At 37.5% G+C, this 111,780-nt stretch overlaps 4 protein-coding genes and 1 long non-coding RNA gene across 9 annotated transcripts; 2 read left to right on the forward strand and 3 right to left on the reverse strand.

Annotated features, from left to right (window-relative positions):
• Window positions 1-327: 327 nt before the first annotated feature.
• On the reverse strand, window positions 328-33,637 carry ubap2l (ubiquitin associated protein 2 like). Of its 2 annotated transcripts, XM_023345445.1 has the most exons (29): window positions 33,519-33,637; window positions 28,744-28,881; window positions 27,944-28,021; window positions 26,231-26,341; window positions 24,047-24,221; window positions 22,759-22,860; window positions 22,610-22,655; window positions 19,821-19,927; window positions 19,698-19,739; window positions 19,567-19,619; window positions 18,682-18,767; window positions 18,295-18,475; window positions 17,013-17,211; window positions 16,566-16,906; window positions 15,487-15,659; window positions 15,000-15,120; window positions 14,558-14,597; window positions 13,951-14,122; window positions 13,804-13,870; window positions 13,257-13,584; window positions 12,431-12,519; window positions 12,288-12,341; window positions 12,087-12,168; window positions 9,238-9,455; window positions 7,421-7,526; window positions 6,145-6,270; window positions 3,283-3,350; window positions 3,002-3,196; window positions 328-1,723 (listed from the first exon to the last, which is right to left on the reverse strand). In XM_023345445.1, the coding sequence occupies exons 2-29, from the start codon at window positions 28,837-28,839 to the stop codon at window positions 1,628-1,630; spliced, it is 3,552 nt and encodes a 1,183-aa protein (XP_023201213.1). In that variant the 5' UTR covers window positions 28,840-28,881; window positions 33,519-33,637; the 3' UTR covers window positions 328-1,627. The 2 variants fall into 2 exon arrangements, with proteins under 2 accessions (XP_023201213.1, XP_023201214.1); XM_023345446.1 differs by lacking the exon at window positions 6,145-6,270 and having other exon boundaries at window positions 33,519-33,635.
• Window positions 9,484-10,703, forward strand: LOC111610653. The gene is made up of 2 exons (XR_002753748.1): window positions 9,484-9,881; window positions 10,569-10,703. It is a non-coding gene; the product is annotated as an uncharacterized LOC111610653 (long non-coding RNA).
• On the forward strand, window positions 32,091-38,610 carry c13h1orf43 (chromosome 13 C1orf43 homolog). 2 transcript variants are annotated; one of them, XM_014474354.2, is made up of 7 exons: window positions 32,091-32,999; window positions 35,086-35,187; window positions 35,260-35,368; window positions 35,458-35,511; window positions 36,972-37,138; window positions 37,223-37,281; window positions 38,039-38,610. In XM_014474354.2, exons 1-7 carry the CDS (start codon window positions 32,919-32,921, stop codon window positions 38,244-38,246), a joined length of 780 nt encoding a protein of 259 aa, XP_014329840.2. In that variant the 5' UTR covers window positions 32,091-32,918; the 3' UTR covers window positions 38,247-38,610. The 2 variants fall into 2 exon arrangements, with proteins under 2 accessions (XP_014329840.2, XP_023201218.1); XM_023345450.1 differs by lacking the exon at window positions 32,091-32,999 and adding an exon at window positions 34,662-34,996.
• An 89-nt stretch (window positions 38,611-38,699) lies between these two features.
• LOC102221801 (tuftelin-like) lies at window positions 38,700-70,870 on the reverse strand. Of its 2 annotated transcripts, none has more exons than XM_023345448.1 (12): window positions 70,683-70,870; window positions 50,029-50,106; window positions 49,818-49,916; window positions 49,662-49,736; window positions 49,474-49,539; window positions 46,858-46,944; window positions 44,789-44,899; window positions 41,940-42,163; window positions 41,709-41,814; window positions 40,876-40,959; window positions 39,685-39,776; window positions 38,700-39,598 (listed from the first exon to the last, which is right to left on the reverse strand). In XM_023345448.1, the coding sequence occupies exons 1-12, from the start codon at window positions 70,740-70,742 to the stop codon at window positions 39,526-39,528; spliced, it is 1,155 nt and encodes a 384-aa protein (XP_023201216.1). In that variant the 5' UTR covers window positions 70,743-70,870; the 3' UTR covers window positions 38,700-39,525. The 2 variants fall into 2 exon arrangements, with proteins under 2 accessions (XP_023201216.1, XP_023201217.1); XM_023345449.1 differs by having other exon boundaries at window positions 49,833-49,916; window positions 70,683-70,869.
• A 5,770-nt stretch (window positions 70,871-76,640) lies between these two features.
• LOC102221542 (cingulin-like) lies at window positions 76,641-108,989 on the reverse strand. Of its 2 annotated transcripts, none has more exons than XM_023345043.1 (20): window positions 108,848-108,989; window positions 100,009-101,118; window positions 99,400-99,494; window positions 99,248-99,317; window positions 93,670-93,767; window positions 92,206-92,338; window positions 91,910-92,122; window positions 89,662-89,810; window positions 87,023-87,122; window positions 86,602-86,814; window positions 86,324-86,422; window positions 85,303-85,563; window positions 84,427-84,597; window positions 83,963-84,124; window positions 82,966-83,055; window positions 82,782-82,865; window positions 82,588-82,706; window positions 79,753-79,861; window positions 78,630-78,793; window positions 76,641-78,548 (listed from the first exon to the last, which is right to left on the reverse strand). In XM_023345043.1, exons 2-20 carry the CDS (start codon window positions 101,101-101,103, stop codon window positions 78,467-78,469), a joined length of 3,507 nt encoding a protein of 1,168 aa, XP_023200811.1. In that variant the 5' UTR covers window positions 101,104-101,118; window positions 108,848-108,989; the 3' UTR covers window positions 76,641-78,466. The 2 variants fall into 2 exon arrangements, with proteins under 2 accessions (XP_023200811.1, XP_005796576.1); XM_005796519.3 differs by having other exon boundaries at window positions 99,248-99,320.
• Window positions 108,990-111,780: the final 2,791 nt, after the last annotated feature.

Here is a 111,780-nt window from a genome sequence, read left to right on the forward strand (position 1 = left end):
ATGTATTCTTTCAAAGGTGAAAAACGTAAACGGACAAAGTAAATGAACAGATTAATTATTTTCTAAAGACTAATTGAATGTTTCCAGTCCTTTTAGGTAGGCATAGAGGAAACAGATTGATCAGTTTTGGTCAATTAGACCAATCAATAAAGTCTGAAAATACAGATATTCGACCATTTTAGCTAGATTTGAAAAGTACTTAAATTTTGTACTTCTCCAGAGTGAGAAAGATCCGTGACTTTCTAAATTCATTGACACCGACTTGGATCAAAGCTTTAAAAGTTTCAGCTGCTAGAAGAAAAGTTAACATTCACACACCACAAAAAATCTGTTTATTAAAAGACATTAACATCCAAAATGATGAAAATGTCTTTGTTTATTTACTTAATATTTATATATTTTTACAAAATAAAAAAATGGAACAAAAGAAGCTAACAAGTCCGCGAGAATTTGAGAAAAACAAAAAAGAAAGCCATCGACAAACAAGGACTACAGTACTTGTGTTTTTTCTTTATATATGTACAAGACAATTTTATCCATTTAAATCTTTTGTTTTAAAACGCACAGTACAAAAAGAAGAAGAAAAAAAAATAAACCACTGACAAAAAGAAAAGCCATAGCACAACTCTGTCCATCAGTACTCAATGGTGCAGGTTTCCTTAACAACGTCAGGAGGGGGCAGGTGGTGAAGCGGAGAGGAGGCTGTGGAGGGCGGGGGCCTCGGGAAAACTAAATAAAACACTTAAAAAAACAAAAACAAAGCGGCTCTGGTGCGATTCTTGGGAAAAATCCTTAAACATTTTTCAAAAGAAGAGGGACCTCAGGCAGCGTCGTTCTAAACTCATGGGAACGGTAACTGTACAAGCGTCGGATAATGAAAAACTCCTGTGCTAGGCGAAAAAACGAAGCACAGTACACAAACGCAGCCCCGCCCCCCCGTGTGTACAAACATGCACGCAGTCACATGACAAACACACCTTCCTCACAGTCCAAGCCAGTGAGCTCACTTATATGTCTTTATATATAATAATATATCTATATTTGGTAAAAAATAAACTTCACAACTCTACCAATTAAGAGAATTGTTTCTTCAAACTTAAAAAGAAAAAAGGAGGAAAAAACAAAAACATTCAACAGCAATTTTTTTTTACATTTTTTTTTTTTTAGATATTTTGTGTTGGAAGATTAAAATAGGAGGTGAGTTGAGGGTGAGAAATAGAAAACCAGCCTGCCTCCCCCTCCCAACCGCCTTCAGATTTTACTTCGTTCAGCTAAGAAAAAAGGTGGGGAAAAAAAAGTTAAATACAGGAAAAGTTCATTCTTTTAGAAAACAGTTCTATGTTACATGTAAGTTAAAGAAAAAGGGGTGGAGAGCAGAAAGGGGGGAGGGGGTTATCATGATACAAATTCCCAACACTCAACGTTTCACCTAATTTTTATAACCATTTCAGCTCCAACTTTTAGGCCCCTCCTGGCACAGCGCCTCCTCTGGCTGCAGTCGGGACTGCAGGGAGCGGCTGGGCCAAGAGACGGGAGGGAAACCTCTGCAGGAGGAAGAGGGAGCTTCACATGTGGACACGGTTTCGCATGAGTGATGAGCCGGAGGAGGAGGTCCCGTCGGCAGATGTTAGTTCCCACCCCAGTTGTAGCTGTTGTACACCGACTTGTTTATCTGAGATTTCTGCTGAATGGAGGCGTTCTGGCTGCGCTGTCCGGTGCCGCTCTGCCAAGAGAAAACTGATCGTCAACAGGGTTCAGATAGGCAACAAGGATTCAAATGGTTCTCATTTTATTGGGATTTTGTAACTGATGCACTGTTGCCAGATTGGGCTGCTTTTGAACACGTTTAGTTGAAAAACCAGAACAGCTTTAGTGCGTTTTTAGAAAGAGGAAAATCTTTGAAAAGAGTTTTATTTGTATTTCAATTAAATGCAGTGTTATTGCACTTATCTTTTTAGTTAATTTATTTCAAAATCTCTAGAATCTGTCGAATGATCAGTCATTGGATAAGTGTCACGACACAGTAGTATATTGTAAAACAGAAATCCCAGGGAAAAAACTCAAGTCTGTTTGTGTTCAAATAGTCAAGTCCCAATGGGTTCTGGTTCTGGTTGTCAGAATACAATAAACAACAACCAAAAATGTTGTCTGAATACAGTGGAGGACATATGGGACACAAAATATTTTTATTTTTTTTCATTAGAGGTTGAGATTTCAGCTGGATTTTTGGAGTTTTACGCTGGAATCAGTCAAACCTGGCAACCCTTTAAGGGATACAGCGTCTTAATGCTTTTTCCACAGTAAAATTCAAGCACTTTCAAGGGAAGTTTTCAAACTTTTCCAGCACCAAACTTTGGAGTTAAAAACAATACAACTGAACTAAAGAAGTGATATAATTTATTACCATGATTAGTGTATTTTACATTCTACAGCAGGGGGAAGTTGAACTAAAATATGACAAAATTTTGTGTTTTGAAAAGTCTGTTATAGACACCTGACTGGTCTGAGAAAGGTACAAAAAAATCTCACATTTTCTTGCTAAGTTTTCTGCAACTTAACAAATAATTTTGGTGATTCTAACTGACCCAAAAACAAGAAAAGTTTGGTCTGATTTAACTTCAGATATTGAGGAAAAAATGTGTTTGTGCCTTTTCATTAGCTGATTCAATTAAAAACAAGGCTTTAAAAAATTTAGGCTTTTAATCAAATGTTAGATTGCACTTTATTCAAACTGTGCAGCTTGAATATCCAGCATTTTCCAAACCTTTAAAACACCAAAATGAAAAGTAAGAATTTCAAGCCCCAGTATGAACTCTAAGCGTTTTCCAAATTGTTTTGAACTACAGTATTAGAGTATAAATCCGAATGGACACAAAACAGTAAAAATATGGCCTAATAGTGCATCTTTTAAACCGTGTATGTAAACATCTGATTTTGGTTGTATTTTTTCTGCCTGGTCATCTTTAACGCTGCTGTGTCCTTGAATATGTTGAGTGTCTACCTGGCCGTCTTGCTGCAGGTGGTGGTGCAGAATCTGAGAGTGGGGCTGTTGGTGCGGGGTCAGGATGTGCATGTAGGGCGCTGGAGCGTAGCCAGCGGCCGCCGGGGGGTTGATGGGCCCGCCGGTCCCCAGCGCCGAGGGGAGGCTGAAAGAAGCTGCTGGCGTCCCGGCGTGGAAACCCTGCTTCTCAAACGACTGCGGGAAGAAACCAAAAATCAGGAAAAAATAATATTAGGCATTGCTGCTCGACTGCAAAGATATTGGTCATAACCTGCAGCTACCTGTGTCTTCGTGTAAACAGATCCCGAAATATCCGGCACTCCTGTGTTGCTTGATGTCACAGAAACTCCTGCAGAAAAAAAAAAAGAGAGACATTACAAACTTTATCCAGAACTGAGTGAGATCGTCTCCCATCAAAATAAACAATATGGTCCTTTACACATTTCAACAACAAGAAGGCAGTGACGGGGAATTACAAAAAAATCATCTTAAGTGGTGACAAATCCTCAGCATCTACATCTATGTTCTTGTTCATAGATGATTTCAGCAGATTTGCCTTTTCTGAGAGACAAAATAAGGAGGAACAGAAGTAAAGACATTAAGTTATAGTGAATAATCCCGTTATGTTTTTGCAGCCATGTTTGGTCCAACTACATATTAAAAAAACGCTCACATCAACACTAAATGGGGTCAAAAAAAAAAAAAACACGAAAAGGAGTGAACCATCTTCAGGCCAGGAGCTCATTGACGTTAAAACATTTCTGCCTTCATTTCCACATGTTAGATAAAGAATTTATGAAAAAACCCAACTTAGTTGTTCCTGTGAATGCAACCTCTGGAGATCAATAAGTGTCTAAAAACGGCAACTAAAGGCTTTAATTTTATTTGAAAATTCCAGTTCAAGACAAAAAAAACCACATTTTTGGTGAAAAAGGGATAGTTGTTATTTTATTTATTGTGTAAGGCTTAGTTATCAGAGAGTAGTTATCAGCAGTCACCATCTTACCTGCAGTAGATTTGAAAAGCACTCAGTTTACATGATTATGAAGAAGCTTTCGTCCAGTAGGAAAGACATTATTAGAGAATATGAAAATTTTGAAAATGATACATATTGTACATTTTTGGTAGTAAAGCAAAAAATACTTTAAAATCAGCTTTAAAGAAACTTACTTCTGCATAGGCTGGTCCAATTAGCAATAAATTGTATGATAATATAGAATTAAAGGGCTATTTTGTTGACAGATGTCAAATAATCCATTTTATTTAAGGTTTTGGTTGTGTGTGTTTTTTATTTCCACATTATTTATTGTTCAGTGGTCGTTTTATTTTTATATTTTCCAGTTCCAGTGTCAAATGTTGGTTGCAAAATTAAAGTTTATTAGTTTTTGACAAAAAGAACTTGAATTATTAAGCCATTATCAATATACCACTTAAAAATGATTTCAAAACAATATTAACATTTATCAAAATCATTTCTGGGACAGTTTACCATCTAGCAAAGTTTGGCTTTAATGTAATTTTGCATGACAATTGTTGAGAGTTTTAAAATGCAACGATTGCACATTTACAAAAATCCAGTGACTTTTTAGTAATAAAAAAACTTGCAGGTCTCAGTGCTCAAATAAAATTTTTGTTTGCGTGGTTGTTCATATTACTGATTAATTGCGACTGGAGTCAGATTTCTGTGTGAGCAGTTTACAGAAGAATGTTTACGTCAGTCGATTACAAAAGTTGCAACACATTGAGCCGTTTATGGATTGATTTTAAAGTTTATTCAGCAACTGGAGCCGACAGCATCGACATAAGATCATAACAAGGAGGAGGAGAATTGACTTTTGTGGAGCATTGACTGAAACGTCAGTAGGGAAACCTGCTTAGATGTGAAGTCAAAGAGAAGCGGTGGGATTGTGATGAGCTTCAATGACAAAGACTTCTTTAAAAAAAGTACATAATTATAATTTTCAGCCATTGTTTACATCCAGATTCACTGCGTCTGGATTTTACTGGTGCAGAATTATGCTGCATGTCTCAGCATAATGACTTAAATGTTGGGTCAAATGCAAATTGACCGTTCCGACTGCAGATGCTTTCAAAACAATCGGATGTGTATCCAAATAAGAACCGTATGTAAAGTTGGCACAGATCAGAATTGGGCGACATTTTCCTGTTGATTCACTGATCCTGACTAAACAGAACACAGATGTTTGAGTAAAGTTTTTTATTGTTGTTGCCGGTAATAGAATAAATTTAGAAACCAACAACATAGAAAACATTTGACCCACAAAGTTAAAAAACTGTACACATTTCTTTAAGGGCAAATGTTTGAGCCTGTTTTCTACAATTTATCAACATTATTTTAGCATTTTTTTAAGTTGGAAAAAAAAAACAAAAAAAACTACTTTCAACTTTGCCTGCAGTGGAAAACGTTTGGACACAACTGGATTAGACTGTAATAATAAAGGCAAACAACGAGTCGTAGCAGTTCAAGTTCAGTTCGATCACACCAGGCTTTCTGCATGCACAGTAGATGTTCAGAAAAAAAACAATAGCAATGAGAAAAACCTCCTTAAAACGCTGCGATTGGTCAAAATGGCTACAAAGACGAAACATTCTCACATCCATCAGACTCGGCCCAACAAATCCAAGAACCAGCGAGTTTTAAATCCAACCAGCAGGAGCCCAAGAGCTCGGACATAAAGTCACTCTTCACCATTGACAGGAACAGGAAGCATCGAGTTGTTCTGATGCCCTTTGAGCAGCGATGATGAGGATGAAGAGCAAGCGAAACGGCAAACAGGACGGCAACAAGCAGAGAAACTCATAATCAGCTGGGATTGTTTCAGCTTGTCATATTTTAACTTCCTACGATGGGGCTGATGATGAGTTTCCCTGTGCAGAATTCAGGAAACGGGGGAAAAAAAAGAAGGTAAAATAAGCTGGTAAAAGAGGCACAACTGAGGGCAAATGTGGTGTGATGTTTGTCCGACGGGCAAAGCTCTCCAGCAATGAGGCAAAAAATGAACAAGAGCGAAAGAAAACAGACGAGGGGAGAGAGGGATGGCTGGTGACACGAGGAGGAAGGCTGAAGGAACAATTTTTGTTTTGTTGTTCTTTGCTTTAATTCGGCGTATGGCGTCACTCACCGACTCCAGGCCCGGTGACAGAGCTGGCTGGCTTGTTTTGTGCAGAAGCGGCAGCGGCCACGACAGTGCCGTATCCGCCCTTACAGAAATCCCCACTCCCTGAAGCCTGGCCCACATCCTCATAGCCTGCAACAGTCAGACACACAGCCGCAGCCCACAGCGTTAGACACACCAGGCAGGGGGACGGGGCGGACCTGCTTCACACAGCATTTGCAAATAATTTCCTGGTCTGGAATCGTAACTAGATGACAGGCTTCGCCAAAACGTTGTAATGTAGACGGTGCTCTAAAGAGTCTGGAGACCAACTCCAAAAACAAAGCTTTACCAAGTATTTTTACTTTAGTTTCTTAAAAACAAGCTCCCATATTGTGCTGAAAAGTTTCTTAGAAGTTAATTTTGACTTATTTCAAGTGTACTAAGATATTTGCACTAAAAACTAGACAAAAATACTTGGTAAGATTTTGTGTTTTTGCACCGGAGAGCCTGTCTAAACGGTCCAAATCAATGTCAACATCATTTGCAAATACTGTTTGACTCAAGTCTTGGGGAAGGAGGTGAGGGAAGTGAGGGGCAGGCAGGGTGTGTGTGGGAAGGGGGTTGAGAGTGAGTTTGAGTGGGGTGATGGCAGAAAGCAGCAGATGGTCCAGCTTAGAACGAATGGGTGATGTGCATGTTGTGGATGCAGAGTGTGGAAGAAGATAAAACTACAAAAACACGTCAGTGCTGGGGAGGAGAATGGATACAAATGTGTAACATAAACTTCTGAAAACCACGAGGAAAACAAACGGGAGAGAAACAAAAGGGCTAAAAAGGAAATATGGAAAAAAAATGGTAGTTTCAATCGTAATTGTGTGCAAGAGATGTGATCAATGGCAAAGCCCGAAGAAAGACTTCATAAAATGAGCAGAGCAAGCCACGGAAACAGCAGGAAACCAATAACCTAACCCCTCTATCTGCTGCTGGTGCATTCACTTCCACTTCCAACGTGGTGGAAATTAGACCTTCATATCATAACAAAAGTTTAAATCCTCAAGCAAACATGAGTGGCTCAATTTTTTAAAAAAACTTTAAAAAAAAGAAAAGAACGTCTCCAGCAACGACGACCGTCTTCACAAACATGGAGAAATAAAACTTCTGCACACACACAGAATGTTCACACTTGCAGATGCAGCCGAGTTCGGATGAAATGTGGATCCCACACCAACGGGGAAAACGATAAAAATCAATGAGCGGACTGTGAGAACCGTCGTGGAGGTTTACAGAGCGGGATCCTCACCAGTGCTGTATCCATGGGAACTGTAGCCACTCGCTTGCTGGAAGGGCGTGGCAGAAGCATTAACGCCAACATTCACACCGTGTTGCTTCGAAGAGGTAGGAGCCACCTGAGCAAAAACCGAAGCAAGTTAGGATGAAATATATAAAATAACCCGACAGAGCTGGGATTTTAGTCTTCATTTAGACTAAATATCAAGAAATTATTTGGATAAATATGAAAACTTTTCATGTTTGCAAGAACCATTTTGCTCTTAGTCCAGCTAAATAAAACTTTAGGACTGCAAATATCACATAATCTTCAGAAATTTTTTTTTTTTAATGCAAATCTACTATAGGTAGATTTTCTCATGCTTAAAGAACAATTATTTTATTTTTAGAATTGCAACTGGATGAATACAATTTCGTCTATGTTAACATTTCTGGAAAATGTTATAAAAAAATTAAAAAAATCGCTTAAAGTTTATGTATTTGTACCAAATGTCTGTATGCCGTGAACACTTGAAATCAAAGTCAAAATCCTTGTTTGGAAACGGAGTTTTAGCTCATACAGCTAATTCTGAAAAAAGCTAAGATTTTTCAACCTAATGACAAAAAAAAAAATACTGCAATTATTTCATCAAACAAATCTGAAAAATTGCTCAACCTGCATGTCATCATGTCTTTATTTAAATACATAACATTAGACCCTTATTACTTTTTGCCAAAGTGAATGTAAACGCACATCATAACCGGATTAATTAATTTTGTGCCCATATACAAACAATACCGTCGGATTATTTAATCCAACTACTGTACATTTCAATCCAATCAAGGAATTTTGCATGTTTTAACATAGCCAGTCAGAAAAAAGCAATAACATCAAAAACCTAAAAACGCAGGATTGCAATTTGTAAATGCACACAGGTACACAGATCTTCACTTCTGGAAACATGATCTGTGAACCGCTGTAAGAAACACTTGTAAGTCTGGGAACAAAATCCCAAATATCAAGAATGGGGGTGGCAGCATCATGCTGCAGGAGGAACTGGTGCTCTTCATAAAAAAGAAGTTATCACGAGGAAAGAGAACATCAAGTAGGAATATTGAAGCAAACTGTAGCTGCGTTTCAATTACAAATGTGAGCAAAACTTTATCAATATTCCGCTAACATAAAAAAAAAAGCATAATTTTGCATTAAAAAGTAAGAAATGCCGTTTGAAACAAAACAAAACAAAAACCACACATGAATAAGTTTTGTTTACACGACAAAAAACATGATCTTCCTACCACTTCCTGTCGTCTTTGTCATTTTCGCCAGTAGCAACATTCGGTTGTTGAATTTATGACTAGTGTGATGCAAAAAAAGTGTTTCCATTGCAATTTTGTGAAATACGCTAATTTCAATACAGCCCCAAAAAATAAAATAAAATAAAATATCACACATGCGCAAAAACTAGTTTTTTTCTAAATTTCTGCGTTAACATTAAATGAGTTTAATTTCTTAATTCCAATTTGCACAATTTAATGGCCAATGGAAACGTAGCTAATGGCTCCAAGCTTACAGCCAAAGTGGTTACGAAGCGGCTTAAGGACAACAAAGTCAAAGTTTTGCAGAATTTGAAAAGGCTTACAACATTTTCTAATTACAAAGAACCAAAATATCTTGTTTTATCCAGAAGTTTCTCTTTCAGCCTTATTCTAAAAGATCAAAAACGGTCATATTTGGACTTTCTCCTGCATCACATCCTCAGCTGTCCTCGTTATGAATGTCTGTCAGTTTCTCATTTCTGCGATCTGATAGGCCGGCCAGCAGCCCTGTGATGATGTGAAGTTTCTCACCGGAAACATAGCAGGTCCGTATTGGAAGGTGTTGGGCAGGCCCGGCATGCCAGTGTAATACGGGAGGCTTGTGTAGCTGTAGCCAGGCGGCAGCGCCGGGTTGAGGAAGGGCTGCTGCGTGGTGTGGTGCGTCTGGGTCTGATTCTGTTGCGTCTGAGCTAATGTGGTGGCCGGAGCCGGGGACGATGCATCACCTCGACCGAACTTCGACAAGTCGCCTAAAAACAGGACAAGGAAAAAAAAAAATGAGCGCTGTGGAAAACAATCAATATCCAGGATTAGATAAAGATGGGGAAAAAAAGCTCCTTCTGCAAATTATTATCCCAAAAATAAAACTGAAAAAACATTACAGATGTTCAAACTGTTTATCATTAATCATGATGAATTTCTTATAATTCGAATTTGTCATGACAATGTAACCTGCACAAAATAAGGAACCCGTATTTTATTTTGGCGGGTCAATCTGACAGCACCCTTTAAGTTACGGGTCACAGGTGACTCGGATCTCAATCGCTGTTGCTGCTGTCCCTGTGGCCAGCTGCTCGTCTCGGCGTCTTCTAAACTTATAGAAGAATACGGCTGGATCGAGGCTTACAAAAAGGACCGAAGGATTAAATTGGGTGTTTCCTGTCGACCGCTCGACGGTGAGTCGTTTAATTTACGTACTTTGTTTTCTTTGGAAATAGAAATGCGGTGGCGACACGCCCACTTAATCTGTGCATTAATGACTGAAAAGTTTATTTATTGATTTAAAAGGTCATTTTCTTTTTGTTAATTTTGTGGCCGAATAGATTATATATTGTTAAAATATTAAATAGGCCTTTTGATTTTTGTAGATTTGTCCTTTTAGGACAGTTTTAGTTATTTTTTTGATTGATTTTTGCTAACGGCCTATAGAACTCTGGGCTTGGTCATTTGTTTTTATTGGGGAGTTGCGCAACGGGGAAAAAAAAAGGAAAAAAAAACAATTGTTTATTGAAACGATATGGAAGTCAATTAAGTTTAATTGACTGCGTCAATTAAACTTAGATATAATGTGAAAGTGCACTTTAATTTGATCTGTACCGGTAACTTTAATTTGATTTGTACCTTTTACCGGTAACTTTAATAAGGTCTATACCCTTGATTTGAATCTGAATGTAACTTTGAATTTGATCGCGATCTTTAATTGGAAATTCATTTGAAAAAAATCATGAGAAAACACTTTATGGAATATAGTTATTTGTTTATTTTTTTGTAATTGTTGAATGTTTTTTTATTTTGGATAACAGTTTAACAATGTTTAAACATGACAGCTAATTTGTTTTATTTTTATTCATGACCTTGTTTAGGTCAGGTTTTTTCCCACCCCCGGTGTCACGTCAGGATGGCGAGCTACCGGATCACCGCAGCTTCGCGGTAGGATTTAAATGAACCAAGCTATTTTTTTCATTCTGGACCTATTTGCTCTGGATCTTGGAAAAAAAGAAAACAATCAGATATTGATTGATGGACTATTGATCACCTTGGATTCATGAATGGACCAAAATAGAAACTCTTGGGTGACATCAGGGTTTATTGTTTTGTTGCTGAGTGCTTGTTGTTTTTTTTTTTCTCTTCCTTTGTTGTGTTTTTGGTTATATTATAGAAAATCACTGTTATTATAAATATTATTATTATTGCATATCTCCATATATATATGAAAGAAAAAAAACAAGTTGAATACAATAACTTAAACATACTTTTGTCTAATGGTATTTTATTCACACCCACGGGCTCCATAGCCGAATCTAGTTGAGCGCCATTTGTTATATTTGGCCGTAGTCAGGCGCCTAGCCTTAAGTAGCGTTACAACAACAATAATTCAAAGTTAATGATGTTTAAAACCGTCAGGATTTTTATTTTTTACTATTTTCTCCACTGTTTGTTCAATGAAAGAATAAATAAATGTCAAAATATGATTAAAACTAGTTACTATGTGCAGCTTAATAATATAAATCACACTTCTCTATGCGACTTGGGTCTTAAAGAAGCATCTTACAAACAAAAATGCTTCAAGAGCAGTATTTGTGTTTCTGGGGATATAATTGCTGCCATACAGAAGCAGCCATAAAGTTGCCTTAAAAATAAGTGATAAACGTTTTTTATCGTCACCTTTGTCATTATCACAATATTACAACAAAATATAGTGATCAAATTTCAAGTAAATATCACCTACCCCCAGTTCAGACTCATTTCTCAGGCACAGCAGAGTAAACCAGGAACTTAATTTGTCTGAAGATAAAAACATCTCCACCAGCTCAGTTTCTTTTTTTAAAAACTATTCTTAATGTGAAGAATGTGATGGTTTTATTAATGGCTACAAAATAAAAGTACTTGTGCAACAGTCAAACACAGTTTGGAGGCAGATTATATGAATTGAAGTGCAAAAAAATAAAAAAAAAGGAACATGATGAGAATAAAATGTTGGTTTAGCATTAGAATATCAGAAGCTAGAAGTGGAGCCTCCTGCACAATGAACAAGAGGTTTCTGAAGGGCAAATCAACAAAACATTTGTGTTTTCCAGCAGCCGTTGTACATTGAGGTAAAACCGGCTGAGTAAACGTTCTGGAGTTCTGCTGGGGTTGCTAGGCAACAGCAGGGTGCCCGTTGATCCCGATTTAATCTGGAGGTTTTTGATACAGCTCATTTTCCAGACACCAAAAAACATTATCTTATTGCCAAAAAATGGCTGGATAAATTTTTTTTAGCACATGGGTGGGTTTTTTTCTTCTTAGAAACAATATAAACCCAAATAAAGTACAAAAACATGCAAAAATGTGAATTTTGCATCATAACTTCTCGACTCGGTTCTTCAAAGTGGACTCACCAGAGTACGGGTTGCTTGTCAGACTACCCTCTCTTCCTGTCAGCGCCGTTGTTGGAGTGGCAAATGGAATGCTATAATAATCCTAGAAAAAAAAAAGAAAAAGAAATGTTAACAACCCAAAAGATAAGCCATCAGTATGGCAGTGTGTGGGTTTGAGTTGATTTTTCAGCAGTTAAGTGCTGCTCTGGAAAGGAAACTCACCAATGGTATTCTTGTTTGCAGCATTTGTAGGTCATCGTAGCCATACACCTGAGGCTGAGATGAAGTGGGAAAATGTCAGAAAACCGTTGCAGGAATGTGAAGAGCAAACACAAAAGTTCAGATAAAATTATTTTGAGGCTTACAGGGTAGGCATGCAGTAGTCCTGGAGCCATAATGTATGGGTTGGGCAGTAGAGGGGGCACACCAGGTGGCAGGTTTGGAGGTGCTTTCCCTGTGTGCACAAACAATTTAAATAAGGAAGTAAATAAAACTGAACTAACACCGTTATTAAAAAGAAAAACAATTTCCTGATTGCCTCAAAGTTTACACTGTATGGCTGCAACTAATGATCACATTAGTAAATCTTTTTTTTTTTTAAATGGTACATTTTGCATATTTTTCATGTAAACATTTAAGATTTTTCACACATTAGAAATTCATTAAAAAAATGCAAATATACCATCTAATTCCTTTTTTAAAATGACAAAACATTTAACTGCCTAAAATTGGAGTAGTATTAGTATTCTTTTACTGAAAATGGCTGCAAACAGATGCAAAATTATACAGCTACACATCTCTGAAAAGCAGAAGTGGGGCCTCATGCACAACCAACAAAAAACAGCAAGTGGTTTCTGAATGGTAAGTCAACAACAAAACACTATTTTCCAGCAGCCATTGTGCAGCGCATGCAATGTAAAACCAGCTGACTAAATGTGCTGGAGCTCCGCTTTTGGTTGCTACGTAACGGCGCAGTGACTTATCAGCAGGTTTTTGAAACAGCTAATTTTCCATACACTAAAAAAATCTGATCTTATCGGGTATTATCTTTTGTATTTACCACTTGGGTTGTTTTTAGAAGCGGTCAAAACCCAAATGGACATAGAAAAACGTGCAAAATGTGAATTTTGCATAATCAGTTGAAAGAGTTGGATGATAAATACAGTGTGTATTTCTGACTTGCTGCCCAACCTGAGGAAGCTGCAGAGCTGCGTGTGGAAGAAGTGGCAGAAGAGGGAACGGTCGAGGATGTCGTAGAGACTATGATGGAGGCGGGGGCCACCGTCTGTGCACCCATGGAGGCAGCGTTGACGCCCATGGCCAGACTGCTGACAGGACCTTGGCCCGAGGGAGTCGAGACGGTGGCAGGGCCCAACGAGGAGCCCTGAGGGGCTCCTAGCGACACCTGCACTGCAGCCATGGAAGAGGAGGAGGGGAGGACCGATGAAGACGGCACAGCTGAGACAGAGGAGGAGAAGGACGAGTGCAGGCTCAAGTCGCCGTCTACGTTGGGGTGCTGCTGAGACAGAAGGAGGATGTACTTAAGACTGATGGGATTATATATCCATTAGCGCAAATCTGCATCTAGTCCATCCATCTGCAGCCACAGGAAGCACTGAAAAAGCTGTTAGCAACTTTGAACTACAGCACAAAATGGAGCAAGAAATGCAAATCGACATTGATTTTCCTGCTCTTACTGCAGGAAAATCAAGCCGAGTCGAGCGTTTAAAGAGCTCACCAGTAAGCTTGAGTTTGACGTTCGGACTGAAGACGGAGCCAGACTGTTCTGTTGCAATGGATGAGAGCTGTGAAAATAAAACCGGCTGGTTCAGACAATCCGTCAGCTCTCACAACGGCCTGGATGCACATTTTAACTTCAGCTCACTTGTTGTGCTGAGGAGGGGGAATGGAGCTTGGTGGGAGTTCTTCGTTATGCCCGAGAGCGCCGAGGTTTGACTGATTGGCGGGGCCGGAGCCGCTGTCTGCCAGAGCGGCCATGCTGGAGACGGATGAAGGCGTGACTGAATCAGAACCCGGCTTTACTGATACCGCAGAGCCTGGAGTAGGACAGAAATGAAACGATTTGCTGTAAGATGGTCACACTGCGAAGATAATTTCACTTCATCGGGGTTTCATCTTATAACCATGAAGTGATTCTAAAAACTAACTTAATATACGACTTATTTAGAATCTAAGAAAAATATAACTTTCCACTAATGTGTTTTTTTCTCTGACCTATGTGAACTGAGTTAACTACTGAAATTCCTGATTTGAAGCCAAACCTAAACATATTTAATGTGATTGAAAAAAAACAACAAACTAAACAAATGAACATATTCGACTTGATTTCCCTAAAGAACGTATAATAAGCTTATAAAAGTAAATTGAATAAGCAACTAATCAACAAATGTACATATTTAAGACGTAGAATAGAAACCAATCAGAAATCCTACTGTTACTGTTCAGAATAAGACAGAAAAACAGACACTTACCTTCAACAGACTGACTAGTTTGTATTGAACTGAAGCCATTCTGAAATAATAAAAATTATGAAAATGAGAATTGGTTTGATCAGAAAATATGCATTAATAAAATTTGAAAAGATATTCTAATCTAAAATGTTACGTTTTAATGAGCTGCAAGTAGAAAATCATCATAATTAACTGAGATGTTTGAAAATATCAGTCTGTGCAGGTAATCTAAGCTTCACTAACTGAATTTATTTAACAAAATAAGCATATTTTTTATACAATATTCTAATCTTATCAACACTAAAAATGAAAATGTAAGCGTTTTTACAAAACAGTACTAATTTAAAATAAAAGTTGCACACAATCAATAGAAATAAAAATAAGTAAAATGAGAACGAAATCAAACTGGATAAAATATTGAAAATTTAAGGTAACAATTAAGAGGCAGCTGCAGCAGCTTTACCTTGGGCTGCAAGTCCTTTTGAGGAGAGGATGAGACCGAGGGGGGATAGCGGCGCGTTTGAGGCGCTCTCTGATCGTACATTTCCATCTGACCGGAGTTCGACAGAGCGGGAGTTGATTCGCTGCAAATCAGAATGAAATTATCCACAAATAAAAAAAATCAAAAAAAATCACAATATTACTTTTTTTGGTTTGATGTTGATTAGATCAATTAAAATTGGACTAGAGCATTTGCAGAAAAAATAAACATATGTTTGGTGATGCCTTAATAGAAGTTCAATAGAAAGACTCAATAAAAATAAGATTTTTTCCAACTCAGTCCTAAAAAACACATTTTAAGACATTTTTATTCCTATGTTGTGCACACAAGACGGCATCAGATACCACAAATATAAAAAGCAGAACTTAAGATTTTTTTCCCAGCATCAACCTGTCGATGTGTTGAGACAGGAAACCTTTTCCAGCATTGGGCTTCAGAGGTTACCGACCTGCTGGGACTCGTGTAGAGGCTGTTCTGAACTTGGCTGCCTGGCGTCGTGGTGGCAGGGGTGGACTCGTACTCTTGTAAAACTGGTTCTGATCCAAACTGCAGCGCTCCGAATTGAAGATTGAGGCCTGAAATGTCTGTGGAGCCGGGCATTTCAACAGCCATTGCTGGAATCTAAGAGAGAGCAGAGGAAGAGGAACATCAGGGAGGAACTGGAATAAAACAAGCTTAATGATGCTCAACTTGACACTTAAAAGTGAGAAGAAAACAAAAATTGGTATGATGCAATTGTTGCATCAAACCAATGCCATGTGTGAAACTCACCATATCTTTTTATATGGCCCTTTAAGTTCTGGACTAAACACTAAATGTGCTTAAATATTATTTTATCAATCATTTTAATGCAGTTTTTCTAAATTATCTCAATCAGTCCCTCCAGTTTCTTTCAAATTATCATGGAAATTAATGCAAAAATCAACAAATCCCCACACTTTTTTGTATCAATACATAATTGGGAGTTTATTGCGGATTTTTCTCAAAAATTAAAAAAAAACTTTCTTACTGTACTAAACAGCTACCTCAGCTTTAATTGATATCAGATTATAGGTCATGATCTATACAGCGAGACATAAAAAGTTGCCTTTATCGTCATAAATAAGCGTAAATATTGCAAATATTTCCAAATTAGTACCACAAACACTTTTACTTTAATTGCAATAAACAATCAAAACAATTGTGAAATCCCAGAAAGACTGAGATGATGTTAAATATTGTTAAATTTTAAGAATTCATTCATATTTTAAACAGTCTGTGAAGGGGTTTTTATCAATTTATTCTGGCACAATCGGCCCTTTAAGAGCATTCATGATCTAGATTTAATTGAACTGCCAGGAAAAATACGATTTTTACACAGTAAAATTCAAGAGCTTCAAATATTTTCAAGGTAAATTTCCAAACTTTTCCAGCACCACACTTTTGAGATAAAAACAACACAAATGAACAAAAAAAAAGTTTGAATTTACTACTATAGGACTTCATTTATTAGTGTTGGCATTTAAATAATAATAAAATATATATTACCTTTGTGGAAATAGAAGTTCTCTTCTTCTGCTGTTTGAGTTTGTGTTGATGTAAAGGCAGTGGACTGGAGCCCTGGGCATCTGAAGAACTCTGGGAGACCTGCTGACCCAGAGAGGGGACGGCGGCCATTTTGGGAAGAGAGGACGCAGGTGGCGGCACCGCATGCGATGAAGATGTGGTTCGTTGAGGTAAGGAGGAAGAGGAGGAGACAGAGGAAGGAGGAGGCAGCCCTTTGTCCTGCAGGAAAACATCCAACATGGACGAGGTTGAAGTGGCAGTTTGGTAGGGCTGCCGCTTCGTAAAGGGTGAGTGGATCCCAGATTCTGACTGAGTTTTCATCTCTGCACAACAGCGAGGGTGAAAAATTAAAAAGTTAAAATCAGAAAATACCTTAAATGTGAACTTTTAAAAAAATTAAGCAACAGTAAAGTTTAGCTTAATTCTCACCATATTGCCCCAGAGTGGAGGCATTGTTGTCCCAGGATGGAGGTGCCGTGTTGGGAGGTCCAGCCTGGGAATGCTGTGCTGCCAGCTGGGCCAGCGCCTGGGCGGTCTTGTACTGCTCCAGGAACTGGGAACCAGTAGTTCCTGTGCTGCCTCCTTTGGGGTCTCCCACCTCCCCAAATCCCTTACTCAGCATGCTGGTCTGCAGTGCATAAAGGTAATTAAATCAAGCTGTTACATTACTGTTAATATGTTACACCTAGTGATGCAACGACACAGCATAGACCAGGGGAGTCCAAAGTGTGGCCCGGGGGCCATTTGTGGCCCTTGATATGATTTTGAACGGTCCCCCAACCACAAGTCAAGAATTGTGAAAATTTGGCCGACCATTTCGAAAACAACTGATGACATCAGGAAAAATTGTTTTCCTGTTAATAAGTTAACAGCCTGAAGCCTTTTTTATGTTTTAGATCTTTAAGGATTTACAGTTTTTATAAAACTTTTTGCAACAAACTCATTTTTTGTTTAATGAATGTTGTGGCGCCTGGGTAGTTTAAATTTGCCAGTTTTGGTCCCGGGGACAAAAAGGTTGGACTCCACTGATTTAGACACAATGCAAGCATCCTTGTTGTTTTTGTATGTGGCAAGGAAATAATTAAGATATAAACATTAACCAGCAGTCTAATGCTGCATCATTCACACGAGCCCTGCTTAGTCCTCTTCTTTAATCAAACTCAGATGTGGACCAAAGAAAAGCTTTTTATTCATTTGTTAAAAAAAAGAAACTTTGGTCTGCCTAAGAACCAAGTTTCAAATTATTTTGTGGTTTAAGTGCATTTGTGGATGCACCGGAGACTGATCCAAATGCAGGCCGTGAATTATAATGCAGGGCATTCTGGGTGAAAACAATCAAATGAATGTGCCATTCTAACGTTAGCAGGAGAAAAATCTTGTGGTCTTTTTCTAAAGACAAAAGAGAAATCCTACAACTGCTAAAATCTCACACCACTCCATTTTTGTTTACATTTTCTGTCTTAGAAAGTTGCAATCAAGTCTTCAGACTTGATTGTGTCGTTTCCATCAGTGATTTTTCCAGTTAGTTTCTATGGTTTGACAGCGTAGTGTGAAAGCGAGCCACACATGCTGAAAATTTAATAAATATTGTAATTTTGTTCTCCAATCAAGCCGAGACTACCGGACTATCAGGTGTGAAAACAGCCTGAGACAGCGGGGGTCCTACGGTCGTCTAATGTTGATCACTGCAGGGTTTTCATCAGCGCCTCACCATGCTGTGCTGGGAGTACGGGGCGCTGGAGGATGTCTGGGAAAGTGGCCCCCCTTGCTTGGAGTTGCTAAAAACCAGAGACTGGGGCAGAGAGGAGGGCTGGGCGGCCTGCATGGGGGTGTTTTCTGTCTCTGAGGATGAAGATGGGGGAGTCTTCCCCAGCAGCACCGCAAGGTCAATCCTGCAGCAGGTGAAAAACACGTTTAAAACTTGAATGTTGATATTCGTCAGGTTTACGTTATGCAGAGAACCTCTCACTTAAAGAGCGGAATGATGGGTTAATGTGTTAGTTGATGCAGAAAATAAAGGATAAAACTACTATTTACACATCTGAAAAAATTTAAAATAAAATGTAATCATCCAAAATCAACTAAAATAAAACCCAACCTCTGTCCTTTGGTGATTGTGACATTCTCTTGAGGCGCAGGAACCAATGCAACGTTGGAAGCTGTAAAAATCTTGGTCTCTGACAGCTGAGGAAGAGAAGAGGAGGAGGATTGGACAGTTTGCATTTGGAAGTAAACAAAAAAATTAAATTTTTTCAGATCCAACTTTCCAGAGTTATCAGGGGGATAGTGCTCATTTTGAAATAAATAAAATGTGAAGTCTAAAAAAACTGAAACTGGAAGGAAGAAGAGAGGAAAAAAGGGGAAGGTTAGGCAAAAGTACAAGATAAGAAATAAGGACAAGGATGGAAAAGACAAGAAAAAAAAAAGGATGCAAGGAGCAAAGACAGAAAGGAAGAGACAAAGAAAGAACCACAAGGAGAGAAGGACAAGGAAAAGAATGAAGGGATGATGAAGCAAAAGACAGAAGGAAAGAAAAAAAAGAAATTTGGAAGAATAAAAAGAGAAGGGCAACAAAGGTGAAAGGAGGGACAAAAACAGAGGTAGGATATAAAGGTAAGGCAGAAAAAAGCATCAAAAGGCGAGGAGGAAAAGAAGAGTACAGGGAAGACAGAAAGCACTACAGGGAGAAAGGCCTTAAAAAGAGAAAAAAGAACATGAAGAAGAACAAAAGAAAGGAAAGGAAAGGATAATACATTTTTAGAGTGGGAATCAACTCTAGAAAACATTTTCACACACTCTTTTTTTTCTAGAACCTGACAACACTGAAATTAACTTTTCCTGATTGTATAGAAACCATCAGTGGATCTCAATATTTTCCACGCCCTTGTTAAAATATCAGGTTTTCATGAGGTTCAAACTATAAAACCAAGGCATTTCTTTGTAAAACTGTAAAATGTGAACAGCTATGTCCTGAAACACTCACATCCTCATTCCAGTCCTCGGTTCCCCATTCCTCTGTGGCAGGTCTCCATGGAGCTGTCAGCCAAAGACAATTTAACCAGTGCCTCTAAAACAATAAAAGTACATTTAAAACAAGAGAACAGACGGCCTTACCAGGTGCAGATTCAAACTTAGGTGGGTAATTTGTTCCCTCTCCTGCAGAATATTCAAAGATTAAAAAAAAAGTCAAAAAGAGAATATTTTTCATTTGTAGCCTTTCTTACTGAATGTACTTACTTGCTCCCTCCTCTAACTCCACGCTTCCTGTGTTGTTCCAGGTACTGCCTCCTCCATAGTTTTCCTCTGTCTGGGCTGGCTCAGCATAGTCTGCAGGGTTGAAAGTTCTGGGAAATGCGGAGAAAAGTTGAGAACCGAGAACATGTGCAGACAAAAAACTGCAGAGGCTGCACAAAAAGGAAACAGCTCGGTCTTCAAAGGTGACCTATGCTTCTTTGAACAGGATAGGATAGGTCTATGGACGATACAAAACATGTCCTTCTCAGTTTTTTTATTTGCACAAAATCCATTCTTAGAAAACGAGATTTTAGTCTTGTCAGTTCTACCTATTTTTAACTCCTTTCAGAATGAGATATTTTAGGGACTCCTGTCACTTTAAATCCAGATAATCTGCTTATAATTCAACGTTTACACTCGCACGTGAAAATGGCTGCAAACAGATGCGCAATTATATAATTGTTCATCTTTGAAAAGCATTAATAGAACCTCCTGCACAACCAACAAGAATGCAGCAAATGGTTTCTGAAAGGAAATCAACAGCAAAACACTAGACTTTTCCAGCAGCCATTGAACAGCGAATGCAGCGGTAAAACCAGCTGACCAAACGCACTGGAGTTCCACTGAGGTTGCTAGGTAACAGTAGGAACTCTGCTGGGGTTGCTAAGTAACAGGCAGAACCTCGCTGGGGTTGCTAGGTGACGGGCAGTGCCTGTTAACTAGTAGCGTTACATTTGGAAGGTTTTTGAAACGGCCCACTTTCCAGATAACAAAAAATAACTTATTGCTAAAACACATCTGTGTGGTTCTTTTCAGCACTTGGGTTGTTTTTAGAAGCAGTAGAAACTCAAATGTAAGTAAAAAAACATACAAGATTTGAATTTTGCACAACAGGTCACCTTTACAGCTCATTAAAATAATATCAATTTGTGATTTTACACCTAGGTAAAATTACAGACACAATGAAGTTGAAGCAGGAAATCAGACTTTTTTTCTGACTGTGCATAAATAAAAAGTCAGAAGTAAATATCAAAAACATCAGCTATGTTGTGTTCTCGTAGCTTCTACTGATTGATGCAAGTCTTATTTATGCAAAGTGAGAAAAATCCCACCATGGGCAAACTGGAGTTATGACCAACAGCAACAAGTCAAACCAGTCAAAACACTTTCATTATCTGCATAAGATCCTTCCAAACAAAGACACAGTCTCGTCTTAAGGAAACAAACCCACGGTCGAACTTCAAGTGTTTTCTACATAAAGAAACAGAGAAAATAATTTCTGATTCTGGCATTCAGGTTTCTCTTATTAAACAGGACAGCAGTTAAGGATGTCATATTTCTTTTCCACTGGAGATCAGATTATTTTTTATCATGATGCGTTTAAAGCTACTGGGGAACAGATGCAGTCATCCAAAGCAACTGAAAGTTAAACTAAATACAGAAGCACAGTGGAGGTTTGGTGATGAACCAGCTGTACAGCTTTTACTTCAGTCACTAGAGCAGGGTAGCGCCCAAAAGTTTTGAAACCAAGATCTACTTTTTCTCTCAGCCTCACCTCATGACACAAAGACATAAAAATTGTACTCAACTAAACCCACACTGATTATGTGTTGAAATGAGACTTTCAGCTGCTTCCATTCACTGCTATGTTTTACAAAAACACTGCTCAACTCATTAACACAAGTATTCCGACATGGTTGTTGCACTGATGCAATCCGCAGCTGATCAGATATCAGATTATCTACCTGAATGTAGCCAGAATTTAAGTATTTTTCAATTACGTCGTTTGCCACAATTAAGTAAATGAAGAAGACTTAAAATTTCCCAGTAGGGTGCCAGTTTGTTAGGTATCCAAGCCTCTCTCTGACAACATTTCTCCTTGATTTTATGAACTGGCGTAAAAACATTTGCTTTGTGAAATTACTACTTTACTATTTGGTACCAGATGTATTTTTTCCCACATTTTATGGAGTTTAATTTTGCTATCATGAGTTACAAGCCCAAATACAAATGGAAAACTTATAAAAATTATGATTTATATACACTCATACTGAATACAAAAGTGAAATATGCCTAAAACTGTTGAGCATTTTCCAAATGTCTTGGAATACAGACTCCGAAGATCTAGTGAAACATTATGTAATTGTTTGTTGTACCACTTAAACCTCTTACAGCAAATCCCTAAATTACTGAAAAGCTTTCGGTTACGTTATTCTGGTTTCTCTCTGGCAGCACACCGTACATGAACATACACTCGTTGTAATGCTACCCAGGCTTTCATGTCCTAATTCAATGCTTGGTTTCAGTGAGAGAGAAAATTTGATTTAGGCTTCTGAGGAGGAAACCGCACAGCTCCTGACCTCAATCACGAAAGCCACAGTCTAGATTTGAGGCAGACTCTGAAAGGATTTACAACATAAGATCTGTAAGTGTGTAAAAAAAAAAAAAAAGAAGAAACATTGCCATCCACTTTATTCATACCTGTTTAATCCAAATTCAGTGCAACATTACCCATTAGGAATCCCATCACAAATACTTTTGTCAATCCTGTGACACAGATCAGCCAGTTGCTGAAACTAAAACGCTAACATGCCGATAAATGCAGATTTTTTTTCTGAATGAGATTTTTAGACGCTACGCTCTCCGTAGAAATGCTCATCCCACGCTGCTCTCTCTCATTGGATAAAGTTTTTCCCCCACCTTCCGATTAAGGCCCAACAATAGACTGGGGTCATGCTTTCTGGTGACTATGGCAACAGGTAAAAGTGAAACAAAAGGCAGTTGTCCCTTACCCCATGGCTTGTGCCGAAAATCTGCCTCCTCTCCGTCCGGATACCGCTGGAGAAAACAAAACAAGTGCATATTCAACTTTTGTTATTAGAAAGAAAAGCATCAGAGGCATCATTTGAACAAAAATTACTTTTTCTAGAAAATTGCTTACCAACAGTTGCCCTTCCTCTGCCCCTGCCTCTTCTGCCTCGCTCTGCTCCTCGTCCAGCCACTCCAGCTTTGCCTCCATCCAAGCCATTCTCCTGGCCACGGACTGCAATTATGCAGAGAAAGGCCGGTATTGGATTACAACACCGCAGTGCACACATTCCCCAGGAAAGGTAACTTCAAAATGAGTCACATATTACTGGGAAGCTAGCAGAAAGAGGAGATTTTATGATTTATAGAAATCAGAAAATTAAATCAAAATGAAAAACAAGTTTGTAGTTCAGGGATTATGCGTCGATTTCGCCAACTTTAGTCTCTCATATAATATCAGGAACATCCAAACAAGAGGGGCAAATATTTAACTACACACCTTACGGATTTAAAGACTAAAAAAGATGGAAATATGAATAAAAGATTGGACAGAAACGTGTCAGATGGTCAATAGAAAGCTCAGAGGGAAATATTTTTGCTTCTAACAACTACTGGAAGGAAAAACTCATTTATATCTTTATTTTTAATGTTAACACAAATTGAACAGAGCCTTGCAAAAGCACTCAATAGACCTTGAACTTTTAGCAAGTTTTGTCTCAAAGCTACAAATCTTTGTATTATTGGGACCTTGTGAGGTAGACCAACACAAAGCAAAATGTGGGGGGGAAAATGATGCAAGGTTTCCAAAATGTTGCCATTTTCGCCAGCTGATTTCACCATGTTGAAGCAGGTTTGCAGTTGTGTCATACACATATACACCACACAGGTGGGCTATTTACCAATTAGTGAACAATTAGGTGAACCATGATTTTATTTTGGTGTGTCAGAGAAAATGGGTCTCAATAAAAACGTGTGCCATGGCTTAACATTTTTACTTGCAATAAATTTTTTAAACCCATATATTCTCCTTCTTCATGTCATCAAAATGTGGAAATGTTCAGTGTGACTGTCTGCTACCTGCCCTAACCTTCATGTTTGATTGTATGTACTTGTATGGTTAAAAACGAATAAAAATAAAATCTAAAATAAAATGTGAAAATGTTAAGTAAAGTAAGAATATTTTTACAAGGAACTACAACTTTGATAATTCCTTGTGCATGAACTTTCAGCTGGAATTATTTAATACCTGGTTTCACAAATTTAAGAATCTAAAGGTGTTCAGTTTATGTTTAGATTTGGGAAAATCATAAATGCATAAAAAACAGTTTATTATAACTATCACAAAGCAAACCAGAAGCATGTGAATAAAATGTGATTAAACATAAAGAGGAGAGGTTTAAATTTGCAAAGTATAAACATACACTCTCTTCCTCTGCTCAATCCGCGGCCTTTCCGTGGAGCGCCACCTCGACGACGTGCAGCATCTTTCTCTCCACCTTTCTCTCTGTTCTCTTTTCCTTCCTCACCGGCTTCCGGCTGGCTGATTTCCTTCTGCCCAGACACTCCTTTCTTCTTCCCTACCATTTCCCAGGAGTCCTGGAGAAATGAAAACAGGGTTAAAATGTTTCTCCTTCCAGCCATTGTTGGGGGTCGTGAAGTCATCTGTGGTTTATCTGTGCTTGGCATTTACTGCAGGACAACTGGTCGGATGGTCACACAGCTGGTGGATAAACGTTGATTTTAGTAGAAGAATAAATCTAAATGAAAGATGCAGGGCTGAATAACACTTCTGTTTCTGTTGCCAATGGCAGATCTTCAATTATGTGGGCCAACACTGGCTGCAGATCCTTTCACTTAAGCAAGAAGAAATTGCTCCTTAATGACTCTGCAATTAAACTGAGATTATTCTGATGCATTTCCACTACTTTACGGTTTCAGTTTCTGTTAATATTCAGCTACAAATGTCTGTGCAGTTATTTGGGATCATCTTTATATCGCATTTCAAGCCCAATTTCAACGTTTTGAGATTCCAGAGCGCTTACGCTTTCAAAAACAGAAATAAAAAACTGGAAAAATTGATGAATGGAAAATGGAAAAGCTGGAAAAGGGATAAAATAATGGAAAAGGATGAATAGATGGATATTAATCGACAGACTGAAAGAAACAAGCACAGATGAAAAAAATGGACAGACAGAAATATCAAACCAAATAAGATGGATAGCAGGCAAACAGATGGACAGCAAGATGGAAAAATTGACAAAAACTGATGAAAAAGTGAGTGGGTGGATGGATACAATTGCTAGAACAAGAGTGGCCAAGACCAGAACTCAAGAGCTATGACATTTTTTTCTAAAGTTTGTAATTTTCTTAGCAGACAAAACATTTTTTTAGAAACTGGTTCTAGATGTTCTTGCAAATTTGTGAAATATGTTTAGAACTGTAGAATGAAACTCTAATCTGACTGACGACACCAATCGCGTCATAGGTGACAAAAACAATGGTTGATTTCATGTAAATGTTCTGCAAAAACTTCTACAAAATGTGGAGTCTTTATGTGCATATCCCATACGTCATGTTATGGGCCCTTCAGGCCTTCACCTACAGGCCTGAAGGAGTGAAAACATCATTTTTGGTTGTTCTTTTTGTCTCTATGTGGATGAAAACATTTCTGGAAACAGTCTTATTTGGACGCAGGTGATACAGACGATCCCTTTTAGGAAACAACTTTCCATTTTGGACTAATCCAGTCGAAACTGCATGAAGCAGCAGATATTCAGCTGTGCAGAAACCTGTTAGCAATGATTTAAGTGTTTTGGAGATCAGATGCAGGACAATAGCTCTCGAGTGAATTGGACTTGGCCACCCATTTTTTAGATAACTGGAAAGGAATTAAGTCAAAGGCTGAAACAATCAGATTAATTTTGATGAATCGATTATTGAAATAATCGTTAACTGGACTATAAAAGCCAATTGCGGGGAAAAAAAACTACACAGAGCAGTAATTGAGTCAAAACTGTACAAAATATATACATTTTGCATATAAGGGAAATAAAAACTAAATATATTCTACCCCAAAAATTCACTAAAGGAATGCTGTTATTGCATTTTAGGCAATTATATATTTAAGGGGGTTTATATGCATTTTTTAATATTATTTCTAATACTCTATAAAAAGGCTAATGTGGTTAAATGAAAAACTTTTATCCGATTGATGGTCTGAATAATCGATTGTTAGTTTCTGCCCTAGTGGAAGTACAATTATTTCACGCAATTTTCTTTTTCAGATCTTATCTGGAAAACATTTACTGTCTATTAACTCTGGCATTCAGCTCTTTATTATACCAAATTATACCAAAAGATATGAAAACTTTAAAAAAAAAAAATCAACAACAAACTAGAAAGAGAAAAAAAATGTCTTTAGATAACTTTTCTATGCATCCTTTTCTATCGACAATTCTTCATAAAAAGTGGAATATCGCCCTAACAAATGCCAAGCTGCGCTGCAAAAGAGAAATGATAAGTAAATTTTCCCCACCAAGTGCGATTTAAGCCTGGGTGGCACTGATTTCTCCAGAGGCTGCGTCTTAAACAGAGAGAGTACTCACAGTGTCCGGGCTGCCCTCCAGCAACACGTTAATAGCTCTGTTGACGTCCCCGTTGCTGTCGTGCAGCGCGATCATGGATTCATCCTGGTCCTTGCCTGTGATGTCAACCAGCTGAGAGAGAAGCGGTGCAACAATGAGAACAGAGATGAACCCAAACCTAGATTTATGTGGTTCTTGTTATGATTATGCCAAAAAAAATGTAGGTACTTGTACAAGTACAGCAATGAAAGTTTAACAGAGAATATGCTACTGCTGATTTAAAGTTGAATATCAGGTGTTGGTGAGGATATCTCCTCTCACGAAGATCCATTTGTAGCTCCATTAATAGATACCATCAGGCGAAATAGCTCCAGGCAATGTTAACTTTTCCTAAAAACAGTGTGATGCAGCCAGTCTAAAATCTATATTTAATAAAGTCAACTGCACAGTTAGGATTTGTTCTTGAGGTTTCTGTTTTGGAGCAAAACTGCTCTGGCAGCTTCTCCATGTGGAATGCATAAAATGCTGAGAAAAGACACGTGACCAAAAGAAATAAAAGCCGCACACAGCTGCTGCTGCCTGCAGCCCCAACAGTAAATATGGATTTATAGTCAGCAGTGCAGCTCAGATAAATAATATGGTTTAAAATCACCTTTATAAAAAAATGGTCAAATTAAGATATGAAATTTTCAAGAAAAGCAAAAATAGCATAAAGTGCCTCCTCACACTGTGATCCTCTAAAAAGGAAAACATTTTTTGGGAACTGAGCTGTATTTTTACTTTCCATAGAACCAATTTCTAGAAGCTGCCTTATGGTGCGTTCACACCAAACGGGTCAGGCGCGTCTGATTTAGACTCAAAGTCTATGTGGAAGCGCATAAAGGGAGCTTCAAGGGCACGTCAGGGACACGTCATGGGCTGCGTTATTTGAAAACTTTTGGGCCTTTCGCTGGAGTTGAAAAATCTGATCTTTCACCACTCTACACAACGTGTCAACCAACACATGATGCATTTTCCGACAGGACTTCAGAAAAAAAACCCCCAAAAACTGGAAGATTGTTGCTGTTTGCTTTTGTCCTATAATCTGCGACTGATCAAGTTATGACTGCAGAGACAGGAATAGAAAGGACCTTGCTTGGAAAACAATCAGCGAGGAAGTTGGAATGTCGAGTAAGTTATAACTTTTACTATTTGAAAATATTTCCCTGCACTTGAGCTATCCAAATGCATCCAGCAAAAACGTTATTTAACGTTTATTTAAATAAGCGTTAAATAAACGTATTTATTTAGACGAAATATGCAGGAGATGGTGGAAAGGTTTGCGGGACACATGTCATGTCTTGACGCATTAGACGCTAGTCTAGAGCAACATGTTAAGCGTCTGACCTCAAAGCGCACACGAGTCAAACTTGACGCATCAGGTGCTTCTTTTGAATCGCGAAACGAAAATTGATTTGGTGGAAGAAAAAAAATACTTCTGACCTTTAAAAAAATTTCAGACCTCTTTTTTAAATGATTCTAACAATGATACTAATAGACTAAAGTTTTGGATTTTGTAAAATGGGAAAGGGAAAAAATAAATGCTTATATTGCTACTAGGAACAACAAAGTAAAAACAGAGCAGATCACTGGATTGTCAACACTTAACGTATCAATAAGACGAAAACTGCAAATATAGTGCAAGTCAATAAAACAAGGCAGAAAAAAAACAATGCAACTATTAAAAGGGATTACCTGTTTAACCTTCTCCTCAAAGTCTGCGTCGTTGTGGTCTGAAATCATCTGCGCGAGTCGGATCTGCTCTGCGGTGGCCTGTAATAAAAAACAAAGAAAGGTGTCCACCATTTGCATCCAACCGGCATAGGAGATTTGCATTCTCGTTGAAACAGAACGTAATTTATATACAATTGCTTATAAAGCCTCCAGGTACAAATACAAACAGATGAAGCTAAAAGTTACTTAAATTTTGTTGTAATCTGCTGCAGTTTGTCTTTAACGGCCAAACAAAAGAAACTAACAGGAAAAATCTATTTTAACCTCATCAAGTTAAAAACTGGAAAGTTCTCAAAAAGTACTGTCTCTTATTTAGCTAATTAGTATCACAGCTTGCATATGTTCCTTTCACATAATCATCAATAAGTTAATTTTAAATGCAGAGAATAATCTCAGCACTTAGACCTCTGAGAAGATATTCACCTAAATAACAAAATTCACGAGAAAAACTCTCAGATTTTCTAATTATGTCCCTGAGAACACCATAAAACGTAAGGTAAAACTCCTTAGTAGATTTTAATTGACTTTTATCCTTCCACTCAACTTTCAAATAAAAGTTTATTGATTTGTTGAAACGAATAAAACGCAGTGATTATCTTTGCATATTGGTAACTAGTTCTACCTCCAACTTAACGTTTTGTTTTCAATAATCAGGTTTAACTCATCAAGCAGATTCTTTTAACAAAGCTTGATATCTAAATAATCCCAGTCCAATAGTTTGTCGGTGTGTGTATAAACTCTGCAGGTCTCTGAATGCGTACCTGAGGCCTCTGCTTGTGCTGTGTCTGGCTCTGTGTTTGGCCCTGTGTCGGCTCCCAGCTGCCCCGGGCTCGGTTCCCGCCCATGGACGTCATCATTTACAGTATATACAAATAACAGTATTTACAAAAGAATAACACCTGAGGAGATAAGGAAAGGAAAAGGGTGTTACAGAACTTTACAAAGCTTATATGTACACACAAGAAGTGCTTCCTCCACTGGTGTCATCATTTAGAGTTGGGAAGCAAAGCAGTGATTCAGCGACGTTCCAGTAAACGTCTTTAAATTAAGAGTATTTTTGTTTCCTTTAAGCAGGAAAATAAATAAACCTTAACCTTGTCAGTGAGTTGACCTGAACGAGAAGTTGCACTAGTTGCTACTAGTTGCAGCGCCACACTGAGCCTTCTACATATAAACGTTCAGATCTGCAACCTTCTGTAATCAAAAATAAACCATACAAAACATTTGTCTTTTCTTTCTTACACTGACTACAATCACTGTGAACTACCATCATTGTTTTATTAATGGTTTCATGTGCTGGGACTGGAAACCAAAGTCTTACGACGTAAATGAAAAATTTGCCTTTTTGCTCAGATGCACTTATCAGATTTTTTGTGGTCAATACATATTTAAAACCGTTTGAGGTCTGAGTTGCTTGTTCAGATTTTGAATGACTCAGACCCCTTTTCAAAGGACTACAACACATGAAAGAAAATGTGCTTACATTTTTTTTTGTAGATAGAGATTGTAGTTTAGACTCAAACAGAAAAAGAAGAATATCTATTTTAAGCATCCACCATGTACAGTACAGACCAAAAGTTTGGACACACCTTTTAATTCAATGAGTTTCCTTTATTTTCATGACTATTGACATTGTAGATTCACACTGAAGGCATCAAAACTATGAATAACACATGTGGAAATATGCACTAAACAAAAAAATGTAAAACAACTGAAAATACCCCTTATATTCTAGTTTCTTCAAAGTAGCAACCTTTTGCTGTGATTACTGCTTTGCACACACTCTGCATTTTCTTGATGAGCTTCAAGAGGTCGTCACCTGAAATGGTTTTAACTTCATAGGTCAACCTGCCCTGTCAGGTTAATAAGTGGGATTTCTTGCCTTATAAATAGTCATGAAAATAAAGAAAACCCATTGAATTAGAAGGTGTGTCCAAACTTCTGGTCTGTACTGTATATTCAAGTTTTTATTCAACTCAAACAGAGCAACAAAGTAGAAGCTGCTAGATATGCATTTGTAGACTGTAGTGGGATATCTGAATTTTTAATTTATTGAGCAGAAACATAAATAAGAGTATTTTCAGTATCTGATCTACCAACCACAGATCAGATGTGAAATTAGCCAATTCTAGTCACTGATTCATTATATTCACTTTTTCATGTAATCCTTACAAGTATTTCAAAGATCTATGCAGGCGTATGTCAGCTTTTGAATTTTGCTGGGTGATAAATTGTCCCAGAAATTATAGCGATAAACAATAATATCATTTTGAGGCCATTGTTAATAGAATTAAAACATGTCATAATAATGCCAGTACACACTCTGAAAGATAAGTAAACACTGGAACTTAAAGACGTTTAAATGTCCAAAAAACAAACCAAAAACAAATTAAATGGATTATGAAGTCTCTCTAAACAAAATATATTAAACACTAGACATTTTAAAGCAGGGATAAATTTAAAAGTGCTTTATGTGCCAAAATATAAAGCAGCACTGGAAAAACATCAGACTAAATTTATTAAAATAATGAAGTCACTTTTTCTTGATTCAGAGGTCAAATCACAAAGCAATATTGTTTAGAAATCGAGGTTCTTGTCGTCCTCCAGGAACACTGCGCTGCTCGTTTTACGTTTCTTCCTGAACACACCTGATTCAGGTGACGGCACTTCAACAAAAGCTTGTTAATCAGCCATCAATTGAATAAATTTTGCTGAAGCGGAGACAGATCTGAAGCACAACATGCAGGGTAACGTGCTTTGAGGATGGGGGGGGAAGACATGCGGCAAATGTCGTCGGGTCCGGGAGTCGAACCCGCGACGGCCGCGTCGAGGACTCAAGGCCTCCAAATACGGGTCGCGCTAACCACTACGCCACCACGGCACGCCCATCACGCCCATCACTGCATTTTTTTTGTTGCTTTTCTGTGTTAAATAAAATCATTTAGCTCTTCTTGGATCCATGTCGTAATTGGGCAACTTTTTATTACTCACACAAATATCTTTCCTCATCAAGAACTTCTCAGAAGAGGAGCGCAGTGAAGAAAACTGTAAAAAGAAATCCTGGTGGCTTCATATAACATGATCAGTTTAACTAACTTTGAAACTTTGATCTGGGAATGACATCATGTCAAGTTTAAAATCCTTTTAATTTTCTAATTTAAATACTTAGTGTCCAGACCAACCAGCAAATTTCAACTTCTGAGTGAAAGTTGAACATTTAAGTCAGTTATCTCCTTCAACCATGCTACATTGCAATGTTTTATTTTCTCTTTATTTTTATGACAAAGTTATAAAGTCCTGATATATTACTGTTGTAAAAGGTTTGTCAATATGGCAATACTAGAAAAAACTTGCTGGAATATTTACCCTGGAGAGACTTTTGTGTAAAAACACTTGGAAATTTAAGAAATTCAATTACTGTGACATTTAAAATCAACATCATCATACTGGGTGACTAAGCCCATGGTAGTCAGAGATATTTGAAAAATGCCAAATATTGGCACAAGTTGTTGGTCAATAAGTATATTGCCTGACCTTTAAAATAATTAAAGGTAAAAATAAATTTTTTAAAAGCCTGATAAGTCCATGTCTAGAACATATAGAAAAAAAAGTTTGATATTTTTGCTGCTTTTCAGACAAACTCATGCTAATAGAAGAATATGCAACAATTTTCTTTTTCTCTTTGTTGAGAATAATAACAAAATAAAGTCTAATAATTATTAAAGATTTCAAGCAAACCATAAATGTGCATTGGCCCAGAAAAACCTGTGCATCTCCAATAATAACTTAATCTAATGTGTTCTTTCAAAGGGTCAGGGTTAAGCTTCAACACCCAGTGGGGAGTCTGCAGGATCACTGACTGGGAGAATTGGGAAAAAGCCAACAAATAAAGGCACTGTTTCCAAATCTGGCTCTGAAAAATCTTGAGAAAAATATCAACCTCGATTTGGTTTTTGGAGGACAATAAGATCCATCAAACAGGATTGAGATGTTAGCTTTATACTAGAGGAATGATTGAAACATGACAATATTTCTCGTTGAGGTGACTGGTATCTCATTAGCACCTGCTAGTTGCAGTCATCGTGGCAGAGCTGCAATAGAAGATGCTCCAAATACTCTTAAGTCTGTTGTTTGGCAGTATTTTGGGAGTTTCCAGTAGAAAAGATAAATGGCAGAGTAACAAGAAACGAGCAATTGAGTTGTTCAGTTGCTGGAGGAGACAAAGAGTTGCTGGACGTCACAATCACAGCAAACAAGCTACCAATAGCAACTGGGAAAAGTACTGCAGAACATGCACAGTTTAAGCACTAACCTAAAGCCTAAAGAGATTAAATGAAATCAGAAAAAGACGTCGTTTGTTGAGTTTGTGGCAAAAATCAATGAAGAGGCAGAACAAAGGCCTTTTTGCAGCATAAATTTGATCTTTGAAGTTTCTCTTAAAGTAATATTAAAATCTGATCCCGTCTCGTTCTCGTGAACTCAATGTCGTGTCTCGTCTTGAGGGTTTTATGTGTCGTTTCAATCCTCTCCCAGGTTTTGCTTATAAGCATCCAGGGAGGGGAAGCAATCCCAAGAGCAATATGATCTTTTAAGAGTCCTTTGAATATAGATCTAGGCTTAATTAGTCATGCAGCAAAAGAAAAAAAAATGATGCAAACACCAACTAAAACACAGCCAAGCAAATATTCGTCATAAGGAAATGGTTATCCAAGCTATGTTAGGTTAGGTGACTACTTAATCTTGTTCAGGTTACGTAAAAGCCGTGTTTTGACAAGCCCATAATAGCAAACCACTAGCCAGGGCCCGTCGCATATACAATTATATGTCACTTCGATAAGCCAGCCACATGGTCAACTAGTTAGCCCAGCAGCTAATCGTTGTAAGAAAACATCTAGCTGAAGTCTCGGTGGGCTTCCGCTTCTCACGGCTTCACCTCATGGCGACAACAAGGCTAAGTTTACCAGCTAACGAGCTAACACAGCTTCAAAAAGCTACCAGGAGAAAGCAGCATTACCGGGTATGGCTTTACTTCACTGCATAGCCAACAGGTTAATTAGCTCACCACCTGTTTTAACGAGCAGCGAAGCTTTCACAGTTGAAGAAAGAAACAAACAAAAAAAAAACGCCCTGTTGCTATAAGAGTATTGCTAATAACTTGAAGCTATGCTAAGTAACGTCGTTCGTTTCGGCTAACTGTAACTTTAGCTAGGTTAGCAGTTTGTGCACTACAACGTTTACAACCAGTGTCCCTCCGGTGTATCCTCAAACCCGGACTGTCTACTAGGAAAACACCGGGGCTGAAGGCAGGCCTGCAGGCCGCTGAGATGGAAATAAATAACAGGCGATACTGACCAGAAACCGGGCTCAATATATTACACACAGCTACAGCCGACAAGATGTCTCGCTGTCGAACTACTGTTCGGATTCAGGGCTGTGTGTAATTCTTGAACTTTAGTAGAACAAATTAAAGGATATATATATATACAAAAACCCGAGCCAACAAGCCCACAGACAATAAACGAGAGGGTGAATTTACCTGTTTCTTTTCCACTCTGACACTACGGAGAACTGCGTCACGTGGTTTTTCACAGAGCCGCTTCGAGGAAACAGGCGCCACACCACGTGATCACTTTCGGATATGTTTAGTTAAATATCATCAACCGATTTGTGACACGCTGAAGATGTTGATGCACAACACAGGAGGCGACAGGGTGGAAGAAGCAAACTGCAGCTGGTATGTGTCCTCCTCACTGAGGAAATCAAAAACAATTCCCAGATTACTGCTCCACAGATGAAAAACAATTAAAGAAACAATTAAAAAAGAAACTAACTCATCTTTTTGGAGAATACTTATGTCTCATTGTTATTATGTATTGGTAAAGTATGCAGTATATGTTTAAAAATGGAGGACTTATTAGATAGATACAAACTGTATTTCAAACTCAAGGTCCAAGTTAAACAAAAGCAACAAAATAACAACCAAACAGATGCACAAATCTACAATCAGTTATTATAATAGCTATTATTGACAAAATGAAAGTTGCCCCAAATAATAACAGGGTACATCTAATCTGGAAAAGTACAACGGTCAGGAATTTTAAGCATTGCCAGGTGTGAATAAGTAGGAGAAAAGGAAAATCCTGCAATGTGGGGTTCCCAATATGCCTAACATATTTGTACATTTATAATTTAAATATTTTTATTTCCAAACTTGTTATTGTCAAGGTGTTGTATCAATTCATCCTTCAATGTTTTTATAATAATAATAATTATTAGCCTTGGCATTATTATGTAACAGTTTACATGATACAGCAGTTGCAGTGTTACCGTTGTCAATTATTACATATATAATACCACCACTATTATTATTATTATTCCTAATAATAATAATGACAACTCAATATGCATTTTAAAAAATGCTTTAAGTGTATGCTAAAGTAAAATTTGATTACTATAATGTCTCTATTGTTTTTTGAGAAACCTTTGAAGGTCTACATGGAAGATTGTCAAATAAATAGATAATAATACCAGAGGTTTTGGAAAAATCTGAAAGTCTGATGTGAAGAAGTTATTTGAACTTTGTCCAAAGCTTTGTACTCAGAGATGAATCAAATAGTTTCCTTGATGTTTTATTTGTGTGCTGCCTTATTTCACCTCCACCCCTCACCAGGAGGGGGCAGCACTGCACCATCCTGTGTTGCGCACTAGTTGTCATCCTGTCAGTTCAAAGCCAGCTCAAGGTAAAACTGGTACTGGAGGTAAACAATATAAAAAGGGGCGATTATGTTATTGCGGTGTAATAATTTTTTTTATAGAAGAATTATTCAAGTACAGACATGTAATAAAGCGGTTTATACTGCGTTGGTCGGCTTAGGCTTTTTATTGAACGTACCTTTAGCTACCGAGCTAATGTAGCCGCAATCGTTGAATTTATTGAAGTTTACAGACATAATGGCAGATTCGTCGCCTCTGTCCGGGGTCAATGTTGTTTTGGTCATGGCTTATGGCAGCTTGGTGAGTCGCTTACCGTATCTAGGAAACATTATAATAAACGGTTGTGTAATATTGTTCAACTTTAAAGCTTTGTCTGGCTTTGTGCGCAGGTGTTCGTGCTGCTGTTTATTTTCGTGAAAAGGCAAATCATGCGGTTTGCGATGAGATCCCGCCGTGGACCGCACGCACCTATTGGCCACAATGCACCGAAGGTAGCTGTACTTTTCTCACCTTTAGGATCCGGTACCTCTGACTTTATCACTTACACACGAATCTATTGACAGGGTTTGAGGGAAAACATCGACTCCAAGCTTTCTAAGGTCCAGGAGATCTGCTTCGAACCTCGGCTCCTATCAGAGGGGGATGACCGACTCAGGAGGGGATCGCAGATGAGTCAGTCATATTTTTTTTGCTTCCTTTATCACTCTGCAAAATTGTTATTTTCCAGTTTTAATGTAACAAACCCACTCTCTCCCTCCAAGGTTGCTACAACTATATGTACCGAATGAAAGCCCTAGATGCTATTCGCGACTCAGGTGAGTTTTAACATTTAGTTTCTGCTGGTGGTTAAGATTAAAGGAATATTATCATCATTCTCTCTACAACCAGTGTCAGAAATTCCCTTAAATTATTTATTCCTGGGGCAAGGCAGCAGTACAAACTTATTTTCACATGAAAACCTGCAAAAAAAACCCCTAGAACATTCTGTTACATATCAAGTCATCAATATCAGAACTAAAATACCAGTATTTTAGATCTATATCTTAACATCTTCACTCCTATTTTAAATAATTTTTCAACTATTCAAATCACCCTTATAGTTAAAGATGGCAGGTGGATAACTGAGCAAATTAATCTTTGGAGGCATGTCTTTTAGAAGCACATCTGACACTACAGTCTCTTTGCCAATCAAAGTGCTGCATGCAGACGTCAAAGAATGGTCAGCTGAAATAATCTCCAGATCCACATAGGTGTAAGGAATTGCTATTCCAGCTTACTAGTGGATAAAAGTCTCAGGCCCGAAGAAGTTAGCAGGATTCTGATCTTAGGTCAAGTAAAATATGATAAATGCAAAAAGAAAACATATTACCCAAACCCAGGTCCCTCCAGACTTATTCCTTAAAGTAAAATCTTTATTAATTGCAGTAGTATAGTGTCACACAACCTTTACCTTGAGTACATTTATTCTGGAGAGGAGGTAGAAACTATACTTAGAAATATTTCTGTTTTCAGCAAAATCATGTGCTAAAATTATTTGTATCCCTGCTGTTAATATTTGAACTACCCCATTTTTGTCAGTGTGGCAGCACATCTTATATAAAGAGTTAACCTACTGAAGGACCAAATGACTATCCAGTTTCAGTTCTACAAATAAATTAATGTCTTTATATTTCAAAGCAGATTAGCAAAACAAATTGATTATTATGTGTGAATTTTAGGAAACACTAACCTCCTGCTTTCATGTAAATAAAAAGGACATAATTATGATTATTCACACAAACATGGCACAATCAGATAAAGAGTTGCTAACATCAACAGAAATGATAAAAGTGGTGACATAATGAATGAAGAGCATTGGGGTTCATCATACCTTTTGAAGAGAAACAAGTTCGTAGCATCTCAGATGCTCCACGGTTCTCAACGGTGTGCATGAGGTGCTGCTATATACTTTACAAACCGCAGAAACAAAATACATTTATTTTCAAACCTCAGAGACAGAAGTTTAGAATGTGACTTTAGTTAAGATCAATAAACATGATCAGTCTCATCCCTGTTCAGACTGTGTGTGCTTAGTCTGAGAGGAAAAATCACTACCACATTGTGCGTCACACTTTAAAGCACGACCCTAACAGAGCGCTCTTTGTTTTGTTTTGTTGTGCTGCTCATAACTTTGCACTTTTTTTTTAAAGTACAGCATTGATTTAGTCAAACTGACAGAGCAGTCGTTAATTTTTTAACAGGTTCATTTCTTCAATCTTTTGGTTTTCCTGTTTAGGGATTCCTGTTCAGGAGATAAGTGGCACTCCAAGCGCATTTACTGGCCGCAGCTTCAGGAACTGGCTGGTGGAGTTACGCAATTCCCACTCTTTGATCAAGAGCAGCCGCAGCGCGCTCATCGATCGTTTGCTTGAAGGCTATGACAGCGCTCGCCACGGAACTGGGGTAGGCGAAGGAGCAGTTATATTAACCACCTATAGCTAAAAGTGGAGGGAAGCTTGCTAACTTTCCTCTTGCTGTGTGTGTCAGGTGTTTGGCGAGGCAGAGTTTCTGGAGTACCGACAAGCTCTCGATGAACTGGTTGACGTGTAAGTGCTGCCGTGCCGGTCCAGACTTGAAAACTATTAAGTTTAGTAACAATGTTGAAACAAGTACTTTAGATCACATTATTCATGCTGACAGGGAGAGAACTGAACAGCTTCCCAACAGTGTTTAGGGCAAGTTCTGATCTCTTCACCTCACCAGATATCTGGTGAAGTTCCACCTCCATATGTGGAACTAATTTGGATACATATCCGATTGTTTTCAAAACGTCTTTAGTCTGAACGGTCATGTTGCATTTTGTGCAGCTTTTATATCATTAATGTGACACTTGCCTCATAATTCTGCTCCAGAAAAAGACGGACATGGTAAATCTGATGAATTTGAAGTGCATCACATCACAATCCCATCACTCCTGGCTCTGACTACAGATCCAAACAGACTTCTCTAAAGAAGTTGCAGTGAATGCTCCACAAAAAGCCGTCGCTATTAGTTTAGCTTTTTTTCTTTTCTTTTTAAAACAACAATCTGTAAGCAAAGTGCTGCTGTGACCTCAACATTTTTCTTCTGTGCATGTGGGTCATTTTGGGAATGTAAACACTTTACTAGAAGTCTTGTTGCAGTCGGGTTTAATTAGTACTATGAATGAAAACGCAACAAAACAAAAACAAGATAAAGATGTGCAAACATAGCCTAAAAACTGCTAGAAAATCTTTTTTTTGTTTGTTTTTGCATCTATTTAAGTTTAATATCACTGCATAAGGACAGTTTTACCGACAGTCGTCCCTCTCTCCTCTCCTCCAGAGTGAAGGCCTACTCTAGCAGCACCAGTTTGGACCAGCAGCACCAGTCTGCAGCCAAAGACCTAACGGGCTCCCCAGTTCGCGGCACTCCCTCCACCATCCAGGTCACCTACCTGCCCTCCACGGGTCAGCGCAGCAAGAGGCCCAAACACTTTCTGGAGCTCAAAAGCTTCAAAGATAACTACAACACACTGGAGAGCACGCTGTGAAACTAAGACACTCAAAAGGAAAACCTGTGATTGCGCGTTTCTAGGTTGCATTTTAAAGTTCTCAACGAAAACTGGGACTATACCAGGTATCGCCTTTATGTGCACACACTTCAGAAATGTTTGCAAACTTTGGACCTAATGGGTATTTAGGCCCAACCGGCTATAGATTTCATTTTAAATTATTTGACATTTCTTTTCAAAAGCCCAAATGTGAACTTAAATATTAGTTTTTTTTAAAAATGTGTTTGTACAGATGTGAAATATTTAATTTATAACTTATTGATGCTGCTTGGTTTGTATTTATCTGAGATGTGTTTCTATGTGATTTAAAGATGGAAAGGAATAAAAGCAACCATACAGCTAATTCAGTTCCTGTTCTTCATAGAACCACTAGGTGGCAGTATAACACAATTAAACCCGTAAGAAACAAAGCACCAACAGCATTCAGGTTATCCTGTTTTTTTATTTTATTTAGGTTTAAATAAAAGTGGAGAAAAACTGCAACAAAATGTCTAACTTTGTGATAGCTATCTACAGCTTTTACAGAAATACAACAAAAATATTGACAGAAGTTGAAGAAAAATACAAAACAATGTTAAATACTCATTATTAAATATGACTAGCAGAAGTTAAGCCTGGACACAGAGCATGTTCAAGCAATACTTTGCAGATTGGAAAGTAATATAGCTTAGAGAATATTTGGAGTATAAATCCAGGGTTTTATTACATTAAATGCATTTTTTTTCTTCACAAATGACCCACTTAATGTAAGAGAAACATATTCTGACACAGTAACAAAGTCTGTACAAAGCACTGAGGAATTTAACTGTGACCTTTAAGGAAGCTGGTCACTCATAAAAATGTGCTAAAACCATCAGAATATTGACTATTTTCTCATTTAACCCAGATTAGTTTCCTATGAGTTTAACTTCTAACTTGACCTATAAAGCTGCTTATTATTTTACATGAGATGCAGCTTGAAGTTCTTTGAACATTTTCCACTATATCCTGAAGGCTCCCCTGTCAAAGTACAAACTGCACAGACTTGTGCCCGTGTGCATCAAGAAATCATTTAACTGCTTTTGAGGAGTTTATCATGTTGCCCCATTTGTTTTTGACATGCAACAAATATCCTGCATGTGAAAAAGCCACAAAAATGAGGTTTGTTAAATACCCATCACTGCAGATCTACATATAAATATCTGTGTACATATATATTAACAGAGGATAAGTAAAACGTATTTACACATTCGTTCTAGATCATTTCCGTGGATGCTGCTCAGGATTTGATCTCTATGACCTTGATGAAAGGCAGTACTTTGTTGGTCGGGGATGTTGGAATGAAAGGTTTGCTGCAAAAGAACAAAACAGTGAGCTGATGTAGGTCAGAAAAGCCTTGATGATGAGTAGCAAAGGAAATTGGGTGGCGTCTCCTCACCTGTAAACAATTTCCGGCTTGTTTTCTGTGGACAGAGCAGGAGGGTCCCGTCCTGCCAGGAAGTGCTCCATGTGGTCATGCAGTTCCTTGTTCTGCAAGCAGAAACAAGTGAAAAGCATTTACTTTCATTCTTGTATTATGTGCTGTTTTTTTAACACCACTACCTTTTACAGAAATTCTGATTATCAGCTTTTTGCAAAAACCTGTAGTTTCATAAACACATGTATCCATATAAAGCTTTGACTACTTAAGAGAATAAACTGACATGAATTGTACAATCTGTATGTAAATATAGGCATCAAGAGGTTTACAGCTCTTTATAAAACCATTTGTACCCCCTTTAACTCACATTCTGTCACATTAAAATCACAATGTCAGAGTATGTTACTGGGATTTTATGCTTTACGTGCATCTTGGTGCAAACGTTGGTTTGGGCAGTAATCAGTAGCTGTGTTTTCTTAGACCATATAATTGTGCAATTTGACATTTTGTAAATAAATTCGCTTAATGGAAAAATGTATTTTGCTAAAACATTTTGGTGGCAGTATGAGGTGGTTTTTTTTTGGCCATATTGAAACTGATTTATTTTGCAAAACTGCAATGGAAATACTTTTTTCACATCACACGAATCACATGATTGACAACCAGATGTTGCCACTGGCACAAACCACGAAGAAGAGGAGACAGGAAGTAGATGTAGTATGATATGGTTTTTAATGATTTATCACATAATTTATTCATGTGTGACTTTAATTGCCTTTCTTATTTAATGGAAACACCGCAATTGCAAAATTGTTTTTTTGTGGTTTTTCTTTACATTAGCAGCATATTGACAAAGTTTTGTGCACTTTTGTAATAGAAATGCAGATCACAACATGTGGAAAGCCTGACATACTTAGCCTGACCCCGCATTAAACTTCTCCACAACATCTGCTGGTTTTTATGACAATACATATTTGTTGTTTTAACAAAGTAACAATGGACTATTGACTGATGTGTGAGTTAAATTGGGGGTATTGGTGTAAAGGGGCAAAATGAGATTTGTGGTTCTAACGTCACAAATTGTGAAGCAGTCAAAGGTATAGAAAGGCTGTTTGTAAAGAAACTTCAGTCATAGTAATGGCTACTTTAAAAGGTGAACAAGCCCTTTGGAGTGTCAGTGGTTTTCCTTTTGACCTTTGACCTACTCACCTCAGCTTCCAGGAAAGCGACCTTCTCCTCCAGATCCATGATGACCCGATCCTTCTCTTGGAGTATTGTCCGTGAGTTCTGTAGCTGTGATACGGGCCAAAACACACAAAAACTGTAATATTCAGAAAAAAGCACAAATCCCTCCTGCATCAACTCTGTCTCATTTCCTCATTGCTGGCGTCTTCTTTGTCTCTGTGTGCACAATCAGCAGAGGTGGGAAGAGGAACCAAAAATTATACTCAAGAGCAGCACTATCTCAGCATATTATTATCGGTACTCAAATAAAAGTAAAAAGTAGTTGTCAAAGAAATCACTCAAGTAAGAGTGAAAAAGTAAAAAGGTAACTCAAGTGTTGAGTTACTGATCAAATCATCAATCATTTAATATTTAAAAATTACCTCATCAGATGAAAAAAAAAAAAAGGTAAAGCTATGTGGAAATGATGGTATTTTAAGGTCAAAATGAAAATAATTGATATAGATATAACTATAAAATAAAAAAACATTCACCCAATCAATTTCTTTCAATATAAAACTTGTGAAACTTTAAGAAAACTGCAGGTTTGTGTCTGGTGAAAGTATTGCTTAAAACAAGTTTGTTCTGCATTCAGTAAAGTTACTCACAGTGGGTAGAATATCTAGAAATTCTACTCAAGTAAAAGTGGTGATACTTAATAATGAAGTTAATAAAGTAAAAGTAAAAAGTACAGCGTTGTAAAAATACTCCTATACGTAATTGTTTCCCCAAAAAGTGACTAAAGTAAATGTAACTGAGTAAATATAACTAACTATCCAACTCTGACTATCAGGCAACCTTGATGCATGCGTAAATACCTGCTCAATCATGAGGCGGAGCTTCCTCTGATGACTCTTTATCATGTCGTCAAGGTGATGAATCTTCTCCTTTAGCAAAGCCACTTGTTTCTTGAGCTCTGTGCACCTGCAGACGACATGATAAAAACTGATTGGAAACAACAAAACAACCATCTGCAGGTTTTCTCTGTCGAATCGCTACCCGAGTTTTCAACGAAAGTTACAACCTGATGATAAAAAGTAAATTCCTACCTTTCCTCGTTATCTGCTCCTTCCTTACTGTCCTCTTTAACTTGCAGCAGCTCCGCCTCCCTCGCCTCCATCTTGTCTTTCAGGAGGCCGCTCTCCATCCTCATGCTCTCCAGCAGCCTCTGCAGCTCCTCCACCAGTTGACCCTTTTCCTCCGACTGCAGCTCCACCGCCTGCAGACGGTCTGACTGCTCAGCCAGCTGGATGCGATACTCGTTCGACTCGGCCTGCAAGATGATGAACAGATAGGCATTTTAACAAGGTCAGAATTTTATTTGACTGCATATATAAATAATTTTGTATTTTCATCCATCTGGCATTAAAGGTGGAGTAGGCAACTTTAATAAAAAAAAAATATATATTTTTTACATATTTGTTAAAACTGTCACTATGTCATGGTAGAATGGTATGAGAAATAATCTGTGAGAAAAAAAAAAGAGCTCCTCTCTGACTTCTTCCAATGCTAGCTAGAAACAACCAATCAGAGCCAGGAGTTGTGTCTTAGAACTGTCAATCACCATCTATGTGGCGCTGCTCACCCCTCTCCAGAAGAGGTAGCAGAAAGCTATGCTCTTCTTCATTAATGCTCAGGGTAGTTAGCATAGCCACCAATGATGGCTATGTAACTGTAGCATTAAGTCGTTTCTCCGCCATTAGCACATTGAGCAGTGAGTACATGAGGATGATTGACAGCGCTAAGATCCTACCCCTGGCTGTGATTGGTCGTTTTTGGTCGGGAGAGGAACATTTTCGTAGGAAATCAATCTTTTCACAGATTATCTGTCTCATATTACACTGTCACAACATAGGGTCAGTTTTACATTTTTTATGACTTACATACTGCAGCTTTAACATCCTATATATACTTGAGTAGAATGATCTGACAAAGATGCCAATATTTAAGGGGTTAAACCTGACCTTAAGAAGCCATTCAGAGTCAGGTCTAGCAATTCAGATCACACTAAACATCCAAAACAAAACTAAAATCTCCCTTGTTTTGATTTAATATCCAGTCAAATGAAGGTGGATATAATTCAATAAAAAAAAAAAAAAATCAATGAGAATGAATCATGGAGAACAAATTGATGATCTGTCTTTCCACACATGAGCCTGAGTCATCTCCTAATCGATCTAATCTGAGATCCACTAAAAGCTAATGGCCTGTCTTCACATCAGCTTCTCAGGAGGGATCTGATGGATCTGTTCACTTCCTGCTGATAGAGATGTTACTTTAATGTATTGCCGTCTGAAAACAACGTATAACAGATTTAAATCTGATGGCAACCATTACTTGTGGTTTCCAAGCTTCCCATAAAGTCCACAGTCGCATTTCTAAACATGGCTGCGGCTTAAGTGCAGACTCCCGGCCAGCATTATCTCACACTGAAGGTTTGAGAAAAAACGAAACTTTAATGTATTTGTTTGAGAAACAATCAGAAATTATGAACACCCCTAAAAATAAGTTTAACTCTGAAACTGCTACTACTGCGCCAGTTACTCAACAGGTTGTTGCTAGGCAACCAAAGAGTGAGTGAGTTGCTAGGTAACCGAAAACTGAGGGTGTTAGTTGGTTCCACCAACTTTGCTAATCAGTGTTTTTGAAATACACTATTGTCAAAAGGTTAGTGTTTGGTTTTCTCTTATTTCCTTTTCCAGGGTCTGGGGTTGGGATGATGGTTGGTGATTTGGTGTTTGTTTCAGCAGGATAATTAACTGAAACATTTGGACAAATTGACTCAGAAATTATTCACCAGTTAACACTTCACTGGCAGAGTTCACCAGATCTCTGTTTAGAGGGGACCTATTATGCGAAATTCACACTTTACAAGTTTTCATGCTTCCATTTGGATTTCAACTGGATCTAGAATCAGCCCACGAGTTTATTAAAACAACCATTTGGTTTTTTGGCAATAAGTTGATGTTTTCTGGGGTTCGGAAGATGAGCAGTTTCAAGAACTGAAAGTTATATTTACATGTTATATTTACACCCCAGAGAAACAAAGTCACATGTCACCAATCAGATGTTATAGAAACATGTTAAGATGGGATTTAAGGGGTATGAGTTGTGCAAAAAATATTTGAGTAAAATCTTTTACTTGAATTGGAATGTTTCTTTCTAATGAGTAAACATATTAAATAAAAAAAAAAAAAAAAAAATTTAGTATGAGATCATGTTGCTGCAATAAAATATCAGTGTATTTTAAAACTTTTTACACATTTCCCATCTGAATTCAGATATCAGATTCTATTAGGTCCCTGATATGAAACTTTTATCATATACATAAATACATTTATTAAAAGCTGCATATTTGATGCATACTAAACCTTTTCTAAAGTATTAATTTTTCCAATCTAACTTTAGTTCAGAGCACTATTAATTAGCTAAATATTAAGGTGTTAAAAAGAACGAATCACTTATATGAAGACAATTTTAAATAGATTTTATGTTTATGGAGATAAACAGTCTCTTAAGCAAAACTACATGAAAAAATAATGTATTTAATTATTTAATGTAGATTTTTTTTGGCTTTCCAAGTTCTCCAGTTTTTTAGATTGCAGACACAAGAAGTAAATTAGATGAGTCAGTCTTTAGACAAAACTGTCTCATATTAAACATGCTACAGCTAACAAAACAATGAGTGTGATGTAAAAAAAGACTATAATGCCGATAAGTCCATTACAAAAATGTTAGTCAAGTCTGGACAGATCTTTTACAAAAACCAATAAAGGGTGGCGCGTCGGAGTATGAGTAATGGACTCCGGAGATAATATTAATGGATAACAGTTAAAGCAGTGTGAAAGTAGCAGAGCAGTGAGTCACAGTAGGCGAGTCGAGTTACTCATTTCCTGACCTCCAGTCTGTCCCGCTCCTCCTGGTGCTGCTTCTCCATCTCCTTCAGCTGCGCGTAGAGACGCCGCGTCGCCTCTCTGAGCTTGGCGCTGTCCTCCTGATTGTCCTCGAGCTGAGAGAGTGGACGGGCAAAGAGAGACACGTTCAATCGGGTCCGATCTAACAGGAAACCGCTCTCCACATTCTTTACTGTTCCCTAGTCTTATCTCAAATGAGTTATTGTGCAACAACTACAAAACTTCACTATTGTCGTTAGAGAGGCAGTATTATGTAAAAATGGGCTTTTTTTTTATAATGTTATTCCCTCATCAAAAACACACCTGGAGTCTTGCCTTGATTCTTTCTTGCATGTTTGAGAAATACTTTAATCTCCTCTTTAGAGCTGCAGTTTGCAAGCTAGCAAGCAACAGAGGCCCAATTTCAAGGCAAAGCCTAATTTATTTCAAGTCATATTTGATATATATATATATATATATATATATAGTGTTTCTGCAACATCTTAAGGTAACATAGTTACTTGGTTATGCTATAAAATGGCACTATGTGCCTAGAAAACTCGTAATAATGCCCCTTTAATCATGCAAAAACGAGTTAAGAATAATCAATGAAGTTGGTTATTTGGATCATACAAACTGTTCAAATTTGCTGACATAGTGGAATTACAAACAGCCATTATTAGGTTTAAAGCTAAAAATAAATTATTACCAGAAGACATTCAACAGTTTTTCTTCTAAAAAGGAGTGACTCTTTAATTTAAGGAGAAAATGTGAATTCAAGACTGAGGTTGAAACAATTAATTGGGTTAATCATGATTAATTAGTTACTGAAATAGTTATCAACTAATTTTGTAACTGATTAATCAATAACTGGAGTACACAAACTCAAAAAAAGCATTTGCTGAAAAACAGTCAGAGCAGTAACTAAGCCAAAACTGTACAAAATATATGCATTTAAAATGAAAAACGTTTTTCTGTAAACTTGTTTTACCCAGAAATTTCCTGTTAAGTATCATTTGCTATCCAATTGTTCACCCAAAAAGTAAACAGATTAATGGACAGTATTTTTTAGTTCCAGATGGATCCTTTGCTACAAACAATCAAAGATACACTGAAGAAATTTTATGTTATTGAATTTTAGGTGATAAAATGTGGCTTTTCTTATTTAGAAAAGGAACTGGATTATTTGTTTATGTGCATCTTTTAAAGAATTTCAAAGACTGTGTGAAGAAAACAGTGTTTAAATTAGGCAATTTCTTTCATCCGATTAATCAATAAATTGTCAGAATAATTGATAGGATAATCAGTTACTAACATAATTGTTAGTGGCAGCCTTATTACTAATACTAAAAGAAAGACCAAATTCAAATTGGTCTTTCAAACCAAATTAACATAAATAGTAATTTATTGGTTGATAGTACTAAAAGTTTACTGTTCTACCTCTTCATTGAATGTACAAATACTCTCTGCTGTTCGTCTTCTGCTTGGTTTTGTTTTAAATGCATTTTCTTTGTATACAATTTGTTTATTCTTTTATTACAATGTATAAAAGAATAAACAATGCACAATATATTCAGTAAAGTCAAACCCAAGCCTGAATGGGTGAGATGAAGCAGGTCTAGACTTAGGAAATAGCAGCTTTTAAACAATCTAAATATAATCTTTTATCTTTAAACGTTCGCTTTAGTGAGCAGAATAATTACACTTTCCACTTTGCTCCCTGCACAGTTATATAATCAGACTACTTAGAGAAGGAGGGCAGTGCAAACTGACACGGGTTTACCTGCCATCAACCCACACGCCCACAGTCCTGGAGATAATGGTGTGGGTTTACAGCAGCTCTTATAAAGTGCTGAATCCAGCACAATGCATGGGAAAGGCAGCAGTGGGAGCCGTTCAGAGGAGCTAAAACTTTTCTTTACACATGATGCATTTAAATCTTCTGCAACTGAAAGGGATTCGTGCCACATTTAAAGGGATTCGTGCCACATTTACTTATTTATTGTATATATTAGTATATAAAAAGCAACAAAGATGATAGATGCATTAAAGCATTGAAGTAAGGTGAGCTAACCTGAATGTCAAGTGAGACGTAGTTGTTGTTGTTGGTGACCGGTAGATGATTGTTGGGCTTGATGACTCTGAAGTCATTTTCTGGAACCTAAAACAGAAACAGAGTGACCAGATTGAAAAGGTTGTTGTCTATTTCTTATTTATTTATTTATGTCAAAAGAAAATCGAAGTTTTGGGTTTTGCTTTATTATGCAGCCAGTGAAAGCTCCGTAGACGCCGGCACAGTAAAGTGAAAAAAACAACTAAACATAATTTTACAAGTTATATTTAGGCATGTTGCTACAGCAAGATTTGGAATAAGTCCCAACGAGAAAAAAAAAAAAGTGAAACAACTTTGCAGTCAGTTTAGCCTCTGGAACTAAAATTATTAAGAAACAATAGAAACTTGCAGCAGTGAGTATTGTCAGTGGCCGTTGCTGCGGCTAATGCTAATTATAAAGGCCAAAGCACACAGCTTAGATTGGCAAATAAAAGTGAAGTTTTCACAAGTTATGGAGTTTCAAATGCCATGCAAAAGATAAGTGTCTTAACTGGTTATTCAATAAGCTGTTGCATGTAAAATGAGTTGCTGAGCTTCAACATAAATGTATCAAATAAATAATGTGTTTTCATTAAACAGATTAACAAAGATGAAGGGTGTAATCATACACAATTAAACCCAAAGTAGCAAATACACCTGTCAAAATCAGATTTAAAATCGTTTTCAGACGATCAAGAAGATCAATGTAAAAAGTATCAATTTTGAAAACAGAGGGCAGGTAAAAATGATTATAAATAATCAAACATTTCTACCAGTCATTGACCAGTTTTCTGCATATTTTCACTGGTATTTTTGATATTTATATTTGGCGAGGAGCTCAAAGTCTGAGGTTGGAAAGTCTCGTTACCATCACCCTAAGCTGTAGCTCCCTCCACAGATTCTCTGTCAGTAACAGTATTAGTATTACTTCCAGTCAGAAGATGCTAATTACTCTAATTAAAGTATTACTTTAAAACCAAGTCTGTTAAGGGGAAGAGTAATTTTGGGCTTAATTGAATCTTTTTCTTCTTTCCAGCAAGAAAGAAAAGAAAGAGTGCTCCTCCATTTTACAACATAACCAGGCGCCCGTGGCCTTGTCTGCAATTAGTTATGGCCCTGTTAGACTGTCAGTGGTTTTAGTTAATCTAATAAGTCTGACAGAAACTCATGCAAGAGAAAGAATGTGAAAATACTGGGATTTCTAACTACAGCAGATGATATCACGAAAGAATTCCAGGAACCTGGGAAATTTTTGGATGAACAAAGATGAGGCTGAAAATCAAAACTTAATGGTTGAGGTCTGCAGGCCCACTGGCAGCAGTGAGCTGTAAACAGACATAATTCTCTAGTGAACAACATAGACTGGGGACATTTCTGTGGGAAATGCAAAAAAAATTCTCCCACACAAAGAAAAACAAAACATAAACCAGATGCAGCTCCTGAATGTTTGCTGCTACTTTCTGCTCTGGACTAATCATGCAAGACGGACGGATTAGAAATCACTTTGTGTGTCTTTGCATTACAGAAGGAAAAAGGAAATTTCCACAGGTCTAACATGTTCATAGCACAGATATGTGGAGCCTCTGTAAAGTCTTACAAAACCAAACCACTCTGCACATATAACAGCAGCAGAAAATGAGTCCAGATGCTTTGCTGCTCCGCCTGCAGCTCATCTGGAAGGATTTTTAACACGTTGTGCAATGAGGACAAACAAATAACTACGCTGGAAAGAGCTGTGCAAAGTTAATATTAAATTAAGTTAAAAACAGAAACATTTAGAGCTACAAAAGTTGATCATGTTCACACAATGTGCAGAGTTTAATAGCACAAAGGTTACCATACCAGCTTATACAACCAAACTAAAAAATATATATATTTGTTTTCCTCCAAGAAAAGAATTAATTTGAAAATAATTGCATTTGTTTTTTTTATTTATTGACAGCTCATATCAGAAACTTTAAAGAGTTCAAGTCTTTTTTAAAAAATAATTTTTTAAAGATCTTTTTCTAAATGAACTCTCTGGATTTGCTCTTTGCAACCATCTTTCCTTGCATGATTTGACTTTTGTTTCTCAGATTTCTTGTTCTTTCCCCCCCACTATTTTCAATGTAATGAAGTTATATAATAAATCCAAAACTATCAGGACTCAAGTCTTAAACTTGCTAAAGAAAATCACTTTAAAAACTTGAATGTTTATTGAGAGTTCTAACCTTGTGGTTTATTTTAACATTTTCCTTTCATATTTTAGACTCTCCAACATCAAAGAACATCCACGTTTTAATGATAGACAAAAATAATTCTTTTGGAATATTTTCTTTACATTTCATCACTTTCCACTGTTGATTTGGTCGCAAATTCTTGTTCATTTTTTAATTAATTCCTCATGCATTTCTTGCCATTACATGTCCACATCTCTTTATACATTTTTTTCAGTTTCCCCCCAAATTAAGCATCGAATTCACTTGCCAGACACACAGATGCAAAGATCTAAAACAGTTGATCCTTCAGTAAGAAAAACAATACAAGACACTGAGTAAAACATGAACTGTTGGCTGATTCAGTACGCAATTTTTTTAAGAGTTAAAAGTAGTAATCTACCTTATTGAAGTTGCCATTTTGTCTGGCAGCCATCTGCTTTCTCAAAGTCTTCAGGCAGTACCGCACCTACAAACAAAAACAAATAATGCTCTAAAAATATGTTCACTATGCACAGAAACCATAAAGGCTTTCATTTGAGCTCTGCACAAGTAATGAAATGTTTTAAGCCCCAGCAGCTGAGCTCTGACCTCCTGAATCTGAGACACTTCGTCCGTCAGCATCCTGACACTCTGCACCGCCTCTGACCGAGCTCCGAAGTAAACCTTAAGACACAAAACACAACTATGAAACACACACTGGAAAAGCTCAACGCCACTTTAGTTCCACTGAACCAGAACACATACTTTAATGACTTCTACCTTTTCTTCTGTGGGAGTGATGAGTGCAGCTCTTTGTTTCTGCTCGCTGGGTTTCTGAGGCAGCACAACGGCTACGCTGCTCTCCTACACTCCATGGTGGGAAAAAGAAGAAGAAAAAAAGAGGTAAATTATCCCTCTGATCTCCGCCTCCGTCGTCTCAGTAAAAGATCCTGTGTTTTCCGCTCTGAGTTTGTACCTTGCTGCTGTGCCGCTCTGAGATGTATCGTACTTGATCCCGATCCTGTAAGGGAAGTCTGAGCGTCCTGCGGAGATCCTGGAATGAAAGATGAGACGATAAGAGGAGGTGGATGACTAAGTGGAGAGTTGGGGGGTGGAGGGCAAAAGATTGATGAAGGGAAAGAAGAGGAGCTCAAAATGAAAGTGGAAGGCAGAGCAGAGAGAGAGAAGGGGCGGTTTTTAAGTCATAAAACTTCCCCATCACTGAAGTTCCTCTGTGCAAGTCCTACAATCACACTCGAAATCTTAGCAACCCACAGTGAGGAGACTTTTCCACTCAGGGTTTGTGGTCAGCTAGCTGGAGAAAATCTAACCAGTCCAGTGAAGTCGGGGCTAAAAATACAAAATGCTCTAAAACCCCAGCTTAGTCACTCTCCACTCGGCTTTGTCTCCTAGGCAACAACAACAAATAACAATAAAAATGTTTGTCATGCAACGCTTCATTTGAAGTGTTTGTGAAAATACTAGTAGCAGCAGCATTTTCAGTGAACAGACAAGAAATTCTTGATCAGTCTGTATGTTGAGGCCTGTGAATATGGACTGTGAGTCGATTTTTATTCATATAGCAAAGCTCAGAGGTTAACAAAAAATATTTTAAACTGAATTCTTGAACGTTTTAAATCATCGTTAATGTAACAGTTTGTTTCTTTTTACCAAAGGCGGAATGACAAAAAACAAACAAATAAAAAAGTGTCCTTTTGGTTTCAAAGTAATCCGACTCTTCCCTCTCCTGCTGGGAAAAAACCCCTAATCTCCACAGCATGATGCTGCCACCACTATGCCATGTGACAATTTCTGCCAACTACTATCGATTCTTACTCAAACTTTCATGCCCCTTTTTTCAAACTGCATATTTAGTTTAGATTAAAAATACTTATCCTTGTTTTAATCATAGTTTAGAGCAGGAAAAGCAAAGTTTAGTCCATGAGAGTTAATATCCTGCAACCTTTAGATGAATCCCATCTCCAACACACTTGAATCAAATAAATGGCTTATTAGCAGAGCTGCCTACTGTTTAAGGAATTGGACTATTTGTTTGATTCAAGTGTGTTGAAAGTTGGAGGATATCTCTAGAGGTTTGGACTTGGATTAAAGTAAAAAATGTGGCTAAGTGACTCCACAACCAAAATGAACCTACATTGAAATCCCATTACGACTTTTATTTGCTCTAATTATTTATAACTAGCAAGAGGTAGTGTGGAATGATTTTGGTTTGATTAGAGGTCTAAATCAGTGTTCATTTCTAGGATCAGTGAAGAAGTGGAGAACAACAAAAATAAGTGGAAACAGGGTGCAAAGTTTTGAATATTTGTCTGCAAGAACAATCTGCATAAAGACAGGCAGCACACACTGCATATTGAGTTTAAAAGAAAGGAAAGTAGAAGACCAAAAAGTGTTGATCCGACTGTGTTTTATTTGTTATTTGCACGTTTGAATAATATATCAAGGTAAATTCCCTGAAATAAAAACAGTCACAGTCAGATACAGGACTGAAAAATACTTTTGCACCGACTGTAAATATTTTATAATATTGCAAAAATATGTTTTTCCAAACAGTTCTATTTATGTTTTTTTTAATTAATAAAAAGTTTTATTCTTATTTCTATCATTTTTAAATTGTAATCCACATCTTTGCCATTTTTATACATCTAGTCTCTTTCTCTAAATCCTTTAGCTATGAACTGTAATTAGTTGAGGACAGATTTGTTTTTTCAGTTTCGACCACTGAGTTTACACGAGAAGAAATGTTTGCCGTTTCCTCATTCATTTCAGTGGAAGTATTTTTTGTTGTTGTTCCTTTATGCAGAAATTTTCCTTCATCTTTTATAGGCGATACTGTGGAGATATCATTCCACAATCAAAGCCACTTTGTCATATTTTTCTTTCTGAGCATCGTGAAGGAATTTGCTGCTTGTTTCATTTTACAAAGGAAAGGTGTAGTAAAGTGAAGTAATGAGAACATTTAAATGTGCACGTAAGCGCTTCATTCATTGAGGCTGTTACAGATACGTTATTAAGATAATCAGCTTTTTGTTGCATGAAGTGAATAGATTAAAGAACTCATCTTAGCTAAAGAAATAATGATGTCAGTTAAAATCCTTAAAACACACCTGACCCTTCAGTCCCCTCTGAAAGCAAACAAATGTTTCTTTCATTGCATAATCTCTAAGAGGATAATCCATTGAAGTAAGGAAAGTATGACATCAGAGGCTTCATTTGATTTTTATTCAACTTTGGAGGTAAATCAAATCATTTGTTCTTTGTAATAGTGAGTAATAAGAAGTTTTAAGCATTTGCATGAAAGAGTAATCTCCATGATTCATGAAAATACTAAACTAATGAAGAAAACAGATGGGCAACGGTGGTACACAATGAAAACAGGAAGAGACAGAATGGCATTACATAAGTTTGAATCAGACAAAGGGGCCAAATTAACTAAAAAAATGGGATTGCTAATGTATCAGTCAAACTGCGTTTTATTTGGTATATTCCAGGAATTCAACCAAATAAATAAGAGCATATTGTATCTGCGGTCAAGTTTGTAACCTATTTTTCACTAACTTGTCTATTATTCTAGAGACGTGCTTTATTTTGATAGTGTTGGAACTATTAAATGCCTGAAAGGGCAATGTGTCCATATGCAGTACATTAAAGTATGTCAAGATAAAGCACGAAAAAGACTTTTGCACTAAACTGATTGTGCATATTTTAAATTATGGTGAAATATCAAACAGTCCTATTTATGTTTATTTAAATTAATGAAAAGTTTTATTCTTATTTGTTCTATTTTTTTTAATTTGCAATCCACATTGTCACCATTTCATACACTTGTTTTGTCTCATTCTTTAGCTACAAACTGTAAGTCACTTGACAGATTTGTTTTCTAGTTGTGAGTTCATGTGCGAGAAGGAATATATTTGCCGTTTCCTCATTCATTTCACTGGAAGTACTTTTTTGTTGTTCCTTTGTGTTAGCTTAAAATGTACAAATTCTTGCTTTTATTTTGCCAGAATTTTATTTTTTTCGATTCTGACTGTTGCATGTTCTGAGATTCAACATGTTGCATAAATCAACAGACCATCATGCATCTGCTGTTGGTTATGCAAACAGATGACACGAATCCTCATCAGCATGTTTTTCACAGTCACTCTTATGGTATTTACTGTCTCGCAGCGTAAAATGCTTCCAGGTCTAATGCAGAAATAATTTGTCACACACTGTCGCAGAAGTAAACTAAACAAGGTCGCACAGTGAATTACTCTGTAACAAGATCTTACAAAAGTATCACAGCTTTGCTTTGATATTAATAATAAACGGCATCTACATGGAGCATTGAGAGCCGTAAAACAGCAAAAATGACTTAAAACGGACTGTTACAAATGTTGTTTTTAAAACTAGTAACACCACATGTCACAAATATCTAGCCACTCCTTTCCTGGGAATAACCGCAAACTGTATCGTGCTTCCTACTTACAAAGACGTGCCATCAGGAAACTTGTTTGTGTTCTTTCATCACGCCATAATAAATCCAAAACAGAAAATACCAAGTAAAAAATGATTTGGATCTTCCTGTTAAACGCTTTAATACGTTTAGCTTTTCAGCAGAACAGCCTACTGCTTCAGATTGTTAGGATAAAGTTCACTACATTTACTGGCTCATCTTAAAAAAGCCATCACTGGATGAAACACAGGCATGTTTGTCCAAGTCATTCTTCAAAACAGGAAAGAGAAGAGAACACACAGTTAATCTAAGGCAGATGTATACAGAGTAGGGGTGGGCATAAATAATATCATTTATTGTGACAAATTTCTTGTGGTAATTTAGATTTATTGTTGTTCCAATAAATTCCAATAAATGCTGTTTAAAACCTCCCAAAATGATGTGGATTGTTAGTTTTGATTTATTGAGATAAATCATATGATTGGTGTCGTAAGAGAAGAAGCATTTTCTAAGAATAGTATTTGCATTGTCATGCGTACTAGTTGGTAAGTGAATGTGTGAAACATTTGTTCTTAAGTATGGTGGAGGATCCGTGATGCTGTGGGCTGGTTTCTCTTTTAAATACCCTGAAAATTGTGTTTGAGTGGATGACGTCAGAAATTCTAAAATACCAGAAGATTTTAAATAAAAATCCGGCGGATTATCAGGAAAACAATTCAAAATATGCAATTAAATCAAGACAGAATGGTTATTAAAAACCTTTTAATGTCTATATCAGCTCAAAACTTGAAACTTAATAAACACATTTCTGCCGCCATAATGACAAAAGTATAAAACAGCAGTTGTAATTTCTTCACATAGGATTGTTTTCCTCTACTTTATACACGCAGTTTATTTTTCCAGTTTGAGATTAAACGACTGCAATAAAAGATGGCTGCACTCTAAGGATTTTCTCACAGCTTTACCAGGAGCGCCACCAAATGCTCTAAATCACACAAGCAGAGCTGCACGGCTTAAAAGAACAAAGAGCAAAACATGAGAACATCTTGTTTTCTACGTCAGCAGCCTGTTCTCTGATTTGCATTGTAATCGCAAACTAAACGGCTTGGCTTGAACGGCAGGTATTTGTGTATAATTATGCTCCTGAAAACCATCAGCTCCGAGGCGCTGACAGGCGGGGCGAGATTCATTCCTGAACTAAAGAAGCAACAGCTAAGAAGCCTTGAGAGCTTCTCAGTCCTAAAGACACAAATGATCCATGGACAGACACACCCTGAGAGGTGATTAGAGTGCAAAGAAATAAGTAATCTACTCCAAACTGCACATTAACCTTCTGTGGTGTGCAGTGAAAGGTGTTTGTCACAAGCGCTAAACATGTTAACTAAACATGCTCACTGGTAATTACCCATGTAGTCACAATTTTAATGTAGAAATTAATAAATTACTGGTATGTTTTAATGTTACCATGCATCTACTTTAAGGTGCAAATGGATAATGGCTGAAAACTGAAAGACAAAGTCCAAACCACAACAAAAGAGCCACAGATGGAAGAATGAAGAGCATCAACATTGTACCATCAGCGAGAATGAAGACACTGAATTTCAAAACAAACCTTAATTAGTTTCTCCAGGATTACTGTCCGAAATATTTACAGACATCCACCCATGTGCAGAGAACATTGTCTAAAGTTACACAACAAATGTCTCAAACTTTAAATTCACACGTAGAGCTGTACAAGGTGGCTTAATTACAATTTCAACAATGGCAGGGCCTTGCAGGAGTATTCATACCTCTTTGAACCTTTTCATAATTGCTCACGTTACAACCACACACTGTATTTTATTAAAATTTTATGCAACAAACACAAATCAGAAACAATAAATATGGAAAATTTACATGCAAAATAATCTGTGCTGCAGAAAACTAAAATTAACCTGAACATAGCATCCCCATAATGACATATGGTGGTGGCAGCATCATGTCGTGGTGACATACTCTGCATACTTCAAATAATAAAAAAAAAGACAACTTTTTTCTTACCATCATACTCTGAACCGTGTTAAAACATAATTAAAAGCTTTTAACAACATAATTCTCCAGTTAAGGTAAAAATAGAAATATAAGCTTCTATTTTGGATATTATGCATTTGTAGAGAGGTCAGTGCCTCACCGCACGTCTCTGCATTTATGTACTGTATGTTGGTCAATCGCATAAAAATTAATAAAATAAATGTGAGTTTGCTGTTGTAACATGACAAAAGCTCAAAGGGTATTAATACGTTTGCGAAACACCACATCTAATGATCTGCAGCTCTGTTTGTATAGCATAACATAGCAGAATACGCTAAGAAAATGTTCCTTACATTTAGCTACAGCTAAATACTTCCTTTGATTTCTACACGCGTCTTCTCTCTGCTTCAAGGGCAAGTGCAGACTCAGATCTCTTAAATAAACATAATATGTTCCAAGGTTTTAAGCATCTGTTCTGGGCATAAATATGCAAATGCACATCTGCTTTGACCGGCTTGCCCAGGCAACTCAGGGAACATTTGATTTCCATTTCTGCGGTTCTCTCAGCCTGTAAAAAGGCAGAACAAAGCTCAGATCCACTCATGCCACCTCCTACATGTCGGTGCATGTTTGCACAAAATCATTTCTCAGGGCGAGAATGAACCTTCAGGTTAATTAAACTTAAAGACAGCTTTGCTGATAACATCAAACCCATTGGTTAAAGTATTTTTCACAACAATGATTGATTTTCCCTTTAAGCTTCAGAACAAAATGATTTAATGAATGTATAACAAAACGTTGCAACAGTTTATGCAGCAATTCTAAAAGTATCTTGCAATCTGTTTCCAAATAGAATTCCATTCAACTTATGAAATATTTGTTATTTTTGGAATATTATATAAAGCCAGTTTCTTAAGGACTAAAAAGTAGGCTATAAAAAATACGCAGCAAAAACACAAAATCTTGCCAATTTTGGTCTAGGTTTTAGAACAAATATCTTGGTACGCTTGAAATAAGATGAAACTAAATAACATATGATGTTTCAGCAAGATATGGGAGGCTATTTTAACACAGCAATTCCTTACAATTACAGAAAAAGTACTTGTTTTATTGGCAGATTATTTCACTTATAACAAGACATTTTTCCTACGTTACATGTGAAATAATCTGCCAATGGAACAAGTACTTTTTCTGCGATTTTAATGAATTATTGACTTAAAACAAGCTCTTACATCTTGCTAAAAAGCTACTTATGAGTTAGTGTTGTCTTATTTTAAGTGTAGTAAGATACCAAAGTATTTTGGTAAGACCTACATTTCTTGGCAAAATTTTGTGTTTTTGCAGTGTATAAATGGTAATATATCGACCGTTTGCAACTACGTCACTTAATCATTCGAAGCGCCGTGATGGGCGTCGGAAGTGAGAATTGAACAGAGCAACTGTTCAATACTCCAACAACTGGCGAGTTGTTTCTGCCAGTTAGTTCACGGTTTCTACTTGTTCGAGTCAAGCTAATGTGTCCGTGAACGTAACACACCGGGTTGGGGCTCATTTTCGGCGATATTCACAATAGTTGGAAATGGAACCGACTCGTACTTCCTCCCTCCTGACGTGTTGCTCAAATGACCGACTTTGCCTGAATTCACACCGCATAATTTATGTCACTTTGTCATAAACAGTGGTTCCCCTTAAACACGTAAAAAAAGACGATATGCTAACCAGTTTTTTTTCCCGGACATGCCAGGCTACATGAGGATGGGGCAGTGTTTCCTTGGTTACGGATGGCTATACGCATCTTCGCCATAGTGCGAATATTTGATGTTTTTCTAATCCAGTGTTGTATAAAGTACTGAAATCTCAGAGTCAAGTAAAAGTACAAGTACCTCTCCAAAATATGACTTTGGTAAAAGTCGAAGTCACTGACTGAAATGTTACTTGAGTTAAAGTCTTAAAGTATCTGAAACTTCTTGTACTTAAGTATGGAAATTACTGTAAAAATGGATGTACTCAAGTAATGTAATGAAAAGTACAAGTAAAAAGTAAAACAAAGCAAATGCAGTTTGAATGACATTTTTTATATTTTGGTAAACTTGTCAAATACACTTAAAATAATGTACCCAACCAAGTGCAGGCAAAATTAAACCTGCTAATAGATATACCTGCAGGCATCATTTAGTTAAGAAAATTAGGTGCTTCACCTATAGCACAAGGTTAACTTAACCTGCTTTACAACTGAACCAGCTTCTTAGTAAACCCTCCAGGACAGAAAATACAAAGTTTTTGTAAGCCTTAAGTTTTCCCTTCAAGTAAGGTCAGTGCTGAAAATGAGAAAAATAAATAGTACAGAAAATGCGGCCAACATGAAGAAAAAGAGCTGTTACGATTACTCTACTTCACAAATCAGTGAATCAGTCAATGCTACAGTCAGTAGGTGGTGCACACAACTGGTCATTATGCAAAAGAAAAAAAGAATTGGGAGGGAAATGCAGCTTATTGGCATCTGTAAACCTGGTTTTGAACTTGCATGCCTTTCCTATATTCGTTAAATTTAGTCTAAATTGCTATCGCTATGGCTTCTGTCCCCCTTGAACAGAGGAGTCTAGGTAGCCTGCTACAGTCAACATTAGGCCTCAGCTAAATACACCACGTGTGGAACTGAAACAATGCCAAACAAAGTTCATTTATGGTCAACGTTTCACAATACAGTAGTGCCTAGTGACCAAGCTATAGTTACTGAAACAGGAGGATTATAACCATTTCATAAGACGTTACCTCGATGTGTTTCTTCAAGTTGGACGGGGAGTTTTTGTAAGATAGAATTTCCACATCTTCGGGCAGGAATAACATAAACTGCATGCGGTACGACGAATCTTTAACACCCACGAAAGAGTATATTGTGTTTAAATAAGGCCATGGGCTCTCGTCACCAGCTGGTGGTTCCCCTGGAGCCGTGTCCGACATAGTTGCAGTCGTTGTGGTCTCTGTCTCCTCCTCCATGTGACTGCTGCTGATTGCGAGACTTGCTTTGTGTTTAATGGGAGAAGCGAAACAGGTGTATCCTATTGGTGGTGATGAACAAGCCCAGGCAAGTAGGCTACGGACTTTGTTCGGTAGCCTGCTTGCTACTTGCTAATCAGTAGGTGGGGTCAAAACACTTCGTTTCTCTCTCTCGCTTTTTTGTAACGAGTAACTAAACCACACATTGAAAATGTATCGGAGTAAAAGTACGCAATTAAGTTCGGAAATATAGTGAAGTAAAAGTGAAAGTCATCAAAAATTGTCATACTCCAGGAAAGTATGAAGTACTCCAAAATATACTTAAGTAAAGTAGTGAAGTATTTTTACTTCGTTACTATACAACACTGTTCTAATCATACTTACTTATAAATTATGAGCGTTAATCTTCTTACCTTGTAAAAAGTGTTCGCTACAAATCCGCGATGACACCGAGGGCCGACAGTCATTATTATTGACAGCTGCTATCCATCGCCGCGCCGCCGTACCTTCCCTCATTAAAAGTTACACAATAAAATGACAAGTTTGGTTTGTATTCTTGTCTGTTTGTGCAGCTGACCCCGCAGCATCCTGTGACCATTTTTAATGCGAAATCAACTAAATAAGAGCGATATTAGGCTACCAGATGTGCGGTTTTTGACGGGCTTTACAGGAGCGCATATCGGTCGGTCGTCGGTCATGGCGGAGCGGGCCGAGCTTCGACGAGAGTGACGTCACGTGAAAAGGGTCAATAGAAGGATTACATCTTCAGTCAGAATGTTCTTCTGTTTACTTTTGTAATTTATGAAATATATTTCCATGGAATAAATTGTGTTTTTGTGTAGATATGGTACTCAATGCAACATTTTAATGTAAAATTTCCTTCAGTGATATATTTAAAACATACAGAGGAACTTAGAAAGCAACAAAGAATAAAATAGTCTGGGTTGCCCTTCCAGCTGAGTGGCAATGAGCCCTGAGGGGCAGTCTGTTCTCATTCACTGCTGTCCTGCTTTCAGGCATTCCAGACAAAAGAGCAGGAGGATGGATCAGTGCTTCAGCTGCTTTACAGATTCCAACTTGTTTTTCCACTCCCACTTATGGATTTTTGCAATTAGGAATACCTCTCAGAATTGGGAACACTTGGTGTAAATGTAAACAAGACTTGTTTCTTCATCAGCTCATCTGCATTCACAAGAACAACACCCTTTCTAGGAACAAATGAAACTGTCTTTCTTCAACCAAGACTCTCACTGCAATCTGTAAATCTGTCCAATAAAAGCTATAATTGCCAAGAGGAAAACCATTTTGACAAAATGTCATGTAAAACTGGGGAAAAAAAGAGATAATTTCCCGTTTTAAAATTTGCATCTAATTGTAAAGGATTCCGTTATGGGAGAAACAGAACTGCCAGGCAGCTGGCTGAAAGAAGGCGACTACATGTTTCCCTTGAGTCACAAGAAAGACAAATTCTGAAGTCTATAAATATTTCTGATCATGAAAAATGGAGAATGAAAGCCTTTCCTGTCCAAATTTTTTTGGACAGGAAAGGAGCCGACTGCAGTTGAAAAGTGGACAGACATCCAGATGAATTTGTCTATTGATGTTAGAAAGATGGTGGGGGTTAGTCAAGCTCAGCTTTTGAAGTCTTTGTCTGTTTGGACAGACCAAGAGATAAAAAGTCAAGTTTTCTACATATTTTATATAACTATAAATAACAATCAGCATTTTCCAAACTCAAATAGTCATAAAGGAAATGTTCACCAACCTCCAGGATGTTGAACCTCAAGAAACACCACATAAAACTCTAATTAAGCTAACATTTAAACAGCAGATTGTCTGTTGAGCAGCTGACTGCAGGATCCACTGCAGCAGAAAGCCTAACTAAACTAGCTAATGTTAACTTGATACACTTGGTCCTCACAAGAGGACACAAGAACAAAATAGCAAAACGTATACAATTCTGCAACCAGCGCTTGAAAACCACCAGCAAATTCAGTAAATATATGAAAATAATATATATTTTTTTACCAACTCATGCTACCTGTCTGTGTTACAAAGTTTAAACTTTGTAACAAACTTGTTGAAACTAAAGAAATATTTGCACCTTTTATTCCTAATTACCATTTTTTCTAATAAGGCAACCACAAACAATCAATATTTCATAATAGTTAATATTGTTTGAGACTAGGAATCAGCCCATCCCGAGTTTTATAGATTTATAACAAACATCCCTGATTTCTTAATGCCTGTATCATTACGTAATACAGACATCTGCTCCCTTTATAACATCCAGTCCCATGTCATTAAACTACTGTTCTCCATTACAGCTGCTCATCATTTAGGAGATGATCTCACTTTAAAGATCGACACTCTATACAAGGAGTCATCCACACAAAGCATCAATCAATGCACAGGACCAATAATTTGCAGCGACAGACGGTAGCATCATCAGTAGAGTTCACAGACGTCTGTACGGTTCATTTATCTCCAGCTACATCTGGTGTTATGATGGAGCAACATGACTACACGTTACAAATGGGTGGAGAACTCAGACAGTACTTGAAACAACTTTATATCAAATATTTTTTGCCCAACATGTAAAACAGCTCATGTGACAAAAAATGTAATAAAAATTATTTGTACTTTAAAAAAAAAAACACCTCAGCTTGGATAGATTCATAAAATTCAAGATAAATCTATTTTTAAAAAAACCCAAAACATTGAAATTTTAAAAAGCAAAAATAAATAATCTCTCATCTCCCTCCACAGATAAAAAATCCCCCACCATAAAATACTTTATCTCAAAGAGCCACTATCATATCTACCTGAGCAGACGAAGCAATCTGAGACTCTTCCCAGGCAAATGTGATCCGGACCGACTGTGTCTGTGTTGTGACTAAGCTTGTGGGAAGTCACGGTTGTCTTGCCTTACAAGGCTGGGTGAGGCACTGCCAGGCCCAACCCTGTTCCTGCGCACTGCTCCTCCAGGCGGGGAGCTACAGTGCCAGTCGACGATAGCCTCCCCTGTAGGACTCTTATGACACATGCACAACGGAAAAAACGGGGAGAGACGTTCCCACTGCCTTGATCATAAGCAGCCAAGAACAGTTTATATTAAACCGGGGAACATTTTAATAGTCCTGTGTAGCTTAAAGGTGACCTATTATGCAACCTTGAAGAAGTTTGGATACGTCTATTTGCTGTAGAAAGTATGCTCATAAAATTGTTTTGCTCATAATTGTTCTTACAGTTCTGTCAATTTGAGATGTTTTAGGGTCTCTTATTAAAATCAAACAAACTGCTGATCACACCATTCAACATTTACACTCACATGTAAAAATAACTGCAAACGGACTCACAATTATATAATCATATATCTTTGAAAAGCATTAGTAGCGCCTCCTGCACAACCAACAAGATTACGGCAAGTGGTTTCTGGATGGCAAGTCAACAACACTTGTTGCCATTGTACAGCACATACAGTGGTAAAACCAGCTGACCAATGCTACATTCACACTGGAGCGTGAAGTGACCCAATTCCGAATTTTTGTCAAATCATATTTTTTCACACTTACAAATATAAGCGACTTGTATGTGATCTCCAGTGTGAACTACAAACGACCTGAAAGTGTCCCGCATGGGCAGCAAAGCAATTTTGAAGTTGTTGTCTGATCAGAGCAGCATATTAACAACTTAATCCTCATTATTGTCTGCCATGGTTGTTGTCGTTTTTCTTCCGGCTTGTGCTTATCAGGATGCAGAGTAGTGACGTTTATAGAGTATCTGTGACGTTCAGGGTCTTGGCCGTTCAGATTCAGGTCACATTTGAAAAGATTGTATACGTATCGGATATCCAAATGGCCTGGGTCGCATTTGAAAAAAATCCGACCTGTGTTGTTCAGACTGTCATAAAAAGATCAGATACAGGTCGCATTATGTCCAAAAAAAAAAAATCTGAATAGGGCCAGTTCACGCTGTTTGCATTGTCGTTTCTAAGTGTATTTAAAGCAGGGACTAGCTCAAGCTGCAGTGAACTACAACACACTCCTGTGTAAAACTCGCCTCCCTGTTGCTTGATGATGGTCTGACTAGTTAACCGCTAAGTCAGGATGTCATACAGCTGTTAATAAAGTGTATGACGTCATGATTCTATGTTGCTGATTAAATAAAATCATATGGTAATAACAGCGTATACGTGTATGGCAGATATAGCCATCAGTCCGTGCTAAGCGTATGACGATCTGACAGCGTATGCTGATCTGACAGAACACCGGAGGTTTTTGAAAAGGCTTATTTTCCAGACACCTAAAAACATGAACTTGTTGCCAAATGCTGGCAATAAGTTCAGCTGGGTGTTTTAAGAGCTTGGGCTTTTTTTTAAGAAGCAGCAGAGACCCAAATGGAAGTACAAAAATAGGCAAAATTTTAATTTTACATAAAACATCTCCTTCAACATTCAAACTAAAGCAGAGTTTTATTATTTCAGCGATTCAGTCCATGTCAGTGAAAGTACTACGCATGCAAACCTGTGAATCCTGAGTTACTGAGGTGATAAAAACGGCAAAAGGACAAGGCCATCGTTTGTCTGCCAGACGGTGACATTGGTAGGTAGCAGCACTCTGGGGAATGTGTCATGCTGGTTACATAAAGCTGATTAATGAAAAGTCTTTATATAACCGTTTCTGGTTTGGTTACAGTGTGCAAAATAAACAAAACTGTGCAAATAAAACTGACTGAACACCCCAAATATGTTCATGTTTGTCTGCGCTGGCTGTCCTTACACACATTTAAAGCTAACAACACAAAGTGTTTGGTGTCCTTTATATCCCTAATCGGGGGGAGTAATGGATAAAGTTTTGTCATATATAAAGTTTTATCATATATAAATAAAATTTGTCATAAAAGATGCACTATATTTATAAATTATATATATTCAGCAAAAATATATTTTATGATATCTTTTAGCTGAATTAAAAATGTTCATTTAAACCATAAGTTTGTTTTTGAAAGGAAATTCAGCTTTTCACAGCAAAAAACCAAAATCTTACCAAGTATTTTTGGTCTAGTTCAGGGGTGGGCAATCCTGGTCCTTGAGGGCCGGTGTCCTGAAACTCTTAGATGTCTCCCTGGTCCAACACACTTTAATCCAACAGCTGAATCACCTCCTAGGTGCAGTCAAGTTCTCCAAAGTCTTGCTAATAACCTGATTATTTGACTCAGGTGTGTTGAAGTAGAGATGCATCTAAAAGTTGCAGGAGACCGTCCCTCGAGGCCTGGAGTTGCCCGCCCCTGGTCTAGTTTCTAGTGCAAATATCTTAGTACCCGTGAAATTAGACAAAGCTGCGCACAAGTAACATTTCCACAACATATCTGGGCTTGTTTTAAGTAAATAATTCCTTAATATTGATGAAAAAGTTCCAGTCCCACCACCAGATTATTTCACTTATGGGAAAAATGTCTTGTTATAAATTAAATAATCTGCCGGTGGAACAAGAACGTTTTTAAAATCAGGAATACAGACATGAAATGTTTGTTCCAGTTTTTGCTGATAATGGATACGAGTTGATGTGTTGATTTAATAAATCATAAGTGTTTATTTACTTAAAACAAGCTCAGATATCTTGCCAAAAAGCTACTTGTAAGTTAGTTTTATCTTATTTTATGTATACCTGCATTTTCACTAGAAACTAGACAAAAATACTTGGTAAGATTTTGTGTATTTGCAATGTTTAAGTGTGAACAACTCACAAGGGAGAAATATCAGGTGGGAAACAAAACCGTTCAAAGACTCTAAAGGACAACTGACACCAATAAATGACTCAATCAAGTCAGGGATTCAAAAACAACAACAACTAAAGCTCTAAAAGAATGTCCACTTGCCCAGAAGGAACACTTTTAAGCCAAAACAAAGTATGCACAGACTGGAGAGAGAGGATGAATACTTTAGGGATTTTCTTTAGATGACTAGGTCTAAAAGCTTGAGACACTGTGTCTGTTTGGAAGAAGAGAGGTGAATAACCCAGAGAACCGGAGCGAATCATGGTCACTTCATTGGCTCTGGGCCTGGGAATCTTGTCAAGTTGAAAGAAATCCAGAAGGAATGAAGATTTTGAACCAAACATCTAAAGCAGTCAGCACCAAAACCGTTCTTTTTCGTTTTCCAACATGACAAAAAAAATAAATGATGTCATTTATTTGACAGTGATCTCAAATAAATGTTTGTTGTTAAATAGGTGCAGAAAGAAGACCTCAAGAATGTGAGCATTATTTAAGAAAATTAATTCACCTGAAAGTCAAGGATGAAGAGAAGATCAGGGTCCTTGCAAAAAGGTAATGAAATTCGGTAACACTTTATTTAAAGGGGTGTGCATAAGACTGTCACAAGACATGAAGTGTAAATAATGACCCTTGATGCAAAGTTTACACTTTTAATGCAACTTTTAGTGCAACTTTGCATTAAAAGTGTCATTATTTACTGAATGACACTTCATAACAGCAGTTATAAACATTCATATAGACTCGTTCATGTTCATGACAGGTGTTAGGTCATGTTTATGTCAGTCTTATGCACGCTCCTTCAAATAAAGTGTTAATCCAAAAGAGCTTCAAAGAACAGTGAGCTGGGGTTCCTCAAGAAACTTGTTTAAAAAAACTACAACAAAGGCAGGCAGCTTAATGTTTAAGGAACATTTAAAAAAAAATAAAAATTTATGTGGAATATATTAATATCCAGAAGTATAAAGCAAGCATTCAAAGGATGTTTCATAAAAACTATGCTAAAAACTATTTAATCTGTTTAGGAAATCTTGGTAAAAATGGTAAAATCATGAACCATTGTTCTTTAATTTTTACTTAATTTTGTCTAATACTTTAACAATTAACCATGAAGATCTGAATAAGATGAACTGTGACCCCAGCATTATTATACTGAAAACCTACCAAATGTCCAACAGCTGTCTGTTCATGCCGTTCTTTTAATAAAAGTGTACATTAAACATTTGTTTTTTTATTATTCCTGAGTGACTCACACATATTTGTAGTTATAACTGTTATTTCTTGACTTGCCAGCAGTGGAAACATGCCATTTAAATGTTTGTTTCACACATAAAAAAAGACCTTCAGCTTGATCTCTTTATGATGGCCATGTAAATACACGGCAGAGTTGACAGTAAACAGATCAGAATCCAGCTAAGCTATTTTAATAACATCCTAGCATGGAAAATGATAGGTCTCCTCTGCTTGCTCTCACGCTATGAGAGAAGATGCTTCAGGACTGCGGCTCTGCAGCAGAATGTGGTGAAAAGTTTCTCGTTCGAGATTATGAAATGCTCCGAGTTAAACTGTAAGAATTATCCACTTCATTACATCATGAACAAACAGAGTTAACCTGACAAACACTGCGTGTGTGTTCACTAAGGCCTGCACTTCCTGCATTACGTCTATATAAACATATTTTGTTCAGTCATGTCTCCGATACTCTTGGCATGCAGCATCATGATGGGAAATAATGCAGTCAGTTTCTCTTCTGTCTTTACAACATGTTGCGAAATGTTTAATCTTTATCTGGCAAAATCTCTTTGGTCTGTTTGATGACGTGCCATTTGATTGTCACATAAATGGTTAAGCGTGTTCCAAAAAATCAAAACAAAAAAAAAAAAACATTTGATTGCCAATCTGATGATGACATTTCTTTTTAACTACAGGCCCAACAGGTCTTGGCACATTCTTACTGAGTAAGCAACTCGGTAAAGTCAAGTCAATTGTTTTTCACAAAAGATTGACTTAATTAAGTTCTGGAGGGCTTGAAACAATAAAAAGTGTTTTTAAACAACAAATAACACCCACAGGGTGTTCTTTGTCCTTTCGGCTTGTTTCAACACATCGACTCATATCCATTATCAGCAAAAAGTGGGACAAACATTTAATCTCTGATTCCTGCTAAAGTTTGCCAAACCATCCAAAAGTAACTCAGGATGTTAAATATGTGAAAAGAATATTTGTTTTGCACAATTAAAATGCACAAACATTTATCAATCTATAATTCAAACGTCTTTAATTTGGAGTATTATTTATGGTTGGTTAATTACATTCAGCTGTTGAATAAATAGATACCTTTTTCCTCACAGTTTTATGTTAATTAAAATTGCAGAAATGCGTGTTTTAAATGCTACAATAATGAGAGAGAGAGAATCTGTCAGATTTTTCTATGGTTATATCTGATTATTTATGTCTTTGAAATCTGACATTTACATCCATTTTCTGAGTTTTCTGCTTTTGAACTGCATGATTTGGGTCAAACCTTTTGGGTTTTCTTCGTTAAGCCTCTTACAATAGTTTTCTGGAGTTCTGGCTCATTTGTACTCACAGAGCTGGTGCAGCTGATTCAGGTTTGTAGGCCACCTCACTCTCACACACCTTTTCAGATCTGCCCACAAATTCTCTACCGGATTAAGATCAGGGCTTTGTGATGGCCACACCAAAACATTGACGTTGTTGTCATTAAGCCACTTTGTCTGAATGCTTATCGTCCATTTGGAAGATCAATCTGCGCCCAGCCTTTAACTTCAACATCATTTTCCACATAATTTTATTTTCTCCCATTGATTTTATGAAGAGCACCAGTTCCGCCTGCAGTAAAATAGCCCCACAACATGATGCTGCCACCACCATGCTTCACAGTTAGGATAGTACAAGCATCCCCGTTCTTCCTCGAAGTGTAACAATAACCTAACAGATCCACTTTAGTTTCATCAGACTACAGGACATGTCTTCAAAAATAGATAGATGGATATATGGATGAGTGGACAGACAGCAATATCTTTCTACAATCTAGATTGGATTTCCACTCAAACCTGGAAAAAAAATTACATTTCAGACTTTTCTAGACTGTTGGAACCCTCTGAATAAAACTAAACCATTTATACACAAACAATACAATCAAATATTCTAGATTTTAAATGTTCTGACATCAGTAGTTTCACCCAAGACTAGCTGATAATATAAATGAACATTAAATAAACAAATTTGCAGTACCATAATTCCGCCACACTTTGCGCTATCTGAAAAAATCCAACGGTTTCTGAAAGGGGAGACGTTGCGCTTTCCAGCCAATATCGGGTTATTACAGTAATTTCACCCCCAGCGTAGCAGGAAGTGAAATTAATCTGAGGGACACTCTTAATAGTAAATTACAAAAATTATTGCTAGACATTGAAAGTTCCAGCTGTTATGGATAAATGGGCAAATATATTTACTCACAAGACATTTAAAGAACATCGTACAATTAAAGTAAGCAAAAATATCCAGGCGAAGATTTGAAACTTAAATAGTTAAATGAAACACCTAAAGACTTTCACATAAAAAGCAGAATAAACCATGCAGATAATTAAATTGTTGCAAACGGTTAAACAAGCAACAACAAGCAAGCCAGATTTGTTTCTTAAACATGTAACTTAGCACAGATTACCATTGATGTCATTTATTTAATATATAAATTTGCAATCCCTACTGACTCGGCTTTGTTGCATGTAGGTGATGTAATTGGATATCTTGTTTTAACAAGTCTCTCCCACCTTTTTATGCACAGGCGCCTCCCTGAAAAGTGCCAGATAATTTCTTTATCTGTTTCTAAATGGTCAGAACATCTGGCCTGAAACGGCAGCATTGCATTTAGAAATAAGAGCCTGTACCCATTTCAAATGATTTATTTGTTTGGATTTGATATGGAAAAATAAACTTTTGTTAGAATATATTTTCAACCTTCAGCCAGAACTGTACCAGTAAAACGATGCTGTTTTTTCCTTGGAGTGAGGAGTAACGTTCACAAGTTAAATACACAAAGACATGAAAATAAGGAAACCCAGGTGAAGATTTATAAACTGATTACCAAACAGAAACTTTAGTGGGAAAGACCGAAGAAACAAGCTCAACTTCCAAATTGAGCTTTATTTTGAATCTTACAGTGCTGTGAGAAAGTATTTACCTCTTTACAGATTTCTTAATTTTGCTTGTTCAGATGAAACTGAAGAAGCTTATTTCTTTTCTTTTGCTTAAGGTAAGAAAAAGGAGCCAACAAAACCTGGTTTACATCCAGTTAACCTAGTTAACCTAATACCTGGATGCGTCGCCCTCGGCAACAACAGCAGGCATCGGTGTTTGCATGAACTCCTTCCTAGTGAGTTTTTAAATCACCGTGGACCCACACAGGAGGATTTTTAAAAAAGGCCTGTTTCCTGAAACATATCACAATATCTCAATCAGATTTAAGTCTGGACTTTGACTAGGTCACTAAAAAAAACAACTTCATTTTGATTGAGTCATTCAACTCTGGATTTTTGTCCGTTTTAATATTACAATAATTCTTTAAATTGGGCATGTTATGTTGCTTTCTAAGATTTTAAAACCTACTTCCTGTTGTTAGATTATATTGAAGTGATTTTTTAAATCTAAACATGTAATCAAGTTGTGTGAGGGTGAAATTGAACCACTAAGTTGTGATTAGTGGCGACTTTGGCAGGTTGTTTTGGATAGTTTTAAACCTTTAAATGAAAAAACAACATCTTTGGGATCCTGGGTGGCTCAGTTTGTGAGTAAGATCACCATCTAGGCAAAGGTGATTACCTCGTGTTTCCCTTCCCTGTAAAATTACTGTTCCATAAAGACCACTAGTACAAAAGAACATCTTAAAAAGAAGTCCATCATTTGTATTTGCTAATGTTTTGTTTGATGATCTGGAAGATTTAAGAGTGACAAAACCAATGTTTTCTGTAAGCAAGCACTTTAAAAAACATTGTGGTTTCAGGGGATCGTTAGAAGATCCCACAATTGACATTTTTTATGCCAAAGCTTTTCTAAATAAACTGCTAAGGGGCACCTGAAGGGTCATACCAACTCTAAGACAATGTTATTGTTCACTATAGTCATAAACAACTAACAGATAGCTGTACTATCACAAAGATAATATATCTTCTTTTTGCGATATAAATATATGTATTTTTAACATACATTGGCTGGTCTGCATTTAAATATTCGTCTATATCACATGTGTCAAACTCAAGGCCCGGGGGCCAAATCTGGCCCACCGTCGCTTTTTATGTGGCCCTCTGGACTCCAAATTACATCAATAAGTCCTTCCAGTTCTTCACAAATCTGCAAAATTGACATAGAATCAACAAATCTTTACATTTTTCCTGATTTCACTGCAAATTATTTCTCAAAATTGGTCAAAAACATTGAGTTGAAGTTTCAATGTAAAGCTGCCTCAGCTTGACTTGATGTCAAGTTATAGTAGGTGATTGATGGAGCGATAAATAAAAAGTCACGTTTAACATCATACATTAGTGCAAATATCGTAAAAAATCCTGGCAAATATTTCTAAATTAATGCCACAAAGTCTGTGATTTTGATTGCAAAAAGGAAAAAAAAACAACCACAAAATTCTTAAGAGACTGATCAGTGTGAAAAGATGTTCAATATTATTTAATTTTAATTGAATGCTGAAACAAACAGCTGTGTATTGATACTTTAACAATAGTTTCATCGATACATTCTGATTTTCAACACGGCCCAAAATGAAGATGAGTTTGACACCCGTGGTCTATCTGGATGGTTGATTAATTTCTGCTTATGGCGAATTGACTTTTGAAAAGAGGTAGACGATGTAAGATTTATTTTTTCTTCCAACTACTCCTTTTCATTCCTTTGAATCAATATGCGACACGTTCATTTTAAACTGCGAGTAAATTCAATAAATGAAAATGAAATAAATTGTATTTCCTGTTGTGAGCAACCACCAGGATGCTCTTCTGTGTGTTTTAAATGATAAAATCTGTTTACCGAGTGCATCAAACATCACACGCACATCAAAACAGGTGCACTGCTACGCATCTATTCCTACATGTTTATGAATATATAATGTGTGAAAACGTCTCCAGTGGGTATTACTGCTGTCAAACCTTAAACTCTTTTTAATGGTGAAACTTTAAACACTTTTTAAAGGTTCTTTAGGAATTTGAACCGGAGCCAAAAGGGAGGAAAACAAGCTGGGCTGTCCGGTTAGTTAACTCCACAGCTGTTGGAAATCAGACAGGCCTAGGCTGTAAAATAATCTAATGTAGTGTGACTAATGTTCGCTATTCAAATAATAGTTTTAAAACATCACTCACGCTGCTTTTCTGGTCTTCTTCTCCACTGTCCGCCCTCCATCTCCCTCTCAGTCCGCTCATCTTGTCGCCGGAAGGTGACGAAAACACAAACAGAGATAAATAAGTGGAGTAGAAACTCCCTCCACTGTATTTTGTTTAAAAATATCCTTGACACGACAGAGAGCGGGACTAGAGGCGACCAGACACCTGATGCAGTTTGTTGTACCTCTCCGTCCGTCTTTGATAGTGATGCCTTCACGGTCTGCCCAGGTGTTGGTAAATATGAGAGACCAGCAGGTCTGCGCCTCACTTACATAAAACCCAGACCCATGTATTACATATAAACATGTTGAATATACAAACAATAAATAAGTATGGATATACCAGTCTACTTTAAGTTTCATTTTAAATGTTTTCCTTCTCTTTTTGGCTTTTCGCCATCACACATGAATCTTCCTGTGAAACAGATGACTGATGCCGACTGTGAACAATAACATGTTAAATCTATGTTCATTTTTTATTCAGTTTGAAAATAAAACATCACCACCTAACTACTGGCTAAAAAAAATGACTGAAATAGTGACTGGAAGTTCTGGAACCCAGATTTACGACAGGAAGCCAACCAGGTTGTTGAAGCAGAAGTACTTTATTTAGATGAACTTAACTGTGACAGGGGAGGAGAAAAACTGAAAACAAACCACAGAACAAACACAGGATATAAAAATAATTCCCATCTCAGACAAGACTAAATCTAACCAGTTCTGACAAAAGACCCAGAAATCTATACAAAAGCAGATATACTCTAAAAAAGCCACAAACCTTTTGGGTTACCAATAGATATTTGTTGTATAGTCAGGGGCTCAGACTCCCTATATTTGCATTGCTTTCATGTGGACTTCGATGTGTTAATAAACTGCATTTATTACCTGTCAAAGGTTTTCAGTTAAATTTTATTTCAAACTTTTAAATTTAAAGGTGATTATTCCTCAACGTGAAATCTCTGCGGTTTTGCTGAAATTAGTTTTCACACCCACAGCTGAACCTCATCGGTCTAATCAAGGCGGTGTTCACCTCACCAAGGTGGTGCATTTGCTGCTTCAGGACATTCGAGTGCCGGACATTAGAGAGATATAATACATATTAGCTGTGTTTACATTAAGACAAATTTGGAAAGATTTATGAGCAAAAACATAAATTTTACGGCGGCGTTCTAGGCCTATTGTAGAGTAAAAAAAAATTCCATCAAAAAACTGAGAAATTTTGAGATTGATCTCAGAAATTTCTTTAAAATATAAAATAATAATAAAAAAAGAATGTTCTGAATTTTAAAAGTCCAAGAATTGCTAGAAAAAATTCAGAAGAATTTGAGAGTTTTTCTGAATTTTCTTCTAGCAAATTTGGAACTTTTAAAGTGGTTTTTTTTTCCTGGAAAATTAATCTAAAAAGTTCTGCGCTTTCTTCTGGCGAGTTTTTCACTTGAAACTCAAACATTTTGACATTGATCTTGGAAATTTTCTCGAAAAAAACCCCAACAAAAAACAAAGGATGCTAGAAAGAAACTCATAAATTTTGAGATGAACCTCAGAAGTTTTTGAGAAAAGTTTGGAAATTCACGACTTTTAAAGTAAAATAAATCCAGAGGGTTTTTTTCCTAGCAAATATGCAAGTTTTCAAACTCAGACATTTTCTAAAATCCTTTCCTCATAATTTGTCAAATTAATCTAACATTTCTGAATTTTTCTAGAAAATTTTCAACTTCATACTCAGCCTGTTTTTTCTAGAACATTTCTGAAACGATGTTTGGTGGAAATTTACTCTTTTCTATCTACAATAGGAGCAACACTGTCATAGATCTGTAATGCTGTTTAAAAATTCCTTAGCATTTTTATTTCAGGTTTAGCTTTTCTCACATAATGTTTTCAGGTTTTATTTTATTTTATTCTTTTGGAAAACATGATCAAATCGGTTACTTTAACATTCTGTTGCAGTGAAGCTATAGAGCATAAAAGCAGCAGCAGCAGCAGCAGCGTGATGCAGGGAAGGGATTCATTACTCTTCAGTCTAATGGATAATTTCTGAGACTAAACTGCGTCTGACCTCTGGGGGGTCGATGGCGCCTCCGTCCAGCAGACCTTTGGCAGTGGTGTAGCTGAACCAAAGCATTTTGCTCTCTGACGCTCCCCCGATCTTCTTCCACAAGGATCCCATCAGACGATTCTCTTCATTTGTCTCATCTTAGAAAAATTCGGCTCATCCTCCATTTATGTTTTAAAGCGATACACTTTACAGGATCCTGCAGGTCTCCTGCTTCCTCTGCACTGCAGCTAATTCTGCGCCAGACCTGCAAATAGGATAAGAGAGCTGTTTGATAGCGACACGTCAGGTGGCTCACCTGTCACCTCCTGCTTCTCCTTTGGATAAACTCCCTTACCTTCAATGCCACAGAGGAGGAGATTGTCACAATTTCAGACTTAAAAGGCATAAATGGAAGTGAACATGCCATTTCCCTTGTATACGTTAATGATTAAGCAGTTGAAGTTGTGGAGAAATAAAAATATCTGTATACCATAATCGATAACAAACTCTCTTTAGATGAACATGTGGACTCTATGCAAGAAAGTTCACCAACATATATGCACTATCATTGCATTTTAAGGAATTTTAGCATGAACAGTAGTTTTATAAGAATGTTTTAAATTGCATTTTTTTTTTAATTTGTTGATTATTGTAAGAAAAACAAAAAAAAAAAACGCATCCATTACATTGTCAATAAAACATCTCCACTCTCCATAAAAACAGATTTTTCAAGAGCATAAATAAAAACCCTGTTCAGAGTTTTATGATCAGGACCAAGAGATTTAAGATTTAATATTTACCTGCTGTTACTGCCCTTTTAATACTTCTTGTTGAGATTTGTGTGTCTGTTTGTACTTATGGTTTTATGTCTATTCAATTCTGTACTTTTTATTGTTTGTGAATGCTTATTCTCTTGGCTATAATACAGATTACCCCCTCTGGATATGAAAGATACCTTGAAAATGTTCCAATAAAACACACTTTCCATCCAGCAGGTGTGCTTGAACATCAGCTCTACAACAATCACACAACCACAACCCTTCTTTCTTTTTCTTCCTCTCTAATCTTCGTCTGTGGGAGACCGCATGACATCCTGCTTTATGTCTTTATTATAGCCTCCGGTTTTTATTATTCAAGGACATATTTGTACGGTGACATCCACATAAAAGGCTGCACTCTTTCTCCATCACTGCAACACAATAACGTATGAATAACGCGCCACCGCTTTGCGTGAAGAGCGTCTGGAAATGAATAGACGTCTGATTAAAGACACACACTGCTAAAGCATATTTTTGAAGCCCAGCCCATAGAAAACATGCAAAGGATTACTTTAACTTTTGTTTGGCTATTTTTGTGCACTTTTACAGCTATTGTTTGGGTCATAATAGTTCTTCTTATTCCATAATTAAATGTAATTTCTTTTCTAGCTTTATTTTTTTACAAAGTGACTGCCTGCTTTCTCACTGCAAAAACCACTAATGGCGTAATAACAGATGATCACTTTTTCCTATTTAAACCAAAGCTTCTCTGCTGACTGGATAAGTAATGTTGTAAAATGAAAGTCAAGAGAAGCTGTAAGAAGGGAAACCCATGGGGAAGTCAGGCTGGAAGAGATGGAGTCATTCCAACAGCTTGATGTCTTCAGTAATTACAGTAAACCATGTGAGGATTAGAGACGACGTGGAAAACCACGGCTAAAAGAAACCCTCTGCTGGCTTGTTTTAAGAAGCTCTACCACACTGCTGCCTTAATTAAAATAAAGGATATCAAAGGTTTTTAATTTGTGATATTAGATATGTGATTTTAAATGGATTTGAGTCACATTTGCAGTGATTTTTAGGTCAATATTTATCAACTTGGAGCAGTTTTACCGGTTTTGTGCTTTATTTATGTAATGTGTGCTAAAGTATTCATACCCCATGTTCGTTTTTTACACAGACTGCCAAAATCCAGCCACCAACTCTAACGTATACCATCGGGATTTTGAAATACTGAAACAATTATTACATCCATGTAGCATAAATGCTGCCTCATGCCTTCTGATTTCAGCTGCCAATAAATTCAGTGGTTCAAAAATTGTATTGTTTAATATATTATGACTTTACTAATTTGATGTTCAATATGTTACCAGATAAACACATTTGGACCACAATCCCCTCTTTTGATGAGAAAATATGTAATATTTTTACTCTAATCTTATCAAATTAAGTTTAATCTCCACAGTTTAGATTTTTTGCAGTTGTGTTCCTTTCTGCCTCTTTTTTTATATCAGAAACTTTTCCATTTCTAGCTTGAGGAGCAAAGCAACTTCATAAATTTGACTGGCAACCAGTCAGAAAGACGAGCATGTTATGCATTAGCATGAAGAATTGAGAGTATCTTTTGATTTTGCATACATTTCCATGAATCAGGAAAAAACTGAAGGGACTGATTGGTGTAATTTGGTGTCTGGAGGCCAGACAAAAAGCTGCGGCGAGGCAGGTTTGGCCCAAGGGGACTTGAGTTTGACACATGTGATTTCTTGACACTCTTTATTTAAATATAGATTAATGAAGAGTGCGACTGATGATTATCCTGAAAACAGATTCTCAAACCTGAACTGTGGATCTCTTGTTTATTACTTGTTGGTTGCTGAAATTAAAGCGCTTTTATCACATGAAATCATAACAAAACACATCGACAAAAGACATGAAAGGGACGCTGTAAATTATATGACAAGCAGCACTAATGTACAAATGTCAGAAAATGAATACCTTTCATCGTGTTCCTGTTGACAGACATTTCCTGTTGACAGACATTTCAGTAAAATACCTTTTGCCTTTCCTGACATGTGAAAAGACGGCTGTGAAACCTGTTCTTGTGCCTTGATCTTTTATTCACCTTGGGTGAGAACCTGCCTCAAGTTGGGTATTTTTCCCTCTTCATCCAGTGCAGGATAAGTTCGCTGTTGGACTAAGAAGTTTGACTGGAGAGCTTTGTTTTAACACATGCAGATATGTTCTCTTCACTTCTGTTTAAAAAACAACAACAAAAAAAAAACTTTAGCAGCCACATCTAAATTTACTGTTTGTTCAGTTGTTGACTGGATGGTATTTTTCTTCATAATTTTGCGTTTTTATTATGTAAAGAACCTTATGGTAAGGTAATTTTATTTATGTAGCAAATTTTCAGCAACAAGGCTTTACAAAGTGTCTTACATGAATTAGAGGAAATGCAAACAAAACAACAAAAACCAAAAGAAAGACAAAATGGTAAAAGTGTAAGACTACATATCGGTTCCCCGTGTTTAATAAGAATAAGAATAATTAGTCTACAATTTATAAACTAGTAGAAGTTTCTCTGGATTCTTGTTCTGATAAAACTAAATGTTGATTCTCCATGTTTGTTAAGATTACTGAGGTATAAAACCAAATATTGGTTCCAGTTGTTCTGGTTGAGTTCTAGATTTGTGCAATATAAATATATCTGCTGGTTCTCCATGTTTGATTAAACCACCTTGCTGCCGGAATGTGCTTGACTTGACCTACAGCGGCCCAGTCAAAGTCCAGATGTCAAATAAATTAAAATGCTGTAGTTGGACCTTGAGAAAGCTGCGCAGACACTATTCTATGCAAACCTAAAAACACTGAAGCAATAGTTTAAAAGGAGGCCTGCACAAATATTGTTTTTTAACTTAACTTTAAAGTGACACACAGGCAGCTAAGTGATTTTTTAAAATGTTTTGTGGCCTAGTGGGGTTTTATGAAGACGGACACAGAGAGAAGGGGTGACTGTAGTTCCCATATATGGTGCGCCTTCTCTACCTCTGAGCCACTTGGTGCCACAAGCTATTAAATTATTTCATACTTACATAATTGCACATATTCGCTGTATTTGAAGCAGATAAAACCCAAAGAGATCCTACTGAAAACATTTTCTTTATTTTACACAAGGTCCAAACTTTGGTTAAAGTTCCTTTAAGAAAAATCAAAAGCTTACCAACTCATGATAAACACATTTTTAATTTAACAGTATCCTTACATGTAATCCTAACATACAATAATACCGTCATTAGAAAATTATAAACATCCATAACTACTGAAACAATGTTCTCACAAAAGAAACGTAATGGGTCCTGCCACAGAAATGCACAGAAGAAGATGCAGGAAAGGCAAGCATGTGAAACACAATGCTGCAGCGACGACACAGGAAGTTAAACCATGAAGCTTAATGTAAGGCGTCTTAGTGGACATATGTAGATAAATCAAGTTTCTACAGTTCTGAACAGAACATTACACACAGTTACCATAAATATTAATGTCGTCATTAATTTGTGGCTTTTGACTGATGCATTTGAAACATTTTGTTTTCCAGTTAGTTATAAAATAAGAATTAGGTGCAGGATTTTTTTAATTTATTGTGGATTTTTCACAAGCCAACACATCATACATGCTCAAATATATACACACACAGCACCAGTATACTACGTAATATACACTAGAGTAAATTTAAATTTTAATTAATTGGTTTCCTGATACAGACTCTGTTTTTATTGACCACTCTTAATTAGATTGAGGTTTGGGTGTTAGGAAGGTCTTTCTAGAAGCTGTTAGCATGTTTATCCATTAAAAACCACTTCTGATGTGTGTTTTGGATCAACACCCCATTATTTCCAACTTCAAATCATTTGACTAAAACTCTCTGCCTCAGATGAAAGAAAATGTGTCCAGAATTATGAGTTATTAAAATGTGGTTTTCAAACTTTACAGTCATGTCTAACAGATGGAGATTCATTTTTTTAAGTTTGCACTCCTCAAACTATTTTTTTAAGAAATGAAAAAGTTACTGCAGCTGGGATTTTCTTCTAAAAGATCCTGAGAGTTTATAATTTCATAAACACCATGCAGCTTTATCAATGATGGAGTCGATTATTCACAATTTTAACTCGCAGAATTTCCACAAAAAAGAAAAATCTAAATCACATTTTTTCAAGAACAAAATGGCTGCTCACAGTTCTGTTAAGTTAACTGTTAACCAGTTAGAGTGATCATAAATCCAGCCAGAATAATACCAGCAACTTTTTCTAACAGCTACAAAAGGAAAAATGTTTGTATATGTGGATAATTTTGACGCTGTGTATTCACAGTCAAAGTTATTTATCCTATTTTTGTTTTTAAATTTTAAAAAATGACAACATTCATGGCAAAGATGAGTGTGTGTTAAGCTTTTAAATATTTAATTTTGTGGTTGAAAGTTATAAAAACTGATACATGCAGACATTTATTTGCTACTGATTGTCTTTAGGAACAGGTAACACAATGTAAAAATACAGGCTCAGAATATTGGCCCCAAGCTGTCACAGTCAAAACCGTAAAAAATAAAATAAAATAAAAAAGAAGTTCATTTTAAACACAAAGACATGCAGGAAGCATGTTATCATGCAAGGAAACATTCATACATAAAACATACGGGTATTTTTTGGTTGAGAAGTAAAACTGACCCGAATAGATTGTAGATGTTGCAGTAATGTGCTGCCGCTGTAATTATAACAAACACACAGGACAGTCAAACTTTTTTAAAACATGGTGTTACTCTTTTAAAACCAAGACAGATAAAAGACGACATTTCTGAAGGAATCATGATCACAGCAGAGTGTTAAAATAATGAAAATCAGATAAATGAGAGTTTTTCACAGGTGAGATTTCTTTAATCTCTCGTCCTTTTCTTAAATTTTTTTATTTGTGGTCGTCTCAAGATGGAGGGCCGTCCTCCTCGTCAGAGCTCAACGCGGATGATGTCAGAGCCGTGCGATGAGTCTGCTGCGACTTTCGCCTTAGAGAAGAAAAGCAACAGAAAAGTCAATCAGCACTCGGCAGATGTGTTTAAAAGTTTTGCAATGCGACTAAGACTTACTTCAGATCGTTGTCCAGCGCTGCGACTTTGGCCTGGAGAGCCTCCTGGAGCTCCTGCTGCTCCTCCAGGTCTCTGAGGACTTTACGGCGGACTCCCTCCAAGCGCTCCACCTCTCCCTCGCTCTCATCCAGCTGACGCTTCAGGGCCTTAACACGGAGGGTCAGCTGGGAGGGGACAGAGGAAGAGGAAGGGGGTTAGAGGGGAACAGAGGAGGTGAAAGGTGAAGACGTGGGCGGTTGGGAAGACATGAATGACAGGTAGGCTGCAGATGATGTGGCAGCAGAAATATGGAAGAACACCACAGGTCAGGGGTCATTCTAGTGACTGAGGGAGGTTGGGGTTGGGTTAGGAGGAGAGCACATACAATTAGTCTTTAAAAAGTAAAGAAACTATGGTTTATTATACTTTGTTTAAACTCTATTAATAAGAGTTGATGCTTCTTGGAGTCTTAGGAATATTTTGGGACTCTGGACCCTTCATCCTCACCATTCTGGGATCTTGCCCCCCAAAAATCCCTAAACCTAATAAGAACAATGAAAGTGTTCTTATGAAACATGAAAGTATATATTTAAATATATAAAAAAGATCTGCAGCAGATGAATAATATTTGACATTCATGTTTTAAACAATAAATTGTCGAATAATGGTTTAGTAGGTTAAAATGTGTTCCATTCGATTAACTTCTGATCTTTTGTCAATGTTGTAGTTTGGGCGCCATCCGACAGAGGGCGCTGCAGGCCATCCTTAACCGGATAGCCAGTTGATACCGGAGTAAAGATGGCGGAGGGAACGAAGAACGGGAAAGAACAACGGTCCAGAGTCCAGATAAAGGATGCAAAATTCTCAACCAAAATAATTAAAAAAGAGTAATAATAAGAATACTGATTTGCTACGAAGGCGACGTTGTGATGACTAAAAGGCGGCGGGAACAACGCAGAAAAATTGTAACACGATGGAAAAAGAGATGATGCCAAAAAGCAAGGACAAATGTGACAGGTGAATTTTATATAATCACTTTTAAAACACGATTTTAGATATATCAGCATTCAAGGTAACATAGCAAACTCAATATTGGAATGAAATAGTTAGACTTAATGAAATTTAAATCAGAGTATTTATTTACCTGATCCCTCTGCTCAATATGCTGGCTTCTCTCCTGGTCCAATGTGGCGTTCAGCTCCTTCAGTTTTCTCTCTGCTCGTCTCTGGGATGCCTGGATGCTCGTCTTCTCCCTGTAAGTAGGGAATTGATTGGAAAATTGGAAATGGACCATAGATATGACTGCTTAAGCCAGGGGTGTCAAACTCCAGTCCTCGAGGGCCGCTGTCCTGCAACTTTTAGATGTGCCTCTGCTGCACCACACCTGAATGGAATAATTAGGTCATTAGCAAGGCTCTGGAGAACTGATCTACACAAGGAGGAGGCAATTAAGTCATTTCATTCCAGTGTTTTGTACCTGTGGCACATCTAAAAACTGCAGGACAGCGACCCTTGAGGACTGGAGTTTGACACCCCTGGCTTAAGGGATTTGTTTAGTAATTTATTGGTGCATTACATTGATGTCAGACAGCAGGTGTGGGAATCCATAAGGAGCCCATGAGCTAAAAGAAACCCAAAACTATTTAAGATATTTGAATTTATAACAATTTTTTGGGGGATTTTATAATGGGGTATTCTTTATTAAAGATCAAACTTTTTTGATTGGAATATTTCTTTTGAGAGCTGTTTGTAGTTCCTCTGTTAGTAGCACTACTGAAAATGACTTAATTTTAACATAATTTAAAAATAAATATTTCTCTGCTTCAATATTTCAGATCATAAAACAAATGTTGAGATAACCTGAGTGAATACAAATGGCCATTTTCAAATTGGAGGACATAATGTTATCAAAAACTAGTGAAAATGTCATTTTCAGCTGCATTTCTAAATCCATGCATCAGAAAATTATAGAGAGAAAGAAAAACCCTTAACTTTTTAAAATCCCTGTTTTTGGTGCATTGGTGAAGACTTGGTAATCAAAGATTTTTAAAAACAATGACGTAGGAGCCTAGAAATTACAACAGTGGAGAGATTTTCATTTTTTTCTCCACACATTTGTCCTCAAAGACAAATTTTTAAACTACTTTGATCTTTAAACTTCAAACATAAGCTCAAGAAACTATGACAGAAAATGCTGAAAGAAAATCCTCTAATGTTTTTACTTTAAACTTTATCGCCCTCTACTGGACAGCATTATCCTTACAGACCATTAAATATTTATCTAATTCAGACATGCATGCATATAAAATGATGATTACAACCTAAATGCAGAAATGAAGAATGAATTTAGATGTTAAAATCCCCTTTTTATTATAACTTATTTCCTGCACTCTTCATACATTCAACCATTAAACTGCTTATTCATCCAGTCACATGTTAATTTTCACTTTTGTCTTTAAAATATGTCTATTCCATTAGTTTCCTTCAATTGTATGTTGGATTTTTTTTCTACCAGCTTACTCTACTTAAGTGTGACGTCCAAGTTTCAGCAAATGCTGGTCTTACGGATCAAGTGAAGAAATGAAAAAGAATAACTTAATAAATCTTATGTATCAAATTATTATCTTTTGTTCATGATGATTTTGTTGGATAACAGTGCAAGGCTGTGTCCAGTAGGGCTGTTGTAAACGAATATTTTAGTAATCGAGTAATCTACCGATTATTCTTACGATCAATTGAGTAATCGGATAAAACAAATTATAAAATAAAATATTAGTAAATCTACCATAACACCGGTGTTGCTATCAGATATTAATATCAGTCCAATTTTTCATTTTTGAGCTTCCCTAACAGTTACTTTTTTGCAGTTTGGCAAATTAACCTGTAACAATAATAGCTCACTTTCTAAGTTAGCCTAAAGAAAAGTTATACAAAGATCTGAAATTATATTCAATTTAATAATAAAGAGGCAGGCTCACAAATACGCTTATAAAAAATGTCTATACTCCAGCTTTTAGTTTATGCATTCATCTTCAGTCAGTTTAATAGATGAATTCTCACCATACCTGTCAAACTGGGTATGAGAATCCTGGAAATGTCGCCTGGAGTTGGGAGCTTGGATGGTGGGGGGCAGGAGAACGAACGAACGTAAGATGGGGGTGGAGAGGAGGAAATAGACCAGGGGACAGACGAACGTAAGAATGGGGGGGAGCAACACAGGATATTTACGCCACCTTCGTTCGTCACACTCAGAAACTCATCTACCAGCCATGTACCGCCACGATGATTTCCGCCACCCATTTGTTGAGACGGGGATGATATAAAATTTGTTGTACCGTTTGTCCGTAAAGCTACACTTACACTGTAACCATCAACTACTCAGCTCCCCGCTGTGTTCAGTATAAATACTCCTGCATTGCTCTTCCCACCGTTCGCTCTGAACCAGCAGCTCCCGAGGAGAAAGGCTGCCGTACTCCAGGCATCGCGCCAGTCATTTTAAGGATGTCTATTGGTCCTCCAAAAACTATGAAAATCCGGGCATTAAAAATCAATAAATCAATAAAAACCCCACAGGCCGAACTTGAAAATTGGACGTTACACCGCTAACACTTAGCTTTCGTCAACAACTCAGAGGCAAAAGTCAGAGCTACGCGCAACACAAATAATGTTCCGGCTAGAAAACGGTGCGCTAAATAATAAAACATAAATTAACGAAGCATCAAGGCAGGTAAATTTTCCTCGAGGAATTTTAATAATCGAGGTACTCGAATCATTCGAGGAATTGTTTCAGCCGTAGTGTCCAGTTTTTCTAGTTTGCTTGGAGCTTTTACTTTATTACAAACAGTTAACAGACTTCCAATCAGAATTATATAATCCAATCTGATTGTGTTTCAGCACACAACCAACAATTTCCAAGAGTTGATATAAAGTCGTGCAGACTGAATGAAGTCAGCTGATGTTGTTTTATTTTGTCATGTACCGTTCTTCACTGCGGAGTCTCTCCTCCAGCTCCTGGATCTTGTTCTCCAGCAGCGTGATTCCAGCTGTGGGTCGGCTCTGTCCCTCCATGTCAGCCAGGCGGGACTTGAGCTCCTTTACCTGTGAGAAAGAGAAGAAGAAGAAGATCAATAAGCAGACCTCCTTGAAGAAAATGCTGAGGGAACCTGGGTGTACCTGTCTTTCCAGGGCGCTCTTGTCCATCTCCAGGTCATGTCTCTCTGAGCGCTCCTGCATCAGCTCCGAGCGAAGCTGGTCCACCTTAGTGGAGGAAAATGGAGACGACCAGCAGCTGGTGTTAGTGGACGGTTCAGGCCTTTACGCCTCCTGGTTATTTGTGTATTCAAATGTCATGCTACACCTGATCTCTGCTCCTGGTTATGCGATCGTTCAGCAGCTCCACACCACTCTTCTCCTCATCCAGCTCGATCTCCAGCGTCTTGATTTTATCCTGTGAAGAACTTCACACTTCAGGGACAGACTATGCTTCATCTCACACCAGAGGTGGGGACTCGAGACACATGACTTGGACTGGAGTCATTAATATTAAGACTGTAGGCCTGACTTTCACTTTTACACCAATAACTTGGGACTTGAATTGGATTTGAATCTGTTTACCTGAAAAGACTTAATATTTTACCCAAAATCTAAAGCTTAAAAACACATATTATTCATAAAGTGGGCCCCATTAATTCATTTCACTCATTCTGTATTAACAGACGGAGACTGTCTATCTGTTTTCCCACACTTATAAGCTGCAGCACAACCAATCAAATTAACAAGATAAAAAAAATAAATAAAAAATGAGAGAAAAAACCCCCAGATATGCTCCCGCGAGTAATTCCTTTTGGGCGCATGAATTATGAAGTATCCACCTAAAAACCGAGTGCAACATGCAAAACCTGCAAGAAGAGGATCTCAGATGGAGATGCAACAGCTTCCAACTTTGTTCCACATTTTAAGTCGCACAAAGAATGGAAAGCTGTACTTTCCTTTTGATAGCTGACTTTAGCTAACTTCGTGTTATTATTAGCAAGTGTACTTTGGGCAACGTTGATGCTACCGCTTATTATTTACATTTAACATATAATTGAAACATTGTTAAAAGAAAGTGGAAAGGACTTGAAATTCCAAGTTTCAGACTTGGGATTTGACTCGACTTTTGCCTTTCTTGACTTGAGACTTGACTCAGGACTTGAGGACAAAGACTTGAGTCTTGCAAAACCCTGACTTGGTCCCACCTCTGTCTCACACACCCTATTATTTTAGAGGTGAACAACAGTTGTCCCACAATCCTGATTTACTCCTATCTAACTTTAGACACCACCTGTCACGACCTTTGACCACAGCGGTCTCACCTCCAGGCCCCGGATCTCCCGGCCTCGGTCCGAGTGGGAGCTCCTCTCGGATTCCAGCTCATTCTCCAAGTGTTTCAGCCGGTTGTTCAGGAGATCCCGCTCCAGCTGAGCACCGTCTCTCTCCTCGCTGCAGGTCAGCAGCTCCTTCTTAAGACGAGAAACCTGGAAATGCGAAACAAGATCTTGTCATTTGTGAAATCTTGCAGGATTCTTATATTCTACGATCTAAGAAAAACTCTGTCTTCCTTTTATTTGGATTCCTATTAGTTGCAGTTCCCTGCATATACTCTTCCTGGGGTCCACACATTCAACATAAATATAGACAACTCACATAAATTCAAAATAAAAATAACTACAAAATAGAGGTGAAAGACATTCTGCAAAAGTACATTCACTTCAGTATATGACGAATATATGCACAGTGTTTTTTGTGTGTGTAATTTCTACTGAAACATGTTCCTGACCTCTTCCTGCTGGGCCTTCAGGTTATTCTGAGCCCTTTGAAGCTCAGCCAGCCGGTCTTTGCTGTTTCGCTGCGCCTCCAGCAGGTCTTTCCTCGATCGCTCCCTGAATTCATCCAGCTGCGTCTGCAGAGTGGCCACCGACTGACGAGAATCTCCCATCATCAACTCCATCTGAGAGCAGGAGGAGAAATTAAGGCACTCATGGCTAAAAACACTCAGACCTCAATTTAAAGGTGACTTATTATGCTTCTTTGAACAGGTTAGAATATGCGTTCATTACTTTTTTTTTTTGCATAAGATCGTTCTTAGATGATGAGATTTTAGTCTCATCAGTTCTGTGTATTTAGATCTCCTTTCAGAATGAGATGTTTTGGGGCTTCTTGTCACTTCAAAATCCAAATAACGCCTCCCTACTCAATGTTAACACTCACACATGAAAATGGCTGCAAACAGATGCGCAATTATACAACTGTACATCTTTGAAAAGCAGAAGTGGAAGCTCCTGCACAACCAACAAGAATGCCGCAAGTGGTTTCTGAATGTAAAACAACAACAAAACACTTGTCTTTTCCAGCAGCCATTGTACAGCGCATACTGAGGTAAAACTAGATGAGCAAACATGCTGGAGCTCCACTTGGGTTCCCATGGTAATGGCACAGTGGCCGTCGATTGTGACTTAACAATGGGGAGGTTTTTGAAATGATTCATTTTCCAGACACCAAAACAAACTTTTAACTTATTGCCAAGAAATAGCTGGGTGTTTTTTTTTTTTTTTTTGAAGCGCTTGGGTTTTTAGAAGAAGTAGAAACCCAAATGCAAGAATAAAAACGAGCAAAATGTGAATTTTTCAGTGCCCTTTAACCAACACACGCTAACCTCCTTGTTAATCTTCTCAAGAGATCGGTCCAGCAGCCGTTTCTGCTCCTCCAGGTCGCTTTTGCCCCGTCGTAGCGCCTCCCTCTCCAGGTCTCGTTCCTCCAGCCGCCGGGTGAGGTCGTCCCGCTCTTTGCTCAGCCGGCTGGCGCCTCTCTTGGCCTCCTCCAGCTGAGACTTCAGGGAGCGGTTCTCGTCTTCCAGGGCTTCCAGCTCCTCCTCAGCATCCGAGCTGCGCGGCACACTGGACTGAAGCCTTGATTGCTAGACAAGAAAACAAAACACTTGAGACAGATGGATTTACAGATGGTGTTTTAGGAACTAAAACAAGTATTTATTAATTTAAAAAAAAAATATGCATGGTCTAAAGTTACATCTAAATCAATAGCTGCATTTGTAATCATGGCAATTAAAAAAAAATACTCGTATTTTTCAATAAAAAGTGGCAATTCTTGAAAATGTCTGTTTCAAAATGGCCTCCAACCAGTCTGACTGAACTTGAGCTATTTTGCAAAGAGAAATGAGTAAAAAAAAACAACCTTTGGTCTCTTGATGTGCTAAATTGTGGCAGCCATGAATCATTTTCCTTCCACTTTACAAATACAAGCTGCTTTGTGTTGGTCTATCACGTAAAATCACAATGAAATAAACCAAACGTTTTGGTTGTAATATTGAAAAATATCAAGGGGACTGAACAGTTCTGCAAGGCTCCATATAATCTAAATAGTTTCTCACTTTAAAATGAGAAATTTGGAGAATTTGCTCAGCAAAAATAACAGGATTAAGGCATGCTGAACAAATGCAACATGATGCTTTTGCAATAAACACGGACAATAACACACATCTTATGCAAATTCCTCACATAAGGATTATTTTCTCAGCTCAGTTTTCTCTGTATAGGATCTACTTCATTTTTCTGGGATGAAAATAGAGTCCATGTAGGAGGACGTCTTTTTGTTTCCTGAAGTATTTGTGTTGACATAATTCTGCACGCGCGTCTTTTTGTTTCTTAGTTGTAAAGTACCATGCGGGCCAGCCTGTCTTTGAGGCGAGTGTTTTCCTGCTGCAGCTCCTGACTGGTGCCGCCGTCCACCACAGACTTCCCTGCTGATGCAATAGATGACTGCAGGAAAGAGTGAGAAACAAGTGGTAAAGAAAATAAGTCGAATTGCTTCTTATGCATGTTTTCTGTATTTTTCTGGCACTTCTTTCTTTTCTGTTTTGCACGGTAGTCAAATAAATCCTCCTTTTTGCATCCTTAAAATGGTATCATCAAGCACATTTGTTCAGATGATGTTTCACCTCCTTCCCCGTCTCGAGGGCCTTTCCCAGCTCGGCCTTGTCTTCCAGAAATTGCTCCTTCAGCTTGCGAATCTCCGACAGAAGCTCGGCCTCCGTCTCTCCGCTCGCCTTCTTCAGGGCTTCGAGTGCCCCGGCTTTCTCCTCCGTCTCGCCCTTTTGTCTCTCCAGATCGGCGCGGGTACGCTTCAGGTCGTCATGGCAACGCCGGAGCTCCTTGGGATAAGTAATCAGAGACAGATAATGTGTTTGAGTCAAGAGGAAGACGCCAAGGCGCATAGCAATGAGTTTTACGTGAGAGATTTGAGGAGAAAAGCTAAAATTACTGTTGAGCTGATGGGAGATTTGAAAAAGTTTACTTTAAAAACAACAAAAGTTCACCCACACAATCATCATTTATCTTCATGATTGTGGTCTAAATTACCTCTTTTAAAGCGTTTGCATCGTCAGACGCAGGCTTTTTGTTCTGAAGATCCTTCAGGGAGCCCTCAACCTTTTCCTTTTCCAAACGAGACTTTTTTAGTCTGTAGACAAAAAGCAACGCGGTTTTTTACAACCTGCAACCCATAATGCTATTTAAACAAACAGAATTAACTTCTTTTAATCAGCCAAAACATTAAACCACTGGAATATGAACCGAGCCTGGCAGCAGGAAACGATACGATTCAACTTCAAATATGAAAATGTGCCAAATTTAGAATTTTTTTAATGTCTCATGATGATGTGGCTGAAAAACTTTTCACAATATAAGCTTTTCATATCAAGAATTATTGATTAGCTTTTTTGTTTTAACTATCTTAAATACTACAAAACTTAAAAAAAAAAAAAAACAGTTTTATACACAGTTTTCACTTAATTTTGTTTTTAAAAATTTTTTTTAAGCAGTTATGAGGCACAGTGGTGAAACCTCAAACTGCTGTCGTGTCAGTTACTCAGCGGGTTGTTGCTAGGCAACCACAGTTGGTGGGGAACCTGAAACTGCTGCTAGGTAACCAAAGAGTGAGCGAGTCAGTTGATTCCACCAACCTTGCTAAGCTAGCCATGAAAGGTTGAGCGGCCAAAGTCTTTCCTCTGCCCTCATGTCCCAGAATGCCATGCGGTTCTGGATCATTTCAGTGAATATTCCATACATTTATTGTTATTGATTTATTGACCATCTGTAGTCCCATTCTGGTATCCACTTCCCGCTCAAACATTGTGGTGGCTCGTCATCGTTCAGAGAAAAACTTTAACATTTTACCCTGAACATAAATCTATTCAGGCACAGGATGCATTTTTTAAAGGAGAATCAGCTGTAAACATATTTGTTTCCACCAATAAAAGAAACGCAGAGAACAAACCAACATGACTGTTACATGTGGGACTCCCCAGAAGCTAAAGAGAAACAGACGAATGTCTCAATGCTGTGGCTGATTGAAATAAAAAACCTCAAACCAACGTCAGAAGAACCACATCCAAAGTTTATCCTTTCTTAAAGCACAAATCCTCACATTATTTTATCATAAACTAAGATGCATCACATATTTACTTTAAACCAATGCTATGTCAGAAAGGATGGATTTAAATAAAATATGATTGATCATGTGTAAGAATAATTTGCAGAACTTGTGATTGAAAGCAGAATTCTTTCTAAAACACAATGATTGGGTTTTCTACTGTTAGTAACGGTTCACTGATCTAATAATCAATATGGACACAGCGCTCTTCACACTTACTGTCAACCCTGGTAAAGTTGCTTAAAAAGCCCCCAAAATAAGTTTCCCACAGTAAAAGTTTTAGATAAAGTCCAAACTTTATCTAAAATTAAGTGGAGGAAGAAATGTAAAAAAAAAAAATTGTTATAATATTAATTCATTTTGACTAAAACATTTTTTAAATTTGTCGTTTACTTTCTTAAAGTGGGTCAGTGTCAACAAAAAATTAAATATGGGCTGTAAATATGCTGTGACACAGAGGCCCATTTCTTTTAGCCAGTCTTCAACATGGGAAAGACAAGCGAGCATTTCAGGAATGACATGAACTGATCGTAATGAACTCAAGCAGTTCTTTTGGGTCAGATTGAACTTTTCAGCATCATTCGCTCCAGGTGTATTTGGTTTGAAACAAGAGGAAAAGCACCTAAAATCCACTCTTGAGTACGGCAAAGTATCCGTAATGATATGGGCCAGGTTCTCCACAGAAGGCATCTTTTTTGAGTGGAAGGTATGTTCAAACTATTTGACGTACCAGAGCAGTTCAGACAGAAATGAGAGATGGGTCATGGCTGAATCTTTCAGGGAAATAATGACCCACAAATCACGGTCAAAGCAACACACAAATGGCCACACCAGTTTCTAGATCCAATTCCAGTAGAAAACACTCGGGGCAGTAATGAAAAGACGACTTCAGTTCTGGTTTTTATGCAAAAGAGGCTCTGATTCATGCAGAACCAGTGAGTTTGTTATAAAAACAAAGAAGCATTTATTGGGGTTTTTCTCTTACTGAACAAACAAATGGACGTGAAAGCTAGTATTTTATTTTATTTTTTCCAGTGTGGGATAAAACCACCACTTTAAGGCTTTTTACACATTTTTACCCAGGTGCACCAAGTGTGGAGGGTGATTATAATCCGATGGGATTTTCAGGGGGTAAATCACAGGTTCTGATCAAAAATGAGCTAAATCTACTCAAACCAAAACAGCAGGACAGATTTTCTCTCTCACGTTCGGCCGCAGGGCTGTTCTCGGTTCCTGCCAAATTAAAAATTAAATCAGAGAGCTCAAACATGGCAACAAAACTAATGATAATTACGATTTTAAAAGGTTTGAACGACTTAAAAAAAAAACATGTTTTGTCTAATGTTTGATGCCACACGGAATCTGAATTTAAAATTTGGTGGCTGCTTTAATCATTTTGTATAAATATTCCAAGACCATAAGTGAATATTTCAGTCGGATTTCTGTTGGAACATCTTTACAAAACGTCCCCCAAACAAAGTCAGAATCGGTCTCTTGTATTCAAATATTGAGCATCTGTTTTATGCCGTCATTGATCAGGATTGAATTTCGCTTTGGAGACACTGACTCCTCTCTGGTGCTTTGCAGTTTCTGCGTGGCGGCCTCCAGCTCCGTCCTCCACTGCTCCCCCTGCTCCCTGCTGCTCTCCAGCTCCTCCTCCAGTGTCAACAGGGAGGCATTCACCTTCTCCCGCTCCTCCTCGATCTGCTCCTGCGACTGATCGCATGAAAACAAACGGCAAGAAAAATCATGTCAGGCTAATTGGAGGCAGTTTTTATTGGGATGTGTCGAGTTCAAGCTTTATTGGTGTGCTCTGCAAGAGGAATAACAAATAATAAATGAAATAAAATGTGCTGTGCTGTCATCATAAACAGGAATCCGACTACTTTTAGTCTGCTACTGCCAAATAAATCAGCTCATCAAAAAAAAAAAAACAACTCTTGCAGTCAGGCTGCAGTTTTTTCATCCTGCTCTCTCATTGCTTTTTTTTTTTGACATGTTACTTTTTTCAAAGAATCTCAATTTTAATCTATTCCTGCACATTTTCTCCAAGTTCCCTCCATCCCCCAAACTGCAGTTCTCCAAAAATACCTCACCGACGGAAACAGAAACAGTTTTAAAAGAGAAAGTTTTCTATCGCAATCAGAACTTTCTTCCCCCTCTCTCTCGCTCTCTCACTGCGCTCTGACCTCAAGAGACCCACATATTCGCGGTTTGAATGCTGAGAGCGAACTGATGCATTAAACAGAATGACAAGGAAAAAGCCTGGATGCAGATGCAGCATCAAAGCCAGAGCTAATGTTCCCTTAATAAGTCATGAAACGCCTGACAGGTAAAACCTGACGGTTGTCCCTCAACTGCTGCACCTGTGCATAAAGAAGATCTGAAACTGCTTTACACCGACGCGCGTTGCTGCGATGATAACAGATCAAAAATCTGTGAATTATTCATTGCGATAGTGGCACTGAAGCTTTTCAGACACAATTTACTATTTTTAAGCACAAAATAAGAGCTGAAATCTTCCCACCATGCGCTAATGAATGCTAGATGATTTTTATAGTTTTGTGTTTCACTCACAGCCTAAAAAAACCCCCAAAAGATCAGACACTTACCCAGAAATGCTAAAGAATTACAGTGAAGAACACAATCAATGAAAATGTGAATAAATACAGTTAGAATGTAGTTTAGGATGACGGTAGCGCATTAATCATCTTAATACTTATACTCCTCTACTTGTACTAAATTAAAATCCAACATCTTCTTTCTAAAGTTAAATTTTATTTGTAAAGCACATTTCAGCAACAAGACAGTTCAAAGTGCCTTAGATCATAAAAACACAAAAATACAAAGTCATAGAACACAGCCAACAATTGAAGTACTGTATTACATTTTGCTATTGTTACACATCAGAATGTTGATTAATGTTTCAAAGGCAACTCTAAACAGCTGATGCATAGAAGCTGAATTCTGCTTCTCTGTATTTGGTTCTGGTTCTACACATCTACCACTATTGCACACCTTAGCCAAGCTGTCACAGATTTTTTTTAGGCTTGTGCAAGGCAATGCAAAGATGCCATGTACACAGATTAGGAGTTTCAGATCAAATCCTCGAGTGTTACTGTTCCCTACTCCAATAAACCTGGATCAAATGAGTGATTAGGGACTTACAGACATGCCAAAAATTCAGTCTTTGGATTCAGGTGTGTCCAAAAGTCACAGAACTGTGGCACTCAAGGACTGGGGTTACAGACTCCTGCATTATAATGTTGCCACTCGTCTGATCGGTTATGTTATCCAAAGTCCCTACATTGGCTCCCTGTGGCTTTAAAATACTGTTGTTAGCTTATAAATCACTGAACGGCTTAGCAGCACAATACATTAAAGATGTGCTGGTGTTGTATCAACCTTCCAGAGCCTCTCAGGTCTTCTGGTTCTGGTTCTGATCTGCGAAACAAAGAACCAAACCTGGAGAAGCATCATTCAGCTCCTATGTACCACAAATCTGGAACAAACTTCCAGAAAACTGCAAAGCAGCCGAAACACTGTGTGCCTTTAGGTCTAGAATAGAAGCCCATCTAATTAGAGTTTCCTTTGAAACATAATCAATAAAACATTTAATGATGGAACTTGACTGAACGCTTCAATTGTTTACTTTGTATTTTTGTGTTTATGATGTAAAGAACTTTGAAATGCCTTGTTGTCGAAATGATTAATTGATTGATGCACTTCAGTGAATACCTGCAGCACAGCATCTTTTAGGATTTTCTACATCTTGTCTCTTATGAGTAAAACATCAACGGTTGTCCGACAGTCACCTGTGTGAAGTCCTCCATGTTTTTTCGGAGGTTCTTCACGTCCTGGCTGAACTGCTCCCTCAGAGCCTCCATCTCTTTGTCATGGCACTCCACCTCCTCCTTCAGCGCCCCCTTCAGCGCCGTCAGTTCTCGCTCTCGCTGGTGGAGCACCTCCTCCTGCCGCTGGTACAACATGGTGGCTTCGGCCAACTGGGCCTGCAGGTCCGTCACATCCTGCAGAGAGAACGGCTGCAGATCAATCTGTTGGACAGAAGCGGTGCTTTGCGTTAGCTGGTGTTGTTGCAGAGCCTGCGTACCGACTGGAATGAGTCCGACTGGGGCAGATTCTCCGAAACCCGCCTCAGCTCTTCCTGAAGATGAGCCAGCTGATCTTCCTGAAGGCGCAGACGAGACTCTGCCACCTCTCTGGCCATTCGCTCTGCAGCAAGTCTAAACACAAACAGCCTTTTAGTTTGACTCAGGATATAACCGCTTTGTGAAAGAAAATAATCTAAAAGTAACACAGCAGCAAATGCTAATCATTTTCAGGTGGTTTGCACTGTTCTTATGCAGTTTTATGTATTTTATTGGGATTTCAGACAGAATAACAAAAGCAGAATGACAGATTATCCACTTTCTACGGTGTTTTGGAAAGTATTCATAATTCATCAATCTGTTCAAATGTTGTCACATTACAACTCCAAACTTCAAAAGTATTTTTTCTGAAGCGTTTATGCAACAAACCGAGACTAAATTCAATATCCCATAGCTGCAAAGTGAAACTCTGAACGGTACGATCAGTTTTTTACGGAAACCCCTATGGGACATGGGAAAAAAATTATTTGCATCCCCTCACAATGAACAAATGCACCCTGGTCTATTTTGTATACAGTCACAAACGTCAATTTGAAATTTCAAAAATGTACACATTCAAAAGAGCCTCCGTGAAAACGTGTTTATATGTTTTTAACTCTGGTGCAAAAAAACTGAGTGAAAATAGATTTATTTACTGCATGTTTGTGTCTGTTTGTGTAAGACTGAGATGGAACGGCACATGAAAACTGTTACATGATTTTATTAGTTGACAACTTCGGTTGACGGTAATCTTCTGCCACATGTTAATGTTCCCTTGTGCAAGGCACTTAATCTCAAATTACCAATTAATATGCATATGAAAGTATGATTATCTGAGCGTTTTTGACTGTAGCGCTAATGTGAAACATTTTGAGTGGTTGTGCGAGTTTGTTTACGGTTATTGTCCGTTTACTCTGCTGCTGCAAAGAAATTTCCCCATTATGGGTCAATAAAGGATATTTCTATTCTATTTTCTGTTTATTATTCTAATTCAGTCCATTTACTACTTCTACTTCACTTTAACTTCATGAGTTAAAATGAAGTGGGAATTATACACTACTTTGTGTTGGTCCAGCAGAGTGAATCCCAATAAAATATATTAACATTTGGAACCATAACGTGAGATTTAACCAGTGTGAAAATCCTAGGCAGTGCATGAATGATCGAAATTTAAAGTCTTCAAATTCTGCTGAAAACTGTTATAAATGAATGTTTTTTTAAAACTTATTTTTGTACTGAACTGTGGCTAAAATTATGTAGGCAGAAAAGAGAATAGAATGGTTTTCTTATTTCCTGAAATGCTTGATAAATACACGGCAACAGTAAACCCGTGCCATGATGCTGCCATCACCATGTTTTCACTGCTTGTGCAAACCATCAGCCGTTGTTCAGCCATTGGAGGATTTTCTTGAAAATGGTGGCCTTACTCATCTTGCGCCTGCTCCAGTTCCTTCTTGTAACGTTCGAGTTGCTTGTGAAGATCCTCGAGTTTCTCCTTTCTGATGCTTCCGTCGGCTCCTTCCTTCTGCACAAAATATTCACAGAAAACCAGAGTGAGACCGAGAAGGAGCTCCAGGACAGAGAGGCAGAGAGAACACGTTCCAACACACGGCTACCGCCGACCTCGCAAATATGCTGTACATTCTGTATTATTTTTAACTTTTACAAATAATAAAACAAATAAATAAATAAAACCTGGCTTGGATTCTTTGCCCTACTTTTTGACAGTCAAAAAAAAAAAAACAACAAAAAAAAAGTCTTTGGGCGAGAAAGCCTTGCTAGTGTTCTGAGAACCTTAAATAAAAAAGAAAAATGTTCGACTGCGCTGACAGCAGAGCGAGAGAAGAGGCTTGTTCGCCGCCCACCTCACATGCTGCTCAGAGAGAAGCAACCATAAGCTCAGCCTGCCCGTAAAACCTCCGTCTTTATCCTCCTACACAGTCATTACAACGAAGCGCACACGGAGGAAGACAAGAAAAATGAAGCCAGGCTCGCAGATGTTTCCCTTCTTTTGATTATTTAGCTTTTATTTTTTTTTTTTGGTTTATCTGTGGCAGAATACAAAGATTCACTTTCTTCTCATCCCCTAAAGGACAGTTTCTGGGACGCTTCAGCTTCTTGCTGAGGAGAGAGATAATTAACAGAAGATAACATAAGAGGGACGCTCGTTTGAGCAGTTTGTGTAGATTGCATCAGCTGGATTCTCATGTGAATCACACAAATAATAGAAATAAAGACTCCTGCTGGGCTAAACACAGCCGTATATTAAAGGATGATTTTACATCACTTAAGCAGTTGTTAATTAAAAACTACAAGCAGAAAACTTTCCCTCACACTGAAAACATTTGGTTTGTTCTTCATAGTGGGAGGTTGATTTGAAATGCATTTTTATTATGTTACAGATGGCAAAGTTGGGCTTTCCATGGCTGGCATATTTCAATCCATTTTTACTGTACGTTAGCCAGCATTCTCCAAGCCTCTAGAACAAGTGCCAAACTCAAGGCCCGCGGGCCAAATCCGGACCGCCATGAAGTTTTTTGTGGCATGTAAATACAGCCTTGAAAATGCCTCGTGTATCCTTAAGTGACATTTTATCTATCAAGTAAAAGGAGTTTTGAACAGAGGAGGATTAGGACCGCAAAAAAATAAAATAATTAAATTCATAGGATTCTGATTTTTGTCTTAAAATGATATTTTTCCCTCTGAATTTGGTCTTCTAAGATCAAAAGTCGAAATTCTGAGAAGAAAATGTCAAAATTCTTAGGAAAAAAAGTCAAAATTGTGCAAAAAATTAATAAATAGAATTCTGAGAAAAAGTCAAAATTCTGAAAAATGTCAAAATTCTGAGGAAAAAAAGTCAAAAGTCTGAGAAAAAAAGTCTAAATTCTTACCCTTTCTTAAAATTTTAACTTTTGATCACAGGAGACTAAAGCCAGAGTTTTTTTTCTTCAGTAATCTTCCATGGTTTTCAGTATTTGTATCCTGCTAAATTACATCAATGTGAAATGATGGTAAGGACTCATATTATTTAAGGATTCATTGAATGCAGAGGCGGCCATTTACTAACATTTTATGAGCTAGTTATTGGGTTTTATCAATACAGTCTATAACAACCCAAAATAAAATGAGTTTGACTTCCCTGCTCTACGCTCTACACTTTTTTTTCTTTTAATCTCAAATTGAGTGTATACATTATTCATCTGAAAGGTTAGCAGACAAAGTCGTGTTTCTCAAACTTTTCAGTGACAGAACCTCAAAGTAACAGAGTTACATTTCCAGCATTTCCCTAAACATGGCAAATAATCCAAATGAAGCACCGTTATGCTGTTTTGACCATTTAAAACCATGATTTGTATTTATTAGAGAAAACAGCACTACTATGAAGCATTCTAAATGTTATATTAATGTCTTAAAGTTGTTTATTTTCTTCATAATCAATGAGTACATCCATCCGTTATGTAAAAGTGTCAAAGTTAATTTCTTAAATTACAAAATAACAAAAACATCTGCTGGTTTAAGAGCAAATGTTTTGTTGACTTAGACGTTGATTCTGCAGGTTCAGAGTTTCTAGTGTGAGCTCCCTAAAGAGAAAGTCGAAAAAATGCTTTTCTGTGTAATTTTACCGTCAAGTTTATTTTGTTTGATTAAATTATTCAGCAGAAGAGGGGAGAAAATATTGCAACATCTTAATTACTCATGAAATATCTAAAAATGCATCTTGTTTTTAGCAGGGTAAATATTGTTGCTTACTTTGACTTTTTATTCAGTGTTTTTAAGCTTGTTTAATATGTTTGCAGATTTTAGTGTAATCCATCACATTTATCTATTCGCACAAAAGTACAAACCATACAGTTTACATCTGCAGCGCCTTTGAATTTAAAATGTTTATGTCTAGAATTGATCAAAGTAAATTATATGCACAGTTATAACATGCTGTGGAATGTTTCACTTCTTTAAAATCTGTTACTACAGCTTTATTAGCAGTGAAGTAAAAACAAGTCAGACACTATCGGTACCGTTTTCTACAGTGAGAAACATTTTTTGTTCTAGTTTTTAGTATATATATATATAAATAAACCACTTTGAAGCTATTTTTTTTATCTCTAAATGAATGATCATTTCTTGCTAATGTTTTTATTCCTTAAACACAACTCAAATAAAGTGACTGATTATTTAGTTTTGAAGTCTGCGTCTAATCTCGTGGATCAAACTCTACTTAGCTGAATATTTGCTTTCAGAAGATGCCTAAAAATACTTTTAAAAAATCTGCAAGCTCATTTAAATAGCATTATTCGCTTGGCTTAACAGGCAGGTCCTTTGTTTGCGCTCTTTGCAAACAAACACTGATCAGCGAACTTGGCTGTGGATTACTCAACACACCAGTATCTGATTCAGGGTGAAACTGGGACACAAACAGGGTGAGACGGCAGCCACTCTCAGTTTGACATGATTTTAGCTTTTAACGCTACAGTTAATCAGGCAAAACATCAGAGCAGAGGAGTCATATTTAAAGAACTACTGCCTCGTTTTGTATTTTAAATTTACTGCTTAAAATGAGAGAAATAGTTCTGGTTGAGCACTGATCTTAAAACAAAAACAATCCACCTTGAAAAACATCAGGTGAGCTTTGCACCGGCTCGGGTTTCAAGTTGTTTTAATACAAACAAAAGAACTGTTCATGCATAGGGGCTGAAAACAACCTCTATCCTGTTTTTAATTTCACGCGATACCGGATTTGAAAACCCCGACCTGCTACAGTTGGTTTTACAGTGGACAGTGTGGTTTATGTCACGATAAACAAGGAGGTTTTTGTACAGCAGGATCCGTCCGGTCTCGCCCGTCAACCCCCAGCTGGTGCCGGGTTCAACTCCATCTCAATTATTGATGGCCCTCGTTGCTCTGAGCCGTCCGCTGCAGGTGCAACGTTGCCAAGAGACGAGACGGGCAAAATAATTCACCAGGTATCATGCATAATCAAGAGCATGCAATTTCAGTTGCTGAGGACAGAAATGAATCATTTTTGCATGTAAATTTATGCAAGTGGATGTTAATTTAAAGGAGGAAGGGCAAGAGTTCTCATAGTTGTGGCACAATCGATCTCAAAGAAGCCCAGCAGAGGAGCAGTCAGCATGCGTCTTAAATTTCTCATTTTTTGGCCGGCTGAAGGAGAACCCTTGGAGACAAAGCGAGTGAAACAGAAACTGTTTCATGTGCTGTTAAACCGGGACCGGCTGCCAACCGTCTGCTGCTCTAATGAGAGTCATCCTAACACAACTGAGACCACCATCGTCAAGCAAAGACACCAACAAAGGTAGTTCACATCGGCGCCGTTTCTAATTGTGCAATTTCATATTTTGAAATTAAATCCGCTTTATGGAAACTCTGCAATTTCAAAGAAACTCATTTTTCAATAAAAAAGCTCTGGCGCCTGGATTAGGTAGTATTTTTTGACCCAATCGAAATTGACTTATTTTGCAAAACTCCAGCTGAAACACTTTTTTTTTTTTTTGCTTCGCACGTGATCAGCAACCACAAATCGACGCAAACCAAGAAGAAGACAACGGGAAGTAGTTGGAGGATCATCGCATGCCCTGTTTTTTAAATGACTTATCACATGAACAAACTTAGGTAGCACTTTACTTAAAGTGTGCATGAGACTGACATGACACCGTCACAAACGTCACGTAACACCCGGTGTGAACAAAAAGGAGTCTTTATGAATGTTTAGAATGTTGTCATGAATTGTTATTAATAATGACACTTTTAATGCAAAGTTGCTTTAAAAGTTGCACTGAAAGTCTATTAAACCAATTAAACATAACCAAAACAAAAACGAGATTGAGCTGTATAATATCCTAATCTTCTTTGCTCAAAAGAATATTCTGCTGCAATGGATTTCCAATAAGTCTCCTTCTATATTTGGGTGGAAGAAGCTTGTTTTGAATATATTCCTCTTGACTTTCTAACATGCCTCGTCCGCTCTAATACTGACAGCTTACATGTCCACCATCCTGTCTCGAGCATTTATAAGCTCTTAGACTTGGACTATAAAATCGTGAAAATAAGTATGCCCCCTAAATTTCCTTTTGCTTTTTCTCTCCTTTTGACTGCACCATTGTGTCGTGTTGTAGTTGTTAAACAAAAATTAATAAATATATCTATAAAGAAAATCCATTACAAGTGCCAACTTTGCACTAAAGTGTCTGTATTTACCACTTTTAATGCAACTTTGCATTAAGTGTCATTATTTACCGAATGATGCTTCTTGACAGCAATCATAGACATTCATAAAGACTCATTCGTGTTCCTAACATGTGATATGTCATGTTTATGACAGTCTTATGCACACTAATTTAAATAAAGTGTTACCCACACTTATTCAGGAGTGATTTTAATTGCGTTTCTTATTTAGTGGAAACACTGCAATTGCAAAAGAGCCGAGAAGTTTAATCTTTTTCAGCACTGACTTCTATTCCACTTGAGATAAGAACAAGTCATCCATAGAAGGAGATATGAACTTCAAATTTCATCAAAATATTTTGTGATATTGTTGTGATAATGATAAAAGTGATGCTAAAGAACTATTTCTTCTTTTTGCTACTAATAAACTAACCTAGAATGAAGAGCACTGGAATCTAAATATGACAATAATTAATTTCAAACTCCTTTGAAAAACTGTGGTGTACAAAAAATAAAAATAAAAAGATTTCTTGTGTAATATTCAGAAATTCAAAAAGCAGGACAACCATTTGTTCTACGTAAAATAAAATCCTAAAGTATATAAAGTTTGGAGAAACTTAAAAAGCCTCAATTTGGTTCATGTTTTACTTTTAACATCATGATGAGGGAGACAGTCACATTTCTTCTTTTCCCCAAAATGCAAACGACGTGGTTTGTATGCAGCTATTTTTGTTCTTATCACCAACAAAGCAGCATTTGCATTCGTACATAAAAGACAAGTAATATTTGCAGAATGTTTTCTGGAACAACAAACCTCGACTTTACCTGCAATCTGTCTGGAGTCTCGAAGACGAGGCTGGATTTCCTTTTAAACGAAGCTTCGGTCTCACTGGAGCTGCTGAGGAAGCACAACGAGGATCGTCCTGAAGACTGAGAATCAAAAATGTTTTTGCTTTTCTTTTTGTATTTTCACCAACCCGTCTTTGAAGATGTTGTAAATAGACTGTTTGACTTGAGCCTCTTCTCTTCTAGCAACCTCTGTGTTTTGACTCAGACTTCTTGAAAGCGTCTCCTTCAAAAACAGAGAGAGAACAAAATAAAAAATATATATATTTACCACATGATTATCTATTTGCCTACCGAAGAGGATTAGGGCCACTGAAAAAAAACAGAACTGACTTTTTTCCTGAGTTATGAGTTTCAATCTCAGAAGATTAAAGTCAGAATTCTGAGAAAAATGTCAGAATTGTTACTTTAATCTGAGAATTAGGAATATTTTCCCTTGGAATTATGACTTTAATCTCAGAATTATTAGTTTAATCTCAAAATTATGACCTTAATCTCATAATTTTGACTTCAATCTCAAAATGATTACGTTTCTCCCTCAGAATTATGACTTTTTTCCTGCAGAATTATGAGTTTTGATCTCAGGAGACATGCCACAATTCTGAGATTAACGTTCTAACTCTGAGATTAACGTTATAATTCTGAGATTAAAGTTATAACTCTGAGATTAAAGTCATAAATCCCTTTTTATTTTTAGTGGCCCTAGTCCTGTCCCGTAGTTTCCTCTTCCTGGTACTCACAGGTTTTTTTGCAATAGTTGGAGGACTATCTTTAGCAGCAAACTTCTCTGGTGGCTTGAAGCTCGCCTTGGGGGCGTTGGGCGCCGTCGCCTTGACAGCGGTTGCTGGAGCAGATGACATCACTGGACTAGAAACGGCAGATATTGGCGCAGCATGAGGGTTCAGAGCCGGAGATGAAGGAGAGGCAGGGATGGCCTCTGGCTGTGCATCTTTCCGGGCGTCGAGACTTCTGGACCTCTTGCGCTCGTCGAACTGGAGCCGCTGCCTGGCTCCGGTGCGGCCCCTCGCCTGCAGGGTGCCGCCCGGCGTGCTGCTGTTGAACTTGTTGATGAGTTTGTTGATGGGCGCCAGGGAGTTGGTGTCGATGGCTGCGGCGGGCTCGCTCTCAGTCGGCGGTGGAGGCTCTGGGGTTGACTTTGGGGGTGAATCTGAGCCGGGTTTTCTCCCCACAGAACCGGTAAATCCAGAAGCAGTTCGGTTGAACCCTTTGGGTCCCGCAGATTTTAGCTTAACAGGCTTCAGTCCTGCTTCGTTATACTCCTCGTTATCAGTCCCGTTAATTTTCTTCTCCGTTTCGCTGGGTGTAGCTTTGAGTTGGGGTTCAGATTTTGGCCTCTCCATCCGACGCTCCCTGCCAGCTCTTCCCTCCTCCTCCCCCTGAGTCCCAGCCTGGCCGTCCCCTGGAGGTCTCCTCAGGGGACTCCCAAATATCTCCCCATCCTCATCCTCTGCCGGAGACACCGGGGAGCGGGAAGAGTTTACAACAGGACTGGAGGAGTTGGGGAAATCTGCCGGTTCTTTGCTATGGTTTGGGATGCTGTTGTACGGAGATGTTGGCCCGGAAGTGGGATTGGGATTAGACAGCTGGACTCCATAAGAGTCACCTTTCTCCCCATCTTTCAGAACGACATACGGCTGTCCAGAGATCCCCTGGACCCTCACAGCCACTCCGTATTTGTTGGAAGGAGGCGTGGCGTTGCTGTTTGCTCTGGATTTTTCGAGTGGGACCCCGCCTGTGTCATGGAGGTCTTTGATGAAGCGGATCTGAACGCCGTAATCCAACTGCGCCTTCCGGTCAGTGGAAGGAGTTCCCATTGTCGCTTCCTATTTCTGAGCAACACATGGAGGAAGGCAAAACATTTAAATTAAAAATGCAAATGCGGTGATCCAATGGGACGAACACAGAAGCTGCCATGCAACTGTTACATAAGACTCATTTCACAGGAAGTGCTCAAATCTTCCAAAATAACGACTTTAATAACATCTGACATGGAAACAGAGGCAGGTAGAGCAGCCAAAGTATGAACTAGAGTAAAAGTAGAACTAGTTAAGAAATTACTCGATTAAAAAAAAATATATATTTGGTAAAAAGTACTGAGTGACTGATTAAAAGGTTCCATCATCAGACAGACCAAAATATAAATTTACATGGCAAATTTGGTATTTTAAATATCAAAGTGAAAATAATTCATAACATAATTACAAAATGACAAAATCAGGCAAAATGACAAATCAATTTATTTTAATATAAAACTCATGAAGCTTTAACATAAGCTGTAGAGTCGGTGTGTCTTTGTCTGGTGAACCTTTAGTTAAAACATGTTTGCTCTTCATTCAGTGAAGTTACTCACAGTGGGTAGAGAATACATTTCACTAAAGTAAAATTATAAAGTGTAGGAAATATACTCATTAAAGTACTTTATTCCAAAATGTTACTCATGTAAATTTAACTGGTTTTTAACCAATTCTGCATTTAAAAATCATGATTGCTATGTATTGCAAATTTTTGCTCAGGTCCCTCTTGAAAATGAGATCTAGACCTCAACGGGGTTTACCTGATTAAATAAAGGAATGAAGAATGAATTCAGTTTAATCTATGAATGCCACTTTAATAAAGATTAAATTGTCTATTTATTGTTCTTTAATGTTACCCATCATGGAAACAATATGTTTTTTCTTCAGTTGAACAAAAATAATCTGCTACTTGAATTGATTACATACACTTATTCTAACTGCAAAAAATACTTATTCCTTTTAAAAAAGTTTAAAAAACATATTGAACGTAGCTTTCCTATATACAATGTGAATAAAATAATTCAAAAGATTAATATATACATGTATATATTCTTTAAAAACAAACTAAAAAAACACTAAATAGATAGTAACATCAATGACAAACTAGAGAAAAATATGGAAATGTACCTAATTTTAAAAAACACTTAATTATTTTATGCTAAACGTTTACAACTGCTATAATTATAGTACCACTGACTTAAAAACCTTTTAAAAAACTGCTTTGTTGAACAAAAATCACAGAATTTCCTCACTTCTTCCACTCAGTGCATTTTTGTTTTTTCAAAATAAAAACATTTCCTATGAAAAGCTTTGCTTTTGTTACAGTTTAACTGTAACATTTTAGGTATAAGTGAAAATAAGATTTGACGTTTAAAATATTGTTTTTAAACAAAAACAGCTCGATTTTAACATTGGATGAAAGTGAACAATTTTAATTTGAACAAATGTTATATAAATATGTTTTATTTTTAGAATATCAAAGCCTATATTTCTGGAAAATAAACAATAAATGAGTCTGTTTATTCATTTATTTAAATATATTTTCAAATATTTGTCCACCTTTTCAGAGAACGTGCAGCCTTTCCCTCATATTTTCAGTTTCCTGTTTCTCGTTCCTTTGCGGAGTCATTTTGACTCGGCTAAAATGTCCAGCTAATGGTAAATCCTGATAAACTCGTCATCTTGTCTCGCTGCTCCTCAGGTTAAATTCCTTCTCAACTAGAATGTTTTCTATTCATAACATGCCAAATATGCCAATAAGAAGCTCTTTGTGCAGGATGACTTTACCTGAGGGGTGTGGACGGACATACGGGAAGACAAGACAGGACAGACTTCAAATGAAAACTAAAATATGGCGCGTTTTATTTCAGTTCATAATAGGGAACTTTTTGAAAAATTAAGCAGCTAATAGTGTTTTTGTTGTTTTTTTTGTGTGTTTTTTTTTACCTCTGGGAAACAAAACAACAAGTTACATCAGCAAATAAAGCCTCAGCTCTAAGTGTTGGGTGTTTTCCACGAAACTTATCAACTTTCAATACAGTGAGAAAGGAATATTCTCCCAGTCAGTTTAAGAGGTCGTGAAGAGTGCTTTCAGCTTGTGAGAGGAAACGTGTGACGTCTCAGGAGAGGCTTTTATGAAATCTGAGCGGAAAAAAATGAAAACATCTAGTGTTAAATCAGTTTGTGATTGAATATTAAAAATTTATAGGAGACACTCTGGATTACAAAATGGGGACATGTGGTTTCAAAGGCAGAAAAAATTGCTTTGCTTTATGGGACATGCTATATGGACGATTAAATGGCAATTAAAAGGCAAAAAACTAGGAATTCATGAGGAGTTTCTCTTAGGTAAACCATTTTTGAATGTTGTTTTGTACATCAGGGATAGAGAAATATACCTACCATCTCTATTTTCTAGGAAACTTGATATTTTTCCACTTGTAATTTCACAAAGGAAGAAAGGCGTTGGATGGGTTGCATTTTAAAAAAAAGAAATAAAACCATGTTCTGTGAAAGGTAATACCAATTATATATTCTTGGAGTGAAATATTACAGCTTTGATTTTATTATCCCTTAAATGTTAAATACGTTTCTAGACAGCAGAAAGAAACTGGAGCCTCTAATTAATACCCCAAACTTCAGCATCTTGTTGCTCTTTGTGAGCCTCTCAAACCATTTTTTTTTTTTTTTGCATCAAACTTGAATCAGATTTTAAAACAGATACAGTACAGACCAAAAGTTTGGACACACCTTTCTAATTCAATGGGTTTTCTTTATTTTCATGACTATTTATAAGGCAAAAAATCCCACTTATTAACCTGACAGGACACACCTATGAAGTGAAAACCATTTCAGGTGACGACCTCTTGAAGCTCATCAAGAAAATGCAGAGTGTGTGCAAAGCAGTAATCACAGCAAAAGGTTGCTACTTTGAAGAAACTAGAATATAAGGGGTATTTTCAGTTGTTTTACACTTTGTTGTTTAGTGCATATTTCCACATGTGTTATTCATAGTTTTGATGCCTTCAATGTGAATCTACAATGTCAATAGTCATGAAAATAAAGAAAACTCATTGAATTAAAAGGTGTGTCCAAACTTTTGGTCTGTACTGTACATCCAGTTTTTCTTTTTGTGCACCAATCCTGATCAATCTACTCCCAGCCAAGCATCTAAAATGACCCAAAAACGTATCTCTAACAAAGAACTTTTCATTATTCTTCCTCTGTTTTCGGTTAACCCCTTAGCCAGCTCTGTCAGCGGTTATATTTGCAGCATACTCTGCACATGGCCACCTAATATTTTGAGAGATGAAAATGAGTCGGCTAGTCCTCCTGTGATTGTTCTGGCTCTGTGGAGCATTAAACGCTACGGGGTTATGTCAGGAATGGGCCTCCCCTTCCCAAGCTTCAGAGCGGAGCCAATCAGCCGTAGACTGTTTACTCTGAGCCGGACTCACACTAGCACAGACACTGCATGGTTGTGCACATAGACATACAAGATGTTTTTATTAATATAGTTAAAGCTTGGAAAGGTATTCACACCTCTTCAACATTTTTAGCTGAAATTCAAACTGCAAACCTACAAAGGCACGGCTGTCCAGAGCATTAAACATAGAAGCAGCCGAGAAAACTTTGACTCTGGCTAAAATCTGGTTTTTTGGGGGTTTTTTGCTCATATGCGACATATATCCTGCTTTTTCTTGGCAGTCTGAACGGCCTACTTCCGATCATTTCACCCCCTAAAAATTCTGACCTACGCTACTTCCGTATGTGGAACTAAATCGGATACATATCAGATTGTTTTCAAAGTGTCTGCAGTCTGAATACTGCATCTTTTATGTAACTGATGTGAGACACTCGTCATAATTCTGCACCCGGAGAAGCCATACACGGTAAATCTGGACGTAAACAACGACTTTAAAATTGTAATTATCAAAGAGGTCTGCGTCACTCAAACGCATCACATCACAATCCCACCACTTCTGGCTCTGACTACACATCTAAACACACTTCTCCAAACAGAAGCTGCAGATCAATGCTCCACTATAGGCCATTGCTAATAATTTTCTTCTTGCTGTTTTGATTTTGTGACAATACAGTCAGCTCTAATGGCTACATGAACTTTAAAATCAATACATAAACAGTTCCATCCATTACTACTTCAGTAAAGTGTGGCATCAACATTATTCTTCTGTGCATGCCGGTCACTTTGGGGATGTAATCCTCAACGTTTTACACTCACTGCTGAAAATGGGTGCAAACAGATCTGCAATTGTATAACTGTATATCTTTGAGAAGCAGAAGTGGAGCCTCCTGCACAACCAACCAGAATGCTGCAAGTGATTTCTGAATGACAAGTTAACAACAAAATATTTGTCTTTTCCAGCAGCCATTGCATACAGTGGAAAAACCAACTAAGCTTGTGTTGCTAGGTTTCACTGGGGTTGCTAGGTAACGGTGTAGTGTGACTCTACAATCTGGAGGTTTTAGAAACGGGTCATTTTCCAGACACCAAAAATATTAACTTATTGCCAAAAGATGACTGCATGGTTTTTCTAACGGCTTGGACCGTTTTTAGAAACAGTAGAGATGAAAATGGAAGAATAAACACAAGCAAAATAAAAATTTTGAATAATAGATCTTCTTTAACAAGGCCCTCTATGATCAAATTACTATTAGCGAAGTCATATTTCCTCATAAAAGGGCACATTTCTCTGGCATGCATAGATCTTGCTCATGTTCCACCCTTCTCCAAGTGTCCTTCGTTTTCTACAAACTCTTTCAGGAATTAAACTGTAACTCTGGTTATAGAATAACACACAGAACCTCCCATTGGCAATCAGGTTAGGTCTACCTGATCAAAGTCAGACTTTGTCTTTACCAAAAACATTCTTAGGATTCCAGACGTTCTCCCCTTCAGCACTGCGCGTGGTTTGCATTTGTATAATAGGGAGAGATTAAGAGTGGAACTGGAAAAGTGGGCCAGAAGCAGCAACTGTAAGCAGCAACTTTAAGGTCCACGCATGAGGAGAACTGTGAACGCCAAGAGAGGAAACCACAAACGAACAAAAGGGAAATCATTTAAATGTCTGTGACAGCTCCAGCGGCTGCTCTCAGGGAAACTCCAGAGAAGTTAATATATTCCTTAAGTAAATAAACATTTGAACAAAGGCTGGGCTGTTATTCAGCCAGCGGTAGCTGTGCACCTCTGGGTGACAACGGCGTTGCGTTTCTCCGACTCGTCACGAGGACGAGCCGAGTCAACAGAGACAGGAATGTCACCAAACTGGCCAATCAGCCGCCACTCGTCCTCACCGTCCAACCGGATCGTCTCATTTTAATGCTCACTCCTCATTAGTTTTTACACTTTCACTACCAACCTTTAGCTTGGATGTGCTGTTAATTTATTTATTTACATTTTTATGACGTTGTCTTTCATTTTTGTGTTGCTTTACCTAAACAAGAGTGCCTCAAATTTCATTGGACTGTGAATAGAAACAAAAAAAGTTGTTTCTATTTTAAACAAAATTCTTGTTCTATATGACTTTATATGTTAGTGACATCATATGTGAAGAAAATAATATTTTAACAAACATAAGAAGAAATTCAAACATTTTTATATCATGTAGGAAAACATCAGTTTTATTGGTTATTTATTTGAAAAATATTATGAATAGCAGAAAAAAAACTATATTTGTAATTAAGATATAGGTTTGTTTAAATATAAAATGACTAGTGTAAAGTTCAGCTCATAGCCTTTATTAACTAAATTAAAAAGGTAAACAATTTGTGGCATTTTTGATGATTCTAGCTTGCAAGAAATTTTCAGAAAATTAAAGTATTACATGAAAGCACTTAAATTTTTTTTTCCTGATACACATATGTTGCTTCAGGGCCATGTTGGCTCTGTAATACCACAGAAAAGTCATGAAACATGAACTACTGCTGTCATGTTCTTTATGTTTGAGGTTTCAAAAGCAGCTTTATTTGACATGTTATTTGAGGCATCAACTTGTTTTATAAAGTATAAATTCAGCAAAGCCATCTACAATGATATTTTAGTGAATTTCATGCTTCCTTCCATTGACCAGCTTTATGAAAATGCCAACTTCCTTTTCCAGCAGGAAATGACATCTGCTCGCGTTGCCAAAGGTACTAAACTCACCTGATATAGAATTTATGCCATTTTCCTCTTGGTGTTGCCAAGAGGAAGAAGAGACACCAGACTCAGCAATGCCACCATCAATGCCACTGACTGCTAATCGCCACCATGCTACGCTGCATAGATCCATAAATTCACGCAAAAGGAGCCATGACCGAGTATCGAGTGCACCAACTGTACGCTACTGTTCTTAAAAATCCCTGATGCGTGTCCACTTTGTCATCACATCTTTTCCTTCCACTCAACACTCCTGTATTATGCTTCGATTCGTTACTCTTAACAGAAAGCTTCTTTATCCGCAACCTGTAGCGGTTTACCATCCTTCTGGGAAGTGTCAGTAACTATCGACTAGACTATGAAATAGGAAGCCTTTGTTGTTTGTTGTGTAGTTCATAACAAGCTCACAACATTTCTGTATTAAATAAACAGAGAAACTGAATTTTAGTGCTTCGTTATCTATAAGTTGCAAGAAATATAATATTTGAAGTACTGTATGTCCTTTTGTATGTAATCAATGTCTATAAAATGTGAGCTTAATTTATATAAATGAATTAGAGAAACTTATATTCTTATTTATTGTAAGTATAAAACATTAACATAAGAAATAAAAAAGTAATTTAATTAGAATATTACAGTGTGGCTACATTGATTAATACTTTTTAGTTTTAAAAAGGAAGTCCTGACAGGGTGTACTAATTAGCTGGTTGCTGTCCTGATCATTAGCATTTAAACTTGAATAAATAATTTACACATAATACTAAAAATATCTCCGTTTTTGTACGATTAACACTGATGTATTGCTCATAAAAAAAGAAATAAACACTTGTAAATCTGACTTGTGAGAACCCCTGTTGGCTCTGTGCAGCCGCTTGTTTCGCTTATGCTCCCGTCTGCCTTACAAGAAGACGACACTAAAAGTCCTGCATGTGTTTACCAAATGAAAGAGCTTTAAGTGTCGCTTCAGGGACACACTTACAGCTATTTCTGGAGCCAACTCTGACAAAAACAATATTACATACTTACTACAAAACAAAACCCTGTCAAATCGGATTTACGCATCAATTAGTCCAAAACGGCCTATATTGTAATTTAAACACGGATGCCGCAGACTGCAACAGCACCTGTGTGCTTCTGCGTTAATTGCGTCACACCCACCCATCCGGTCAGTCAGTATCGGTGCGCGTCGAAACCTCCCGGCTGTTTACATCTGAACTCAGTTGTTGTTGCTCGGAGTTGTAAAATCGGGCGAAATGAACAGCAGCCCCACCAATGAGACGCCGCCGCCGCATCCTACGTGAGGCGTTCACCTGCTGTAACAGCCCCGCATATCCTCTTTACGCGGCGCAGACAGATCCGATTAAAAGAAGAGGGGATAGTGAGCGCAACAAACCAACAAACCCCCCACGAAGGCGGACGACAAAAGCTGGTCCCCCCGCCTGCCCTCCCCTCCTGCGATCATTTCCATGAGCAGAAAAGCCACAGGTGGATCCCCCTTTTGATCCAAATGCTGGGAAATGCCCGCTCTGCCCAACAGACCGCATTACTCACACTTTATTTCCAACTCAAAGTAAATAAGAAGCTGCTGAGTAAGTGTTACTGCACCTGCAGTGATGGTTCAGTTCTCGGGCTCTTCCTCGGCATGTATAAAATCAACAGCAAGTCCACGCAGCGCTAAGATGGGGAGATGTTATTCCACGGGCCGAGGGCATTGGGGAAAATTACCCCCACTACCAGAAGAACCTGTTGCCAGCACGTCCGACGGACCGTCCTCCCGCCTCGGCGGCGATTCCATTGGTGGGGAGCAGCTGAAAGGGGCGGGGCTTCATTGCGCACTGACTTTCATCTCTCCTGCTGCACTTTAAAACACAATGCAGCCACTGTGTGACCCACTTCAGCTGTGTAATCAATGAGAAACGCTTTGCATGGCGGTATTATCTATAACAGCAGAACCAGTGGGGAAAAGAACCATAATTTGCTGCTACTTAAGATTACACTGGACTCTAACTTTAGTGATTAGGGAAAGTATTCACTCCCCGTGAGCTGTTTCATGTTTCTTCAGACCACAACCACAAACCTTTAGACATTTTATTAGGATTTTATGAAATAAACTAAAAAATAGTAGTGAATAAGTTTAAAAGTGGCAATAAAGTCATACATGATGTTCAAAATGTTCTGAATAGTGTGGTGTGCTTTTTGCTCTGGACTCCTTAATAAAATCCAACTGACTTTAAGAAGTCACCCAACATTATGGTAATGTTAGTGAACAAACACGATCATAAAAACAAGAAAAACAGAAGACAAGTCTGTAAGAAAACTGTGGAGAAACTTAAGTTAGGTGGAAGCTATAAAACGACGTTCAAGACGATCTCAAAATTTCTAACATACAGTTCAGACCAAAAGTTTGGACACACCTTCTCATTGAATTCAATGAGAAAGTGTGTCCAAACTTTTGGTCTGTATTGACTACAGACCAAAAGTTTGGACACACAGTTGTGTCCAAACTTTTGGTCTGTACTGTATCTCCAAATGAATTAGTGATTTCTTGAACATTATTTAATCGATCTGGATTTTGTGTTTCAGATATTCCAAACTAAAATTTCAATGAAAAAAAAGAAACTTTATTTTGTTGAAAATATAACATCTTCAGCTTGTGCTGACGGTTGGCATTTCTAGCTTTTCAAAGCAGTTTTTAAGTCCAATTTGTGTGCTGGCAGAGAATAAATAAGAAATTATTTGCCCACTTCTGCAGTCTTCAATTTGACGAAGTTTGCGTTCTCCGCATATTCCATGCTGCTGAGCATTTTCTGACATTATGCAGGAAATCCAGACATCTGAAAATGTAATTTTGACTCATCATAATTGAGATATTGTATTGAATTGTAATTACAGATTTGACACTTAAAATAACAAATCTGCTGATGTCATTTGAGATATCTTGGAGAAATGTTGACTCGTCAAAACGTAAGACATCTTTAATTTTTGTTCACAATGTATGCAGACATTTTAAGGGTAGTCAAAATGTAGTAAGGTCTAGTCAAAGATCCAGTTTTAGATATCTGAAATGTAATTACAGATAGTCAAATGAAAGCGATTTTATGTTAAAATGGCCTGCCATACTGCCTTTAAAGGAACACGGTTTTGGTGAAAATGGTCGACCAGTTAAAACTAACTCCGTTCCATCTCAAAGGAGGAAATTGAATAGGATGTGCTACTTGATGCGCTCAGTGACCAGGCCAAGTAAAACAATGTATTTGTTGTTATTTTTAATTCATGCTTTCATTTTCACATTTTCCAAGGGGTGTTTTATGGTAGCGTGTTACATAATGTGATCAAAAGTTAAATGCAGTCATGTTGCATTTTGACTTCCATGCGCCTGTTAAATCACTAGGTATCCAGTTTTACTGCAATTTCAAAAAATCTCAATATGATGTTTCTTTTCATAGTGGTAGGACTTGATATGAAAAACTGAGTTACTGCTCTTACTGTTCAATATTAGTGCATTTACTATAAAAGCTGGACCAACGTCACGTATAAACAGGCATGGAAAATAAATGTAAAAAAATAAAAAATACCCTGAAATTGCAGCCAAATGTTGTATTTGTTTTAGACTGCTCTTAAGTTAAAGGATTAAAAATTAAATCTGATTAATCGATATAATTTAAAAGCAATTTGGCGACTGCTAATACCGAAGCACAAACAAACTGGCCAACTTTCCCTTAATTAGCTGACTGTAAGAAAGCAAGTAATTTTTTTAATACTAAATCAACCAAAACTTAAGTTTCCACTTTGTTAAATGCTTTGCCCTTTATAGGAGAGTAATCTTGTAATTTCTTTATTTTCAACCTTCTTCCACAAAACTACAGCAGATTTATTTCTGCTTTCATGTTTAATGTTTGTGACTAAACAAAAGCTTACAAAAAATAAATCTGCTATAAAGTTAAATCTTCTGCATAACCTTCAAAATCAATGTCCAGGATAAAACAATATTTTATGTGACTGTGTATATAAAAAACAGACAAATAATTCAAATAAAAGTGATAAACCAGACTTGGACAACATAACAAAAAACTGTCTTTACTTCAGAGTTTAGTACCTCTCCTTTCCTCACCGCCTGTAGTACTCGCAGGTTCCACCAGGAGGCACCAGAGCAGAGCAAGAGTACAGCACAAATAGTACAAAACAAAAAGGGAACGACTGAGAGCATGAAAATAAAGGCAACTTGGACATGTAATAAAGAAAAATGACAAGAATTAGAGATAAACACCTTATACCGCAAGAAAAATGTAAAGATGGGTATTTCTCTTTAGTTATTTGGTCTACTTCAAGGTTTCCTGCAGTGAAGAATCCTGAAAATAAACGACAAGTTACTGCATTGGATCGCATGCATCTCCCTCCAATAGTTTCTGTCGAGGACTATGCACATTGTGATATGAGACATGATGTCACTACTTGCTATGCCAACACCATCCAAAAGCACTGGATTCACAATGTCATGAGTACTGCAGATAGAAAAAGAGAGAAAAAACCCCAAACAA

Source organism: Xiphophorus maculatus, chromosome 13 (assembly GCF_002775205.1).
Source record: "Xiphophorus maculatus strain JP 163 A chromosome 13, X_maculatus-5.0-male, whole genome shotgun sequence".
In the NCBI taxonomy this organism is placed as follows: domain Eukaryota; kingdom Metazoa; phylum Chordata; class Actinopteri; order Cyprinodontiformes; family Poeciliidae; genus Xiphophorus; species Xiphophorus maculatus.

Bases quoted from the DNA above. Each gene is read 5' to 3' on its own strand.
- ubap2l (XM_023345445.1), bottom strand. From the start codon at position 28,839: ATGATGACGTCCATGGGCGGGAACCGAGCCCGGGGCAGCTGGGAGCCG. The intron at 22,861-24,046 runs GTATGTTTATAC...GCATAATTGCAG, and splicing joins ATTGAGCAGAGGAAGAGAGT to TCCGTGGCCAGGAGAATGGC. The intron at 1,724-3,001 runs GTAGACACTCAA...TTCTCTTGGCAG, and splicing joins ACCTGCAGCAAGACGGCCAG to AGCGGCACCGGACAGCGCAG.
- c13h1orf43 (XM_014474354.2), top strand. From the start codon at position 32,919: ATGGCGACAACAAGGCTAAGTTTACCAGCTAACGAGCTAACACAGCTT. The intron at 35,512-36,971 runs GTGAGTTTTAAC...TTTCCTGTTTAG, and splicing joins AGATGCTATTCGCGACTCAG to GGATTCCTGTTCAGGAGATA. The intron at 37,139-37,222 runs GTAGGCGAAGGA...TGTGTGTGTCAG, and splicing joins GCGCTCGCCACGGAACTGGG to GTGTTTGGCGAGGCAGAGTT.
- LOC102221801 (XM_023345448.1), bottom strand. From the start codon at position 70,742: ATGAGCGGACTGAGAGGGAGATGGAGGGCGGACAGTGGAGAAGAAGAC. The intron at 50,107-70,682 runs GTGAGTGATGTT...CTTTCATTCCAG, and splicing joins AAGAAGACCAGAAAAGCAGC to GATCTCCGCAGGACGCTCAG. The intron at 40,960-41,708 runs GTATTTACGCAT...CCCGTATCACAG, and splicing joins TCCGCCTCATGATTGAGCAG to CTACAGAACTCACGGACAAT.
- LOC102221542 (XM_005796519.3), bottom strand. From the start codon at position 101,103: ATGGGAACTCCTTCCACTGACCGGAAGGCGCAGTTGGATTACGGCGTT. The intron at 92,339-93,669 runs GTAAGGCCACCA...GTTTGTGTTTAG, and splicing joins CTGGAGCAGGCGCAAGATGA to ACTTGCTGCAGAGCGAATGG. The intron at 86,815-87,022 runs GTAATTTAGACC...ACTTATCCCAAG, and splicing joins ATGCAAACGCTTTAAAAGAG to GAGCTCCGGCGTTGCCATGA.